This window comes from Bufo gargarizans, chromosome 9 (genome assembly GCF_014858855.1).
Source record: "Bufo gargarizans isolate SCDJY-AF-19 chromosome 9, ASM1485885v1, whole genome shotgun sequence".
NCBI classification, from domain to species: domain Eukaryota; kingdom Metazoa; phylum Chordata; class Amphibia; order Anura; family Bufonidae; genus Bufo; species Bufo gargarizans.
Genome location: NC_058088.1, coordinates 114,880,355 through 115,024,533, shown reverse-complemented (window position 1 = coordinate 115,024,533; position 144,179 = coordinate 114,880,355). Strand labels below are relative to the sequence as shown.

The window sequence follows — 144,179 nt, the reverse complement described above, 5'->3', positions numbered from 1 at the left end:
GACAGCACCCTACCAGCTGTCATAGAAGATCCACTGGACTACTGGGCAGTCAAACTGAATTTGTGTCCGCAACTGGCCGAGTTTGCCCTGGAAAAGCTGTCCTGCCCGGCCAGTAGTGTGGCATCAGAGTGGGTGTTAAGTGCGGCGGGAACCATAGTTACCCCAAAAAGAACTCGCTTGTCCACCCAAAATGTGTAGAGACTTAGTTTTGTCAAGATAATTCAGGCGTGGATTAGCCAGGATTTCCACCCACCAATGCCTGATGCATCAGATTAGATCATTCATCTCCACAGTATGTTACCCTGCCACTCTGTGTTTTTTTTGACATTACCAATACTCATGGATTACTGAGCAAATGCTGACCGAGTGAAGGAGTATGGTCCCCAGACAGGATGTTTTTTTTGTGGGTTATTGTTCTGACGAATCAGAGGAAGGGCAAAATAATCAGTGACTTCAACACAAACTTACTGTTGACACCCTCTCCACTCTGTCGTGAGTCTGTCTACGTGTTTAAACGTTTAATAGAACAGGTTCTGTAGACATCTAGTGGAATCAGCTGACGAGGGTGTAAAAGGAGTGCGCTTCTTCTTGACGATAACATGGACCTGTAAGGTTAATACTTGAGTTATTTGGTTAGTTTTGGCCCCGTGACTGCCTAAATAAGTGAAGTGTGCAGTGATTCTAATAGCGATGCCTGTCATCTGCATGTCATACTGACTGACAGTATTATTTCACTACCACAGCACACTCCTTATGCGTGTTACTACAAGGCACAGTGTTTATATGCAAATAGATGTTTTTCTATCACGATTCGTCTCGAATGTATTTGGATCGAAGCAAATTTTTTCAGAAAATTTGGTTAACCGGCCGAATTGAATTTTTTAGAAATTTACTCATCTCTACTCTCTAGTACAACGAGATTTGATACAATTCAGAAAGGATTTAGCAAAGGGTGAATATAGGTTCACACATAACCTAGACACTGTACAGAGACAAGCTCTTTTTTCCCTTCTTGAGAAGAAGGAATTCATCTTTAAACCAGCTGATAAGGGGGGCACCCTTGTCATAATGGACAAACACAAATACATAGCAGAAATACATTGCCAATAATGCAGTTTATCACAAGTTAAATGGTGACCCTACAAAACAGATAATAGACAAAATACAGAGAGTATTGCACCACTACCATACCCTGAATGTGATTGATAACTCCACCCTCACCTTCCTTACCAATACGAATTCCAGGACACCAGTATTCTACACATTGCCCAAAATATACAAAGATCTCCACAATCCTCCAGGCCGCCCGATAGTTGCCTCCACCAATTCTGTCCTATCACTACTTTCAATCCTCCTAAAAAAAGTCCTGACCCCGATTGTTAAAAAAACAAGATCATTTTTACTTGACACCTCCTCCTTTCTGAATATCATTGACAGTTTACCCCCACTGCGGCCCGATACCCTACTGGTAACCTGGGACGTAACAAGCCTTTACACATCCATCTAACACGAAAGGGCCTAGCTGCAGTCCGCAATCGACTCCTTTCCACCAATATGGAACCCATCACCATAAATTTCTATATGGGCCTGTTAGAACTGGTTCTGACAAACAACTTCTTCCTTTTCCAAGACAATTTCTTTTTACAGCAACAAGGCACTGCGATGGGGTCCAGTGTGGTGCCTCCCTACGCAAATTGCTTCATGGCAGATCTATCCAGATACACACTCCAACACACAGGTGTGTGTTGATGGAGTTCCACACATTCCTGAATTCAATTTACCCTGAATTACAGTTTACTCTCGACCACGGCGTCAATTGCATTAACTTCTTGGACACCATGGTGGTAAAATAACAGACAAGGACTCTCTCCACAGTTTTATACAGAAAACCGACCGATCACAATAACCTATTACATTATTCAAGCTTCCATTCACAACATACCAAAATATCTCTCCCATTGTCACAGTTTGAACGTACAGTTGTGTTCAAAATAATAGCAGTCAGACATCATTAACCTGATCAATCACTGTTTTTGGTAGAAATTATATTTCTACATGTCAAATAATTTACTAGCAGGTGTAGTAGAGTAATAGAAATCCAACAGTCATGACATACATGCTGCTGATTCTCTGTAATTGAATCACTTATTGAATGGAAATCACATAAATAAGGTAATAATACACTTAATAAAGTAGATGCAAGCATTATATATATTCAAAGTCCTCACTCTGATATGATAAAATCTGAGACACTTAGCCAATATATTTTGATCAAAACACATCTGTCCCCGCCTACCAAGCGCCAAGGTGGTCTCAGGTCAGGTGGGTTTTTGTCACGACCCGTGGTTAGGTCGTGACTCTGTGTCTTCACATGTGGTTGCTTTTGGCAACGTGGTTTGCATGTGAGGCACATTTCCTTGGATGTGGTGTTTCCCCATTTTGGTATGCACGGGGTTAAGGTGTGTCTGGTAGGTGTGGTGGGTGTGACCTCAGGCCTCCTTATATGTTTGTGTGGTGGAGCCTGAAGGTCAGTTTGATTTTGGTTGTCAGCGTGATGTGGAGCTCTGCTCCTGGGCTGTTTGTGATTATGTCTGTGTGAGTCACCCTTATTTATTATTCTGTTGCCTTCGCTTAACCCCTCCGGGAAAGCACGCCCCTTCCGGAGCCGTCACACACCACAATAAAACCTCCAAGCAAAACCCACACCATAACTACATACACCAGGTGGGGGAGGAATGACAGAAACACACCGGAGAGGGCAACAGACACAGCAAAGGAAACAAACACAAATAATAACAATGACAACTAAGGGTGGCTAACACAGCATGACACATTCAGCCAGAGAGCAGAGCTCCAACACAGACTGACAACAAGCAAACCAAACTGACCTCACGCTCCACCACACCAACATATAAGGAGGCCCGAGGTCACACCCACCACACTCCAACAAGTTTAATCCCGTGCACACCAAAGCAGGGAAAACACCATTAAACGTTGCCGCAGGCAACTAAATGAAGCCACGACCTTAACACAAGGTGGTTTAAGTTTTATCATATCAGAGTGAGGACTTTGTCCATATATAATGCTTGCATCTACTTTATTAAGTGCATTATTACCTTATTTCTGTGATTTTCTTCAATAATATGGCCAGGGACATCCGCACATTTATATATCATACCGTGCAGGATGTTTTTATCTTTGTTTGTGCTGTGATTTTTTTTCCACTTATTGAATAGGGCATGTTCAAAAAAATAGCAGTGTGGAGTTCAATGAGTGAGGTCATTCATTCTTTGAAAAAAAGGTGGCAATTATTGCCCTTATTTAAGAAAGGAAGGCAGCAAATGTTGTACATGCTGTTTACCATGCATTTCTCTCAGAAATTCGGAGGAAAATGGGACGTTCCAGACATTGTTCAGAAGAACAGTGTACCTTGATTAAAAAGTTGATTGGAGATGGGAAAACATATAAAGAAGTGCAGAAAATGATAGGCTGTTCAGCAAAAATGATCGCAAATGGCAACTAAAACCTGAAAGACGTGGAAGAAAGCGAAAAACTACCATTTGAATGGATAGAAGAATAGCCCAAATGGCAAGGACTCAGACAACAATCAGCTCCAGGCAGATCAAAGAAGGTCTAAAGTTATCTGTGAGTACTGTTACAATTAGAAGACACCTATGTGAAGCCAAGCCATCTGCAAGAAGGCCCTGCAAAGTCCCACTGTTGAAAAAAAGACATGTGCTGAAGAGGTCACAATTTGCCAAAGAGCACATTGACTTGCCTAAAGAGACATTTTGTGGACTGATGAAAGTAAGATTGTTCTTAATCCTATAGAAAACTGGGGGGAGACATAAAAAATGCAGTTTCTGAGGCAAAACCAATAAATAGAGAAGAACTGTGGAATGTAGTCCAATCATCCTGGGCTGAAATACCTGTTCACAGGGGCCAGAAGTTGGTTGACTCCATGCAACATAGATGTACAGCAGTTCTCAGAAACTGTGGTTATACAACTAAATATTAGTGAAGTGATTCAAAGGAAAGCAAAATCTTCAAACATTTTTCAGTTTATATAGTGAATGTTTGAGTTTGTAAAGAAGAATGCAAACACTGCCATCCTAGCGCCGATACTTCCACAAGAGTATTATAGTTACTTTTAGGCAGGTGCTAACAATAAGAGCACAGAAACGCATTGAGCCACGTGTATTTGATCTTATACTAAAACCTGGGATTGATCCACTGTACTGGCCATACTAGATGCCAGACTTTAAAGGGGTTGTCCGAGTTTAGAGCTGAACCCGGACATCCCCTTATTTTCACCCCGGCAGCATCCCTGAGACTAGCATTGGAGCATCTCATGCTCCGATGCGCTCCCTTGTCCTGCGCTAGATCGTGCAGCGCACGGGCTCTTTTTTTATCATATCAGTTCCGCCTGGCAGTGTGTTCAGTGACGTCACCGTCTCTGATGGGCGGGCTTTAGCGCTGCCCTAGCTGTTTTACTGGCTAGGGCAGCGCTAAAGCCCGTCCATCAGTGTCGGTGATGTCATTGGTCTTCCTGGCAGCCCCTGGAGAGCCCCGGTACGTCATCGGAACTCCTTAAAATGCCTTTGCCCTGCGCGATTTAGCGCAGGGCAAAGGAGAGCTTCGGAGGATGAACTACTCCAATGCTCAAGTCAGGGGGCTGCCTGGATGAAAATGGAGGTATGTCTGGGTTCAGCTCTGAAATCATAGATCCGATGTCGATTCATTCAAATACTTTGATTTTAATGCTGTTCCATACAACATTAAAATGTATTGGCTCCATGTAGCCAAACTTTGTCCCGCTTGAAGTTGCGTGAGACTTCGGTGAATTACTACTTTATTCATATCTGCGTATTTAAAATCTATTTAAAATAGGAATCTGAAGTGGGCTTTGGTACTTGTCGGTACCTCGGTACCAAAGCTCACTTTTTAATCATATTTTAAATTGTTTTTAAAATATGCAGATTTGAATACAGTAGTAATTCACTGAAGTCTTGCACGACTTCAGGCAAGATGAAGTTTGGTTCCACGGAGCCAATACATTTTAATGCTGTATGGAAACGGCATTAACATTGAAGTATTTGAACGACTCGGCTTCGGATCTATGATGTGAAGGTCGATGTCATGACCAGAGGATGTGGATCCTCTGTGTCAGCTGATAGAGGACTAGGAATTAGTCCAATATTGCTGACTGCTGACTCTCAGAGTCAGGACCCTGGTGTCTGCACCTGTTACCTTGAATGCAGCTACCTGCAGTAGTGTGAACAGAGTCCAACAAAGGCAGAATAAATGAACAGATGGTCTTTACTGGCAGACAGTATTCAAAAGTGACTTTACAGATACAGGCAACACAAAGTTCAGAGCAATATAGCATGAAGATATAAGCAGTCTCATAGGCAGTGCAGGGTCTGGATCCAGGCAGACTTACAGGAGGAGATGGGCAGATGCGTAGTCAGGCAGTACAGATATAAGCAGTCTCAAAGGCAGGGTCTGGATCCAGGCAGACTTACAGGAGGAGATGGGCAGATGCGTAGTCAGGCAGTGCAGATATAAGCGGTCTCATTGTCAGGCAGTGCAGGGTCTGGATCCAGGCAGACGCGTAGTCAGGCAGAGGTCTATAACCCAGGTGATCCAATAAACAGACAGCAGGCAGATGCGTAGTCAAATGAAGCGGAGGTCCGAATCCAGGAAATCCAATAAATAGACACAGTGGGGCGTTTCAGCGGGAGTCAAGAGGTACAACAACCACTCTTGGGCACTTCATGATGAGTGAAGCTGCCTTAAATACAAATAGTCCCGCCTCCGGGTGGGGATGGTCATTAGTAACTAGCTGCCTACTCCTATAAGAAAGGGAGAGGTGCGCGCGCGCGTGCTATAGCACATCAGATGACACCTGGCAGTGAGTACGGATCCGGCGGTATGCTGGCGGGCACCTGCGTCTCCTACAAGGTAAGCCAGTACTGGGACCCATAGTGCTGCGATGTGCAGACAGCGATCTGCCACCCTGCAGTGGAGAAGCAGATCCCATACTGACAGTCGATTTGCTCAAGCCTACTGATGAAACTCAACTATATACCGTACTTCTTCCTGTGATATCACCCCTGTGCCTAGGCAGCACACCCCCTGTCTTAATGTCATGTTCGACACTGATCTTTTGTTCGCCCCTTATATTCAATCTCTCACCCGCTCCTGCACCTAAAAAACATCTCTAGAATTCACCCTTTTCTTACCCTACAAATGACAAAAACTCGCTGCCCTGATGCATTCTCATCTTAATTTCTGTAATTAACTGTCAATTAGTCTCCTCTCACTAAACTCTCCTCTATCCAATCCATCCTAAATACAGCTGCCAGACTCATTGTTTCTGTGTGATTGGCTGCATCTGCCCTGTGCCATTCGTTGCATTGGTTTCCCATACAGTAATAGAATTCAGTTTGAAATTCTCACTCTCACCCACAAAGCACTCCACAGTGCTGCACCTCCAGATTTCTCTGCACTCATCTCTGTCTACCGCCCTACCCATGCTTTGCACTCTGCAATTGATCTAAGACTAACACCCACCATAATCCAAACCTCTCACTTCCATCTCCATTACTTCTCTTGAGCTGCACTAGGTCTCTGGAATGCCCTACCCCAAGTAATTAGGTTAATTCTCAACATCTACAGTTTCAGGCACTCCCTAAAAACACATCTTTTTAGGGTGGCCTATCACATTCCCTAAGCTAAGTCTTCTCCTTTCACTCCCCTGAACCTCATTCTTCAAAGCCTGATCCTTCGTCCTTCAGTATCCACCACACCCATGCACTCAGAAGCACTACAAATATTGTCTGATGACTGGCTCATGCAGCGTTATATGTACTCCCCTATTGTGTTAAGATGGCTGGACCATTGTACAATACATGCACTTTTTACCTTTTGAGTTAACCGTTATCTCTTCATAGATTGTAAGTTCTTGCTAGCAAGGCCCTCATTCCCCTTGTTTTAATTTCTCACCTTTTTCTTGCTATGTAATATATAATTTAGTATGTGAACTCTGTGATTGTAAGGGCTGTGTTACACCAACAGATTATCTGACAGATTTTCTGACCAATTATTGGTCAGATGGCTGTTTACACACACAGATCTTTTTTTATACACACCAACTATTGGTCTGATTGGACAGATATTGGTCAGATAATCTGTTAGTGTAATAAAGGCCTAAACCTCTGCGGAATATGTAAGCGCTATATCAATAAAGATTACTATTATTTTTACTAATATTATTAATGATATTTTTACTAATGATTATTAAACGAGCCAAGGATTGGGACAGTTATTATTCCATAGTAATGCTTGTTCAGCTCTAAACAGCCACCAATCATTGCTGCATGTAATGAAGCTAACCTGCAGATGATGATCAGGAACGAACATTCCTAGGAACATTTGTTTCCAATCATTGCCACATTTCTCGCCCCGTGTAAAGGACCTTTAGTCAGAGCTCACCTCCTCTGTCAACTGACATTATAGGCTCCTTGACAAGAATAGAACATAAATCACGGAACAAAAGTTTAAAATGAGAAAATGTAACATTTTAAGGGAAAAATATGTTGAATCAGAATTTCATGGTGTCAACAAATCCCCCAAAAGTTGGGACAAGGCCATTTTCCCCACTGTGTGGCATCTCCCCTTCTTCTTACAACACTCAACAGACGTCTGGGGACCGAGGAGACCAGTTTCTCAAGTTTAGAAATAGGAATGCTCTCCCATTCTTGTCTAATACAGGCCTCTAACTGTTCAATCGTCTTGGGCCTTCTTTGTTGCACCTTCCTCTTTATGATGCGCCAAATGTTCTCTATAGGTGAAAGATCTGGACTGCAGACTGGCCATTTCAGTACCCGGATCCTTGTCCTACGCAGCCATGATGTTGTGATTGATGCAGAATGTGGTCTGGCATTATCTTGTTGAAAAATGCAGGGTCTTCCCTGAAAGAGATGACGTCTGGATGGGAGCATATGTTGTTCTAGAACCTGAATATATTTTTCTGCATTGATGGTGCCTTTCCAGACATGCAAGCTGCCCATGCCACACGCACTCATGCAACCCCATACCATCAGAGATGCAGGCTTCTGAACTGAGCGTTGATAACAACTTGGGTTGTCCTTGTCCTCTTTGGTCCGGATGACATGGCGTCCCAGATTTCCAAAAAGAACTTCGAATCGTGACTCGTCTGACCACAGAACAGTCTTCCATTTTGCCACACTCCATTTTAAATGATCCCTGGCCCAGTGAAAACGCCTGAGTTTGTGGATCTTGCTTAGAAATGGCTTCTTCTTTGCACTGTTGAGTTTCAGCTGGCAACGGCGGATGGCATGGTCGATTGTGTTCACTAACAATGGTTTCTGGAAGTATTCCTGTTTGTGGTGCAGTGTCGTTTAAGGGCCCGGAGATCACGGGCATCCAGTATGGTTTTGCGGCCTTGACCCTTACGCACAGAGATTGTTCCAGATTCTCTGAATCTTCGGATGATGTTATTGTCACGAGGGTGTCAAGAGCCACGTCTGACTCCGTTATACCCGGGGTCAGGAAGTCGCAGCGGGTGGCTGCGCGCTCTATGTCTAAAGATCACGTTGTTTCTTAGTGATTGTTTTCTGTGTTTGCCTTGCAATCCTTTTTGTCTCACTCAGGGATCCGTAGCTTCTCCTCCTCAGCTGTTTCTTGTCTGCCACTCCCAACCTCCTTATATTCTCCTCTCACACTTCTCTAGTTGCCAGTTATAGAGCTTCCTGCCTGGACTTCTATACTGACCCACTGGAGCTGTGAATCCTGGTTGTTGTTCCAGAGTGCTACCCTCCGGATCCCTGTTGGGCTTTTTGTTGTCTCCTGTTGTCGCCCACCTGGGAGTATATGTTTAGTCTGTATTGTCTGTCCTCCCCTTGGTGTTTTCCTTTAGAGCTAGTGGTGCGGACTAGTGTTCCCACCGCCCTGTTCACTATCTAGGGCTCATCTTAGGGAAAGCCAGGGTTTTAGGCACGTGATCGGCGTACGGGTGAGGAACCCGTCTAGGGACGTCAGGGCAGCCAGGTGCCAGCCGCAAGGTGAGTCAGGGGTCACCACCTTCCCTCTCACTTGGGCAGGGCCTTCCTCTTTCCCTCCCTCTGTGTCACGTATGTGATAGTCACGCCGATCGTGATAGTTATGCACAGTTGATGATGATAGATGCAAAGTCTTTGCAATTTTTCACTGGGTAACACCTTTCTGATATTGCTCCACTATCTTTCTGCGCAACATTGTGGGAATTGGTGATCCTCTACCCATCTTGGCTTCTGAGAGACACTGCCACTCTGAGAAGCTCTTTTTATACCCAATCATGTTGCCAATTGACCTAATTAGTGTTAATTGGTCTTCCAGCTCTTCGTTATGCTCAAATTTACTTTTTCCAGCCTCTTATTGCTACTTGTCCCAACTTTTGGGGGATTTGTTGACACCGTGAAAATTTGAATCAATGTATTTTTCCTTTAAAATGATACATTTACTCGGATTAAACGTTTGATCTGTCATCTACATTCTATTACAAATAAAATATTGACATTTGCCATCTCCACATCATTGCATTCAGTTTTTATTCACAATTTGTTTAGTGTCCCAACTTTTTTGGAATCCGGTTTGTAGTAACACATACACTGCCTGTCCCCAAAAAAAGTCGCCACCAAAAAAACCTCTCTAATATTTTGTTGGACCGCCTTTAGCTTTGATTACGGCACGCATTCACTGTGGCATTGTTTCGATAAGCTTCTGAAATGTCACAAGATTTATTTCCATCCAGTGTTGCATTCATTTTTCACCAAGATGTTGCATTAATAATGGTAGAGTCTGACTGCTGTGCAAAGCCTTCTCCAGCACATCCCAAAGATTCTCAATAGGGTTAAGGTCTGGTCTCTGTTGTGGCCAATCCATGTGTGAAAATTATGTCTCATGCTCCCTGAACCACTCTTTCACAATTTAAGCCCGATGAATCCTGGCATTGTCATCTTGGAATATGCCCGTGCCTTCAGGGAAAAAAAAATCCATTGATGGAATAACCTGGTCATTCAGTATGTTCAGGTAGTCAGCTGACCTCATTCTTGGAGCACATACTGTTGCTGAAGCTAGACCTGACCAACTGCAGCAACCTCAGATCATAGCAGTTCCCCCACAGGCTTGTACAGTAGGCACTAGGCATGATGGGTGCATCACTTCATCTGCCTCTCTTCTTACCCTGATGCGCCCATCACTCTGGAACAGGGTAAATCTTGACTCATCAGACCACATGACCTTTTTCCATTGCTCCAGAGTCCAATCTTTATGCTCCCTAGCAAATTGAAGTCTTTGAAGTCTTCTGGTTTCCCTCACTGATTAGTGGTTTTCTTACGGCTACACAGCTGTTCAGTCCCAATCCCTTGAGTTCCCTTTGCATTGTGCGTGTGGAAATGCTCTTACTTTCACTATTAAACATAGCCCTGTAATGTAAACTGTACCCCTCCTCTTACATCACTCTTTTTTTTATCAGAATAATTTTTTATTGATTATCAATAAAGTTATTAACAAAATAGAGATTTGTATACAATAACAAAGATCCTGTCAGTCTATCCTTCAAGTTCTTAACAACATAATGGATCCATCACTACAGGGAGTGCAGAATTATTAGGCAAGTTGTATTTTTGAGGATTAATTTTATTATTGAACAACAACCATGTTCTCAATGAACCCAAAAAACTCATTAATATCAAAGCTGAATATTTTTGGAAGTAGTTTTTAGTTTGTTTTTAGTTTTAGCTATTTTAGGGGGATATCTGTGTGTGCAGGTGACTATTACTGTGCATAATTATTAGGCAACTTAACAAAAAACAAATATATACCTATTTCAATTATTTATTTTTACCAGTGAAACCAATATAACATCTCAACATTCACAAATATACATTTCTGACATTCAAAAACAAAACAAAAACAAATCAGTGACCAATATAGCCACCTTTCTTTGCAAGGACACTCAAAAGCCTGCCATCCATGGATTCTGTCAGTGTTTTGATCTGTTCACCATCAACATTGCGTGCAGCAGCAACCACAGCCTCCCAGACACTGTTCAGAGAGGTGTACTGTTTTCCCTCCTTGTAAATCTCACATTTGATGATGGACCACAGGTTCTCAATGGGGTTCAGATCAGGTGAACAAGGAGGCCATGTCATTAGTTTTTCTTCTTTTATACCCTTTCTTGCCAGCCACGCTGTGGAGTACTTGGACGTGTGTGATGGAGCATTATCCTGCATGAAAATCATGTTTTTCTTGAAGGATGCAGACTTCTTCCTGTACCACTGCTTGAAGAAGGTGTCTTCCAGAAACTGGCAGTAGGACTGGGAGTTGAGCTTGACTCCATCCTCAACCCGAAAAGGCCCCACAAGCTCATCTTTGATGATACCAGCCCAAACCAGTACTCCACCTCCACCTTGCTGGCGTCTGAGTCGGACTGGAGCTCTCTGCCCTTTACCAATTCAGCCACGGGCCCATCCATCTGGCCCATCAAGACTCACTCTCATTTCATCAGTCCATAAAACCTTAGAAAAATCAGTCTTGAGATATTTCTTGGCCCAGTCTTGACGTTTCAGCTTGTGTGTCTTGTTCAGTGGTGGTCGTCTTTCAGCCTTTCTTACCTTGGCCATGTCTCTGAGTATTGCACACCTTGTGCTTTTGGGCACTCCAGTGATGTTGCAGCTCTGAAATATGGCCAAACTGGTGGCAAGTGGCATCTTGGCAGCTGCACGCTTGACTTTTCTCAGTTCATGGGCAGTTATTTTGCGCCTTGGTTTTTCCACACGCTTCTTGCGACCCTGTTGACTATTTTGAATGAAACGCTTGATTGTTCGATGATCACGCTTCAGAAGCTTTGCAATTTTAAGAGTGCTGTATCCCTCTGCAAGATATCTCACTATTTTTGACTTTTCTGAGCCTGTCAAGTCCTTCTTTTGACCCATTTTGCCAAAGGAAAGCAAGTTGCCTAATAATTATGCACACCTGATATAGGGTGTTGATGTCATTAGACCACACCCCTTCTCATTACAGAGATGCACATCACCTAATATGCTTAATTGGTAGTAGGCTTCGAGCCTATACAGCTTGGAGTAAGACAACATGCATAAAGAGGATGATGTGGTCAAAATACTCATTTGCCTAATAATTCTGCACTCCCTGTATAGTAACATCCAGTCAGCATTGTCAGCATAGTATAAGTTACATAGACAGAAACTTGATATTTGAGTGAGAACTGATACTAAAGTAAGTATGTGACCTTCCCCAGTAGACAGCTTGTGTTAAGATAAGTGGCCCAGTAGGGATAATTGCCCTCTTATGCAATCTCTTGTCAGTGCTAATGAAGCCAAATTCCCAGCTTCCAACCAGCCCTTCCATATTGACAGGAATTTGTTTGGACATTTTCTCTTGACATAAACACCTCTTTCGAGGCGTAAAACTGTATTCAATCTATTTATATATTCCTGAGTATTGGGTGGATTTTCCCGTATCCAATGTTTAGCAATTAAAACCCTCGCCTAAAACAGCATTCTGTGAATACATAGAGACGTTTTATCGTCTATTCCTGGAGAATTCAGTATACCCAATACACAGACTCTGGGATCATTAGGTAATCTTATCGTCGTTACTGCTATGATTTCATGTATATCTTCCCAATATTTTCCCAATTTTTGGCAATTCCAAACCATATGAAGCAATGTCGCTTCTGTTGCTCCACAGTGTGGAGTCCGGTCGTGCACCTTTTTTAAATATAAATTTTGGGGTTCTATATACTCTGTGTATTAGATATACCTGAGATAGTCTCTGAGATTCGTTCAATGTAAGCTCTTACGTCACTCTTGGAAGAGGCACTAGACAAGGGGGCCCACTGTCACTCTTATTATTTGCGCTGGCCATTGAACCATTGGCGGTTAGTATACGACAAGATAGCGTATTCCGAGGCATTGTCCTGGAAGACAGAGAAGACAGATTGGGCCTATACGCAGACAATATGGTACTATTTATGTCTGATGAAGAAGATACTTTCCCGCAGGCAATTAATTAAGGATTTTGGTAGTTGCTCTGGTTATGTTGGTTGAAATCCTTCTTCTTCCCACTATATAATATACCTGACAGATAGGGATGAGCGAACTGTATAGTTTGGGTTCGTACCGAATTTTGGGGTGTCCGTGACACGGACCCGAACCCGAACATTTTCGTAAAAGTCCGGGTTCGGGTTCGTGTTCGTCGCTTTCTTGACGCTTTTTGAAAGGCTGCAAAGCAGCCAATCAACAAGCGTCATACTACTTGCCCCAAGAGGCCGTCACAGTCATGCCTACTATTGGCATGCCTGTGATTGGCCAGTGCAGCATGTGACCCAGCCTCTATTTAAGCTGGAGTCACGTAGCGCCGCCTGTCACTCTGCTCTGATCAGTGTAGGGAGAGGTTGCACCTACGACGTTAGGGCGAGATTAGGCAGTGATTAACTCCTCCAAAAGACTTCATTCAGTGATCGATCTGCAGCTGTGGATCATTGAACTGCTGCTATTCAATTGCTCACTGTTTTTAGGCTGCCCAGAGCGTTTTTCATTCACTTTTTTCTGGGATGATCGCTGGCCATTTTGTGTCTTGTGGTGCGCCAGCAAAAGCTGCCACCAAGTACATTTAACCATCAATAGTGTGGTTATTTTTTGGCTATATCCTACATCAGGGTCAAGCTGTCACACCAAATGCATTTAACCATCAATAGTGTGGTTATTTTTTGGCCATATACTACATCAGGGGCAAGCTGAGCCTGTCACCAAGTGCATTTAACCCTCAATAGTGTGGTTGTTTTTTGGCTATACCCTACATCAGGGTCAAGCTGTCACACCAAGTGCATTTAACCATCAATAGTGTGGTTATTTTTTGTCCATATACTACATCAGGGGCAAGCTGAGCCTGTCACCAAGTGCATTTAACCCTCAATAGTGTGGTTGTTTTTTGGCTATATCCTACATCAGGGTCAAGCTGTCACACCAAGTGCATTTAACCATCAATAGTGTGGTTATTTTTTGTCCATATACTACATCAGGGGCAAGCTGAGCTGGTCACCAAGTGCATTTAACCATCAATAGTTTGGTTGTTCTTTGGCTATATCCTACATCAGGGTCAAGCTGTCACCAAGTGCATTTAACCCTCAATAGTGTGGTTGTTTTTTGGCTATATCCCACATCAGTGTCAAGCTGTCACACTAAGTGCATTTAACCATCAATAATGTGGTTATTTTTTGGCTATATCCTACATCAGGTTCAAGCTGTCACACCAAGTGCATTTAACCATCAATAGTGTGGTTATTTTTTGGCCATATACTACATCAGGGGCAAGCTGAGCCTGTCACCAAGTACATTTAACCCTCAATAGTGTGGTTGTTTTTTTGGCTATATCCTACATCAGGGTCAAGCTGTCACACCAAGTGCATTTAACCATCAATAGTGTGGTTATTTTTTGGCCATATACTACATCAGGGGCAAGCTAAGCCTGTCACCAAGTGCATTTAACCATCAATAGTGTGGTTGTTCTTTGGCTATATCCTACATCAGGGTCAAGCTGTCACCAAGTGCATTTAACCCTCAATAGTGTGGTTATTTTTGGCTATATCCTACATCAGGTTGAAGCTGTCACCAAGTGCATTTAACCATCAATAGTGTGGTTATTTTTTTGCTATATCCCACATCAGGGGCTTGGCTGTGCTTGCTATTTTTTTGAGGGGTGAAATACAATTGCCAAAATAGCAGTACCCTAAATCTGGTGTTTCAGCTGTGGCCAGCCAATAGTAATACTGTCTGCTGTCTGGCAAAGGATTCAGGGTTGAAATACAATTCCCAACTTACCAATTTCCTAAATTAGTGGTTTCTGCTGTATCATGGCTACTTTAAATCTATTCATTAAAAGGGTATATAAGATTCAAGGTGCAGATAGGGTCATTCTCAATAACTTCACACACACACGCTACTGTGCATTTCCAAGTCTAATTCTGTCTGTAAACGTATACCTTTCACCCAGCGCCTAAATACTAGGCCTCAAATTTACATTCATCTAAATCTGTGGTTATTGCTGAGGCTGGGCAAGTTATTTAGTGTCCGTCAAAGCACCGTTTTTGTTCTGGGTTGAAATACAATTCCCAATTTTGCAATTTCCTAATTTAGTGGTTTCTGCTGTATCAGGCCTACTTTAAATCTATCCCTAAAAGGGTATATAAGATTCAAGGTGCAGATAGGGTCATTCTCAATAACTTCACACACACGCTACTGTGCAATTCCAAGTCTAATTCTGTGTGTAAACGTATACCTGTCACCCAGCGCCTAAATAATAGGCCTCAAATTTATATTCATCCAAATCTGTCATTATTGCTGTAGCTGGTCAGGTTATTTAGTGTCCGTCAAAGCACAGTTTTTGTTCTGGGTTGAAGTACAATTCCCAACTTAGCAATTCTCTAAATTAGTGGTTTCTGCTGTATCAGGCCTACTTAAATCTATCCCTAAAAGGGTATATCAGATTCAAGGTGCACATAGGGTCATTCTCAATAACTTCACACACACGCTACTGTGCATATCCCAGTCTAATTCTGTCTGTAAACGTATACCTGTCACCCAGCGCCTAAATAATAGGCCTCAAATTTATAGTCAGCTAAATCTGTGGTTATTGCTGTAGCTGGTCAAGTTATTTTGTGTCCGTCAAAGCACAGTTTTTGTTCTGGGTTGCAATACAATTCCCAACTTAGCAATTCTCTAAATTATTGGTTTCTGCTGTATCAGGCCTACTTAAAATCTATCCCTAAAAGGGTATATTAGATTCAAGGTGCTGATAGGGTCATTCTCAATAACTTCACACACACGCTACTGTGCATTTCCAAGTCTAATTCTGTCCGTAAACGTATACCTGTCACCCAGCGCCTGAATAACAGGCCTCAAATTTATAGTCAGCTAAATCTGTGGTTAATGCTGTGCCTGTATTAGTGTAATACGGTACCTAAATAGATAGCCAGATAGTGTTGGGTGTCTGTAAAAAAAGGCCTGAATTTGAATTCAATACATTGGGCCAAATAATATTTTTGTTGTTGTGGTGAACGATAACAATGAGGAAAACATCTAGTAAAGGACGCGGACACTCCTGAGGAAGCCAGCAAGTCTGGCGATACGCGTTGGGCTCTTCTGCTGACCGCCACAGACACCCCCCATTATGCCATTTTTATGATAAGTATTTATTATCTATTGTTGATGGATTTCATGCACTTTATATCATTATATGCTGATTGATGTGGGGGTTCATATATGAATTTGTGGTGATTCAGATGGGCATGCGCCGACACACGGCTTACATGGCCCAGATTTGTTGTATACAACGATTTAAAAAAACTTTTTTATGCTGTGTCTGTTGCCTTAATAAACTTATATTTTTGTAGATGTGCGGCTCTTATTTCAGTATTCTTTTTCTCTTTTGTTACAGAAAACATCTAGTAAGGGACGCGGACGCGGACATGGTCGTGGTGGTGTTAGTGGACCCTCTGGTGTTGGGAGAGGACGTGGCCGTTCGGCCACATCCACACGTCCTAGTGTACCAACTACCTCAGGTCCCAGTAGCCGCCAGAATTTGCAGTGATATTTGGTGGGGCCCAATGCCGTTCTAAAGATGGTAAGGCTTGAGCAGGTACAGGCATTAGTCAATTGGGTGGCCGACAGTGGATCCAGCACGTTCACATTATCTCCCACCCAGTCTTCTGCAGAAAGCGCACAGATGGCGCCTGAAAACCAAGCCCATCAGTCTGTCACATTACCCCCATGCATACCAGGGAAACTGTCTGAGCCGCAAGTTATGCAGCAGTCTCTTATGCTGTTTTAAGACTCTGCTGGCAGGGTTTCCCAAGGGCATCCACCTAGCCCTTCCCCAGCGGTGGAAGACATAGAATGCACTGACGCACAACCACTTATGTTTCCTGATGATGAGGACATGGGAATACCACCTCAGCATGTCTCTGATGATGACGAAACACAGGTGCCAACTGCTGCGTCTTTCTGCAGTGTGCAGAATGAACAGGAGGTCAGGGATCAAGACTGGGTGGAAGACGATGCAGGGGACGATGAGGTCCTAGACCCCACATGGAATGAAGGTCGTGCCACTGACTTTCAGAGTTCGGAGGAAGAGGCAGTGGTGAGACCGAGGCAACAGCGTAGCAAAAGAGGGAGCAGTGGGCAAAAGCAGAACACCCGCAGCCAAGAGACTCCGCCGGCTACTGACCGCGGCCATCTGGGACCGAGCACCCAAAAGGCAGCTTCAAGGAGTTCCCTGGCGTGGCACTTCTTCAAACAATGTGCTGACAACAAGACCCGAGTGGTTTGCACGCTGTGCCATCAGAGCCTGAAGCGAGGCATTAACGTTCTGAACCTTAGCACAACCTGCATGACCAGGCACCTGCATGAAAAGCATGAACTGCAGTGGAGTAAATACTTAAAAACAAGGAAGTCACTCAGGCTACCCCTGCTACCTCTTCTGCTGCTGCCGCCTCGGCCCCTTCTGCTGCTCCCGCCTCGGCCTCTTCTGCTGCTGCCACCTCGGCCTCTTCCGCCGCCTCTGGAGGAACGTCAGCAGGCCATTCTGAAACTCATATATTTGGGGGACAGGCCCCACACCGCACAGGAGTTGTGGCGGGGTATAGAACAACAGACCGACGAGTGGTTGCTGCCGGTGAGCCTCAAGCCCGGCCTGGTGGTGTGCGATAATGGGCGAAATCTCGTTGCAGCTCTGGGAATAGCTGAATTTGCTGAATTTGGTGGTGCAGAATTTCATTCACAACTACCCCGACATGTCAGAGCTGCTGCATAAAGTGCGGGCCGTCTGTTCGCACTTCCGGCGTTCACATCCTGCCGCTGCTCGCCTGTCTGCGCTACAGCGTAACTTCGGCCTTCCCGCTCACCGCCTCATATGCGACGTGCCCACCAGGTGGAACTCCACCTTGCACATGCTGGACAGACTGTGCGAGCAGCAGCAGGCCATAGTGGAGTTTCGGCTGCAGCACGCACGGGTCAGTCGCACTGCGGAACAGCACCACTTCACCACCAATGACTGGGCCTCCATGCGAGACCTGTGTGCCCTGTTGCGCTGTTTCGAGTACTCCACCAACATGGCCAGTGGCGATGACGCCGTTATCAGCGTTATAATACCACTTCTATGTCTCCTTGAGAAAACACTTGGGGTGATGATGGAAGAGGAGGTGGCCCAGGAGGAGGAGGAGGAGGAGGAAGAGGGGTCATTTTTAGCACTTTCAGGCCAGTCTCTTCGAAGTGACTCAGAGGGAGGTTTTTTGCAACAGCAGAGGCCAGGTACAAATGTGGCCAGCCAGGGCCCACTACTGGAGGATGAGGAGGACGAGGATGAGGTGGAGGAGGATGAGGATGAAGTATGGTCACAGCAGGGTCGCACCTAACGCAGCTCGGGCCCATCACTGGTGCGTGGCTGGGGGGAAACGCAGGATGATGACGATACACCTCCCACAGAGGACAGCTTGTCCTTACCTCTGGGCAGCCTGGCACACATGAGCGACTACATGCTGCAGTGCCTGCGCAACGACAGCAGAGTTGCCCACATTTTAACGTGTGCGAACTACTGGGTTGGCACCCTGCTGGATCCACGGTACAAAGACAATGTGCCCACCTTACTTCCTGCACTGGAGCGTGATAGGAAGATGCTCGAGTACAAGCGCACGTTAGTAGACGCGCTACTGAGAGCATTCCCAAATGTCACAGGGGAACAAGTGGAAGCCCAAGGCCAAGGCAGAGGAGGAGCAAGAGGTCGCCAAGGCAGCTGTGTCACGGCCAGCTCCTCTGAGGGCAGGGTTAGCATGGCAGAGATGTGGAAAAGTTTTGTCAACATGCCACAGCTAACTGCACCACCACCTGATACGCAACGTGTTAGCAGGAGGCAACATTTCACTAACATGGTGGAACAGTACGTGTGCACACCCCTCCACAGGACCTGTCCATGCCTTGTGCAGAATAGACATTAACTACCTCCCTTTAACCATATATTATTGTACTCCAGGGCACTTCCTCGTTCAATACTATTTTTATTTTCATTTTACCATTATATTGCGGGGCAACCCAAAGTTGAATGAACCTCTCCTCTGTCTGGGTGCCGGGGCCTAAATATCTGACAATGGACTGTTCCAGTGTTGGGTGACGTGAAGCCTGATTCTCTGCTATGACATGAAGACTGATTCTCTGCTGACATGAAGCCAGATTCTCTGTTACGGGACCTCTCTCCTCTGCCTGGGTGCCGGGGCCTAAATATCTGACAATGGACTGTTCCAGTGTTGGGTGACGTAAAGCATGATTCTCTGCTATGACATGAAGACTGATTCTCTGCTGACATGAGCCAGATTTTTGTTATGGGACCTCTCTCCTCTGCCTGGGTGCCTGGGCCTAAATATCTGACAATGGACTGTTCCAGTGTTGGGTGACGTGAAGCCTGATTCTCTGCTATGACATGAAGACTGATTCTCTGCTGACATGAAGCCAGATTCTCTGTTATGGGACCTCTCTCCTCTGCCTGGGTGCCTGGGCCTAAATATATGACAATGGACTGTTACAGTGGTGGGTGACGTGAAGCCTGATTCTCTGCTATGACATGCAGACTGATTCTCTGCTGACATGAAGCCAGATTCTCTGTTATGGGACCTCTCTCCTCTGCCTGGGTGCCGGGGCCTAAATATATGACAATGGACTGTTACAGTGGTGGGTGACGTGAAGCCTGATTCTCTGCTATGACATGCAGACTGATTCTCTGCTGACATGAAGCCAGATTCTCTGTTATGGGACCTCTCTCCTCTGCCTGGGTACCGGGGCCTAAATATATGACAATGGACTGTTACAGTGGTGGGTGACGTGAAGCCTGATTCTCTGCTATGACATGCAGACTGATTCTCTGCTGACATGAAGCCAGATTCCCTGTTACTGGGACCTCTCTCCTCTGCCTGGGTGCCTGGGCCTAAATATATGACAATGGGCTGTTACAGTGGTGGGTGACGTGAAGCTGATTCTCTGCTATGACATGCAGACTGATTCTCTGCTGACATGAAGCCAGATTCTCTGTTATGGGACCTCTCTCCTCTGCCTGGGTGCCGGGGCCTAAATATATGACAATGGACTGTTACAGTGGTGGGTGACGTGAAGCCTGATTCTCTGCTATGACATGCAGACTGATTCTCTGCTGACATGAAGCCAGATTCTCTGTTATGGGACCTCTCTCCTCTGCCTGGGTACCCGGGCCTAAATATATGACAATGGACTGTTACAGTGGTGGGTGACGTGAAGCCTGATTCTCTGCTATGACATGCAGACTGATTCTCTGCTGACATGAAGCCAGATTCCCTGTTACGGGACCTCTCTCCTCTGCCTGGGTGCCTGGGCCTAAATATCCGACAATGGGCTGTTCCAGTGTTGGGCGACGTAAAGCATGATTCTCTGCTATGACATGAAGACTGATTCTCTGCTGACATGAAGCCAGATTCTCTGTTAAGGGACCTCTCTCCTCTGCCTGGGTGCCTGGGCCTAAATATCTGACAATGGACTGTTACAGTGGTGGGTGACGTGAAGCCAGATTCTCTGCTATGGGACCTCTCTCCAATTGATATTGGTTAATTTTTATTTATTTTATTTTTATTTTAATTAATTTCCCTATCCACATTTGTTTGCAGGGGATTTACCTACATGTTGCTGCCTTTTGCAGCCCTCTAGCTCTTTCCTGGGCTGTTTTACAGCCTTTTTAGTGCCTAAAAGTTTGGGTCCCCATTGACTTCAATGGGGTTCGGGTTCGGGACGAAGTTCGGGTCCGGTTCGGATCCCGAACACAAACATTTCCGGGAAGTTCGGCCGAACTTCTCGAACCCGAACATCCAGGTGTTCCCTCAACTCTACTGACAGAACCACTTTCTATGAGCTGCCCATTGTTCAACATTTCAAATATTTAGGGACTTTCCATTCCATTAACACACTTTCCTTACTGGCATATTGCACAGATAAGTTCAAACTCTGGGGATCGCTCCCATTGTCAGCAGCGGGTCGCATAAACCTTATAAAGATGATTGTGCTACCCAAATGCTTATATATTCTGGAACACGCCCCTTATATTGTCTCTAATAGCTTTTTTCAACAGTTAAATTCTCTATTCTCACCATTTGTATGGGAATCCAATAGACACAAATTATCTTTACTTACTTTAACCCGCCCTAGAACGAATGGGGGCATTTCCTTACCTGATATGCGCCTGTACTATTTAGCAAGTCAACTGAGATATTTGAAGTCCCGGTTGCTCCCTAAGGACCAGATGCCGAACTCGGAGGTCCACTTGGCATTCTATTTGAATATTCAATACTTATCGCCGGTGTTAGAAAAACCCCAATTGTTTTCAGGCCAGCTACTACGCATTCACAGAGTACCTATTCAGGTATGGATGGCAGCGAAGAAAATACAGTACAGACCAAAAGTTTGGACACACCTTCTCATTCAAAGAGTTTTCTTTATTTTCATGACTATGACAATTGTAGATTCACACTGAAGGCATCAAAACTATGAATTAACACATGTGGAATTATATACATAACAAAAAAGTGTTAAACAACTGAAAATATGTCATATTCTAGGTTCTTCAAAGTAGCCACCTTTTGCTTTGATTACTGCTTTGCACACTCTTGGCATTCTCTTGATTAGCCTCAAGAGGTAGTCACCTGAAATGGTTTTCACTTCACAGGTGTGCCCTGTCAGGTTTAATAAGTGGGATTTCTTGCCTTATAAATGGGGTTGGGACCATCAGTTGCGTTGTGGAGAAGTCAGGTGGATACACAGCTGATAGTCCTACTGAATAGACTGTTAGAATTTGTATTATAGCAAGAAAAAAGCAAGATGGACTCTACATGCAAGATGGACTCTACATGCCTGGTTCCCACCGTGAAGCATGGAGGAGGAGGTGTGATGGTGTGGGGGTGCTTTGCTGGTGACACTGTTGGGGATTTATTAAAAATTGAAGACATGCTGAACCGGCATGCCTACCACAAGCATCTTGCAGCGGCATGCTATTCCATCCGGTTTGCGTTTAGTTGGACCATCATTTATTTTTCAACAGGACAATGACCCCAAACACACTTCCAGGCTGTGTAAGGGCTATTTGACCATGAAGGAGAGTGATGGGGTGCTGCGCCAGATGACCTAGCCTCCACAGTCACCGGACCTGAACCCAATCGAGATGGTTTGAGGTGAGCTGGACCGCAGAGTAAAGGCAAAAGGGCCAACAAGTGCTAAGCATCTCTGGGAACTCCTTCAAGACTGTTGGAAGACCATTTCAGATGACTACCTCTTGAAGCTCATCAAGACAATGCCAAGTGTGTGCAAAACAGTAATCAAAGCAAAAGGTGGCTACTTTGAAGAACCTAGAATATGACATATTTTCAGTTGTTTCACACTTTTTTGTTATGTATATAATTCCACACGTGTTAATTCATAGTTTTGATGCCTTCAGTGTGAATCTACAATTTTCATAGTCATGAAAATAAAGAAAACTCTTTGAATGAGAAGGTGTATCCAAACTTTTGGTCTGTACTGTACATGATTATATGGATATAATAAAAGAACTCCCACTATGGGACAACCCCTTATTTTATGATATATTGTCATTTCATGATGCTCACTTTTGGGAAAATCACAACATTCGCCATATAGCGAACCACAGAGTGGTTATTTCATTAACCTGTCTCCAAACTAAACTCCAACTACCTCACAATGTATTTTATTGCTACTTGCAGTTCAGACATGCTCTCAGCACTCAATTCCCGGGACTGCCCTCCATATCTTATCTAAATTTCCCCTTATCGGGGTCCTAATGTCACAGGGCCCAGCAAAGTTATTTCCGCCATATACACCCACCTGATAAATACCCGAATTAAGTCCACCCAATTACCTGTGTTACATAGATGGCAAAGTTTGATTCCTGACATGACGGAGGATGATATTTGTGAGGTCTTGGAATCATCTATGTATGTTACCCCGGCAATAAACAATAGATTTATACAATTATGTATTATTCATCAGAGTTATCTCTCCCCGGTTAGGTTCAACAGGATGGGGAGATTGAACCATACAAGATGCCATAGATGTGCCAAAGATAACGCCGATTTCTGGCACCCCATATGGGCTTGTCCCTATATTGAGGTGTTCTGGTCGGAGGACACCAATTTCCTTTCTGGATTAATTCACATTCCGGTCCCCAAGGACCCTTATGTTTATTAGGTGTACTAGATGTTGAGGTATATACCCACTACACTAAAATCTTACTACGGAAAACATTTCTGGCAAGAAAAGCCATAGTCCTAAAATGGATGGGAGATCGTATCCGCTCAATCTCTCAATGGAAGGGTCTATCATCCTGTACAAAAATATTGTTTATAAACATCGGAAATGTAAATCTAAGTTTGAAAAAGTATGGTGAGCTTGCTGTTCTTCTCCCTTTACACAACATTCAAAGTCTTTCCTACATGCCCAATTGCCTCCTAGATCTTAAAGGGGTTGTCCGGGTTCAGAGCTGAACCCGGACATACCCTTATTTTCACCCCGGCAGCCCCCCTGAGCCTAGCATCGGAGCATCTCATGCTCCGATGCGCTCCAGTTCCCTGCGCTAGATCGCGCAGGGCACAGGCTCTTTTGTTTTTAATAACACACTGCCGGGCGGTAACTTCCGCCCAGCAGTGTGTTCGGTGACGTCACCGGCTCTGAGGGGCGGGCTTTAGCTCTGCCCTAGCCGTTTTACTGGCTAGGGCAGAGCCAAATCCCGCCCATCAGTGCCGGTGACGTCACCGGGGTTCCTGTCAGCCCCATGGAGAGCCCGGTACGTCACCGGAACTCTGAAAAAAGGGCAAAGGAGAGCATCGGAGCATGAACTGCTCCGATGCTCATGTCAGGGGGGCTGCTGGGGTGAAAATGGAGGGCTGTCCAGGTTCAGCTCTGAACCTGGACAACCCCTTTAAGTCACTGTATTTGGGTGATAACTTTTACTGTTTACCTGGCTAGAAATTTGGCATCTTACTTATGTCCACGTATATCTATGCTGATGCACTTGTAAATCTGTTACATGCATACATTACTGAATATCACTATACTCCGATTCAGTAATCCATGACAAGAGTCGGACAGGATGTCATATCCATTTCTCCTTCTTACTGCAATGTATTGGGTAATAATGTATAACTGTACCATTTTTCGCTTGTTATATACCTGACAATTTCAATGTATGGTACATTGTTCAATAAAACGAGTAAAAAACAAAACAAAACATAGCCCTGAGTTCTACTGTTGTTTTAATTCGATTAGATTTCACCAAACGTTTAAGTGATCGCCGATCACAATCATTCAGGATTTTTTGTCCCGCCATATTTCTTCCTCGAATATGATGGGTCCCCACTATCCTTCCAGTTTTTAATAATGCGTTGGACAGTTAGTAGTTTCTGCAATCTCCTTAGATGTTTTCTCTGCTTGATGCAGCCAATGAGTTGACCCTTCTCAAACAGACTAACATCTTTTCCACGACTACGAGATGTGTCTTTCGACATGGTTGTTTAGGAAATGAGAAGCTACTCATTGCACCAGTTGGGGTTAAATAAATTGTTGCCAGCTGAAACATAATCGCCCATGCAGTAATTATCTAATAGGAGGCTCATAACTATTTGCTTAGTTAAATCCAGGTGGCGACTTTTTTTTGGGACAGGCAGTGTATATCAATAGGGCTGTCAAGGTTTTATTATCCCAATCAAATCTATTATGCAGCTAATGGGTACACGTATACAATTAGATGTAAAATGCTTAGAAGAGTACAAGTACCAACATACAGGTCCTTCTCAAAAAATTAGCATATTGTGATAAAGTTTATTATTTTCTGTAATGTACTGATAAACATTAGACTTTCATATATTTTAGATTCATTACACACCAACTGAAGTAGTTCAAGCCTTTTATTGTTTTAATATTGATGATTTTGGCATACAGCTCATGAAAACCCAAATTTCCTATCTAAAAAAATTAGCATATCATGAAAAGGTTCTCTAAACGAGCTATTAACCTAATCATCTGAATCAACTAATTAACTCTAAACACCTGCAAAAGATTCCTGAGGCTTTTAAAAACTCCCAGCCTGGTTCATTACTCAAAACCGCAATCATGGGTAAGACTGCCGACCTGACTGCTGTCCAGAAGGCCATCATTGACACCCTCAAGCAAGAGGGTAAGACACAGATAGAAATTTCTGAACGAATAGGCTGTTCCCAGAGAGCTGTATCAAGGCACCTCAGTGGGAAGTCTGTGGGAAGGAAAAAGTGTGGTAGAAAACGCTGCACAACGAGAAGAGGTGACCGGACCCTGAGGAAGATTGTGGAGAAGGACCGATTCCAGACCTTGGGGGACCTGCGGAAGCAGTGGACTGAGTCTGGAGTAGAAACATCCAGAGCCCCCGTGTACAGGCGTGTGCAGGAAATGGGCTACAGGTGCCGCATTCCCCAGGTCAAGCCACTTTTGAACCAGAAACAGCGGCAGAAGCGCCTGACCTGGGCTACAGAGAAGCAGCACTGGACTGTTGAATGTCATTCGGAAATCAAGGTGCCAGAGTCTGGAGGAAGACTGGGGAGAGGGAAATGCCAAAATGCCTGAAGTCCAGTGTCAAGTACCCACAGTCAGTGATGGTCTGGGGTACCATGTCAGCTGCTGGTGTTGGTCCACTGTGTTTTATCAAGGGCAGGGTCAATGCAGCTAGCTATCAGGAGATTTTGGAGCACTTCATGCTTCCATCTGCTGAAAAGCTTTATGGAGATGAAGATTTCATTTTTCAGCACGACCTGGCACCTGCTCACAGTGCCAAAACCACTGGTAAATGGTTTACTGACCATGGTATTACTGTGCTCAATTGGCCTGCCAACTCTCCTGACCTGAACCCCATAGAGAATCTGTGGGATATTGGGAAGAGAAAGTTGAGAGACGCAAGACCCAACACTCTGGATGAGCTTAAGGCCGCTATCGAAGCATCCTGGGCCTCCATAACACCTCAGCAGTGCCACAGGCTGATTGCCTCCATGCCACGCCGCATTGAAGCAGTCATTTCTGCAAAAGGATTCCCGACCAAGTATTGAGAGCATAACTGAACATAATTATTTTAAGGTTGACTTTTTTTGTATTAAAAACACTTTTCTTTTATTGGTCGGATGAAATATGCTAATTTTTTGAGATAGGAAATTTGGGTTTTCATGAGCTGTATGCCAAAATCATCAATATTAAAACAATAAAAGGCTTGAACTACTTCAGTTGGTGTGTAATGAATCTAAAATATATGAAAGTCTAATGTTTATCAGTACATTACAGAAAATAATGAACTTTATCACAATATGCTAATTTTATGAGAAGGACCTGTAAAGGTAATGAAAGTGGTTATGTATACAAGATAATTACACAAACTAAACATATTAAATAGTCTAGGTACCGTATAGTCCTATATAACTATGAAATACAGACCAGTGTGCCTCCACCCGACGTACGTTTCACTTTTCAGCTTCTTCAAAGCCTACCTGGGTCTCACCTATTCATGTTCATTTACTAAGGACATTCTTTTTGCACGCCAGTCTTAGTAAAAAGATCTTTGGGGTAAGACGCAACCAATTTATTAAGAGATACTAAGAGGAAAATGGTGCAGTCTCACTGGATGTCATATTTGTGATTCAAAAGTAAATAAAATCAATGTATTAAAAATAATTATTGTCTTTTAGTAACTCATTCCTAACATCTGCTGTACATGTATGGTGGAAGTCTGGTCTTTAAAGGGGTTGTCTCACTTCATCATATACTATTTAGTACGTGTAAAAATCTAATATAAGGCACTTACTAAAATACTTTCATTTTCAATAATGCCTCTAGTCCTTTCTTTATTTAGTTTTGCTTCTGTTTATACACTGCTCCTCTCTAGGGTTTATAGCCACCACTTCTACTCTGCAGCGGTGTCCATACTTGCAGTGCAGTTTCTAGGTAAAATTTCTCTCAGGGCGAGAGTCAAAAAAACTAATGGGTACATTATTATACAGGGAATGGGCAGGGTAATATAACTCAGCTCAGGACTAGGCCTATCAGACATTATACAGTTATAATGAGTAATGACACCAACAGCAGCCTCCATTCTAAATAATGTCCATAGTGATCCTTATTAAACTTAATGTCCCCCACAGTGACAGTGGCCCCCATTTTCATGTCTCCCACAGTGGCCCCCCCATTGTAATTAATGCCCCCCCAGACCATCACTCGCCTCACAGCAGGCATCAGCACTGCTCAGGGGCTCAGGGCGGGCGGTAACAGGCAGGCAGTGCGGCGCTCACTCAGTCACTGTATGTCACGCGCCTGCGCCGCCTAGTGGGAGGATCAGGCGCGTGACGTCAGTAAGTCTGACCAGGGTCGGTGCAAGGATTTTTGCCGCCCTAGGCAAGATAAAAATTGGCACCCCCGCCCCCTCCTTATCAGATCCGGAATTGCGGACCAGGATCCGCAATTCCGATCCTTAAAAAAAATAGTACATGTCCTATTCTTGTCCCCAATAACGGACAAGAATAGGCATATTCTCTTAGTGCCGGCAATGTGCGGTCCGCAAAATGTAGTATTAATAACTAAACAATTAAATAATACACATATTGCATTGTCTACTTACCACCAGGACAATTAGATGATCTGGTCTCTGGCTGCAGTCTGGCTCTTGGTCTGGCTCTGCGGACTCCCTTGTCACTCTCTTCTCCCCCCTCCCTTGTCACTCTCTTCCCCCCCCTCCCTTGTCACTCTCTTCTCCCCCCCCCTCCCTTGTCACTCTCTTCCCCCCCCCCTCCCTTGTCACTCTCTTCTCTCCCCCTCCCTTGTCACTCTCTTCTCCCCCCCCTCCCTTGTCACTCTTCTCCCCCCTCCCTTGTCACTCTCTTCTCCCCCCCCTCCCTTGTCACTCTCTTCTCTTCCATCTCCCCCCTCCCTTGTCACTCTCTTCTCCCCCCTCCCTTGTCACTCTCTTCTCCCCCCCTCCCTTGTCACTCTCTTCTCCCCCCTCCCTTGTCACTCTCTTCTCCCCCCCCTTGTCACTCTCATTCTACTCCCCCACCCCCCTTGTCACTCTCATTCTACTCCCCCCACCCCCCTTGTCACTCTCATTCTACTACTCCCCCCCCTTGTCACTCTCAGTCTACTACTCCCCCCACCCCCCTTGTCTCTCTCATTCTACTACTCCCCCCCCTTGTCACTCTCAGTCTACTACTCCCCCCCTTGTCACTCTCAGTCTACTACTCCCCCCACCCCCTTGTCACTCTCAGTCTACTACTCCCCCCCCCTTGTCACTCTCAGTCTACTACTCCCCCCCCCTTGTCACTCTCAGTCTACTACTCCCCCCACCCCCCTTGTCACTCTCAGTCTACTACTCCCCCCCTTGTCACTCTGTCTCATTCTACTCCTCCCCCTTGTCAATGTTACCTCTAATGTAGCGTGGCCGAGCTCTGTTCGCTCCGCGGTACAGGAGCTTTGTTTCCTGTACCCGGCTGACAGGAAGTGCTCACTTAGTGTGCACTTCCTTTCAGTCCGGCCGGGTACAGGAAACAAAAGCTCCTGTACCCCGGGCCGGACCGAACAGAGCTCGGCCACGCTACATTAACAACTCAGTCTGCAGCGCAGGCAGGCTGCGCAGCACTGAGCCGGCCGCTCAGGAGGTTCAGCATGAGGGGCGCCGCCGGCCGGCCGCCCGATCCTTTACTTTCATAACCCAATTTTTTTTTTTTTTTTTTTTTATTGTACCTCAACGGGCGCCCCCTGCTTCTGACAGCGCCCCGGGCGGCCGCCCGTCCCGCCCGCCCCTAGAAACGGCCCTGCATACTTGTGCATTAAAAGAACAAGCACCGGCCTTTCTGCACACATTCACAGTAGCTCCTATCCCCGGCTATCCTGTATCTCTTCTTGCAGTAGCTCTCAAAATGCCTGTACTATCAAAAGTGACGGAGTAACGAAAAAATCAAAATGACCAATTAGCATTTTTTTTTGTTGCATCACATCCGCAAATAATCAAGTGATTTCAACGTCATGCACACCCCAAAATAGTACAAATTAAAAATTTAGATGACCCCACAAAAAATGAGGGGGCCAGAATATGACAATGCGAATAAAATATAAAAAATTATCAAAAGTTTTTATTTTTCTTACATATTAAAATACAAGAAAAACTACAAAATGTGCTATCACTGTAATCTTACTGACCTGCAGAACCGGCGTTTTGGTTTCCATTTGTGAGATCTGTTTCAGGGCTCTCACAAGTGGTCCAAAACGGACCAGTTCAGCCCCAATGCATTCTGAATGGATAAGGATCCGCTCAAAATGCATCAGTTTGCCTCTGTTTCATCTCCATTCTGCTCTGGAGGCGGCAGCGTTTTGGTGTCCGTCTGACAAAACTGAGCCAAAACGGATGCATCCTGACACACAATGTAAGTCAATGGGGACGGATCTGTTTTCACTGACACAATCTGACACAATAGAAAATGGATCTGCCCCCCCATTGACTTTCTATGGTGTTCAAGACGGATCCGTTTTGGCAATGTTAAAGATAATACAAACGGATCCGTTCTGAACGGATGCATGCGGCTGCATTATCGGTGCGGATCTGCACCAAACGGAAGTGTGAATGTAGCCGAAGATCTATGTTGACTCTCTGTGAAGACAGGGAGTAATTGTAGCACTATCTTACACTTAAATAGAGGGGGATGCAAACAACTGTAAATTAATGTAATGCCTATGAGAGAGGAGCGGAATAATGGGAGCTATAGTCTTGGTACTCCTACCCATCACAAACCCTGTCAGCATAATAACAACTGTGCTGCACAAAGCAGGGCAAATTAATGGAAAATAAACACTGTACTACTGAGCTATGATGGTGTTATCTGGAAAAACACCTTTAGGTACATTTCTCATCTGTTTATACATCAGCTAACAGTGTCAGACAAATAGATGAAATTTCAAGAAATCTTATCCACATGCTACAGAAAAAATAATCTATTGTAAATTGACCTGTTGTATGAATTTTAATTCTGCAGCATTTCAATTTATGCTACATTTTCAGTCCAGAATTTCCATCATGAATCATGTTCCAAATTCAAAACAAAATATGCAACAAATCCATAGTTTAAATTCCACTATGGAAATGCAACAAAATCTGCAGCAGAAGTTTCGCTTTGGAAAATAATAGTAATATAGGTTTTATTGGCACTAAGCAGCAGAAAAAGGGCCAATGCCCATGAGAATAAAAATCTTCATTACAGTTCTGAAACAATTGGGATCAAATGGGAAATCTAAAACAGGTCCCCTTAACCCCTTAATTATTGGGCAGAACACTCCTAAATTGGTATACCCAATCAAAGAGACAACAGTGCAGCTGCGCAGCCTCTCTATCTCTCCTTTCAATCAATTCTATGTTCAATGCAAGGAGAAAACATAACGTTATAGCCTAGGAAACACTGGAGCCTGGAAAGCCTAGTAACCACTGAAATTTTATTTGGATTATTCAGATTACAAAAACATTGTTTCTTTCTTCTAAAAGCAATGATCACCCGTCCACAGGTTGTGTGTTGTATTGCAGCTCAGAGCCATTCACTTTAATCGAGCTGAACGGTAATGCCATGCACAGTCTGAGGCAGGGGCGTAGCTAGAAATGACTGGGCCCCATAGCAAAAAAAAAAATATGGATCTCTCACCCCCACATACCTCTCGGACCTCGCCGCCACATCCGCAGCTCCTCATGCACTTGCTACGGTTATGCGTAGGACTGAGCACAGACCGTTGGTCACTGGCAACGCATCTGTGCCAGTGTAGGAAATGTATGAATCTAAATGTCTGTGTATTAAAGTAGGACTAGTCAGAACTGCCGCCCAGACTGTGGGACCACTCCAGGGGTCAAGTCCTGGGGAAAAAAGTGTGGGAACTCACCCAAGATCCACTGCCACCCCGACCCCCCCCCCCCCCCCCCCAGAGCAGCTTGGAGAAATAAGGCCTCACAGTCTCCCACACTCCTTCTGTCCGGCAAAGCCTGCCAGCACCCCCCTGAGGCCAAGCCAGCACGCCCCTGAGACTATGAAAATTGTAGATTTACAATGAAGGCATCAAAACTATGAATTAACACATGTGGAATTATTCATATTCTAGGTTCTTCAAAGTAGCCACCTTTTGCAATGATTGCTGCTTTGCACACTCTTGCCAGTCTCTTGATGAGCTTCAAGAGGTAGTCACCTGAAATGGTCTTCCAACAGTCTTGAAGGAGTTCCCAGAGATGCTTAGCACTTGTTGGCCCTTTTGCCTTCACTCTGCGGTCCAGCTCACCCCAAACCATCTTGATTGGGTTCAGGTCCGGTGACTGTGGAGGCCAGGTCATCTGGCGCAGCACTCCATCACTCTCCTTCATGGTCAAATAGCCCTTACACAGCCTGGAGGTGTGTTTGGGGTCATTGTCCTGTTGAAAAATAAATGATGGTCCAACTAAATGCAAACCGGATGGAATAGCATGCCGCTGCAAGATGTTGTGGTAGCCATGCTGGTTCAGTATGCCTTCAATTTTTAATAAATCCCCAACAGTGTCACCAGCAAAGCACCCTCACACCATCACACCTCCTCCTCCATGCTTCACGGTGGGAACCAGGCATGTAGAGTCCATCCGTTCACCTTTTCTGCAACGCACAAAGACACGGTGGTTGGAACCAAAGATCTCAAATTTGGACTCATCAGACCAAAGCACAGATTTCCACTGGTCTAATGTCCATTCCTTGTGTTCTTTAGCCTAAACAAATCTTTAGCCTAAACCACGTCTCTTCTGCTTGTTGCTTGTCCTTAACAGTGGTTTCCTAGCAGATATTCTACCATGAAGGCCTGATTCACACAGTCTCCTCTTAACAGTTGTTCTAGAGATGTGTCTGCTGCTAGAACTCTGTGTGGCATTGACCTGGTCTCTAATCTGAGCTGCTGTTAACCTGCGATTTCTGAGGCTGGTGACTCGGATGAACTTATCCTACGCAGCAGAGGTGATTCTTGGTCTTCCTTTCCTGGGGCGGTCCGCATGTGAGCCAGTTTCTTTGTAGCGCTTGATGGTTTTTGTGACTGCACTTGGGGACACTTTCAAAGTTTTCCCAATTTTTCGGACTGACTGACCTTAATTTCTTAAAGTAATGATGGCCACTCGTTTTTCTTTACTTAGCTGCTTTTTTCTTGCCATAATACAAATTCTAACAGTCTATTCAGTAGGACTATCAGCTGTGTATCCACCTGACTTCTCCACAACGCAACTGACGGTCCCAACCCTATTTATAAGGCAAGAAATCCCACTTATTAAACCTGACAGGGCACACCTGTGAAGTGAAATCCATTTCAGGTGACTACCTCTTGAACCTCATCAAGAGAATGCCAAGAGTGTGCAAATCAGAAATCAAAACAAAAGGTGGCTACTTTGAAGAACTTAGAATATGACATATATATGACAGAATATGACATATTTTCAGTTGTTTCACACTTTTTTGTTATGTATATAATTCCACATGTGTTAATTCATAGTTTTGATGCCTTCAATGTGAATCTACAATTTTCATAGTCATGAAAATAAAGAAAACTCTTTGAATGAGAAGGTGTGTCCAAACTTTTGGTCTGTACTGTATATTTTTAGCAGAAAATTCAGTGCAACATAAAACATAAAACATAAACAAAAACTGGAATTTGCTCTATATGTCTGTTCAGACATAATTCGTCTCTTTCATATTATAAGCTCCCCTTATATATAATTTACTTACAGTTCTGAAGACTCAGGGGTTCTGGCTGGCTTAGCTTTAGGGGTGCTGACAGGCTTAGCCTCAGGGGCGTACTGGCTTGGCCTTTTCATTACACCTCAGGTCAGACCACCAATCAGACCCCCAATGTTAATCAGACCTCAGCTAACAGCCCCAATAAGATCCCCAATGTTAATAAGACCCCAATAAGACCTCAGATAACACCTCACCTCATACCCCAATATGAATGACCCCCAATCAGACCTCGGATAAGAGCCCCATGCCTTATAGCAACCCCCAGTAGCCTTATAGTAACCCCCAGTAGCCTCATAGCAGCCCCTAGTAGCCTCATAGCAGCCCCCCAGTGCCTCTCCATCAGCTCCCCAGTGCCTCTCACCAGCCCCCAGTGCCTCTTACCAGCGGCCCCCCAGTGCCTCTCCATCAGCCCTTAGTCAGTGCATCTCCATCAGCCCCCATTGCCTCTCACCAGCCCCCAGTACCCTCTCCATTAGCCCCCAGTGCCTCTCAATCAGCCACAAGTGGAACCCCCAGTATTATAATCATTGGTGCGCATCCCCCCTCCCTGGTATTAAAATCATTGGGGGGCAGTGCGCCCCCCGGTATTAAAATCATTAGTGTGCAGTTCGCCCCCAGTATTATAATCATTGGTGGGCAGTGCGCTCCCCCCAGTATTACAATCATTGGTGGGCATTGCGCCCTCCCCCAACATTGGTGGCAGCGTGGGGGGTAGTATTACTACCAGGGGCATTATGGTGGGCTTTATTACAGTTGAGGGACTATGAGGAACATGAATACTAATATGAGGACTATGGGAGCATTATTACTTCTGGGACACAGTGGGAATTTATTACTGTAGGGGCACTATTACTAATACGTGTTGTCTGGTAGATAATTATTTCTTTTGGTGGGACTTTGGGAAGAAGTATTACTGTGGGGGGCACCCTGGCACGGTATCAGCTTAGCACAATTATTTTTGGGGAACATTATGTTTACACTATTAGTGTCAGGGACACTGTTTCCTGGGCACAGTTATTTTTTAGGACACTGTGTGCTAATATTGAATGGGAACTATCTGTGTGTAACTTGTATAGGGAGCACAGTGGGCACAGTATTGGGGGTGGCAGGATGGGGTGTTCAGAAGGTGGGAGGATGATGGAAAAGTAGGAAACTAAGATGTCTGTCGGTCAAACTTATCAGAGAGAACAGATGGCTGAAAAATCATCATGGCGGTCTGGTCTGAAAGGAAAAGATGAGAACAGAGAACATCTACATCAAAGGAGACGTCACTGGATGGAAGAGGTATGTGGCGCTGTATTAGGCTACTTTCACATCTGCGTTAGTGATTCTGGCAGGCTGTTCCAGCAGAGAACAGCCTGCTGGAATTCACTGGATCCAGCACTGCTGGATACAGACAGAATGCCCGCCGGCCCCATTGACTATAATGGGGTACGGCAGAGATCTGGCCACAATCTGGCAAAAATGCAGAGAATCAGCGGGACATAAACCGCTGCATGCTGCGGTTTGTGTCCGGCTGATTCCTTGCATTTTCTGCCGGATCAGGTGGCCGGAGCATAGTGCCGCAGGTGTGAAAGTAGCCTTACCCTGTATATTTTGTATTGCTATAAGTATTGTTAGGACGAAATAGGTTAGGTTGCGAATTTGGCTTGGGGGGGGCCCCAGGCGCATTCTTTGCACAGGGACCCTCTGCTGTCTGTGTCCACCCCTGACAGATATTTACCCCTTAAGTGCCCTAAACCACCAGGGATAGAGACATTGACCCTTTTACTACGCTAGACCTGGATGTTTAATATTATTTGCCTGGATACTATGTGACCCCCATATATAAGGCTGCTTTATAGCTAATTATTAGGACACTATATATTAATATTTATTTGATGCAGTCTTAATTTTGCATCTGGGACTGTGACCCTTTAGTACGCCCTTGTGCACAGTATATGCTGTATAGTGTGAAATAGAAAAAATAGAAAGAAAAAGAATAGATAGAACAGAAGTTTGATAGATCTGCCTTCCTTTGTTTTATTGCACACTATTTCTCCTCCAGAGGAGGTACATGTTTCATACACATAACTACATGCGAATTAGAGCAAAGTATTTTAACTTAAACATAATGTGTGGTGATTCACGGAAACTTAAATAACAGGAAATGTGTCTACGGGTTTTTTCATGTGGCAGGAAGAACAGTAAGGAAACTGAAACAAGTAGAGGTATTCAGAATCATGAGATTAATGATGAAGAGGGTATTTTTCCATGTAGACATAAGGGCAGCTACCATACTGTAGGTCTCTCTTTAAGCGGGTCTGTTTTTCTTTTTGTCTTGGATCTCCACATGAACTAGACGCCCTTCACTAAAAGGACATATATGCAGAAGATAAGATGCTGTTTGAGAGCAAGTCGATAAAGAAGCTGCACCATGTCGTTGTTCGGATAAGTTCATTGAGATTGGGACTGTCTTTTTTCTTTATCATCATGCTATCAGCCACCAGTTATGGCGTCAACAGCAGCGATAAACCAGGTAAACATGTTAAAATACACTCAAATACATTTTCATGGCAGTTAAATACGTTTCACACTTTTAGAACTTAATAGCTTGTGAGGTTCAGAACATTAAACTGTATTTTTCTATTTATGGTTTTCAAGTATTTGTTAAGTGTTCTTGTAACGCAATGCTTTATAGTAATGCAGTTTCAAAGCTTTAGGAAAATGTTATCTCTTGTTACATTTTACAGCCATACATTCATGCAGCTCCCCCACAGTAAAATGTGAACAAATAGTAGATAGTTCTAAAGGCTGATCAGTGGAGATTTATCAGGTAGGACTGCGCTGACCCTGAGAACTGAATATATGTTAATTGAACCATGGTTGAATTGCATAATGATTTTCATTAGACATTACTACATTTCATAATGTCATCCACATTCATAATGTACTCATGACATGAAGTTTTATGATAAATTGTCATGTCTCGAATTTCATATCAATGCTTGATTAAAACTCATAAAATAACTTCATCCACAGTATTAGGGCTCATGCACACGACGGTATATATTTTACAGTCCGCAAAAAGCGGATCCGCATAAAATACGGATGACATCCGTGTGCATTCCGTATTTTGTGGAACGAAACAGCTGGCCCCTAATAGAACAGTACTATCCTTATCTGTAATGTGGACAATAATAGGACATGTTCAATTTTTGGGCGGAACGGAAATATGGACATACGGAAACGGAATGCACACAAAGTAACCTTTTTTTTTTTTGCGGACCCATTGAAATGAATAGTTCCGTATACTGTCCGCAAAACAAACGGAATGGACACGGAAAGAAAATGCGTTCGTGTGCATGAGCCCTTAGTCAGCTGAGGTCTATTGTACCTTAATTAAAAATGCATCTTAAACCTGGTGAACATAGAGATTAGCGAACTTCCCAAGATTTACTTATTTTCTGATTTGGCAATTTTTTCAAAAAGTTTGGTGTGAACCCAAATTGATTTGTTGCGAATAAAAATTATCCTTTTTAATTGGGAGCAGCACCTGTACAATGTGTAATAATGGCATGTGGCTTCAATCGTAGCGGCAGCATAGCATGGAACAGACAAGGCGCTAGATGCGTGTGCAGCCATTTAGGGGAAGTAGTATTGGTGGTGACAGTAGCAGTAATGGTATTGACAGGCATAATGAAAGTTACAGTGGGATTAGCAGCAGGGAATAGCAGCTATGGTGGTAGTAGCAGCTATACAGTAAAGAACATGATGGTAGGCAGGCAGACAATGGCAGTAGCATGATGGCAGAAACCATACTGTATGGAACATAATGGTAGGCAGGCTGACAGCAGCAGTGGCATGATGGCAGCAGCAGCCATACAGTACAGAACAGCCTGCAATATCTATAAACGCTAGTGTGAAGCTAGCCTTAGAAAAATTCTCCCTTTCAATTGGGAGCAGCAGCTATACAGTGTGGATGTGGAAAGGGTAGGGTAATAGTGGCATATGGCCGTAATAGTTGTGGCAGAAGTAGCAGCACAGCATGGAACAGGCAAGATACTAGATGAGTGTGCAGCCATTTAGGGGTAGTAGTAGTAGTAGTTGTGGTGACTGTGTGGCAGTAATTGTATTGACAGTAGTAATTATGGAAGTTGCAGTAGGGCATTAGCAGCAGGGAATATCAGCAGCAGCCATACAGTAGAGATCAAGATAGTAGGCAGGCAGACAGTGGCATGATGGCAGCAGCCAGACTGTATGGATACTGTATGGACCATGATGGTAGGCAGGCTTACAGCAGCAGTGGCATGATGGCAGCAGCCATACAGTGCAGAACATGATGGTAAGCAGTCAGGCAGTGACATGATAGCAGCAGCAGAAGCCATATGGTAGAGAACACGATGGTAGGAAAGAAGACAGTGACAGTGGTGTGGTGACAGCAACAGCCATGCAGTGCAGAACAGAGCAGGCAGATAGTAGCTGTGGCATGATGGAGCACCATCAGCAAGGGCAGATGTGTTCATTGGCTTCAGCTGGAGAAGTATGAAGACAACTTTATCTATTTGGGTGTCACAACATCCCCTGCTACACTGCAAACCCTCTCTAATCCCCCCAAAAGGGAAAAAGCATGGATTGCACATCCACATGCTATGCATTGATCTGTAACTGTTTCTCAGCACAATTGTCATCACTTCTCAGTGTAATAAATAGTATACAGCCCTCTGATTTTGATAAAAATGCATAAGCCCACTGGTTGAGAATAGCTTTTTCATGGTCACACATTCTGTTATGGATGTCTTACAATGTCTTACAATGGCGTGGAGGACGAGAAGGAGGAGTCTGAGCAGAAGATGAAGCACCTTATGATGATGACGAGGACACTGTACTGCTTGAGGATGTGAATAACCTACAGATGTGTCATCGCTACCGCTCCCTTATTTTGCATATCGTTACTAGCGAGTCGCGACTTCTAGTCTTTCACGAATAAACTGTTAAAGCAATACACAACACGGCCAGTAGAAGGCAGTGTTAACCTAAACTACATAAACACACTACACCAGGCATGTCCAAACTGCGGCCCTCCAGCTGTTCCAAAACTACAACTCCCATCATGCCTGGATAGCTTACAGCTATTAGAGCATGCTGGGAGTTGTAGTTTTGCAACAGCTGGAGCGCCGCAGTTTGGACATGCCTGCACTATACTATGCGCAATCCTCCTCCGATACCACATGTCTGAGTCATTAGCTCAGACAGCTATCGCGAACTTGTCACAGTGTCTGAATGACTTGCCCCTGGGCCCCCGCTGCCCTGCCCTGACATGCCCCCGGACCTGTACAGTGAGGCCCAGCACCTGGCACTATAGGAGCTCCTGCCTCTGGGTCCTGTCCCTGGGTCATAGTCATAAAATAACTATGCATATTTAGTGTCATCGTAATCATACTGACACATAAAATAAAATTAAAGTTATGCACTGAACGAAAATCAAAAGTCATCATACAGTAAGGCTACATCAACACAAAAAAATAGTTCTGCCTCTAAGAAAGCCTGCAGTAGCTGCTATAGTAAAATATATGATCAATTGCCGGCTCTGTATATAAAATACTTATCTATTTATTTTTAAAAATAATATACCGTGTATAAAAACACAAACATCCCTGTATCCTTAGTAAGAAAAAAAAAAACTACTAGGCTAATAACCTACCAGACATTCTCTATCCTTCAGACGTAATTACATGCCCCTGTAAGTGATATTTCAAGCACAAGTTCTCTATATGCGGCATCATATAAGATTTACCGCAACATCACTATTATCTAACACTTCACCACAAAAAATCTGCGTCCCAGTCACCCTATTGTCTGCCCTGTTGGTCTCTGTACACTATACTATTTTATTTTATTTCATTTTATTTATTCATGGTATCTTGCACCGGTGAAAACATCAAACCAATAATATAGCTGCATGGCAGCAAATTCAATCTGATATACAGTACAGATCTAGCATGGAGCAGTACTGTACAGTAGCTCCGGCTCACGATGTTGCGCCTAGGACTAAGTTGAAATCCCAATGCGATTCATAGAACTCGAATTAATCGCATTGCGATTTCAACTTTCTCAAATCCGACAGTACATTCTAGCATGGAGCCGTTCCTATGGTGATGGGGACGCTCCATGAGCACGGAAGTCGGCAGAAGCCCTAAGTTGAAATCGCAATGCGATTCATAGAACTTGAATTAATCGCATTGCGATTTCAACTTTCTCAAATCCGGTAATGCACAGAGGAGTTACAAGTGCAAGCATAAATCATTGATAAAAAATGCACCCTACAACAACAACGGAAATAAAAAATGACTAGGATTTGGCAGGACAATGTTTTTACACCTAGAATTGCCGCCTGGCGAGTTTTGCATTGTATGGATCCACCATTTGCTGTGTAGCAGAAATCTCACACTTCTTTGTTGGTGATGCAGAGCTGCATTGTACTGTGGACAAGAATAAGGTCCTAACTTGCCTTTGGAATGAGCAGACTGACCTGAATGAGAACTATACATTTTATTACTGGTAAGTGAAATAATTTACTTAAAAACTTCATTTGTACTTTGCTCTGTTACTCTGTTACTCTGTTACTCTGTCAGGTTTCCATGGTTTTTGTTATGCTGTCCAGAACTCTCAGAACTGTAACATTGGGTTTTCCCATTGAAATAAGTTATTCTGCACGTGCATTAACCTGTTCCAAACCTGAATGTCCACAGCAAAATATTGTCTTTTGAAATGCCAGATTCTAAGGCCTCTTTCATGTCTGTGTCAGTGATGATGACTGCGACAAGATGATCAGTGTTTCATCCATGAACATGTCTGTGAAGGGTCCATTGCTGGTCTGATGCGTCCATTTTTTGCCCTTGTTGTGTCATTTGTATTCTATGTGCATTGCTAGGCTGAAATAGTCATTTCCAGAGCATCTCCTACCAACGGTTAGTGAAAACCTCTGATGCTATCTGGTTTTCATCTGGTCTTTACAGACCCAAAGACTTCAATGAGCATCTGTAGTCTACATTACGGGCCAAAGTAGTGCATGTCTCCATTGTTTGTCAACCTATAGTTAGTGGGGGGAAAATATGTGGGAATAAACAGATAAAAATCAATGAATACATATGTTGTCTATGGTGATTCATATATATATATATATGTGAAAGAGGACTAAGGGTGCACATATTGCACATTATACACGTTTTTTTTTAGAACACATTTTTGTGCAGAGAAACCACAGCGTGAAAAAGTCTTTGACAAATGTCATGTACAATTTATCAATTTTTTCCATGAGGAAATTGATCTGCCGTGCAGATTTAGAAATCCGCAACATAACTTATTTGTGCGGATTGTTACTGCGGATTTTACACTTGGCAATGCAAAGGGTGAGATCAGGGCAAAACCACTTCAAATTCTGCAACAAGATCAGCGAGTAACACCATTTTCTCTTTTTTTAATGTTATACTTTTGTCTTTTTTTTTGCCACAGATGGACATTTTATATGTTACCAAAACAGAAGCACAATCTTTTCATTTTCTGCCTTTTATATAGAGGGAAATGTGCACTATATGTGAAGAATGCAAATGCACTTTTGCAATTAAATGTATTTTGCTTAACCAGAAAAATTAGTACCACAAAATAATCCCCACACTCTCCCATGTATGACGATACAAAATTTGTGTGCTTTGCCCATCCTTAGAGATGAGCAAATCGAATCCCACAAATGCGATCCAAATTTCAGGATAAATTTGATTCGCCTAGAAGCCGAATTTCGTCGTGCTTCATGTCAGCAAATCAATTTAACCTGAAATAGTATAAAGACAAAAAATTACAACTTTCCTCCTCCATTTGCTCGTGATGGGCCGCCAGACTTCATCTTGCTTGAATATTTTGTCCGAAATCCCATGCAGCGCGGGATTATATCATCACGCTGGCTGGCGTGATGACGTATTCTCGCGCCACATCGGATTTTGGACGAGATCTTCAAGCAAGATGGCGATGGCCGGCACGTCGCGAGCAAATGGAGGCGGTAAATGTGATTTTGTAAGTTTGAATTATTGTTAATTTTACACTCAGATGCCGTGATCATGTATGATGGGGTCTGACATGGAGATCTGATGGGGGTCTGACATGGAGGTCTGATCTGAGGTATTATATGCAGGTCTTATGTGGGTCTGATGCGAGATCCTGATGTGGGGGTCTAATCTGGGGATCTGGTATGGGGGTCTGATCTGAGTATTTGATATGGGGTCTGATCTGAGGATCTTATATGAGGTCTGTTAAAAAAAGTTTTTTTTTTCTTATTTTCATCTTCTAAAACCTGGGGTGCATCTTATAAGGTGAAAAATACTGTAATTTTGGGCTATCCTTATATAAATCCTATGGTGCACTTTCTGAACTGGAAGGTGATGTAGCTGCGAACACAAACAGGGCTTCCCATGAGCAGAATGATGTTGCCTTGCATGATGTACAGAGACAGGCTCGGACTGGCCCACAGGGGTACAGATGAATACCCCTGTGGGCCCCACAGCAAGGTGGGCCCCTAGTCTCCCACCCCCTGCACAAGTAGCACATAACAGCAGACTTACTGCATTGCATACATATAGTCAATGTACAGCACCTCAACCAGCCCATGTTCAGCTAGCCAGTATCCTCTTTTCCCCAAGACCTGCCTTCTCAAAGTATCTGCAGGGAACCCCATATTCATTCATCTGGTAGCATCTTGCTGCTGTGTAAGCATGTAATATTTGAATGCATCCGTACGGTGGGCCCCCAAAATAAATTTTACTGGTGGGCCCTTAGCACCCCAGTCAGACACTGTACACAGAGGTACGAACCAGCCAAGTACAGTGGATGACAGGCATAATGATCGTGGTCACAGAGGGCGCGACCATGACTGTCCCCAGTGGGGGAAGGGAGCCCGATGCACTAGCATATAACTGGGCCCAGCACTGTCACTGTACTTCATGACTGGCCCGTCAGAGTGCTTATCTCAGCTGCATCACATGTGGTTAGTCCAGAATCTATCAGGCCCTAGCGACAGTGCCAGCCCCTGTTACATGTGAGTGAAGACTGGGGCAGAGGAAGGATATCACTGGGAAAGTTGAAGGACTTTACTGGGAACAGTTTGGGACATTACTGGGGGCAGTGAAAGGACACAACTGGGGCGCTATAGGTACATTAGTGGGGTGATATTATTTGTACCAGAGACTAGGGGTGTAACGATCGCTGTCACAGGGAGTGCGAGCTGGACCAGTGGGGAAAGGGGAGCAAAGTTTGCCCCGGAGCCCATAGAGCTCTAGTTATGTCACTGGTGAATGGAATAACCAAGAACAGAAGGCATCTTCTTGTTGGTGATTCAGCCATTAGAGGTATTGATTTAGGATAGAATGGAGATGTGGTGAAAGAGGTGAGATGTATTCCAGCTGCTACAGTCAATAGGGAGAAGAAGAATACTCCAAATATAGTCAAGGCAGCAAGTAAGAATTGTGAAGTTGATCTGGTGGTGCATCTGGGCACCAATGATCTGTCCCAAAATGATTTGCTCTGTGTACAAAGGGAATTGCATAATTTCAGCAAGGAGCTTGGTAACATAACAGGTTCAGTGACTTTTTCAGAGATTTTGCTGGTCTGTAATCAGAAACACAAGACACTTCATATCTAAGTGGTTTAAATTTGAAGGCTTTGAGTATGCTAGTCATGAAGCTAGTAGGTGATTGTACAATAAGTACGGTTTGCAACCGTCATATAGAGGTACACAAGAATTCAGAGATTTTTTGGAAACACATTTAAACTAGATGAAGGAGACAGACGTTTAGGTGATAAGGATGATTTCTGTCCCCAGACAGTTAGGATGAAGCAGCGTGTTGGTATTGATGGACACGTGGTTGTTTTTCGAGTAAATGCAGATAATGTTCAGAACAATACAGAGTAGAATAGTAATGCTTTTCATACAATGTTTAGTAATGCTTGTAGTTTAGGAAACAAGCTCTACGAGCTAATGCCAATCATATCTAGTGTAGTAACAGCGGCTGAAAGGAAACTAGGGATAATTTGGATCTGATTGAGATAACGGAGACATGGTTTAAGTATTTCAATGACTGGGAAATAGCTGTACTTGAATACATGCTGTACAGACAAGACAGAGAAGACATAAGGCGTGGGGGAGTTGCCATTTATGCCAAGGATAGTCTTCAATCAACAGTAATTCAGAGTATGCACCTTTTAGAGACTGAGTGCCCAAACTGCAACCCTACAACCCAATTATTTATCACAAAGTGCCTACATGGCAACTTAGCTTGAATACCAATATATATATACTTTATCATTTAGCTATAATAGCCTGCCTACATTCAATGCGCTGACTGTGCTGTTCATCGTGTGCCCTGCACTGATGAATAGCAGGAAAAGTCGAAGGCATATTTGTACACCATAGACTTTTTCCAAGGTGCAGGTGCCCACATAGAGGGCTCTGCTACACTACAACCAAAGTATTACATTTTAGAAAGACTAACTTCAAGGAAATGGGGGAGTGTTAAAAAAAAAGGAATTAAAAGGTTAAGATAACACAGCAATAGCAAGCGCCCAGTGCCCATCTTAAAGGGAACTAAACTATATGTCAGACAGATTAGCAAAAGTAAAAGGAAGAAGAAACCACCATGGTTTACTAGCGAATTAAGTAATATAGTAAAAGAAAACAAGACTGCATATACAAAGACTCTAGAAGTGTAGCTGACAGAGAGCTGTATGAATATAGACAGAAGGAGGCCAACTACAAACCGGATTCCCAAAAAGTTGGGACACTATACAAATCGTGAATAAAAACTGAATGCAATGATGTGGAGGTGCCAACTTCTAATATTTTATTCAGAATAGAACATAAATCACGGAACAAAAGTTTAAACTGAGAAAATGTACCATTTTAAGGGAAAAATATGTTGAATCAGAATTTCATGGTGTCAACAAATCCCCCAAAAGTTGGGACAAGGCCATTTTCACCATTGTGTGGCATCTCCCCTTCTTCTTACAACACTCAACAGATGTCTGGGGACCGAGGAGACCAGTTTCTCAAGTTTAGAAATAGGAATGCTCTCCCATTCTTGTCTAATACAGGCCTCTAACTGTTCAATCGTCTTGGGCCTTCTTTGTTGCACCTTCCTCTTTATGATGCGCCAAATGTTCTCTATAGGTGAAAGATCTGGACTGCAGACTGGCCATTTCAGTACCCGGATCCTTGTCCTACGCAGCCATGATGTTGTGATTGATGCAGAATGTGGTCTGGCATTATCTTGTTGAAAAATGCAGGGTCTTCCCTGAAAGAGATGACGTCTGGATGGGAGCATATGTTGTTCTAGAACCTGAATATATTTTTCTGCATTGATGGTGCCTTTCCAGACATGCAAGCTGCCCATGCCACACGCACTCATGCAACCCCATACCATCAGAGATGCAGGCTTCTGAACTGAGCGTTGATAACAACTTGGGTTGTCCTTGTCCTCTTTGGTCCGGATGACATGGTGTCCCAGATTTCCAAAAAGAACTTCGAATCGTGACTCGTCTGACCACAGAACAGTCTTCCATTTTGCCACACTCCATTTTAAATGATCCCTGGCCCAGTGAAAACGCCTGAGTTTGTGGATCTTGCTTAGAAATGGCTTCTTCTTTGCACTGTCGAGTTTCAGCCGGCAACGGCGGATGGCACGGTGGATTGTGTTCACTGACAATGGTTTCTGGAAGTATTCCTGAGCCCATTCTGTGATTTCCTTTACAGTAGCATTCCTGTTTGTGGTGCAGTGTCGTTTAAGGGCCCGGAGATCACGGGCATCTAGTATGGTTTTACAGCCTTGACCCTTACGCACAGAGATTGTTCCAGGTTCTCTGAATCTTCGGATGATGTTATGCACAGTTGATGATGATAGATGCAAAGTCTTTTTGCCAATTGACCTAATTAGTGTTAATTGGTCTTCCAGCTCTTCGTTATGCTCAAATTTACTTTTTCCAGCCTCTTATTGCTACTTGTCCCAACTTTTTGGGGATTTGTTGACACCGTGAAAATTTGAATCAACGTATTTTTCCTTTAAAATGATACATTTACTCGAATTAAACGTTTGATCTGTCATCTACGTTCTATTACAAATAAAATATTGACATTTGCCATCTCCACATCATTGCATTAAGTTTTTATTCACAATTTGTTTAGCGTCCCAACTTTTTGGGAATCCGATTTGTATATTATTAAGGGTGCTAAGGTATAAAAGGAAGTAGAAAAACCTGTTGGAGTACAACAATTAGAAATGGGGAAATAACTATGTTGATGGGGATAAGGCTGTCACCTACTATTTGAATAGTTTTTTTGTTCAGTGATTTCAGTAGGCAGCTTTCAGAATCGTGAACTTGTATGGGCATGGCAGTCCCAGCAATTGTAATTGTGAGCTCTGAGGTTTTTGGAGGCTGATGTTATAGGGAAGTTGGCACTCTTAAAGTCAAGCAAGGCCATGGGTACAAATGGTCTCCACCCCAGAGTCCTTAAAGAACTCCAGTCTGTGATTGCTGCTCCTCTAAGGCTAGTTTCACACTAGCGTTCGTCGGTCCGCTCGTGAGCTCCGTTTGAAGGAGCTCACGAGCGGACCCGAACGCCTCCGTCCAGCCCTGATGCAGTCTGAATGGAGAGGATCCGCTCAGACTGCATCAGTCTGGCGGCGTTCAGCCTCCGCTCGCCTCCGCACGGCCAGGCGGACAGCTGAATGCTGCTTGCAGCGTTCGGGTGTCCACCTGGCCGTGCGGAGGCGAGCGGATCCGTTCAGACTTACAATGTAAGTCAATGGGAACGGATCCGCTTGAAGATGACACCATATGGCTCAATCTTCAAGCGGATCCGTCCCCCATTGACTTTACATTGAAAGTCTGAACGGATCCGCTCAGGCATCTTGCGCACTTAGAAAATTTTCTAAGTTATTAATGCAGACGGATCCGTACTGAATGGAGCCTCCGTCTGCATTAATATGATCGGATCCGTTCAGAACGGATCCGATCGAACGCTAGTGTGAAAGTAGCCTAACCAGGCTGGAAACTGCAAACCCGTGAGCTTGACATCTGTAGTAGTAAAAATAATGAAAACTCTCCTAAAAAAAGAAGATAATGGACCACCTAAAAACCAACAACCTATTGGACTCAAAACAGCATAGATTTACTAAGGGACGATCATATCCAATTAATCTTATTGATTTATATGTTGTATGAAGGAGGAGCCGTGGATATTGCCAACATGGATTTTAGCAAAGCCTTTGATACAGCGCCACATAATGAGCTGATGACTTATTGGACTTAATCCCTGGATAGTTCAGTGGATCTGCGGTTGGCTGTTGGACAGATATCAGAGTGTTGTTGTTAATGGAGTACATTCTGAGGAGAGAAGTCTAGTGTACCTCAAGGATTATTACTGAGTCATATTCTTTTTAATATTTTTGTAGGTGACTTAGGAGGAGGTTTGGTAGGTAAGGTTTGCCTGTTTGCTGATTACACATAACTGTGTAATAGGGTTAACATTCTTGCAGGGGTTTGTAACATGGAAATAGACCATTTGAACCATTTATCTAGCTTCACAAGATAAATGATTCAAACAATGGAAACTGCAGGTCAATGTTTCCAAATGTAAAATGGTGCACTTGGGGAGAAGGAACCCTCAGTCTAAGGATCATATTGGCAGCTTTGTGCGAGGGACTTCAGAAGAGAAGGATTTAGGTGTTCGGATATCAGAGCTTCAAAATTAGTGCACCGTATGGGTAGGTAGTTGGGGAAGCAAGTAGAAGGATTGGCTGTATAACTAGAGGTGCAACCAATAGGAAGAGAGAGATTGTGATCCAACTGTATAGAGCGCTAGTGTGATCACATCTGGAAAGCTGTGTCCAGTTATGGAGCCCCCCACCTACAAAAAGACATAAATAAAATGGAACAGGCGCAGAGACAGGCTACAAAAATGGTGGAGGGTCTTAAACATAAAATATACCATGATAGACTTAAAGAACTTAATCTGTATAGATATCTGTAAAGAATAAATCAAGGCAACTGGACGTACTGTAGATTTCTTGAAAACGTTTCACTCGTTCTTCCAACGAGTTTTCTCAATTCTGAGTGACTGTACAAGAATTCTCTGGGAATAAATATGTAACTGAATCAACATCTGGTAATGATACCCAGCATGGGGTCAGAGGTCATTATACCCAGCATGGGTATAATACCCAGCATTTGGCCAGTGCCAAACTACCTCCTTCAAACTTGACTAGAGAAGAAAGGAGGGCGGTTACATCCCTGAAGAAAGACACAAACATCACCATCCTGCCTGTGGATAAAGGAAGGTGCACGGTTGTACTTAATACATCTGACTACGATGCCAAGGTGACCACACTCCTGGATGATAACAACACATATGAGGCCCTAAGACGAGACCCAACCAGTGGCTACAAGAAGAAGGTTATAGAACTACTACAACCATTAGAAAAGGACAAAATCATTGATCGGGTCATGTATCATCGCCTCTACCCTGGGGAAGCCCCTCCGTGTATTTATGGACTTGATTTATTCTTTACAGATATACCATGACCTGGATAAATGAGAACCTTCACAGACTTAATCTGTATAGCCTTGAGGAAAGAAGGGAAAGGGGGGAATATGATTGAAACCTTTAAATATGTTGAAGATTTAAGAAAAGGTTCAGCAGGGAAATGTTCTCAAAAAGAAACTAAACACAAGAACAAGGGGGCACAATCTGAAATTAAGTGGGGGTAAGATCAATAAATATTTTCAGGAAATATTATTTTACTGAAAGAGTGGTTAAAACTTGGAACAAACTTCAGGCAGACGTGATAGGGAAATCTAAATTTTTATGTCATGTGTAAGGCTACTTTCACACTTGCGTTTGGGGTTCCGCTTGTGAGATCCAATTGAGGGCTCTCACAAGCGGCCCCGAACTGATCTGTTCATCCCCAATGCATTCTGAATGGATAAGGAGGGGGGGCCGCACCGCCACCAATGAATTTAATACTGGGGAGGGGGGGGGGGACCTTGATGTGAAAACTCAGATCTGAATAAGCTGTTATGCAGACAGATCCGTTCTGAACGGATGCAAGCGTTTGCATTATAGGTGCGGATCAGTCTGTGCAGACCTGAGGGAAGATTCACCGCAACAAATCCGGGAAGTACGCAGCTGTATGTTCCAGTTCTGGAGTGGACCAGTGGATCAAGGAAAAGTACCAAGAACTTACCAAAGTACCCAATGAACTGTAAGCGAGGCTCTGCCACGTCACAGCTCATTTCACTGCACCAGTGACACTTTGGGACATATATAAGAAAGCAGCAAGATACAGACTTCACTTTGTCGGATTACAAATAGTATTGCGCAATACTTAAGGGTGCACCCCAAAGACAAAGCTTGCTCAAGAACATTCAGGCACAGCCAGGCTGCTTTATGGACTGTGGGGGAATATTTCGCAATAACTAGTTTAGCTTAGGCAGTATTACTGTTCCTGTTTGATTTATGATCTGTTGTTATCCTGTTTATATATGCCTAGCCACTTATCTATTACTATTGTTCAGTAAACTTAACTGCTGGGTAACAACCATTTGTGTCTGTGTGGCATTGTGTACCCTTTGTACCTGTGGACCTAGCCCTCGGTCTTCTTTCATTTGGCGCTGCGAGCAGGGTACATTGATCGCCATGCAGAACCCAACCGCTTCCGAGGTTGCTCCGGCCGTGGCCCCCATCACAGCTCCTGCCGTGGGAGTAGCTCCGACCATGTGTTTGCCCACAGGAGCAATGTTGAACCAGCTAGTGTCACCAACAGTTCTGTGAGAAGATCTGGCAGACGTTTTTCTCTACCTCTTGCATGATGTTCTTTGATTTGGTTTCACTTTCTCATCTCCTTTCCTTCTGCAAGATGTCACTTATTTTGACTAATCGTCTTCCTTTATAATCCCTCCCATACTGCCTCACTTTGCGGTTTATACTACTTACTGGATGAGGTGTTCACTGCTGGAGGCTGCTTCTGCTGTTTGTACAGATAAGTCTTTTACTTTTTTTGTGTTTCCTTGCTGGCTTGATTCTAGGTGACCCTGACTCCGTCCGTATTAAGTGCAGGGAGCCAGTGGTCAGGTCCCCTCACTATTATAGGGTTTTCAGGTGTCACACAGTATTAGGTACGCGGGCATGCAATCGTCTACCATACAGACCCTTGCATGTGCATAGCAGTCAGGTAGAGCTCTTAGGGTTTTAGAGGGCTCACCTTAGCACCTATAAGCTTGTTTATTTATATGTTTCAGCTATCTGCTAACTTCATCCGTGACATTATAAACTGCCATAACCGTCTTAAGCATGGATCCGGATTCAGCCTTGATTGATCGCATGCAAGGTCTTTTGCTGGAGGTAGCAGATCTCCATAAAATTGTGTCTCAGTTTCAGGTGACCAGTTCTGCTGGCGTTCATGGAGTTTGTTCCGAGCCTAAGATCTCGCTCCTGGATACGTTCTCCGGGGGTAGTGAGAATTTTGTTCACTCTAGAGAGGCTTGCAAACTCCATTTTCGCCTACTTCCCCATTCCTCTGGTGATGAGGAGCAGAGGGTGGGGATCATCATCTCGCTGCTCAGGGATAACGCTCAGTCTTGGGCCTTTACGCTGCCTGTGGGGGCACGGCCCCTCCAATCGGTGGATGAATTTTTTGTAGCCCTGGGGCAGATATATCATGACCCGGATCATATTGCTCTGGCTGAATCTAAACTGCGTCTTTTATTCCAGGGTAAACAGTCCGCAGAGATATATTGTTCTGAATTTCGGAGATGGGCAGCTGATACTGGTTGGAATGATGCGGCACTCAGAAGTCAATTTTGCCATGGTCTTTCGGAAAGATTGAGAGACCAGCGTCATTAGAGTCAGCCATGTCTCTAGCTGTTCGTATTGACAGGCGTCTTAGAGAGAGGACACTACTCTTTCCTGTCATTTTCAGCCCAAGGACAGTGGGTCTGTCTCATTCAGTGCACAGGGGTCTCAGTCTGTCTCAATCCCCTCTGAGGAGGAGGACATGCAGCTGGGTTTTCTTGCCTCTGATAGTAGAGGATTCAGCTCTCAGAGGAGGGTTTGTTTCAGTTGTGGGGGTATAAATCATTTGGCTAAGGTTTGCCCCTCTAGGAGATTCATGGCGTTTTCTGAGGGTAATAAAAACAAAACAAAAAAAAACTCTAAAAACTATCCATTTGCTGCTATTGGCAAGGTTGATGCGGAAATTGAAGGTTTGCTGTTTGCTTGCAGTTCCCATTTTCTCCTCCTGCCAGGGTGGCGCTAGACAGCAAGAACATTGTTTGTGGGATTTTTGTAGATAGTGGAGCAGCTGTCAATCTCATTGACAATCAATTTGCAACAACGCCTCGTTTCCAGGTATGCACTTTGGAAAAGGATATACCTGTTTTTGCTATCAATTCCGCTCCACTTTCTCAAAGATCGTTAAAAGGCATAGTTCACAATATCCGGTGGACTGTGGGTGACGCTCATGTTGAGGATATGTCATGTTTCGTCTTAAGCGGATTACCTACTCCTCTAGTGTTGGGGCTACCCCGGCTCACTAAACATAACCCCACCATTGATTGGCAAGCAAGGCAAATAAATGGTTGGAGTGAGTTTTGCTGAGAGAATTGCCTCACGGCGTCTCTTTCAGAGGTTTCTACCAAGACTGTGCCATCTTTTCTCTCTGAATTTTCGGATGTGTTTTCCAAGAGTGGTGTCCAGGAGTTGCCCCCTCACCGGGAGTACGACTGCCCTATTAATCTCATCCCAGGTGCCAAGCTGCCCAAATCACGACTATACAATCTCTCCCAACCTGAAAGAGTCGCTATTTATATCTCTGAGAGCCTGAGAAAGGGACACATCTGACCCTCGAAGTCACCTGTTACCGTTTTTTTTTTTTGTTAAGAAAAAATATGCTTCTTTAAGACTTTGTCTGTATTTCAGGGAGCTGAACCGTATCACGATTCGTGACCCATATCCGCTTCCTCTGATCCCGGACCTGTTTAACCAGATTGTTGGGGCTAAAGTTTTTTCTAAGTTGGATTTAAGAAGGGCATACAACCTAGTCAGGGTCAGGGAAGGGGACGAATGGAAGACGGCCTTCAATACCCCTGAGGGTCATTTCGAGAATTTGGTTATGCCCTTTGGTTTGATGAATGCTCCGGCTGTCTTCCAACATTTTATGAACAGCATTTTTTATCATTTAATGGGGAAATTTGTACTGGTGTATCTAGATGACATTTAGATTTTTTTCTCCTGATTTCAAGACTCATCGGGACCACCTATGTCAGGTCTTGCTGATTCTGCCGGAGAATAAATTATACCCTAAACTGGAAAAATGTGTGTTTGCTGTTCCGGAGATTCAATTTCTTGGTTTTCTTCTCTCCACTTCTGGTTTTCGGATGGACCTAGGTCCGCGCTGTGCTTGATTGGGAGCTTCCTGAGAATCAGAAGGCACTGATGCGGTTTTTGGGTTTTGCCAATTATTACAGAAAGTTAATTTTGAATTATTCCTCTGTTGTTAAGCCACTCACTGATATGACTAAAAATGGGGTGAATTTTTCCTCATGGTCGGTAGATCTCTTTTCTAGTATTAAAGAGAGTTTTGCTTCCGCTCCCATTTTGGTACAACCTGATGTCTCTCTACCTTTTATTGTTGAGGTGGATGCTTCTGAGTTGGGTGTGGGTGCTGTCTTATCTCAGGGTTCCTCTCCTGCCAAATGCCGACCGTGTGCCTTTTTCTCAAAGAAACCATCCTCTGCAGAGAGAAATTACGATGTGGGAGATAGGGAGTTGTTGTCCATCAAATTACTTGGAATCGACCAAGCGTCTGAACCCGAGACAGGCCAGATGGTCTTTGTTCTTTTCAAGGTTTAATTTTGTTGTCACGTTCCGCCCTGGGGTTAAAAATGTTAAGGCGGATGCCCTGTCACGTTGTTTTCCGGGAGGGGGGAACTTTGAAGACCCGGGTGCCATTTTAGCTGAAGGGGTGGTCGTCTCTGCTCTTTCTCCTGATTTGGAGGCAGAGGTTCAGGCAGCCCAGGCAGAGGCTCCTGATCTTTGTCCTCCTAGGAGGTTGTCTGTGCCTCTCGCTTTACGACACAAGGTTTTTAAGGAGCACCACAATACTGTCCTTGATGGGCACCCGGGGAGTAGAGCCACAGTGGATCTCATTGCTTGGAGATTCTGGTGGCCGGCTCTTCGTAAGACAGTTGAGGGTTTTGTGGCAGCCTGCGAGACCTGCGCTCGTGCCAAGGTCCCTCATTCACAGCTATCGGGTTCTCTCCTCCCGTTACCCATTCCTTCCCGTCCTTGGGCGCATCTGTCCATGGACTTCATTACGGACCTGCCTCGTTCCTCGGGGAAGACTGTGATTCTGGTGGTAGTGGACCGTTTTAGCAAAATGGCACATTTCATTCCCTTTCCTGGGTTGCCCAATGCTAAGACGCTGGTGCAAGCATTTGTTGATCATATTGTTATATTGCATGGCATTCCTTCAGACATCATTTCTGATAGGGGCACGCAATTTGTTACCAGATCTGGAAGGCCTTCTGTCCTCGCTTGGGGGTTCGGTTGTCGTTCTCTTCTGCTATTTACCCGCAGTCGAATGGTCAGACCAAACACGTAAATCAGAATCTGGAGACATATCTGTGCAGTTTTGTGGCGGAGAACCGGGGGGATTGGTATTCTTTTTTTGTCCCTTGCTGAGTTTGCTTTAAATAACCATTGCCAGGAGTCCTCTGATAAGTCACCATTTCTTGGTGCATATGGGTTTCATCCGCAGTTTGGGACATTCTCTAGAGAGGGGTCTTCTGGTTGACCTGATGAGGAGTGATTTTCCTCGTCTTTGTAATTTATTTGGCAAAAGAGTCAGGGTAATCTGAAGAGGATGAGTGAGAGATATAAGCGTGTGGCGGATAAGAGACGTGTGCCTGGTCCGGACCTGAATGTTGGTGATCTGGTGTGGTTTTCTACAAAGAATATCCAACTGAAGGTTCCCTCCTGGAAGTTGGGTCCTAAGTTTATTGGGCCTTACAAGATCTTGTCCCTCATCAATCCCATTGCCTTCCGTCTTGATCTTCCTCAGACTTGGAAGATCCATAATGTTTTTCACAAGTCCCTATTAAAACCATATGTCCAACCCACTGTACCCTCCTCTTTGCCCGCTCCTCCGATTATTGTTGATGGTAATCTTGAATTTCAGGTCTCTAGGATTGTGGATTCTCGCATTATCCGCGGTTCTCTTCAGTACCTCGTTCATTGGGAGGGTTATGGTCCTGAGGAGAGGATGTGGGTCCCAGTGGCAGACATTAAGGCCACTCGTCTCATCAGGGCTTTCCATAGGTCTCATCCTGAATGTCCAGAGTCCACACGTAGAGGGAGGGGTACTGTCACCACCAGTTCTGTGAGAAGATCTGGCAGACGTTTTTCTCTACCTCTTGTATGATGTTCTTTGTTTTGGTTTCACTTTCTCATCTCCTTTCCGTCTGCCAGGTGTCACTTATTTCGACTAATCGTCTTCCTTTATAATCCCTCCCATACTGCCTCACTTTGCGGTTTATACTACTTCCTGGATGAGGTGTTCACTGCTGGAGGCTGCTTCTGCTGTGTGTACAGATAAGTATTTTACTTTATTGTGTTTCCTTGTTGGCTTGATTTGAGGTGACCCTGACTCCGTCCGTATTAACCACTTCAACCCCGCTAGCTGAAACCCCCTTCTTGTCCAGAGCACTTTTTACACTTCGGCACTACACTACTTTCACCGTTTATCGCTCGGTCATGCAACTTACCACCCAAATGAATTTTACCTCCTTTTCTTCTCACTAATAGAGCTTTCATTTGGTGGTATTTTATTTCTGCTGACATTTTTACTTTTTTTGTTATTAATCAAAATGTAACGATTTTTTTGCAAAAAAATGACATTTTTCACTTTCAGCTGTAAAATTTTGCAAAAAAACCAACATCCATATATAAATTTTTCACCAAATTTATTGTTCTACATGTCTTTGATAAAAAAAAAATGTTTGGGCAAAAAAAAAAAATGGTTTGGGTAAAAGTTATAGCGTTTACACACTATGGTACAAAAATGTGAATTTCCGCTTTTTGAAACAGCTCTGACTTTCTGAGCACCTGTCATGATTCCTGAGGTTCTACAATGCCCAAACAGTAGAAAAACCCCACAAATGACCCCATTTCGGAAAGTAGACACCCTAAGGTATTCGCTGATGGGCATAGTGAGTTCATAGAACTTTTTATTTTTTGTCACAAGTTAGTGGAAAATGATGATGATTTTTTATTTTTATTTTTTCTTACAAAGTCTCATATTCCACTAACTTGCGACAAAAAATAAAAAGTTCTAGGTACTCGCCATGCCCCTCACGGAATACCTTGGGGTGTCTTCTTTCCAAAATGGGGTCACTTGTGGCGTAGTTATACTGCCCTGGCAATTTAGGGGCCCAAATGTGTGAGAAGTACTTTGCAATCAAAATGTGTAAAAAATGACCAACGAAATCCGAAAGGTGCACTTTGGAATATGTGCCCCTTTGCCCACCTTGGCAGCAAAAAAGTGTCACACATCTGGTATCGCCGTACTCAGGAGAAGTTGGGGAATGTGTTTTGGGGTGTCATTTTACATATACCCATGCTGGGTGAGAGAAATATCTTGGCAAAAGACAACTTTTCCCTTTTTTTTATACAAAGTTGGCATTTGACCAAGATATTTTTCTCACCCAGCATGAGTATATGTAAAATGACACCCCGAAACACATTCCCCAACTTCTCCTGAGTACGGCGATACCAGATGTGTCACACTTTTTTGCTGCCAAGGTGGGCAAAGGGGCACATATTCCAAAGTGCACCTTTCGGATTTTGCAGGCCATTTTTTACACATTTTGATTGCAAACTACTTCTCACACATATGGGCCCCTAAATTGCCAGGGCAGTATAACTACGCCACAAGTGACCCCATTTTGGAAAGAAGACACCCCAAGGTATTCCGTGAGGGGCACGGCGAGTTCCTAGATTATTATTTTTTTGTCACAAGTTAGCGGAAAATGATGATTTTTTTTTTCTCTTTTTTCCTTACAAAGTCTCATATTCCACTAATACATAATCTGACAGCAGCGCAATGCTTCTGTCAGAATGCACATCAGTGCTGCAGCTAGTCGATCGGTTGGTCCACCTGGAAGGTAAAAAAAAAAAAAACAGGCCGCAACGCAATAATTTTATTAACTTTGGAACAGAATTATATAAACTTTAACTTTTTTAACTGAACATTAACCTTTTTGCTTCCTGGTGTTTTTTTTTTTTTTTTTTACCTTTATAGAACAAACCTCTCCTTCCCCATGGGTCAAATGTGCAAAGCGCAAATCGCCCAAAGATGTGGCGAAGTGCGTTATGCACTTTGTCCCAGGTGAAAGGAGACGTTTGCAGCAGCTGTGTGAGTGAATGGGCCCTAATAGCCCTGTGTGCCTGTCCTGCTGAGATGATCCCTATGCTAATAGTGTACCTGTGAGTGGTACTTCCGGAAACACTCTGGATGTTCTCGATGATCTCTTCCTGAAATTTGAGGAAGGATCCAGTTCTCCCAGCCTTACTGTAGAGAACAAAACTATTATACAGAGCCAATTGAAATAAATATACAGACACCTTCTTATACCAGCATCTGGTTCTGCGGGAAACTAAATACGGAGACAACATCTGGTCATTGAAGTCCACCCCTCCCATGAGCAAATTATAGTCGTGGACTGAGAGGGGCTTTTCAATGACACGGGTTGCTCGCTCAATTTGTGTTGTCGTGTCTGCGTGAATGGAGGAGAGCATGTAAACATCACGCTTGTCTCTCCATTTCACCGCGAGCAGTTCTTCGTTACACAGTGCGGCCCTCTGCCCCCTTGCAAGACGGGTGGTAACGAGCCGTTGGGGGAAGCCCGCGCGACTAGTTCGCGCGGTACCACAGGAGCCAATCCGTTCTAGAAACAAATGCCTAAAGAGGGCCACACTTGTGTAAAAATTGTCCACATGGTACCCCTTGCCGAATAAGGGTGACACCAAGTCCCAAACTGTCTTCCCACTGCTCCCCAGGTAGTCAGGGCAACCGACCGGCTCCCGGGTCTGATCTTTTCCCTCATAGATCCGAAATTTGTGGGTATAGCCTGTGGCCCTTTCACAGAGCTTATACAATTTGACCCCATACCGGGCGCGCTTGCTTGGGATGTATTGTTTGAAGCCAAGGCGCCCGGTAAAATGTATCAGGGACTCGTCTACGCAGATGTTTTGCTCTGGGGTATACAAATCTGCAAATTTCAGGTTGAAATGGTCTATGAGGGGCCGAATTTTGTGGAGCCGGTCAAAAGCAGGGTGGCCTCTGGGACGGGAGGCGGTGTTGTCGCTAAGGTGCAGTAAAAGCAGGATGGCCTCAAAACGTGCCCTGGACATAGCAGCAGAGAACATGGGCATGTGATGAATTGGGTTCGTGGACCAATATGACCGCAATTCATGCTTTTTAGTTAGACCCATGTTGAGGAGGAGGCCCAGAAAAGTTTTAATTTCGGAAACTTGGACTGGTTTCCACCGGAAAGGCTGGGCATAAAAGCTTCCCGGGTTAGCGGTTATAAATTGTGTGGCATACCTGTTTGTTTTTCGGCCACAACTATGTCTAAGAGCTCCGCAGTCAAGAACAGCTCAAAAAATCCCAGGGCCGAACCGATCTGAGCTGTCTCAACCCGAACTCCAGACTGGGCAGTGAAAGGGAAAACTACAGGTGCGGCTGAAGTTGGGGACTGCCAATCAGGGTTTGCCAGCACCTCAGGGATTCTAGGGGCTCTACGGGCACGTCTTTGCGGTGGCTGCGACGGGGTCACTACTGCACGTGCCACCGTACCAGCTTCAACTGCCCTTCTGGTGCTCGCTACTTCACCAGGTTGTACGGCAGTGCTGGTACTAGGTCCAGGGAGGGCTGGGCTGCTGGTGTATGCCTCACCACGTAATCCGACAGCACCAGCCCCACTCTGCTGCTCTTGAAGCGGATCCTGCGCAACCTGTGGTCTAGCGACACGGGGCCGGTGCGCCTGGTGCTATCAGGGACCTCAGCCTCCTCGTCCGAACTTTGGGTTAGAGAGCCACTGCTTTCTACAGGTTCGTATTCTGACCCGCTGGATTCATCAGATGAGGGTTCCCATTCCTCATCTGACTGGGTCAGAAGCCTGTAGGCCTCTTCAGAAGAATACCCCCTGTTTGACATTTTGGGCAACTAAATTTAGGGGTATTCCCTGAGACTACCCAAGAAAAAAAAGCAAGCCTGTCTTACAAAGGGGAGGCTAGCGAAGTACCGGAGGCCGCTGCGGTTGATAAAAAATATCAAAACTGATTTTTTTTATCGCCGCAGTGCGTATAAAGTGATTGTGCAGTGATAAAAAAAAAATACATTTTTTTGTCACTGCGGTGGGGCGGGCGTGGGTGAACGCACGTGTGGGCGACCGATCAGGCCTGATCGGGCAAACACTGCGTTTTGGGTGGAGGGCGAACTAAAGTGACACTAATACAATTATAGATCTGACCGTGATCAGTTTTGATCACTTCCAGATACTATAAAAGTACAAATGCTGATTAGCGATACGCTAATCAGCGAATAACGGACTGCGGTGCGGTGGGCTGGGCGCTAACTGATCCCTCAACTACCTAACCAAGGGACCTAAACTATCCTAAAACCTAACAGTCAATACCAGTGAAAAAAAAAGTGACAGTTTACACCGATCACTTTTTTCCTTTCACTAGTGATTGACAAAGGGGTGATCAAAGGGTTAATTGGGGTTCAGGGGGGTGATCTGGGGCTAAGTGTGTAGTGTTAGTGTACTCACTGTGTAGCCTGCTCCTCTGCTGGATCCAACCGACGAAAAGAACCAGCAGAGGAGCAGGCAGCCATATAACAGATCATATTTACAAATATGATCTGCTATCTGGCACTCTGATTGGATTTTTTAAAAATCATCAGCTTGCCAGCCGCGATCATTGGCTGGCAAGCTGATGATGATTTACTCCTTGACGAAATGCCGGCCCGAACTGCGCATGCGCAGGCCGGCATAGCGCGTCATCTCGCGTCTCGCGAGATGATGCGCATATGCGTGACTGTGCGCAGCGCTGCCGCCTCCGGACCGCACATCTGCGTTAGGCGGTCCGGAGGCGGTTAAGTGCAGGGAGCCGGTGGTTGTGTCTCCTCACTATTATAGGGTTTTCAGGTGTCACACAGTATTAGGTACGCGGGCATGCAATCGTCTACCATACAGACCCTTGCATTTGCATAGCAGTCAGGGAGAGCTCTTAGGGTTTTATAGGGCTCACCTATGAGCTCCTTAGTTTGGGATCAAGCCAGTTGCTTGTTTATTTATATGTTATAGCTATCTGCTAACTTCATCCATGACAGCTAGTGCGGTTTGACGGACAAAATATGCTGTTAGAAGACTAAACTGAACATTTCAAAAGCACCCTCAGGTTGTACAATTTGGCTACAGATCTACAATAAGATGTGGTGCTGAACGCCCTTGAAGGGGATGCTAGACGCACTGTCATGCTGCGTTCAGAAGAAGAAAGGAAGACACGATGCTATATTCTCGATACTCGAGTCTTTTTACGGAGAAACGTCCGGTACTGGCACCCTTAGGTCCCACTTCACTCGCTTCCTGCGTGAAGATGAGACGATTCCCCAGTTTGCTAACACCCTTCAAGAGATCTGGGCCCTTATACAGAAGAGAGAGTCCAGTGGGGCTAACGTGCTTGAAAATGGAGATCAAATCCTCCGAGATCAGTCAGTTCATTCTTGGATTGCGCAGTCCTCTTTTTCGCCAGCTTCTCAGGGAGCGTATCCTGGTGGATGCTACGTTCCAGTTTCAGAAGATACAGGATGAGGCTGTGGCCCGAGACAAAGAAGAAGCATATGGAGCTTACACCGTGAGGATGCAGGCTGCAGGAAGTGAAAGCAATCCCTCTTATGGGATGGATCTGCGAGAGAAAGTGAAGGCACTTAATGCATCCCTGGGAGAAATGCAGAGATAGTTGTCACAGTTACGGGCTCCATCAATAGCGCCAGTTCAGCCTGATTACTAACAAAGGAGTGCAGCCCCATTGGTCCCCCTCTATATCGATCAACTGAAGGGGCTGGAGTGAGAGACTCTACCATGCACTGGGCTGGCCTGGCACCATCCACAGATGCACAGTTGTATGGTCCTCCAAGGGATTGAAACACGAGGGGGCCACAGTGTTGGATTTGCCGAAAAAAAGAACATATCTCCCGTCAATGCCCACAGAGGGTCCTGCATCCAGAACAGCTGTCGTTAAACGGGAACCCCCCACGGTAGTGGGGCACACAGCGGGGGAGGCCAGTTGCCAGGGTACCCCAAACTACCCCCGGGACCTGGTGACCGAAAGCCCTTACCTAAAAGTGCAGATTGAAGAACACATAGTGGAATGTCTTATAGACACAGGATCAGAAGTAACCACGATGCCAGTGGAGTTTTTTTGAAAGACACTTCGGCCACCTGATGAGGCCTATCAATCACACTGTGATCAAGCTGATGGCGGTAAATCAGACCGCTATATCTATGTTCGGAGTGGCATGGATGAGAATGAAGCTATGCGGACAAGATGTCGGCAAGAAGGGGGTGGTGCTTGTAGAGAAATCGGCTCGTTGTGGAGCTCCCTTTATATTGAGGATGAACGTCCTGCGGTAACTGGACCAGCTAATGTTTACAAAGGAGTGCCCAAGCTATTGAAAGAAAACGATTCCCCACAAGCCTAACCAGAGGGCATGCCAGAGGTTGAGTCGGAGGTGGGGTACCATACCTCGCGACAGGAAAAGATGATACGAATGTCTGTCGGAAGCCAACGGAAACTAAATGGGATAGGGATGCATATAGAGCATCTAGGCGTGTCGGAAGCCGAACAGAGCCCAGTGGTTGCCAGGACCATTGTGACAGTAATGAACGGCCATGCCACAACTCTAGACTTGGTGAGCGGTTACTGGCAAGTACCTATGGCAGAGAAAGATAGACAGAAGACAGCCTTTATCCTACCCATGGGGCTGCACGAGTTCAACAGAATGCCCTTGGGGCTGACGAATGCTCCGGGTACATCTGAATGCCTAATGAAACACTGCCTGGGTGAACTGAACTTTGAGTCAATTCTGATCTACCTGGGTGACATAGTAGTCTATGCCCCTACATTTGAACAACATTTAAGAAGATTATGGCAAGTGTTAAGTAGGCTCTGTGCTTATGGTTTTAAAGGTCAAACAGAGGAAGTGTCATCTTTTTCAAACAAGCCTAGAGTATCTGGGACACGTCATGTCAGCTGAGGGAGTTTGTCCTGCAGAGAGTAAGATAGAGGCAGTGAGTAAGTGGCCGCATTCCAAGACACTTCGAGAAGGGAAAGCATTCCTAGGATTGGCTGGGTATTATCGAAGATTTATAAAAGGCTTTGCAAAGATCGCCAAACCACTACATGAACTCTTGAGAGGGACCGGCAGGATCCGAAGACACGACCAATATCATAGGGACTGTCTCAGCAGCAAGCATTTGACGAGTTGAAGAAATCCCTGACCATTCACACTCTACACGGATAAAAGTCTGCATGGATTGGGAGCAGTACTAGCCCAAGAACAAGGCGGGCAGGAACGATTCATTGCATATGCTAGTAGATCCCTACGGGACTCTGAGCGCAATCTGGAAAATTATAGCTCTTTCAAACTTGAGTTGTTGGCGTTGGTCTGGGCAATGACTGAAAAGTTCCAAGGGTATCTCACCGGAGACAAGGTCCTAGTAAGGATAGACAATAACCCATTGGCTCACCTACAAAATGCGAAGCTGGGCACCTTGGAACAGAGATGGATGGCAAGGCTGGCGAAGTTTGATTATACCATCAAATACCGTCCCGGTAAGGACAACGCAAATGCGGATGCACTGTCCAGAGCCCCACTGTCCAGAAGCTCGTAGCTGTACGTTCCAGTTCTGGAGTTGACCGGGGAAACAAGGAAAAGTACCAAAAACTTACCAAACTACCCAATGAACTGTAAGTGCGGCTCTGCCGCGTCACACCTTGTTACACTGCACCAGTGACACTTTGGAGACATATAAGAAAGCGGCAAAATACAGACTTCACTTTGTTGGATTACAAATAGTATTGTGCAAAACTTAAGGGTGCAACCCAAAGACAAAGCTCGCTCAGGGACATTTAGGCGCAGCCAGACTGCTTTATGGACTGTGGGGGAATATTTTGCAATAGCTAGTTTAGCGTTAGGCCGTATTACTTTGTTGTTATCCTGTTTATATTTGTCTAGCCACTTACCCATTACTACTGTTCAGTAAACTTTACTGCTGGGTGAGAATTGTTGTCTGTGTCTGTGTGGCATCGTGCACCCTCTGTACCTGTTTGACCTAGCCCTCGGTCTTCTTTCACATGCATAAGACCCGTACTTTTATTTTATTTTCCATCAATGTTACTATATGAAGGCTTGTATTTTGTTGGACATGGAAAATGGAACCATTGTTGGGTGCATATAGATCACAGTTTCATTTTTATTATTATTTGGAGAAAGGGAAAAATTTTATTCTGGTGTATTTTAACACATTTAAACCATTACTGGGTGGTTTAAAGGAACTCTGTCACCACCTATGAGCCCATCAAAGTGCCAGGAATAATGAATTGTGTGACAGACACTTATTTTAAACATGGTTTTCTTCAAGTCAAGCTCAATTGAAGTCCCCAACAATTTGCTTGAAAAAGTTCTGAGTTGTACATGTCCATCACAAGTAAACTGTGCCTCCTCCTTCCCTGCACTCAGCCACACCTCTTGAATATTAATAATCAGCAGCTGCTCTTCTTGGTGGGATGGCGTGTATCAGAGCAGATGGTAGGGCCTGCCTATTTGCATAACAGGACTGCTGAGTTTGTGCATATCATTAGGAGAAGATTCATAGGAAAGAATGACTACAGGGTCACAGTTGGGGTTGGAAGGTGAATTTCACCAAAGTAATTGGATTTTTAGAATCAGGGCTGTCCCAGCTATCCATATACAGGGTCGAACTGGCTTCCTTTGGGCCCACCAGAGGAAATTGTAGGCAGCTCTAAATGTTTTTTTTCCTCATGGGACTTTGGAGCCCACTATTGTATCAAAGCCTGGGCCCACTGGAGGATCCTCAGGTACTCTGACGCTGTCCATATATGTGTGTTTTTAAAAAGTGTTGCAAAATAAAACCATGTTTTATGGGGAAAAAATATATATATTTTTTTACTGTGAACACTTTTTCTCTTTATAAAACTTTATTTCATTATTTGTTTTTATTCCCACTAAGAGACTTCACAATATGACTGTTCGATTGCTACTCTAACGCTTTATGCTCAGAACACCAAACCAATAATACCTGTCAGTATTTCCACCATGAAACACATGTGCAGCATTGAGCCTTATAGTAAATGCTGTTGATGAGTAAAGATAATACAATTCACCTGTTATCTAGTACAATTATACCATCTTCTTTATTCTTCATATACATATTTTCCACAGTTGTACAGATAGCAATCACATAGGTGTGGACACTCAGTGTATCCTCATCCTGTGCGTCCTTACTCATGCAGCTTGCATCTGAGTGGGGGTTGCAGAATCTGAGTGGTTAAATGTCTTAGATCAGAGGTTCCTATGCTCCCAGCCATTACAGCAAGAGCCTGGCTATCAGTCACCACTACTCTCTCACAGTGATTGCACAGACACCTATATGTCTGTGTGATCACCATAATGTATAGATATGTAATGACCCGGAGTGCCATTACCATTTATTTTGGCACCTTGCTACAATTTTCTATGTGCTTATGTATAACATCTAATGTATTATATGTCATTGCGTAATAATGTGCATACTTATTCCTGAAACTGTTATGTTCAAGTGTAATAACCTGGTCTACCAGCAGATGGCAGCAACATTGGCAGTATTAGTTTCTCTGGAGAGGAACCTTCTGCTTCCTTCCAGCCCTCTGTAGCTAGGGAGAAGTTAGTGGCAGTTCTGACTTCCCCTGGTTGGGGACAGGTTGAGTCTAGTCTACCCTCCGTAGGGAAAGGTTATGTGCTGGCTAGCACAGCACCGCCTGCTCTGCTTAGGCCTGCAGGCCCTGCCTGCGATATCTGCATGATTGCTTGACCCCTCCTAGGCTTGCATTGCCTTCACCCAAGCTGAGCTGAAGCTTGAGGTACTCTAAATCCAGGACAAGAAGTTCCTAGGACTATAAGTAAGAGACAGACTACAGCTAACTTAAGTTCCATCAGCAGAGGAGGAGTTTCCTATTTATCCAGCCAAGCATAGCAGGGCAGAGAGAGCTACTGCATAGCAGAGCTGAGATTGTTGCAGAGAAGTATTTGTCTGCCAAAGTTAAGCCAATACCTGCTGATGACCAAGATATTGTTTGGAATCTGTCTGGATTACCAATTTATGCCAAGTAAAAGCAACTGTTCAACGTTACTACAAAGTCTGGACTCGATTTATTCTACTCATCCACCATCCAAGTTCACCTACCCCTTTTGCACTGCTTCAGACCACATCACATCTGGGATCAACGGATATCCAGGTAGGAACACTGTGACACGTGTACATAACAGCTACAGATATTGTAGGCCAGCCTGCACTACTCTAGTAATCCTACCTCTGGGTACCAACATTACCATTTACAAAGGGAGTCTTGTGCTGCCTCTACTTAACCGCAGCTGGCGTCATGTTTACTTGCTCTAAAGGAGGGACATATTTAGAAGAAACCTCCTAAGGGGCAAGGGATACCCAAGGCATGGTCCTTAGTGAGATGTTGCAGATACATTAGTTTGCCTTAAAGGATTTCTATGACATACATGCTCAGAAAGGTGTTAAAGAGGTTGTCTTACAAACGTTGTGTTTTGAAAAGAAACTAGTTGCCTGATTGTTTGATAACTTTTGGTCTGGAATTTTGGCTACTGCCGGAGAAATGTACCATTACCATTCATTCAAACATATATGAATCAGGCTTTCTGCTCTGGTACTTTATTGCATATGTTCTATTGAGATAACCCCTTAAAGTCTTTTACAACTCTACATTACCATCAGAAGGAGACCAAGCCAGATAAGACAATACATGGAGCTCAAATTTTCAGAGTGGATTTTAGAGTGGTGACAGATTTCCTGTCAAACTATACAGTGAGTGATGTAAAATAAAAATGCAATAACACTGGAGAATTTCTCTTTTTCCCCATTCCCCCCCCCCCCCCCCCAAAATAATAAAAGTTAATCTATGATCTGTATGTACCCCACAATCGTTCTTTTTAAAAATATAACTTATCCCACAAAAATCAAGTGTTCATATAGTAAGGCCTCATACACAAAACTGTATTTTCCATCCGTCCTATCTGCATATTTTAGCACATGACCCATTCATTTCCACAGTATGTCACCCATGTGTTGTCTGCATCCATATGTCTTTTTGGCAAATTATAGAATTATATTCTTGTCCATGTTGCAGATCAGAATAGTCATTTCTAGTTATGGGAGTGAGAAAAATGCGAAGTACACAAGGAAGTTAGCCGTCTTTTGCAGATCCGTGGTTTGCGGACTGTAATACAGACATGGGCATGCGCATGAGGCGTAACATTTGATGGGGAATAAAAAAAAGTTATGGCTTTTGGACTGTGGTGATATAAAAACATTTAAAAAAAATGGGCTAGCACCCCACGACTTCAGCCAATAGAAAGATTGCTTGAACACTTTTTAAGAAAATCAGAACAATCATCCCATTGTAATGGCACCATCATGGGTTCCGGTGAATTTATTAATGTTCAATAGTCTCATACTTGAAATCATTGGTCAACTTAATACATTTTTTGAATTATTATTTAAAAGGAATCTGTCACCTGTTTTATGGTGTCCTATCTAAAGGCAGCAAATACTATGGACAGATCATCTTAGCAAAATCCTGGATCATTCTCTTTAATTGACCCAGCCGTTTTACTAAAATCATGTACTGAAGAGCTCCGGCACATGCCGACGAGTCTTGAATATTCATGCGCTACTAATGCTCCCCATCCACTGGCTACTGATTGAAGTAGAAACAAAAATTGTCAGGTGGGCAGGGAGAACTGAGAGCTTATGAATTTGAGAACTTATTCTGGTTGGATGGATGGTACAGCTGTAAAACCGTTCAATACACTATAAATTGTGGTGTCATGCAGTTATGCGCACCATGAAGCCCCACCTTTTGCAGGAGCAGATCCTGGCAGAATAAAAGTTTATATTTACACTACTCCTGATAACAAAAGTTCCACAAAAGGTTTGCCCAGCTTTCCACAGCCTCTACCTATTGCTGTCATGAGTTTAGCATCGACAAATCTGCTGATAAACTGTTTCATGTCATATTTTAGGTACGGTGGCAAGGAATCCTCAGCTGTTATCTGTCCACAATACCTAGTTACCAACCAAAAAATCATTGGGTGTCAGATTTCAGTTCCTGAGACCTTCAAAACCTTTAATGTGAAGCTGAACACCTCTATCCAAAGACTTACAACTATAAGAACATTTGAGAAGTTACAAGACTGGGGTAATAAATATAAGTATATATACTGTATACACTCATTGAGAAAAATAATAATGTGGAAGTAAGTTGGAAGTAAATGAAATTTATATGTATGAATGTTATGATGATATATGTAAGTGATAAAATATTAGAGCGAAAGGATAAGCTTATTGGGGAAAAATGTACAATTAAAAACAGCTTTCAATGGCAGGACACATCGGGGGACACCAAATTATCTTCTGCTAAGTGCCTGGAAATATTCCATCCAGAGACAGGGGTGTGTAATGAAGGTACCACCTGTGTCTGGATAGTGGACAGCAAAACTGTGGGAGCTGCTCATGCTTGTTGGGATCAAGCTCATGCTTGGGCAGATCAAGCGATCCTGTTTACTGGTGGTTTGTCTGGGCCTTCCAGAGCCTGTACACTGTCTCTGTGTGCTCTCCCGTAACCACTGCTCTCAACACCTCCTAACAACTAGGTCAGAGTGGCCTAGATGGTGGGTGATTCATTGAAATGACCATCCTGCTTGTCTCAGTCCAATGATGCGCCCCCGTAGGCAATGATGTGTCACTACCCAAAAGTAGTCTCTGAGAATATTTTTTTATAGGGCAGTGAGGGAAGCATTTTTATACCCACTTATGGCAAGACCCAGCGTCTAATCAGACCACGCATATAATTATTTACATATCTGCCTGAGACAAACCTGCAGGCTGAGTTTGCAGGAGTTCGACATTTTTATCTAGGTATGTGTGTTTTTTTTTCCAATTAAGGCTACTTTCACACTTGCGTTCGGAGCGGATCCGTCTGGTGTCTGCACAGACGGATCCGCTCCTATAATGCAGACGATGGGATCCGTTCAGAAAGGATCCGTCTGCATTATATTTCAGAAAAAATTCTAAGTGTGAAAGTTAGTCAGACGGATCCATCCAGACTTTACATTAAAAGTCAATGGGGGACGGATCCGTTTGAAATTGAGCCATATTGTGTCAACTTCAAACGGATCCGTCCCCATTGACTTACATTGTAAGTCTGGACGGATCCGCACGGCCAGGCGGACACCCGAACGCTGCAAGCAGCGTTCAGGTGTCCGCCTGCTGAGCGGAGCGGAGGCCAAACGGTGCCAGACTGATGCATTCTGAGCGGATCCGCATCCACTCAGAAGGCATTGGGGCTGTACGGATGCGTTCGGGGCCGCTTGTGAGAGCCTTCAAACGGAACTCACAAGTGGAACCCCGAATGCTAGTGTGAAAGTAGCCTAATATATTTGTCATCACTATGTAAATATACAGTAAATACCCACTTATAAAAGGAACATTTCATTACATGTCTTGTATCAAACTTTGCAGTAAAGATGGACCCTCCTTCAAATCTTTCCGTGGAGAATACCACCAGTTTGGAGCTACATCTGACGTGGGAGCAATCCTATGGCTCTTTTGCACCATACTGTATTGATTATCAAGTGCAGCATCAGAATACAGCCAATGACAAGTGGACGGTAAAAGGAGCTCAGACACATTGCATATACTGTAAACTTGAATATCTTTTTGGTTGATATTTATGGATTTCTTCTGTTCTTGTTCCATTGACCTTTTTTGGGATGTGTACTGTATATGGAGTACACATAGATCTATTTGGTTCTGATTGAGACTGTATACAAACTACAAAAAATGGCGTGGTGTCAAAAGGCAGGAAGTGCTCAACCCCATATGCAGTTGTGCATCTATACCCATGGGTGCAAATCCTGCACTTGTGGCCCGTTGCTAATGGCGATCCCCAGCAAAAATGCATACAGTGGAGGATGCCCGCAGCAGACCACAAGTACCACAAAAAGACATCCTACACATGATAGAAAAACGTGTGGATGTAAATAGTGTGGGGATTTGCTCTGGTAGACAGGCTTGCGGACACAGTATAGAGGCGACAACGTCTTTAACTTAAACAGTTCGGTGTTTATTCACACATAAGGATAAGCAAAACATGAAGTCAGTTTCAAGGAAATCAGTCACCTTGAGTCTGATGTTTGTTCACACCATGCAGCAATGCAGAAGTCCTTGGACATAGCAGAAACAACCTGCTCTCACGCCAACAAGGTAGCAGGCCTTTACCCAGGCCCAAACTCCCAGGTCCCAACACAGAGACTGACAGAGAGGAGTAAATTCCTACCACCTGACAGTGCTGCCTGTGTTTTATAGCCCAAACCAAAACCCAGCCTGGAACGTGGGGAGAAGCCACCCACCCTGCACTTTGGCTGCTCCCAGTAAGAGCCGGCCCAGATCGGCTTTACAGCCATACTAAACAGCAAAACCATGTCAGACAGCACTAGCTGCCGCTGACACATAAAATTACCAGCTCTTACCTCACCGAGGCCAGGAATCTTGGTGACACATACCTTCCGTTAATGAGGGACCCTTGCGCCTTCCTACAATAATTATATGAAATAAACATTAATAAGTAAGGTGCACTATTGTGGATGCAAACAGTCTGACTAAACCCTCAAACTGGTGTTAAAATTTTGAATTTAGCTAATATATCCTTATATGAAGGACATATCTGAGCCCGAGCACCGCACCAAGGTATCTCAAGTAGCTCGGGACCTAACGCTAACCTACCTGTGCCGTATGGGCAATACAAGGAGCCAGTGGGCGAATTACAGGAGGGTAAGGTTCGACACCTAAATGTTGCCTGTGGATGAAAATCAGGCACATTTAAATATGGAGTTTACAGTATAAACCTCCAAACATATCTATATACAAACTACAAAAAATGGCGTGGAGTCAAAAGGCAGGAAGTGCTCACCCCATATGCAGTTGTGCATCTATACCCAGGGGAGCAGATCCTGCACTTGTGGCCCATTGCTAATGGCGATCCCCAGCAAAAATGCATACAGTTGAGGATGCCTGCAGCGGACCACAAATACCACAAAAAGGCATTCTACACTTCGAGCCTTTTGACACCAAGCCATTTTTTTGTAGTTTGTATATAGATATGTTTGGAGGTATATAAACACCATATTTAAATGTGCCTGATTTTCATCCACAGGCAACATTTAGGTGCACTGTGAGGCCTGGGCCTTATCAGCCAGTCTTGGTTGGGACTCACAGCCTCCTCCCTCCACCCATTGCAAGCATGGCTGCGTGCTGGAGGTAACTGGGAGTTTGCTGTAAGTTAGACCTTATGCTCCTGTAATTCGCCCACTGGCTCCTGGTATTGGTACGGGTAGGTTAGCGTTAGGTCCCGAGCTACTTGAGATACCTTGACGCGGTGCTCAGGCTCAGATGTCCTTCATATAAGGATATATTGCCTAAATTCTCAATTTTAACACCAGTTTGAGGGTTTAGTCAGACTTGTTTGTTTGCATCCACAGTAGTGCACCTTCCTTATTAATGTTTATTTCTGATTGAGACTATTTATACAGAGTGTTGTCTACACAGTATTGAAGTCTGGAACATGGAAAATATACCTCATTTTCTACACTGAAATTACACGTGAGGTTTTCTTTCCTTTTTTTTTTGCCTTGTTCAGTTTCATGCATGGCATACATCAGTTCTGATACAAAATTTCCCAGATGTAAGCTTGCTCTAGTCATGTCATGTGTTTGGCAACCACAACTATTCCTGGTCTCTGTCATTAGTAGACATTGCTCACTGAACTGAAAAGTTTTCTTTTTCTATTTGAAACACCTACAATTTTGTTTTCAAGGTGAAGGACGCTTCTTCTACTTCATTCATCTTGCCAAGTTATGACCCTAAACAGACATACACATTCCAGGTCAGAAGCCAGATCAACACACGTTGCGGCAACTCCAAATTTTGGAGTGACTGGAGTCAAGCAGTTACCTGGGGAAGAAACATTACAATTACTGGTAAGTGAAGGAGAAGCAAATGATACACATTTCTATTTATATTATAGTAAACTGTCCCTTTATACCTAATAATATAATATGCAAAATCAGATGTAACTGAAAAAGACAGAAGAAAAACCCAGCTGAGAATCTACTTCTACTGCTTCTAACATTCTACCACTTTCACCACTACTTCTTGTTCTGACTTTGCATGTCATAATTGTGTAATTCTCTTAGATTTATGCATACATTCCCCATATCTGCACCTCATTCAAGTACTGAATTGTCAGTGTCAGAGAATGTTTGACCTACCTGTACAAGTAGTTATGGTCAGGAACACTTTAGGAGCCATTTATTATAGCTCTACTATCATAGAAAAGTTGCAAATTTTGTCATTTGTGATTTTAGCTATTTCAAACACCCTCACCAGCGTTTTAAAAAGTGGAGGAAAGGAGGCAGGCTGCAGATGGGACCTCCATAGCCCAATGTGTGCCTGAAAACTGGTACAGATTATACCAGAAATCTCCTTAAGTTATTGGCTGCAGTAGATTTAATTTCTGGTGCATGCACAGTAGAAGGTGCAATACATTTTATTGAGTCTGGTCAGAACTTGCTCCAGTGGAGTTTTTGCTGGTTTAGACTAGTGGTGAATTGCTGGGCCCTAGCCTGAACATAAAATGATTTAGAAAAAATAATGGGAAATCAGTCTAACCATGATCATGTGGTGTCATGCAGTTATGTTTTATGTGAAGTCTGTGTGTTGGGTATCCAGAGGTGTGTGCTATGCTATATGCATATTACACTGATCTTATGGGAAGGACTCCTCCACACTTAATTATCTGTTTTCATGGGGAAAATAGGTCAAGATTGTTCATTTTTTAATTTACAATGAGCCATCTGTGTAGTACATGGACAAAATTGGTCCTCCAGAAGGAAGACCACTCTTTCAAGGTCTTTTTGATCCCCCCATAATTGTGTCAGCCTGGCTTCCACACCAGGCACTTATGTGCTTCCTCCTCCTCCTCTATGGACACGTTCCTGTCCCCAACTGCAACTGGGCACAGGGTCGCTTGCACTACCCCTCCTTCCTATCACAGGTCAAGCGTTGCCATGCCATCGTTGATCGGCCTGGAAGAGTGTAGCCACACCAGCAAGCAGTTGCTCATTTGCATCAATCAGCAAACATCCTGCTGCCTATTACCTCATTGAGTTCAACTGGGCAACGTGGTCTGCAACAATGGGCACAACATCGTGGCCGCCCTGAACCTGGGTAAAATAAGACATGCTCCCTGCAAGGCACACTTCATCAACCTAGTGGTGCAGCGCTTACCAAATAAGTACACTGGCTTGTGCAAGGTGCTGGCAAAGTCCAGGAGACTGTCCAAGCACTTCAGCCACTCTTACGTGGCAAGGAACGCTCTGCCAGACCTGCAGCGACAGAACGGCCTGCTGCTACACCACTTCATTTGCGACATGCCGGAAATCTACATTGCACATGTTCAAGCATTTGTACGAGCAGCAGAAAGCCGTGAATTATTTTGTCTTGTACTAGACAGCCCGAGCAGCAGGGTCAGGTAGTGACAGCTCATCAGAGAAGCCTGTCAGGTGCTGAAGCCCTTGAAGAGGCCACAAAGTTTGTCATCAGGGCAACTGCAGTGTGAACGACATCATCCCTCTCATATTTATCCTAGAACTGAAGCATGTAGCAGGGGACCACGGCAGAAGAAGAGCAACTGACGCATCTTGCTGTCCGCCCTATAGCTGTTGGGGACACACAAAGGGAATCTGCCATGGGAGGGAAATGATGAGGAAGATGGGGATGAGGAGCTGCCACTGCAAGAGGAGGAGGTAGAGGAGCAAGAGGACAATGATTAATATTGGACTGGCCAATACACCCAATTGTCTCAGTAGGGGGCGGGGCTGGAAAGCAGTGGCTCCACAGGCACGCTGGCCAGAATGAAGACCTCTATGCTCGCTTGCTTACGCAGTGACATGCATATCATTGGCATCAAGCAGTCTGATGATTACTGGATAGCCATGCTTTTAGAACCTCACTACCAAGGCAAAACGGGGGAATGTTTTCCTCTTGCAGAAAGGGAGGACAAATTACATTACTACCTGTGGGGCAGATTTATCAAACTGGTGTAAAGTAGAACTGGCTTAGTTGCCCATAGCAACCAATCAGATTCCACCTCTTATTTTTCACAGTTCCTTTGGAAAATGAAAGGTGGAATCTGATTGGTTGTTATGGGCAACAAGCCAGTTCTACTTTGCACCAGTTTGATAAATCTCCCCCACAAGTAGTAATGTAATTTGTCCTCCCCTTCTGCCTGTTACTGCTGCCTCCATCTTGCCACTTATGCCACTTTCCAACCATCACATTCTGTACCACTGATGCTGCGACCTGTATCATGCCACTTGCCATCCATCATGCTCTGTACAGCTGCTGCTGCCGCTGTCTCTGTCATGTCACCGCTAACAACCTGCCAACCATTATTTTCCATAAGGCTGCTGCTGCCTTTTTGCCAACATGTACCATATGGCTGCTGCCACAGCCGCTGCCTCTTCTTGCTGTTACTACCCTACTGCCACCACCATTAACGCAAAGCATCTGCCCCCAATTAAAAGCGATACGTTTTTAGACTCATTCACAATGAGCCACTTTTTCTTCTGACAATCAACACCTAGGCATGTCATAAGGCAGTCATTCCGACTCTGTCAAGGCATCATTTTTGGACGCTTGGTTCCCCAAGACACATTTTTTTTTTCATCTGATAACACTGTGTGTGTTTAAACATCATCTGCCCCTGATAAGGGACCCTTTTTGGAAGCTTTAGAATATGGAAAATAGAGCACATGCCACAGCGTGTTGTGTTTTTAAACATGCCATATGTTAACACCATCAAATGTGCGCTTACCCACAACTATGTATGTCAGAGTCACTTAGAGATCATTTACTATTGTGGTAATTGCAATCCAGAATTCATAACATTTTAAAGAATAGAGAAGTTTTCCTAAAAAGAAATATGAGTCCTTGGAGGCTAGAGGGCGTTAAATAACAACTTTCAGAGCAATTGGAGCGACTTTGGTTTGGCACAGTGGCAAATGAATTTTAGAACCTGGCCAATCAAATTTTCAGCAGACAGAAGTCGGCCCTCACAAGGGATCATTCAATCTATTTTTTTTTTATGATCATCTCCAAAATTTGACCATTGAATCTCATGTGTATGGCCATCTTACAGCAGTCAAGCTTAGTTTTAAACACTTTAATTTCTCTTCACACTAGTCCCTTTTGTTTAATTTCAGATGAACAACCATCAACATTTACAAAAGCATTTGTTATCCTCATCGTCACTTTTCTGTTGCTGGTAGTTGTGGTTCTTGTAATTAGGACAGATAGGTAAGTCACATTTGCAAAACACATTTGACCTCTTTCCCATTGTTTTGTAATCATCTTTCAGTTCAGAAAATTAGAAGAGATATATGGTAAATAGGAGGACAGCCAAAGACAATGTCACATATGGAATATAACTGTACTATACACTTTCTTCTTGTAGTAATTCACTTGATAAAATGTTTAAATTGAACCAGTCATTATGACAATGCAGTGCATGGTACAGAGCAGGAGAAGCTGAGCAGATTGATATATAGTTTTGTGGGAAAAGATTCAGTAAAAACTGCAATTAATTCATTAAAATCTCTGCTCTTTCTGAGCTCAGTAGTCATGTAGGGGTCCTATCAGTTCTCTCTGTATCCACAGCCATATCACTGAGAAGGGCTCTGTGAGATGCTGCTAGCAGATTGCATTTTCATGGTGACAGCTTTGCTTGAAGACTGGTTTCACACATGAAGTATATACAGTGGATATAAAAAGTCTACACACCCCTGTTAAAATGTCAGGTTTCTGTAATGTAAAAAAATTAGACAAAGATAAATCATTTCAGAACTTTTTCCACCTTTAATGTGACCTATAAACTGTACAACTCAATTAAAAAACAAACTGAAATATTTTAGGTAGAGGGAAGAAAAAATATAAAAATAAAATAATTGGTTGCATAAGTGTGCACACCCTTAAACTAATACTTTGTTGAAGCACCTTTTGATTTTATTACAGCACTCAGTCTTTTTGGGTATGAGTCTATCAGCATGGCCCATTTTGACTTTGCAAGTATTGCCCACTCTTCTTTGCAAAAACACTCCAAATCTGTCAGATTGCGAGGGCATCTCCTGTGCACAGCCCCCTTCAGAACACCCCACAGATTTTCAATCGGATTCAGGTCTGGGCCATTCCAAAACTTTAATCTTCTTCTGGTGAAGCCTATCCTTTGTTGATTTGGATGTATGCTTTGGGTCGTTGTCATGCTGAAAGATGAAGTTCCTCTTCATGTTCAGCTTTCTAGCAGAAGCCTGAAGGTTTTGTGCCAATATTGACTGGTATTTGGAACTGTTCATAATTCCCTCTAGCTTAACTAAGGCCCCAGTTCCAGCTGAAGAAAAACAGCCCCAAAGCATGATGCTGCCACCACCATGTTTCACTGTGGGTATGGTGTTCTTTTGGTGATGTGCAGTGTTGTTTTTGCGCCAAACATATCTTTTGGAATTATGGCCAAAAAGTTCAACCTTGGTTTCATCAGACCATAACACCTTTTCCCACCTGCTTTTGGGAGACTTCAGATGTGTTTTTGCAAAATGTAGCCTGGCTTGGATGTTTTTCTTTGTAAGAAAAGGCTTTCATCTTGCCACTCTACCCCATAGCCCAGACATATGAAGAATACGGGAGATTGTTGTCACATGTACCACACAGCCAGTACTTGCCAGATATTCCTGCAGCTCCTTTAATATTGCTGTAGGCCTCTTGGTAGCCTCCCAGACCAGTTTTCTTCTCGTCTTTTTATCGATTTTGGAGGGACGTCCAGTTCTTGGTAATGTCACTGTTGTGCCATATTTTCTCCACTTGATGATGACTGTCTTCTCTGTGTTCCATGGTATATGGAAATTATTTTGTACCCTTCTCCTGGCTGATACCTTTTAACAATGAGATCCCTCTGATGTTTTGGAAGCTCTCTGGGGACCATGTCTTTTCGTGTGGGATGCGACTAAGAAAATTTCAGGAAAGACCAACTAGAGCGGCTGAACTTTATTTGGGGTTAATCAGATGCACTTTAAATGATGGCACTTTTATTTTATTTTTATTTTCTTCCCTCTACCTAAAAGATTTCAGTTTGTTTTTCAATTGAGTGGTACAGCTTATAAGTCACATTAAAGGTGGAAAAAGTTCTGAAATGATTTATCTTTGTCTCATTTTTTTACATTACAGAAACCTGACATTTTCACAGGGGTGTATAAACTTTTTATATCTACTGTGTGTGTGTATGTATATATATATATATATATATATATATATATACAGTACAGACCAAAAGTTTGGACACACCTTCTCATTTAAAGAGTTTTCTTTATTTTCATGACTATGAAAATTGTAGATTCACACTGAAGGCATCAAAACTATGAATTAACACATGTGGAATTATATACATAACAAAAAAGTGTGAAACAACTGAAAATATGTCATATTCTAGGTTCTTCAAAGTAGCCACCTTTTGCTTTGATTACTGCTTTACACACTCTTGGCATTCTCTTGATGAGCTTCAAGAGGTAGTCACCTGAAATGGTCTTCCAACAGTCTTGAAGGAGTTCCCAGAGATGCTTAGCACTTGTTGGCCCTTTTGCCTTCACTCTGCGGTCCAGCTCACCCCAAACCATCTCGATTGGGTTCAGGTCCGGTGACTGTGGAGGCCAGGTCATCTGGCGCAGCACCCCATCACTCTCCTTCATGGTCAAATAGCCCTTACACAGCCTGGAGGTGTGTTTGGGGTCATTGTCCTGTTGAAAAATAAATGATGGTCCAACTAAACGCAAACCGGATGGAATAGCATGCCGCTGCAAGATGCTGTGGTAGCCATGCTGGTTCAGTATGCCTTCAATTTTGAATAAATCCCCAACAGTGTCACCAGCAAAGCCCCCCCACACCATCACACCTCCTCCTCCATGCTTCACGGTGGGAACCAGGCATGTAGAGTCCATCCGTTCACCTTTTCTGCGTCGCACAAAGACATGGTGGTTGGAACCAAAGATCTCAAATTTGGACTCATCAGACCAAAGCACAGATTTCCACTGGTCTAATGTCCATTCCTTGTGTTCTTTAGCCCAAACAAGTCTCTTCTGCGTGTTGCCTGTCCTTAGCAGTGGTTTCCTAGCAGATATTCTACCATGAAGGCCTGATTCACACAGTCTCCTCTTAACAGTTGTTCTAGAGCAGGGCTGGCCAACCTGAGGCTCTCCAGCTGTTGCAAAACTACAACTCCCAGCATGCCCAGACTGCCAACAGCTATCAGCCTACAGCAGGGCATGGTGGGAGTTGTAGTTTTACAACAGCTGGAGAGCTTCAGGTTGGCCATGCCTGTTCTAGAGACTTGTCTGCTGCTAGAACTCTGTGTGGCATTGACCTGGTCTCTAATCTGAGCTGCTGTTAACCTGCGATTTCTGAGGCTGGTGACTCGGATGAACTTATCCTCCGCAGCAGAGGCGACTCTTGGTCTTCCTTTCCTGGGGCGGTCTGCATGTGAGTCAGTTTCTTTGTAGCGCTTGATGGTTTTTATGACTGCACTTGGGGACACTTTCCCAATTTTTCGGACTGACTGACCTTTGTTTCTTAAAGTAATGATGGCCACTCGTTTTTCTTTACTTAGCTGCTTTTTTCTTGCCATAATACAAATTCTAACAGTCTATTCAGTAGGACTATCAGCTGTGTATCCACCTGACTTCTCCACAACGCAACTGATGGTCCCAACCCCATTTATAAGGCAAGAAATCCCACTTATTAAACCTGACAGGGCACACCTGTGAAGTGAAAACCATTTCAGGTGACTACCTCTTGAAGCTCATCAAGAGAATGCCAAGAGTGTGCAAAGCAGTAATCAAAGCAAAAGGTGGCTACTTTGAAGAACCTAGAATATGACATATTTTCAGTTGTTTCACACTTTTTTGTTATGTATATAATTCCACACGTGTTAATTCATAGTTTTGATGCCTTCAGTTTGAATCTACAATTTTTATTGTCACGAAAATAAAAAAAACTCTTTGAATGAGAAAGTGTGTCCAAACTTTTGGTCTGTACTGTATATATATATATATATATATATATATATATATATACACACAGTATCTTACAAAACTGAGTACACCCCTCACATTTTTGTAAATATTTTATTATATCTTTTTATGGGACAATGCTGAAGATATGACATTTTGATACAATGTAAAGTAGTCAGTGTATACCTTGTATAACAGTGTAACTTTGGTGTGCCCTCAAAATAACTCAACACACAGCCATTAAAGTCTAAACCGTTGGCAAAAAAAAAGTGAGTACACCTCTAAGTGAAAATGTCCAAATTGTGCCAAAAGTGTCAATATTTTGTGTGGCCACTATTATTTTCCAGCACTGCCTTAAAGGGTTTCTATCACCAGAAATACCGTTATGTAGCTGACTGACATTAGCGATGTGCCCATGTCAGCACTATATAACAGTATGTTTCTAACGTTAGTCCCTGCACCGTTTTTGTTTAAAAAAAAAAAGCACTTTTATTATATGCTAATGAGCATCTAGGTGCTATGGGGGCGTAAAATCAGCACCTAGAGGCTCCGTCCACTCACCCTGTATTCCGCCCAGGTCCAGTGTTGTGTCCGCCCGCTCCTCTTGATTGATGCCACTGTTCCCTGCATCGTTGGCGAAATCCCGCGCCTGCTCCATTCACTTCGGTCTTCGGCGCAAGCGCAGTGAGTGAAGGCCGCTCTCCTGATGCCGGCTTCCTCACTGTGACGTAGTCGGCGTAGGCTCAGTGAGGAAGCTGGCACCAGGATCGCATCATTCACTCACTGCGCCTGCGCCGAAGACAGATGTGAACCTGTCCTGTTAAACCACCATGAGGTGCCACATTTAACTTCCAGTGACCAGTATGAGAGAGTGTGAGAGTGATCACACTACATTTAACACACCTGCTCCCCATTCACACCTGAGACCTTGTAACACTAAGGAGTCACATGACACCGGGGAGGGAAATGGCTGATTGGGCACATTTTGGCCATTTTCACTCAAGGGTGTACTCATTTTTGTTGCCAGCTTTTTGCTTTTTTAAGGGCACACCAAATTAACACTGTTATACAAGCTGTACACTGACTACTTTACATTGTATCAAAGTGTCATATCTTCAGTGTTGTCCCATGAAGAGATATAATAAAATATTTATACAAATGTGAGGGTGTACTTGAGATACTGTATAGATTTCTATATGCATTTTATGCATGTGGAAATAAAAGAGCAACTTTTGTGTATAATGTAATGCAACAGTTAAGCTTGCTAGTTAGATACTGTATTTTAATTCTAATTTATACCCAGCGCTACATGCCATGACTGACATTTTTTATTTTCCACCTTTTTATTGGCTTATAAATGTTCTAGTGTTTTGCCATCCATAGATACTCTTGTGCTTTTCTCAGTGTTGCTCAGTTAGGCTTAATTTTAGATTTGAATTTTTATAGGATTTGGTTGATTCTTGTTCCTCAAATTCCAAATCCTGGAAAAAAGTTTGAAGACCTTTTCACCCTTCATGGTTACAACTTCCAGGTAATCAATTGTTGTAGGACATTATATAGTTATAGGGGTTCTGTGTACCATAAGGAATCACAAAAAGGGTCACTTTTTTAAATTAGTACAATAAGGGCTTTCGTCTGAATTATTCCATTCTTTGTATGATATCATATAAAGTGATCTGTGACACAGGTACAACCTTTTACAATTTACTGTTGGTCCAATGAAAAATGATGTGTCAACTTTGTAAATAATCTTGATTAAAAATGTCCTGCTGTTTTGTGTGTACAGCTACAATGCAGACTGTCTCTCTGCGGTTACTTTGTGCCTAACTTTATCCTGTAATCATGTTACCCTACTTCCTCTGTCCCCTTTTCCCTTTTCTCTTTTCTTTCTAACCTGTAGACGGCAGGTTAACAAGAAGTGTGGTGATAAAAGACATATGGGTCTACATAATGTACCTGTATACACAAATTGGAAGAATATTTGCAATGATGTGCCATTAAAAAAAAAAGATTTGGTGCATTGAAGGAGGAAAAAAACACATGAAACACAAAAAAATAATAAAATAAAAAATAATACAATAAAAAATACATTTACATAATTCAAGCGCTTGTACAAGAATAAGGAGGTTTTAAGCAAACCCTACCACTTGGCCAGATCTTTATAGGGGTTATCTAACTTCAGCAAATGGCATTTATTATGTAGAGGAAGTTAATACAAGGCACTTACTAATGTACTGGCTTTACCCATATTGCTTCCTTTGCTGGCTGGATTCATTTTTCTATCACATTATACACTGCTAGTTTTCATAGTTATGACTAGAGATGTCCCGAACTATTCGCCGGCGAACAGTTCCCGGAGAACATCGCTTGTTCGCGTTTGCCGCGGCGGGCGAACATATGTGATGTTCGGTCCGCCCCTATTTGTCATCATTGAGCAAACTTTGACCCTGTACATCACAGTCAGCAGCCAATCAGCAGCATACCCTCCCTCCCAGACCCTCCCACCTCATATCAAAAAGCAAGGACAGCATCCATCTTAGATTCATTCTGAAGCTGCAGTGTTAGTGAGAGCAGGGAGAGTGCTGCTGCTGCTGATTTAATAGGGAAATCGATAGCTAGGCCAGTGTTCTGTGTCCACTCCAGTCCTCAAAGACTCATCTGATCTGCTGTAAGGACAGCGTCCTGACAGCACCCCAAAAAGCCCTTTTAAGGGCTAGTACATCAGTCTGCTTTTTTTTTTCTCTGTAATATAATTGAAGTTGCCCGCCAGCGTGTGTCAGGCCCACAGAGTGTACTGTGCCCACTGCCAGTGCCCACCACTCATATCTGGTGGCAGAGTAGCTTGCATTTAAAACAGTAAAACATTTTTTTCTCTGTAATATAATTGCAGTTGCCTGCCAGCGTGTGTCAGGCCCACATAGTGTACTGTGCCCACTGCCAGTGCCCACCACTCATATCTGGTGGCACAGTAGCTTGCATTTAAAACAGTAAAACATTTTTTTCTCTGTAATATAATTGCAGTTGCCTGCCAGCGTGTGTCAGGCCCACAGAGTGTACTGTGCCCACTGCCAGTGCCCACCACTCATATCTGGTCGCTATGTGCCCACTTCCAGTGCCCACCAATATGGTGGCACAGTAGCTTGCAGATAAAACAGTAAAACTATTTTTTCTCTGTAATATAATTGCAGTTGCCTGTCAGCGTGTGTCAGGCCCACAGAGTGTACTGTGCCCACTGCCAGTGTGTCATGAGTTAGAGATCCAGCGACAGACCTCTGCGTTGTCAAGCAAAAAACTAACGGAACTCAGGTACAGACACGCAAGAGTTTATTACACAAACAGAATCAAAGGAGGAAAACACAGGGAAATTGAGAGCTCTATGTACCGTCCGCACAGTGGGAGGAAAACCACCACTGCGCCACTGTCTAGTAATACTCCAGAGGGGCGTGACTAAGCAACTCCTGGTATTCACTAGGGCCCCTGATGGTAGGGTTAGGCTTTGCCGCAGGGAGTTGCCAGGGTCCACTCTGGAGCGCCAACTAGACAGTGACAACAGGAGCAAACGGACAACAGTTACCAGAAGGTACCGACGGTACATAGGCAAACATAAACAGGCAAATACAAGGAGGCAACTAAAAACACAAGCAGGAGTTCACGTAAGGGAACAGGAGTGGCAATTAGCAGAGAAGGACTAGCTCCACCAGTGGTATACTGCGTGGCCTTGCCCATAGCACTCTGCAGCAAAGCACGCTGCAGCAAGGGCTTGCTGAACAGAGACATGACTACACACTAGGTGACTCAAACATAACTGGCAGAACAGATACACAGGAAAGAGGACGGCAATGAACAAGTAGGAAACCCACAGAGCACAGATAGACACGGATCCCATGGGAGAGTGAGTACAAACTAGGAGCAGGACAAGACAACACACACCAGGAGAGCTGACTCAGAACTGAGGAAACCTCAGCCTTAGGCCTCATCCACACGGCCGTTGTGTGCATCTGCGTCCGTTCCGTCATTTTTCACAGTTTAGCGGAGGTCCCATTCATTTCTATGGAGCTGTGAAAAAAAAATGATAGTCCTCCGTTTTTTCTCCGCGTCCGTGATTCCAGTCCATCAAAAAAATATAACCTGTCCTATTCTTGTCAGTGGAAAATGGAGGACGGACCCATTCAAGTCAATGGGTCAGTCAAAAAAACGGATGCACAACTGGTATGTTTCTGTGTCTGCGTCCGTGTCCGTTTTTTTCTACAAGACCTTGGTGCAATAAAATTACATTTTTCATTAACCTTCCTTTTTTTTCATCTGTCAGACAAAAAAAAAGGAAGACACAAGGAAACACAACTGAAGCAAAATCGGACACAGACCACTGAAGCCAAATCACTGACAGTGAAAAAACACTGTCATGTGCATGAGGCCTTATGTACAGGTTCCATGGGTGCAGCAGAGAGGATTAACTCCTAATAGGCACAAAGGGGAGTTAACCCATAAAGAACCACAAACACACAGGAATGGAGCTGCAGCGAGAGCATAGACAGAAGTCACAGCCAGAGGTAACCACTGTGACACAGTGCCCACCACTCATATCTGGTGGCACAGTAGCTTGCAGATAAAACAGTAAAAAAAAAATCTCTGTAATATAATTGCAGTTGCCTGCCAGTCTGTGTCAGGCCCACAGAGTGTACTGTGCCCATTGCCAGTGCCCACCACTCATATCTGGTAGCACAGTACCACTAATCTAAAAAAGAAAAAGACAGGCAGAGGCAGGCCACCCTGCAGGGGCCATCGTGGTCGTGGTGTTGTGATTTCCTTTGGCCCTAGAATAAGCCCAGTATTCAGAGGCCACGTACCCTGAACTCAAAAAGTTCTGAGGACATAGTTGACTGGCTAACACAGGACACCCAATCTTCTACAGCTTCCGCTCGGAACCTTGACGCACCATCCTCCTCCAGCTCAGCTTCGGGCACCTCTCAAGTTACCACTCGCCCGCCTGCCGCCACCACCAACACTAGCACCACAGCCGCTTCACTTGATCTGTCAGAGGAGTCATTTACACATCAGTTGGAAGAAATGAGTGATGCGCAACCATTATTGCCAGAGGATGTAGATAACGGAGATATGTCTCAGTCAGGCAGCATTACACACATGGACGTACGGTGTGATGATGATGATGTTGTACCCGCTGCTGCTTCCTTTGCTGAGTTGTCAGATACAAGTGAAGCGGTTGATGATGACGATGTGTCCGTGGATGTCACGTGGGTGCCTGCTCGAAGAGAAGAAGAACAGGGGGAAAGTTCAGATGGGGAGACAGAGAGGAGGAGGAGACGAGTTGGAAGCAGGGGGAGGTCGTCGCAAGGAGCTAGTGGCACAGTCAGACAGCATGTATCGGCACCCAGGGTCAGCCAGACAGCACGCCAATCAACGCATGCTATTGCCACAACCAGAATGCCGTCATTGCAAAGCTCAGCAGTGTGGCATTTTTTGTGTGTGTCTGCCTCAGATAACAGCGATGCCATTTACAACCTGTGCCAAAAGAAACTGAGTCGTGGGAAATCCAACACCAACCTAGGTACAACTGCTTTGCGAAGGCACATGATCTCACATCACAAACGCCTATCAGATCAACACATGATGACGAGTACAAGCAGCACACAAACTCAAAGCCACCATCCTCCTCCTGGTCCAGCATCTTCAGCCACGTCAACCACTGCTGTCCTCCTTGCCGCCTCTCAACCACCCGCCACTCTGCCTCTCACCTTCAGCAGTTCCTGCTCATCTGCCCACACTCAGGTGTCTGTCAAGGAAATGTTTGAGCGTAAGAAGCCAATGTCACAGAGTCACCCCCTTGCCCGGCGTCTGACAGCTGGCTTGTCGGAACTCTTAGCCCGCCAGCTTTTACCATACAAGCTGGTGGAGTCTGAGGCCTTCAAAAAATTTGTAGCTATTGGGACACCGCAGTGGAAGATACTCGGACATATTTTTTTTTTCACAAAAGGCAATCCCCAACCTGTACTCTATTGTGGAAAAGGAAGTAATGGCATGTCTGGCACACAGTGTTGGGGCAAGGGTCCATCTGACCACTGATACCTGGTCTGCAAAGCACGGTCAGGGCAGGTATATCACGTACACTGCGCATTGGGTAAACCTGCTGACGGCTGCCAAGCATGGAATGCGTGGCTCTGCAGAGGAGTTAGTGACACCGCCACGACTTGCAGGCAGGCCTGCTGCCACCTCCTCTACTCCTTTTACTCCATCCTCTTCGCTAACCTCCCCAGCTGAGTCCCCTTCTGCTGCTGTGTCTTGCTCCACATCAACTGCACCCCCCAGCTCCCCAGGGGCTATTCCACATCCCGGATACGACAGTGTCACTGCCGTCTTGGGGTTGACTTGCCTGAAAGAAGAGAGTCACACCGGACCAGCACTCCTGTCCGCCCTGAACGCACAGGTGGATCAGTGGCTGACTCTACACCAACTGGAGATCGGCAAAGTGGTGTGTGACAACGGAAGCAATTTGTTGGCGGCATTGAATTTGGACAAGTTTACACATGTGCCGTGCATGGCACATGTGTTGAATCTGATTGTACGTTTGTGCATAAGTACCCAGGCTTACAGGACGTCCTCAAGCAGGCCAGGAAGGTGTGTGGCCATTTCACGCGTTCCTACATGGCCATGGAGCACTTTTCAGATATTCAGCGGCGAAACAACATGCCAGTGAGGCGCTTGATTTGCGACAGCCCGACACGTTGGAATTCAACACTCCTAATGTTCAACCGCCTCCTCCAACAAGAAAAAGCCATCAACGAGTATTTGTATGACCGGGGTGCTAGGACAGCCTCTGCAGAGCTGGTTATTCTTTTGCCACGTTACTGGACGCTCATGCGCAATGCTTGTAGGCTCATGCGTCCTTTTGAGGAGGTGACAAACCTAGTCAGTCGCACCGAAGGCACCATCAGCGACATCATCCCTTTTGTTTTCTTTGTTTCCTGGAGTGTGCCCTGCGAAGAGTGCTGGATCAGGCCGTAGATGAGCGTGAAGAGGAAGAGTTGTGGTCACCATCACCACCAGAAAATGCCTTATCAGCATCGCTTGCTGGACCTGCAGCAATGCTGGAAGAGGAGTCTGAGGAAGAGGAGTCAGAGGAGGAATGTGGCTTTGAGGAGGAGGAAGACCAATCGCAGCAGGCATCCCAGGGTGCTCGTTGTCACCTATCTGGTACCCGTGGTGTTGTACGTGGCTGGGGGGAAGAACAGACCTTCAGTGAGATCAGTGAGGACGAGGAACGGGACATGAGGAGCTCGGCATCCAACCTTGTGAAAATGGGGTCTTTCATGCTGTCATGCCTGTTGAGGGACCCTCGTATAAAAAGGCTGAAGGAGAACGACCTGTACTGGGTGGCCACGCTACTAGACCCCCGGTATAAGCAGAAAGTGGCTGAAATGTTACCGAATTAACGGAAGTCGGAAAGGATGCAGCAGTTCCAAAACAAGTTAAAAAGTTTGCTTTACACAGCGTATAACGGTGATGTCACAGCACAATGGGAATCTAACAGGGGAAGAGGTGAAAGTAATCCTCCTCCTACCACGACCACGCTGGCTAGGACAGAACGCTTTACAGACATGTTGATGATGGAGGACATGCAGAGCTTTTTAAGTCCTATGCATCTCCACAGCCCTTCGGGGTCCACCCTCACAGCAGACTACCTCGCCTTAACTGCAGATATCGACACTCTGAGGAGTGATGAACCCCTTGACTACTGGGTGTGCAGGCTTGACCTGTGGCCTGAGCTATCCCAAATTGCGCTAGAACTTCTGGCCTGCCCCGCTTCAAGTGTCCTGTCAGAAAGTACCGTCAGGGCAGCAGGAGGTATTGTCACTGAGAAGAGAAGTCGCCAAGGTCAAAAAAGTCTAGATTACCTCACCTTTATTAAGATTAATGAGGCATGGATCCCAAAGGAACTGACAGTGGGCGATACATTTGACAAAAAAAAGCCTGATGAGATGCCTTGGGCTAAAAATGGTCCACACGCCGCTGTATTTAATCTCTGCATGCTGATGACTTGCGTGACTTCTCCGCCACCAACTAGGGTTCAAGCCGCAATGTTTTACATTTTTCCGGCCGCTGCAGCGGCTGCAACAATAACTAGTTTTTCAGGCATGTGTACATGCCAATTTTTTCTGGCCTCTGGTGCTGCACTGTGGCTGCAAAAACAAAACAAAAAAAAGGCACATACATGTGTCAATTCCCCTTCGTGATGGTTACCTTGTTGTGGTGAAGGGGCTTGCGTATCACAATGAAGCAATCACCTCTATGAGTGTGTTGGCAATGGCAATGTTGGCACACCCCAGATGATAAGGTCATTGCTTCATTGTGAACAGACCAAAAGTGATCGGCTGGATAAGTTTGCATAGAAAAAAACATTAATTTTCTTTGTGATCATCTAAGGTGATCATTGAAGCCTACTAGGCCAATAATGGGCCCACACTGCAGAATCATTGTTTTCTGGGTCACTTAACTGTCACTGAACTACCTCAGCACGACCATAGGCTTTGAAAAACCGCCATCACCTGCAATCTCCCAAACGTGCGCACGAGCACAGTCATCACTACACCAAGATTGACGCATAGAGGAATAAAATTTATGTCATGAGTGTGTCAACTATTGACAACTCTTTGCGGTTATCTACCTGATAGGGGACGTAACAGGGATTGCACTGATAAGAATAGTACTACTTAACACACCACTCATATAGGGTGGTACAGTACATTGAACGGTGCATGCGCAGTGCCCCAAATTGGAAGTAAGAGGACTGACCAAGCATCTTTTTCCATCTCCCGGTTCCTAAAATCTATTCCATACACCAGTCCCTGATAGAGGACATAACAGGGATTAAACTGATAGGAATAGTACTACTTAACATACCACTCAGATCGGGTAGCACAGAACATTGCGCGGTGCACGCACAGTGCCCCAAATTGGAAGTAAGAGGACTGACCAAGCATCTTTTTCCATCTCCTGGTTCCTAGAAATCTATTCCATACACCGGCCCCTGATAGGGGACGTAACAGGGATTAAACTGATAGGAATAGTACTACTTAACACACCACTCATATAGGGTGGTACAGTACATTGCACGGCGCACACGCAGTTCCCCAAATTGGAAGTAAGAGGACCGACCAAGCATCTTTTTCCATCTCCCGGTTCCTAAAATCTATTCCATACACCGGCCCCTGATAGGGGACGTAACAGGGATTAAACTGATAGGAATAGTACTACTTAACACACCACCCATATAGGGTGGCACAGTACATTGCACGGCACACGCGCAGTTCCCCAAATTGGAAGTAAGAGGACCGACCAAGCATCTTTTTCCATCTCCCAGTTCCTAAAATCTATTCCATACACCGGCCCCTGATAGGGGACGTAACAGAGATTAAACTGATAGGAATAGTACTACTTAACAAACCACTCATATAGGGTGGCACAGTCATGAGTAAGGGCTAAAATTGAATTGGGCCCGAAACATGTAGACTTGCTTTCTTGTACCTGGATTTTATACCTTGGACAAAATCCCTTTTTTCTTCATAGTTCCTAAAATCTATTCCATATACCGGCCCCTGATAGGGGACGTAACAGAGATTAAACTGATAGGAATAGTACTACTTAACAAACCACTCATATAGGGCGGCACAGTACATTGCACGGCGCACGCGCCGTGCCCCAAATTGGAAGTAAGAGGACCGACCAAGCATCTTTTCCATCTCCCAGTTCCTAAAATCTATTCCATACACCGGCCCGTGATAGGGGACAAAACAGAGATTAAACTGGTAAGAACAGATTTTTTTAATTTAAAAAAAGAGGACAGCCTCTGCGGAGCTGGGTATTTTTTGGCCGCGTTACTGAACGCTCATGCACAATGGCTGTAGGCTCATGCGTCCTTTTGTGGAGGTGACAAACCTGGTCAGTCAAACCCAAGGCAACATCAACGACCTCATCCCATATGTGTTTTTTCTAGAGCGTGCCCTGCGAAGAGTGCTGGATCAGGCCGTAGATGAGCATGAAAAGGAAGAGTTGTGGTCACCATCACCACCAGAAGCAGCCTTGTCATCGTCGATTGCTGGACCTGCGGCAACGCAGAGAAAGGAGTCTGAAGAAGAGGAGTCAGAGGAGGAAGGTGGCTTTGAGGAGGTGGAAGACAAACCACAGCAGGCGTCCCAGGGGGCTTGTTGTCACCTTTCGGGGACCCTTGGTGTTGTACGTCGCTGGGTGCAGGAAGAGACCTTCAATGACGTCAGTGAGGGCAAGGAACGGGACATGGCTAGCTTAGTATCCAACCTTGTGCAAATGGGAAGTTAGCGGTTGTGCAAATGGACTGTTTGCAGTTGTTTGCGGTGCGTTAAACAGGGAGTTTGGTCTGTCATAGTTTGGTCTGTCACTGTGAAGCGGGCATAACCCTTACACTACCTGATCGATACAACATCATAACTGATGTTTTAAAGCATGTTATTCCAAACAATTTAGGAATGTCAGGTGATTTATGCCCTTTATGGATTAAAACCCGACTCTCCGTCAACTACATAATTTTCCATCTGAGTTTTGCCATGGATCCCCCTCCGGATCACTATTGTGGCCAGAAAGAGTCCCTGTGGGTTTTAAAATTTGCCTGCCTATTGAAGTCTATGGTGGTACGCCCGGTTCTCCCGTTCGCGAACATTTGCAGAAATCCGCGTTCCCCGTTCGCGAACGAAAATTTTTATGTTCACAACATCTCTAGGTATGACCACCCTGCAATCCAGCTGCATTGGCTGTGCTTGAACGCTATAGGAAAAATCACTAGCCTATGTGCAGTGCCACAGTCCCAGTCACCAAAGAGGCTGGCGCTTTTTCTTATAGTGTGCAAGCACTGCTGGATTGCAGGGTGGTAGTAACCATGGAAACAAGCAGTGAAAAATGTTATGAAAAAATGAATCCAGCCAGCAAAGGAAGCAATACCCTTTTAAAGGTGTAGGGAAGTAGGTAAATAATCTTTCCTTTACAGGTCTGGCCAAGCGGTGAGGTATTCCAAAACTCCCTCTTCTCACACAACCCCTTTAAAGTCTTGGTCACATGGCCACTGCCTGGTATTGTGGCCTGTAAACAGCGGATCCGCAATATACGGGCACCGCACGTTTGTACAACGCATCACGGATGTGGACCCATTCACTTGAATTTGTCTGCAATCTGGAAGGTGTGGTGCAGAACAGAGGCACGGAATCCAAGGAAACACTATGGAGGACTTCTGTGGGGTTTCTCTCCATGCCTCCGCAGTGCAAAAAAATAGAACATGTTCTATTTTTTTGCAGTGCGGATGGATCACGGACCCATTCAAGTTGAACGGGTCTTGATCCGTCTCCACAAATTGCAGTACTTAATGCATGTAACGGCCGTGTGCATGAGGCCTAATAAGTAGGCCTGAAAGGACCTTAATCCAGGGTTCCCCAACTCCAGTCCTCAGGGCCCAATTGCCAGTCGGGATTTAGGAGTATCCCACAGAATGAATACCTGTGGTAAATCCTGATACAGGGACACTAATTATATCAGCTGCCCAATACTAAGGAAATCCTAAAAACATGACTGGTAGGTGGGCCCTGAGGACTGGAGTTGAGGACCACTGCCTTAATCCCTTCAAGACCAAGCCAGTTTCATAAGGACCAAGCCACATTTTGCAAATCTGACATGTTTCACTTTATGTAGTAATAACTCAAGAATGCTTTTACTTATATGTTTTTGAGATTGTTTTCTTGTGACATATTGTACTTCATGTTAGTGGTAAATTTGAGTAAATATGTTTTATCTTGAGTTATAAACAAAAATCAAAATTTCCGGAAAATTTGGAAAAAATCACTATTAAGACACCTCATAAAATAGTTGTTACTTAACATTTTTCATATGTCCACTTTATGCTGCCATCATTTTGTAAATGTCATTTTATTTTTTAGGATGCTAGAAGGCTTTGAATTATAGAAGCAATTTTGAAATTTTTACAGAAAATTTCCAAACCCACTTTTTTAAGTACTAATTAAGTTATGAAGTCATTTTGTAGGGCTTACATAGAGGAATCACCTATAAATGATTCCATTTTAGAACCTACTCCCCTAAAAGTATTCAAAACTGTCTTTACAAATGTTGTTAACCCTTCAGGTGTTCCATAAGAATTAAAGGAAAATGGAGGTGAACTTTCAAAATGTAACTTTTTTTTTGCAGATTTCCATTTTTTTCCATTTTCCCCCCTGTAATACAGCAAGGGTTGACAGCCAAACAAACTGAATATTTATTACCCTGATTCTACAGTTCATAGAAGCACCCCATATGTGGTCATAAACTGCTGTATGGGAGCAGAAGGGAAGGAGCGCCATATAGATTTTGGAGGGAAGATTTTACTGGGATAATTTTAAGTTGCCACGTCGCATTTGAAGACCCCCTGATGGACTCCTACAGTAGAAACTCCCAATGTGGAAACTATATGATAACAGTTTTATTGGTACTATTTTGGGGTACATATGATTTTTGATCGCTCAATATTACACATATTGGTAAGGCAACCACAAAATGGCTGTTAGGGCACCATTTTTATTTTTATTTTTTTACCGAGTGTGTTCTTTTTATAGAGTATGCTGATACAGAACAATTCCAAATAGGTCTATTTTAATTTTTATTTTTTCAGTTTTACATAAAGTATTTTTGAAAAAAAAATCTTTTTTTTTGTCTCAATTTTCTGAAAGCTATATTTCTTTTACTTTTCTGCCGATCATCATGTGTAGGGGCTCGTTTTGGCAGGAAGAGCTGATGTTTCTATTAGTACCTTTTTTGGGTACATTTGATTTTTGATCATTCAGTATTATACTTTTTTGGGGCTAGGTGACCCAAAAATTGCCATTTTGGCACAGTTTATTTTATTTTTTACCTGCCGGGGTAGATGTGATGTTGTCATGTGATATTTTTATGGAGTCACTCGTTATGGATGCGGCGATACCTCATATGTGTATTCTCTTTATTTTTATTGTTACACAGTAAAAGCATTTTTTTAAAGAAAAAAATCCAGTTTTTGAGTTGCCATTATCTTAAAGCCATATTTTTTTTCTTTTTATGGTGATTGTCTCATGTGAGGGCTATTTTTTTGCAGGATGTGGTGATGATTTCATAGTACCATTTTGCGGTGCATACAACATTTTGATCGCTCACTATTATGCTTCTCGTGATGCCAGGTGACAAAAAATAGCTATTTTGGCACAGTAGATCATGTGAAATTTTTATAGAACCGGTCGTTATGGATGCAATGATACCTATTATGTCTGTTTTTTATTTTTAAGTTTTTATTACTAATTATATTATAAGGTGAAAGGGCTTTTTTTTACTTGAAACTAAAAAAAATTATTATAAAAAAAAAACACTTTTTCCCTTTATTTATTTTTGTCCCACTGTGGGATTTCAACTTTTCAGGGTTTGATCCCTGTTTCAATGCAGTACAATGCATGTAATTTTTGTACAGTATTGAACTATCAGTGTAGTACACTGGCAGTTGCCTGGGGGCTAGATCTCCTGGGCTTCCATAGATGGCAGGCTCCGATGCCTGTGTAAGGTATCGTGGCTGCCATAGCAACCATCGGCCTCCTGTCACCACAGTGAGTGGAGCCGAGGAGTCAGGGAACCCAGGGAGTAAAGATGCTGGGATCCAGCATTGAGAGGCAGGTAAACATGCTTCCCTTCTTAGGTCTGCCCAGAAGGAGGTCACTTCTGCAGTCATCTGTTTGTCCATCTACAAATGTTTCTGATACAAAAATCCCGCGCCTGCACCTTACGTGTCTTCATTCGACGCAGGCGCTCTGAGAGAAGGACGTAAAGTCATTTGCATATTTTAAAAGCTCGATTTTTAGTGAAACCAAGCCACATAACAAGGTAAGAGCCCTATATAGGGAACAGTCGTCCAATAAGGATTTTAATATGCCAAAAAATGAAAAATGAGTTTTGGGGGGTGACAGAAGCCCTTTAAACTATGGACCTATAATCTTTATCGATCATTTTGGCTTTCCAATATGTTCTTAACCACTTCAACCCCCCTAGCTGAAACACCTTTAATGACAAGGCCACTTTTTACACTTCTGCACTACACTACTTTCATCGTTTATTGCTCGGTCATACAACTTACCACCCAAATGAATTTTACCTCCTTTTCTTCACACTAATAGAGCTTGGTTGGGGTGTCTTCTTTCCAAAATAGGGTCACTTGTGGGGTATTTATACTGCCCTGGCATTTTAGGGGCCCATATGCGTGAGAAGTAGTTTGCAATCAAAATGTGTAAAAAATGGCCTGTGAAATCCGAAAGGTGCTCTTTGGAATGTGTGCCGCTTTGCCCACCTTGGCTGCAAAAAAGTGTCACACATGTGGTATCGCCATACTCAGGAGAAGTTGGGGAATGTGTTTTGGGGTGTCATTTTACATATAACCATGCTGGGTGAGATAAATATCTCAGCAAAAGACAACTTTTCCCATTTTTTTTTATACAAAGTTGGCATTTGACCAAGATATTTCTTTCACCCAGCATGGGTATATGTAAAATGACACCCCAAAACACATTCCCCAACTTCTCCTGAGTACGGCGATACCACATGTGTGACACTTTTTTGCAGCCAAGGTGGGCAAAGGGGCACACATTCCAAAGAGCACCTTTCGGATTTCACAGGCCATTTTTTACAGATTTTGATTGCAAACTACTTCTCACGCATATGGGCCCCTAAAATGCCAGGGCAGTATAACTACCCCACAAGTGACCCCATTTTGGAAAGAAGACACCCCAAGGTATTCTGTGAGGGGCATGGCGAGTTCCTCGAAAAAAAAAAATTTTGTCGCAAGTTAGTGGAATATGAGACTTTGTAAGGAAAAAACTAAAATAAAAAAATCATCATTTTCCGCTAACTTGTGACAAAAAATAAAAAATTCTAGGAACTCGCCATGCCCCTCACGGAATACCTTGGGGTGTCTTCTTTCCAAAATGGGGTCACTTGTGGGGTAGTTATACTGCCCTGGCATTTTAGGGGCCCATATGCGTGAGAAGTAGTTTGCAATCAAAATGTGTAAAAAATGGCCTGTGAAATCCGAAAGGTGCTCTTTGGAATGTGTGCCCCTTTGCCCACCTTGGCTGCAAAAAAGTGTCACACGTGGTATCGCCGTACTCAGGAGAAGTTGGGGAATGTGTTTTGGGGTGTCATTTTACATATACCCATGCTGGGTGAGAGAAATATCTCGGCAAAAGACAACTTTTCCCATTTTTTTATACAAAGGTGGCACTTGACCAAGATATTTCTCTCACCCAGCATGGGTATATGTAAAATGACACCCCAAAACACATTCCCCAACTTCTCCTGAGTATGGCGATACCACATGTGTGAAACTGTTATGCAGCCTAGATGCGCAAAGGTGCCCAAATTCCTTTTAGGAGGGCATTTTTAGACATTTGGATCCCAGACTTCTTCTCACGCTTTAGGGCCCCTAAAAAGCCAGGGCAGTATAAATACCCCAAATGTGACCCCACTTTGGAAAGAAGACACCCCAAGGTATTCAATGAGGGGCCTGGCGAGTTCATAGAATTTTTTTGGGGGGGGCATAAGTTAGCGGAAATTGATTTTTTTTTTGATTTTTTTCTCACAAAGTCTCACTTTCCGCTAACTTGGGACAAAAATTTCAATCTTTCATGGACTCAATATGCCCCTCAGCAAATACCTTGGGGTGTCTTCTTTCCAAAATGGTGTCAGTTGTGGGGTGTTTGTACTGCCCTGGCATTTGAGGGTCTCCGCAATCATTACATGTATGGCCAGCATTAGGAGTTTCTGCTATTCTCCTTATATTGAGCATACAGGTAATGAGATTTATTTTTTTCGTTCAACCTCTGGGCTGAAAGAAAAAAATGAACGGCACAGATTTCTTCATTCGCATCGATCAATATGGATGAAAAAATCTCTGCCCAAAAAAAATGGAGGGGAAAGGCGTCTGCCAGGACATAGGAGCTCTGCCCAACATCCATACCCACTTAGCTCGTATGCCCTGGCAAACCAAATTTCTCCATTCACATCAATCGATGTGGATGAGTAAATCATTGCCGGGATTTTTTTTTTATATACAAAGTGTTTGCCAAAGCATATGAACACCGCCACCTCCTCAGCTCATATGCCTCGGCAAACGTATCTTTTACTGCAGAGGAGAAATCTCGTCTTGCAGCGCCGCATACACCGACTTATGTGTAATCTGACAGCAGCGCAATGCTTCTGTCAGAATGCACATCAGTGCTGCAGCTAGTCGATCGGTTGGTCCACCTGGAAGGTAAAAAAAAAAAAAAAAGAAAGAACCAGGCCGCGACGCAATCATTTTATTAACTTTATAAAAACTTTTGAACAGAACATATAAACTTTAACTTTTTGAACTGAACGTTAACCTTTTTGCTTACTGGTGATTTTTTATTTTATTTTATTTTATTTTATTTTTTTACCTTTATAGGACAAACCTCTCCTTCCCCATGGGAAAATGTGCAAAGCGCAAATCGCCCAAAGATGTGGCGAAGTGCGTTATGCACTTTGTCCCAGGTGAAAGGAGAGGTTTGCAGCAGCTCTGTGTGTAAATGGGCCCTAATAGCCCTGTGTGCCTGTCCTGGTGAGATGTGATCCCTATGCTAGGTGTACCTGTGTGTGGTACTTCCAGAAACACTCCCCTAAGCATAGGGCAGGGTGGTCAGGGCAGTCAGGACAGAAATAGCGGGTGTCACGCCTTATTCCACTCCTGCTACAGACACAACATCTTTTTCGGGGTGACGGTTGGGTTGAGGTACCGGCTAACTCGTGTAGACGGCTAACTACACTGGTGGATGGGGCCACGGAACCTCCTGGATACAGGAGGTTCTCGATGATCTCTTCCTGAAATTTGAGGAACGATCCTGTTCTCCCAGCCTTACTGTAGAGAACAAAACTATTATACAGAGCCAATTTAATTAAATATACAGACACCTTCTTATACCAGCGTCTGGTTCTGCGGGAAACTAAATACGGAGACAACATCTGGTCATTGAAGTCCACCCCTCCCATGTGAAGGTTATAGTCGTGGACTGAGAGGGGCTTTTCAATGACACGGGTTGCTCGCTCAATTTGGATTGTCGTGTCTGCGTGACTGGAGGAGAGCATGTAAACGTCACGCTTGTCTCTCCATTTCACCGCGAGCAGTTTTTCGTTACACAAGGCAGCCCTCTCCCCCCTTGCAAGACGGGTGGTAACGAGCCGTTGGGAGAACCCCGCGCGACTAGTTCGCGCGGTGCCACAGCAGCCAATCTGTTCTAGAAACAAATGCCTGAAGAGGGCCACACTTGTGTAGAAATTGTCCACATAAAGATGGTACCCCTTGCCAAATAAGGGTGACACCAAGTCCCAGACTGTCTTCCCACTGCTCCCCAGGTAGTCAGGGCAACCGACCGGCTCCAGGGTCTGATCTTTTCCCTCATAGATCTAAAATTTGTGGGTATAGCCTGTGGCCCTTTCATAGAGCTTATACAATTTGACCCCATACCGGGCGCGCTTGCTTGGGATGTATTGTTTGAAGCCAAGGCGCCCGGTAAAATGTATTAGGGACTCGTCTATGCAGATGTTTTGCTCTGGGGTATACAAATCTTCAAATTTCAGGTTGAAGTGGTCTATGAGGGGCCGAATTTTGTGGAGCCGGTCAAAAGCTGGGTGGCCTCTGGGAAGGAAGGTGGTGTTGTCGCTAAAGTGCAGGAAACGCAGGATGGCCTCAAATCATGCCCTGGACATGGCAGCAGAGAACATGGGCATGTGATGAATTGGGTTCGTGGACCAATATGACCGCAATTCATGCTTTTTGGTTAGACCGATGTTGAGGAGAAGGCCCAGGAAAGTTTTGATTTCGGAAACTTGGACTGGTTTCCACCGGAAAGGCTGGGCATAATAGCTTCCCGGGTTGGGAGGTTATAAATTGTGTGGCATACCGGTTTGTTTCTGCCACGACTATGTCCAAGAGCTCCGCAGTCAAGAACAGCTAAAAAAATCCCAGGGCCGAACCGATCTGAGCTGTCTCAACCCGAACTCCAGACTGGGCGGTGAAAGGGGGAACTAATGGTGCGGCTGAAGTTGGGGACTGCCAATCAGGATTTGCCAGCACCTCAGGGATTCTAGGGGCTCTACAGGCCTGTCTGTGCGGTGGCTGCGACGGGGTAACTACTGCATGTGCCACCGTACCAGCTTCAACTGCCCTTCTGGTGCTCGCCACTTCACCATGTTGTATGGCAGTGCTGGTACTAGGTCCAGGGAGGGCTGCGCTGCTGGTGTATGCCTCACCATGTAATCCGACAGCGCCAGCCCCACTCTGCTGCCCTTGAAGCGGATCCTGCGCAACCTGTGGTCTAGCGACACGGGGTCGGGTATGCATGGTGCTATCAGGGACCTCAACCTCCTCGTCCGAACTTTGGGTCAGACTGCCACTGCTTTCTACAGGTTCATATTCTAACCCGCTGGATTCGTCAGATGAGGGTTCCCATTCCTCATCCAACTGGGTCAGAAGCCTGTAGGCCTCTTCAGAAGAATACCCCTTGTTTGACATTTGGGCAACTAAATTTAGGGGTATTCCCTGAGACTACCCAAGAAAAAAAGCAAGCCTGTCTTACAAATGGGAGGCTAGCGAAGTACCGGAGGCCGCTGCAGTTGATAAAAAATATCAAAACTGATTTTTTTATCGCCGCAGCGCGTGTAAAGTGAATGTGCAGTGATCCAAAAATAAATTTGTTTGTCACTGCGGCGGGGCGGGCGTGGGTGAACGCACGTGTGGGCGACCGATCAGGCCTGATCGGGCAAACACTGCGTTTTGGGTGGAGGGCGAGCTAAGGTGACACTAATACTATTATAGATCTGACTGTGATCAGTTTTGATCACTTACAGATACTATAAAAGTACAAATGCTGATTAGCGATACGCTAATCAGCGAATCAGTGACTGCGGTGCGGTGGGGTGGGCGCTAACCGATCGCTAAACTACCTAACCAAGGGGCCTAAACTGTCCTAAAACCTAACAGTCAATACCAGTGGGAAAAAAAAGTGACAGTTTACACTGATCACTTTTTTCCTTTCACTAGGTGATTGACAGGGGCGATCAAGGGGTGATCAAAGGGTTAATTGGGGTGCAGGGGGTGATCTGGGGCTAAAGTGTGGTGTTTGGTGTACTCACTGTGAAGCCTGCTCCTCTGCTGGAACCAACCGACCAAAAGGACCAGCAGAGGAGCAGGGAAGCCATTTAACACATCATATTTACTAATATGATGTGTTAGATGGCTTCTGATTGGATTTTTTTAAAATCATCAGCTTGCCAGCCACGATCATTGGCTGGAAAGCTGATGACGCGACCCCCCTGGAAGAAATGCCGGCCCGCAATGCGCATGTGCGGGCCGGCTAATTGCGTCATCTTGCGTCTCGCGAGATGACGCATCCGCGCGTGACTCTGCCTGCAGCTGCCGCCTCCGGACCGCGATCCTGCGTTAGGCGGTCCGGAGGCGGTTAAAGAGGACCTTTCATCGGTCCAAACATTGTGAACTAAGTATCGTGACATATACAGCGGCGCCCAGGGATCTCACTGCACTTACTATTATCCCTGGGCACAGCAGAACAAGGGAAGTCTCCTCATACTATAACCTAGTCCCAAAACATTCCGGAGATCATAGCGGGAGAACGGAGCGGCGCCCAGGGATAATAGTAAGTGCAGGGAAATCCCTGGGCACCGCTGTATATGTCATGATACTTAGTTTACAATGTTTGGACCGATGAAAGGTCCTCTTTAAAGCATACTTAACCTTTCAACAAACTCTGCATTAATCAATAGTACAGTGTTGGTACATGAAGAGCAATACTATTTCTGTCTATTATACCTGTATCTGGCATGTTTTAGCAGTTTTTCTCTGTACATGATAAACATCTAGTTTCCCAATTTCTCAGACATGGTGGGTGGAGACTAGTTGCCATCCACTGCACACAGAAAGTAGAAGAAAAGCTGCTTTCTACTGTAAGTTTCTCTTACTCAGGCATATGCCCCAGGATCATGAAGGACATTACAAAGAGATGTACTGACCTGTATTAGTTGTAAATGTAGCACTTGTGCTAAGATATACATTTCCTATGCAGCTGTGCACTCTCTTTAGTGTCAGCTCACTTCATCAGCTCACTTCTGCTGCTGCTCAATCCTCCCCCCACCACCTCCATAGACTTGTATTGACATGTGTAATATAATCCTTCTGTGGAACTGCTCCATCTCGAAACTGAATTTGAAGCATTTTTCCAAGTGAAAAACAATTAGTAAGGGTGGGGGGTAAACAGCTGATAACATGAGAACTAGATATTTCTCACTGAAAAAAAAAAACATATTACAAAGTTTCTTGTGTTCGCTTGTACTATTGTTTGTAAGTTGTTTTAAAGTAAAGTGATTTTTAAAATATTGGTTGTCTACTATTAATAGGATAAGTTGTCCAATGTATATAGCAACAGTCAAAATATCAGATTACAGGTGAAACTCAAAAAATTAGAATATTGTGCAAAGTACATTTATTTCAGTAATGCAAATTAAAAGATGAAACTAACATATGAGAGACTCATTACATGGAAAGCGAGATATTTCAAGCCTTTATCTGTTATAATTTGGATGATTACGGCTTACAGCTTATAAAACCCCAAAGTCACAATTTTGAGGTACCCTTTGCTCAGGGGGTATGGATTAATTAGCTGACTAGAGTGTGACACTTTTCATAAAATTCAAATTTTAAGCTGCATTAATGCAATTCCTTGCATTACTGAAATAAATGGACTTTTGCGCGATAGTCAAATTTTTCGAGTTTCACCTGTACATTCAGAAATGCAAAATTTGTGACAATTGTTCATACTAGGTTTAATAACAATTTTCCTTTAAAGGAATGGCTTGGTATATCAAAAGAAGCTGTGGAGAACTTGAAGACCAATTATACCGAGTCACTTTGCATTGTCACTGAAGATCCAGACTGTCCTGAGCTGAATGGGAAGAATCCTACAACCAACTCACCCACAAAGTGACTACGACTAAGGAAAATCAGTGCAGGTCGCAGAGCTATCTGCACACCCCTTGTTAAAATGGCCAATGTCCGTATCATCCATATCAGGATTTTGATCATGATTAATTGTTTCATTAGTATGACATCTGCTTCGTCACACTAGAGCAGTGAAATGTAACAGCTATAAGGGGATCGCTTATAAACTGATGTGATCATTAGGTCAATAAAATAATTGCTTAGAGAGTACATCTTGCCTGGAGGTACAAAAATACTATATTAGAGAACCACACTATATGTCATGTCCTGTTAGATTTCCTTTACACTGATGCCGAGCTAAGAAACCTTTTAACCACTGTGATCAGTTATGCTTAGTAGTTAGTGACAAATATACAGTGTATGCAACTCTTTAGGCATACAGTTCCATACATCTGGACATATATCCAATGAGACCCTTTCAAATGGTCGCACCAAATGTAATCAGTAGTGTTGATCACGAATATTCGAATTGCGAATTTTAATCGCGAATATCGGCACTTCGAGAATTTGCGAATATTTCAAATTTCGCAAAATATATTCGTAATTGCGAATATTCGATTTTTGTGAAAATACCAGTTCATGTGACAATTTGTATGCGAATTTTATGAGAATTTTCGCAATCAAGAAAATGCCTGGAGATCATGAGTTCGCGAATTCTCGAATATATGGCGAATATTTGCCCAAATATTCGCAAAATATTGCGAATTCGAATATTGCCCCTGTCGCTCATCACTAGTAATCAGTAAATGTGCCACAAATGTCCTCAGAACACTTTTGCATGACTGTAATATATATACATTTTAACCCCTTAAAAGGGGTTTTGATATTGGTGACCTATCCTGCAGATAGGCCATCAATATGAGATCAGCAGAGGTCTGACACCCAGCACCCCCATTCTTCAGCTGTTTATGGAAGTGCCAATGTCAGAAACTAAAAAGTAGAGGGAGCCAACATACTATATAGCTCAGCTTCCATTCAAGTGCAGTATGTACGACTTTTGTTTATCACTTATTACATTTTTTTGAGGAGGCAAATTGACAAAAAAAAATGATTTCTTTTTTTGTGTGTACAGGATAAATACCATATTTTAACCCTATAATATGCACCTGCTCATAAGATGCGCCTAGGTTTTAGAGATGGAAAATAAGAAAAATAAATATTTTTAATGAGACCTCAGCTCAGACCCCCAAATCAGACCACTAATGTTAAATCAGACCTCAGATCAGACCCCCAATGTTTAATTAGACCTAAGCTCAGATCCCCAATGTAAATCAGACCTCAGATCAGACCCCAAGTGTTAATCAAACCTCAGCTCAGAGCCCCAAATAGCCCTCAGTGTTAATAAGCCCTCAAATCAGAGCCTCAATATTAATCAGACCTCCAATGTTAATTAGATCTCAGCTCAGACCCCAATCAGACCTCAAATCAGACTCTCAATGTTAATCAAACCTTAGCTCAGTCCTCCAGTGTTAATCAGACTTCAGCTCAGAACCTCAGCTCAGAGCCTCAATATTAATCAGACCTCCAATGTTAATTAGATCTCAGCTCACACCACAATGAGACCTTAGATAAGACCCTCAATGCTAATCAGACCTCAGATCAGACCCCCAATGTTAATTAGACCCCAGCTGAGACCCCCAATCAGACCCCCAGTGTTAATCAGACTTCCAATCAGACAAAAAAATAAATCAACTCACGTGCTCTTGTTCCAGACGCTGCTGTTCCTGAGATCCAGTGCTCCTGACATGCTGTGGTGTGATGTGACATTGCACAGTGTGAGGTCACAGAGCACGCCCATGTCCTCACGCAGTGCGCAAGTCACAGCACAGTGTATGGTGCCGACAGAAAACCATGGAGCGATGATTATATAGCCTGCATAGGTCTTCACTGCTCCTCGGTCCCACATTACTAATGAGGGCTTCCATAATGGAAGTCACATTTGGCCAGCCGCAAGCATGGCCTTCCTGCCCAAAACAGTTCCACAGATTTAAGCTGTGCGGCCGGTCTGTCTTCTCCTTCAAAGTTAGTATGGGCCATAATCCTGGGGCAAGAGGCTGGTAGCCAGGCCCCTCCAAAACCCAGTGGCGAGGTTGGTTTCGCCACACATCTCCCCCTCCCAGGGAAGACTAACCAGATACCTTACCTCGCGCCGGTCGGTACCTGAGTTAGTCTGGCAGTCCACCCACAACCACATACTGGACCTGTTGAATTTTGGGGCCTGACTCTGTTCTGTACGTCCCCAGCTGTTGAGTGGGCATCTGCTACTCCTTGCTTCATTGGTGTTCTCTAGCTTGGAGCTGTAGGTTCTTGGTGGGCAGAGGCCGACTGCGCTCTGCCCAGATGTCAGCTCTTCCACTGGGGTAGCCAGTGGGGAGTCAGCCTCTGGACAAGAGGATAGGGGAGGGAAGAGGCCGACTGCGCTCTGCCCAGATGAGTATACATGTATAGCAATCCCCACACACATGAGACGAGGCTCTATGTTGAATGTAAAACAGTAACTATTGAATGGGTTATTTTTCAGCCTTTTATGCAGGTCTTCTAGCAAGGGACACTCACCCTGGGGCCCTTGTAGAAGACTGTGACAGTTTATATTTTAGCCAATCACATGCATTTACAGTATTGACACCTTCCCAGCAATTGTACACAAAACCCCCTTCCCTCTGTCTATAACGCAATCAACAAAATACAATGAGCATTGTCTTTGACACAATTAACTAACACACTGGCATTGTCTGAGACGCAATTAACAAAATACAATTACCAAACGTAATGGGATAACTTAATCACTCACAGACAGAAAACACACATTTTTCCCAACACACAGAAAACACCTCAAAACCCCACACATCCCCATAATGTATACATCCATGGATAGCTCTGATCTGGGTGAACAACATATCCAAAAATCACCCAAATCCGGGCAGGGGTTCCCGAATTCCATGGAAGTCACATTTGGCCGGCCGCAAGCATGGCTTTCCTGCCCAAAACAGTTCAACGGATTTCTCCTTGAAAGTTAGTTTGAGCCATAATCCTGGGGCAAGGGGCTGGTAGCCAGGCCCCTTCAAAACCCAGTGGCGAGGTTGGTTTTGCCACAGAAGCTTTCATTAGTATCCACTACCTAAGACGCACTGATATTTTCCCCCCACTTTTGGAGGAAAAAAGTGCACCTTATAGGGCAAAAAATATACAAATTTTATATTTTAATAGTTTGGAGATTTTTTCAGAGAGGGTGACACCAATGAGCAGAGATGAGCGAATTTTTCTAAAAAATTCGATTAGGCCGATTCGCCGAATAAAAAAAAAAAAAAAGGTTTGATCCGAGTTTATTTGCAGTGAATCGCTTTAAAAAACAGCTATTTCCTGGCTGCACAGAGCTTGTATAGTGGTGTAGAACACTGTGCCTTGCAGTAACACGCATAGCGAGTCTGCTGGCTCAGATCCCCAATGTTAATCAGACCTCAGATCAGACCCCCAGTGTTAATCAAACCTCAGCTCAGAGCCCCAAATAGCCCTTAGTGTTAATAAGCCCTCAAATCAGAGCCTCAATATTAATCAGACCTCCAATGTTAATTATATCTCAGCTCAGACCCTAATCAGACCTCAAATCAGACTCTCAATGTTAATCAAACCTTAGCTCAGTCCTCCAGTGTTAATCAGACTTCAGCTCAGAACCTCAGCTCAGAGCCTCAATATTAATCAGACCTCCAATGTTAATTAGATCTCAGCTCACACCACAATGAGACCTTAGATAAGACCCTCAATGCTAATCAGACCTCAGATCAGACCCCCAATGTTAATTAGACCCCAGCTGAGACCCCCAATCAGACTTCCGATCAGACAAAAAAATAAATCAACTCACGTGCTCTTGTTCCAGACGCTGCTGTTCCTGAGATCCTGTGCTCCTGACGTGCTGTGGTGTGATGTGACATTGCACAGTGTGAGGTCACAGAGCACGCCCATGTCCTCACGCAGTGCGCAAGTCACAGCACAGTGTATGGTGCCGACAGAAAACCATGGAGCGGTGATTATATAGCCTGCACAGGTCTTCACTGCTCCTCGGTCCCACATTACTAATGAGTGCTTCCATAATGGAAGTCACATTTGGCCAGCCGCAAGCATGGCTTTCCTGCCCAAAACAGTTCCACAGATTTAAGCTGTGCGGCCGGTCTGTCTTCTCCTTCAAAGTTAGTATGGGCCATAATCCTGGGGCAAGAGGCTGGTAGCGAGGCCCCTCCAAAACCCAGTGGCAAGGTTGGTTTCGCCACACATCTCCCCCTCCCAGGGAAGACTAACCAGATCCCTGACCTCGCGCCGGTCGGTACCTGAGTTAGTCTGGCAGTCCACCCACAACCAAATACGGGACCTGTTGAATTTTGGGGCCTGACTCTGTTCTGTACGTCCCCAGCTGTTGAGTGGGCATCTGCTACTCCTTGCTTCATTGGTGTTCTCTAGCTTGGAGCTGTAGGTTCTTGGTGGACAGAGGCCGACTGCGCTCTGCCCAGATGCCAGCTCTTCCGCTGGGGTAGCCAGTGGGGAGTCAGCCTCTGGACAAGAGGATAGGGGAGGGCAGAGGCCGACTGCGCTCTGCCCAGATGCCAGCTCTTCCGCTGGGGTAGCCTGTGGGAAGTCCGGCTCTGGCGAAGAGGATAGGGGAGGATAGTGGACCTCTCATGCATAGCCTCCCTGTAGTCATAGATATCCCAGAACTGGGACTCTCCAGCATCTCCGAATTCCAGTTCTGCGAAGGCCTCAAACAACAGGCCAGGGCCATCATAATCCTCACCCTCGGGTCTGTCGTGCTCAGCCATCCAGGGGGAGCGCCGAATCACATACCACCAGAGTGCCTGGTAGGCGTTGTCTAGCCAAAGCTCCTTCCATACCAGGCTCTCCAGTTCTGTCACCCACTCATCCAGGGGCTGCTCTCCCAAGAGACCCATCCGCATCGCCACACGCTTCTGTAGCCGCTGCTCATAACTGGGGAGGCTCTCACCTCGCCGCCGCTGGGCATTTTCCAGGGCACAATACCAGATTTCCTTTCTGTCTGCATCCCAGTAGTCCGCAGCTGCCTCCTCCTCCTCGTCATAGAAATCTGTCCGAAGACTAGTTGATTCCATCCTGCTGTATTCAGAGGCGCTGTACGGATACTAGCGTTGCCCTCAATTTTGTAAATCCACGAACGGTGTCTCCGAGCTGCTTCTCCTCTTACTAGGACGCCATCCCACTGCTGCCATCCAATGTAACGGATCTCCCAGCACCCCGACCAGGTACCTCCATTGATGGATGCTCCCAGTGCTTCCCGAGGACTCCAAGCACTCCGCTCTACACCAAAACCACCACAGGAGACAGGAACAGGACCAGCTCTTACAAGAGCTAGAAGTGATAGCCAGGCGAGTATACATGTATAGCAATCCCCACACACATGAGACGAGGCTCTATGTTGAATGTAAAACAGCAACTATTTAATGGGTTATTTTTCAGCCTTTTATGCAGGTCTCCTAGCAAGGGACACTCACCCTGGGGCCCTTGTAGAAGACTGTGACAGTTTATATTTTAGCCAATCACATGCATTTACAGTATTGACACCTTCCCAGCAATTGTACACAAAACCCCCTTCCCTCTGTCTGTAACGCAATCAACAAAATACAATGAGCATTGTCTTTGACACAATTAACTAACACACTGGCATTGTCTGAGACGCAATTAGCAAAATACAATTACCAAACGTAATGGGATAACTTAATCACTCACAGACAGAAGACACACATTTTTCCCAACACACAGAAAACACCTCAAAACCCCACACATCCCCATAATGTATACATCCATGGATAGCTCTGATCTGGGTGAACAACATATCCAGAAATCACCCAAATCCGGGCAGGGGTTCCCGAATTCCATGGAAGTCACATTTGGCCGGCCGCAAGCATGGCTTTCCTGCCCAAAACAGTTCAACAGATTTCTCCTTGAAAGTTAGTATGAGCCATAATCCTGGGGCAAGAGGCTGGTAGCCAGGCCCCTTCAAAACCCAGTGGCGAGGTTGGTTTTGCCACAGAAGCTTTCATTAGTATCCACTACCTAAGACGCAGTGATATTTTCCCCCCACTTTTGGAGGAAAAAAGTGCACCTTATAGGGCAAAAAATATACAAATTTTATATTTTAATAGTTTGGAGATTTTTTCAGAGAGGGTGACACCAATGAGCAGAGATAAGCGAATTTTTCCCAAAAATTCGATTAGGCCGATTCGCCGAATAAAAAAAAAAAAAAGTTTTGATCCGAGTTTATTTGCGGTGAATCGCTTTAAAAAATGGCTATTTCCTGGCTGCACAGAGCCTGTATAGTGGTGTAGAACACTGTGCCTTGCAGTAACACGCATAGCGAGTCTGCTGTGGTAGTGAAATAATACTGTGAGTCAGTATAACATGCAGATGACAGGCATTGCTCTTAAAATCACTGCACATTCACTTATTTGGGCACTTATGGGGTCAACACTGACCAAATAACTCAAGCATGAACTCAGCCTTACAGGTCAATGTTAGCGCCAAGAAGAAGCACAATCCTTTTACACCGTTGTCAGCTGATTCCACATAGATGTCTACAGAACCCGTTCTATTAAACGCTTATACAAGTAGAGGCCCCCGACAGAGTGGAGAGGGTGTCAGCAGTAAGTTGGTGTTGACGTGACTGATTATTTTGCCCTTCCTCAGATCTGTCAAAACAATAACCCCCAAAAAACAGATCCTGTCTGTTGAGCATCCGCCTTCACTCACTCGGTCAGCATTTGGTCAGTAATCCATCAGTATTGCTAATGCCCAAAAAAACAGGAGTGGATTCAAAACAGAGATGACCGAGTCAACCATTCAAAAAACACTGGGTTGCTGGTCAACCGCTAGATGACACCAGGAGCTCAGGCCTCTCGCTGCGACACCTGCTGCCACGCCCCCTTACTCTGCTGCGACCGGCGCCAGAAACACTTAGGCCTCTGCCACTCCCCTGTGCAAGACCTGGCACTTTTCTGCCTGACATACTGTTAGATCAAATAAATAAATAAAAAGGACCCCAAAGGACCCCAAAAAAGTCAGCAATTTTCTCACTTCATCACACAACGGCTAATAAGCCCTTTTTCCCCCACTAATACACACAAAAAAGGGCTTTAGAACATATAACTCCATCGCTGAACAGGAAATATATTTTACATTTGCCACTAATACACAACAAAAAAAGGCTGTAGAACATATAAATGCACCACTGACTGGCAAATATATTTTTACTTTTGCCACTAATACATGGCAAAAAGGGCTTTAGAACATATAACTGCACCGCTGAACGGCAAATAGGCCCTTATATTTTTCCACTTATACATGCCACAGAAGGCTTTAGAACATATAACTGCACTGCTGGATGGCAAATATATTTTACTTTTGCCACTAATACACGACAAAAAGGGCTTTAGAACATATAACTGCACCGATGAACGGCAAATATATTTTACTTTTGCCACTAATACATGGCAAAAAGTCCTTTAGAACATATAACTGCATCGCTGAACAGCAAATATATTTTTCTTTGCCACTAATACCCAACAAAAAGGGCTGTAATTTTTGCAGACCACACAACGGCTAATAAGCCCTTTTTTCCCACTAATACAAGCCAACAAATGCTTTAGAACATATAACTGCACTGCACAAGGGCAAATAAGACGTATAAATATTTCCTTGTAATAAAGCCTATTAATGGCTATATCAAACAGCACTTGCACCCCAATATCAAGAATGGTTTTCTGGAATTACAGAGCTGTATAATGGCAATTTGGGTCACCAGTCAGTGCAGCAAGGTGTAATAGGATTGTTCCTATTACCCAGGCTGTAACCTCCCCTACTGAACCCTGTTCAACATAAATGCTGTGGAATGATGCCTCCTTATCCTTTCCCTACACCTTGAATAATCTTTCCCTGAACTTGTAAATCGTTTTTGGCACAATGACGTTTTTTCTAGCACTGTCCCTAGCGCCTGCTGATGTCTTTCCCTGCACTAAGTACACTGGAAAATAGCAGAATCCAAGATGGATGAGGCTATTTATAGGGCTGTGACATCACAGGGCTGGCTGGCTGCTGATTAGCTGCATACATGGAATTATGGGTGATCCTGCCTTCCAAAAGTTCCTTGCTCCATGTCCTCACACGTGCAGCAGCCATTTTAGGAAAAAATGTGATTCATTACAGCAAAGTGTGAGGAAATTCGGATTCGGTGTGAATTTAATTTTTCCAGAAATTCGGATTAAATTCCACTTTGTCAACTTCCATTCTCTCATATCGACCAATGATGTTTATTTTTTTTTTATTAATTTGTTAATTTTAAGATTCTAGTAGCTTATGGTCTTCAAATCCATTTATGTCAAAAGTTGTGGGTAACAGTTTCACCCTAGCTTTTGAAAGGAAATGAACCATCAGTACCTAAAAATGTGTTAGGGTACTTTCACACTTGCGTTAGAGGATTCTGGTATGCAGTCCTGCCTGCTGTATCCGGATATCCGTATGCAAACGGATAGCATTTGTTTCTGACCAATGCATCGAAATACTGGCTCCGTCTCTCCAGTGTCATCTGGAAAAATAGATCCGGTATTTATTTTTTAGCATTTTTAAAGGTCTGCGCATGCGCAGAATGGGAAACCGGATCCGTTTCAATGGAAATGGAAATGAATATCCGGCATTCCAGCAAGTGTTCCAGAATTTTGGCTGGAGAAAATACCGCAGCATGCTGTGGTATTTTCTCCGGCCAAATGCCGTAAAAGTGACTGAGCTGAAGACATCCTGATGCATACTGAACGGATTGCTCTCCATTCAGAATGCATTAGGATAAAACTGAAGCGTTTTTTTCCCGGTATTGAGCCCCTGTGACGGAACTCAATACCGGAAAACTTTAACGCTAGTGTGAAAGTACCCTTACACGTATTGTACAATGCGTTGTCTTTTTTTTTATTTATTTTTTAAATTGTCAGAAAATGAGCCACTTTATAGATTTAGGACATGCAATATGGTGATTTTTGCTTTTGCCTCTTACTGTTATTAATAATGAGCCTTAATTGCAACTGTGTCTGTAGTAACAAATGATTGTTTTCAGCCAATGACACTCTCATCCATCAGTCAGAAAGATATATTAGGCAGGTTGGAAAATTGTTCTCTAAAGATGGACATTATCCGATCCGGAACCCATATCATTGTAAAAGTCATTCTTATAGAAGTTTTCATTCATGCAGTGAAAAATATAGGCTGGTTGTCAGAAGGGGTCTGCAGGGGATGATGAATGCCTACTGTACATGATTGGAGATTGAAGAGTTATCGAGGAATTCTATTACCTAATGGAATATCTCTGTTGGCTTTTATACATGCATATATACTGTTAATGGCTTGAACTTTTTACATGTTGTTTTTCTATGTTACTGCACAAAACTTATAAAAAAAATAATAAATATATATAGTTCTTTGTGAGGCTTATATGGCATACATTGGTGCATCTTAATCAAGGTCAAACAAAGTCCAAGGCACCACCAAAATGAAGTGTTCAAAGATTTTTTAGAACAGAGAAAAGAAAAACTGTATCAGTACGCAGGACTTATTTGCAGCTTGGAAAAGTTCTCCATAGCAAAATGCTGCTAGTCTGTGCATACTGTAAATGTGTGAAAACTTTACTTTGGTGATGCTTTGAACTTTGTTGTAAAGTGAGTCTAGTAGAGCTCAAATCCAATTATATTCATAGACCCACCATTAAAACATTACATTTATTGTTACAAAGAAAACTTCTTTTGTGATACACAATTGACAAAGGCATGTATGAGGGGTGTTCAATAAGTTATCTACCCCAGCATGTTCAGCTGAGCTTGTCTGTACAGGTTTAGACATGTCTGGACAGGCAACACACACAGTAGCAGTTCAGTCTGATGAAAACACTGTAAGGGACAGGATGGCAAATGCAGTACAGTGCGGGTCTACAAAGAAAGTGAGGGATTCAGAGCTTTGTTCAGTGTTTAAATTCCTTACAAAGGTAGAAAAGAAGCCTAAAGAAATCCATGGTGATGATGCACCTTCCTACTACCAAGTTAAGTTTTGGTCCAAGCAATTTAAATGGAGTAGGAAATCAATTAAAGATGACCCCCATACAGGGTGACCTGTCGTAGCATCTACCCAGGAAATGTGATAAAAATGGTGGTTTCTTGAACCCTTTTTCTGCGGCGCTGAAAACAGGAGGCAAGTTCTTATAGAATATTTTTTAAACTAAAATAGCTTATTTATTCTTTTTGTCAACGCGTTTCAAGGGCTCACAGCCCTCTTCGTCAGAACAATAAAAGCATATGTTGTATCATAGTAAAACATCGTCTTTTAAAAGCAGTATTTTGGCGCGCAGGCCAGTGGTTTGCTGGGCGGGGAGCTGATGTGCGTGACGTCATTTGTGGCGTCACTAGAAGGAACGCCCATTGCTATCTAGCTGTCACTAAGGATGAAAAGATCGCTATTCTTTTACTACTGGTTGTTAGCTGTATGGTATGTATGTCTCTGTTAGTATGTGCTGGTCGGCCCTTTATTGTTATAGTGGTGTGCGGCATGTTTCCGCACCCTGATCTGTTGTTTCGTGCATACTTTTGGGCTGCTGCCGGCACTGTAAAGCAGCGCTCCAGGTGCCCGCGGATGTCAGGATGCAGTGGCGCTACGATTCACTGTAATGACAGCAAGATGGGTGGGAGAGAGAGGGGGGAGGGGGGGTTTATCCCGAGATACCCATCAGGATGCTGTAGAGTGGCGGACTATGTTGGCGCTATGTTGTTTTGTGTGTATTAGGGGGCGGACTGTGGTCTGCTGCTGGGTCTCGATGTTCCTATGGGTAAGGGCGGTATTTTGCTGGGGGGCAATAGAGGGAGCGCATCGCAGATGGCCGTGTTTTCGTTCATGTACATGCGGCAGGGTCCCTGCCTTTAGTCTCTTATGGTGGGAAGGTGTATCCTTTGGAGTTGTTTTCTGGCAGTTTTTGACCAGGTAAAAAAGAAAGGGGTGCAGTGGTTCTTCTTAGTTGGGGATTGTATTTTTGTTTTCATTTTTATTATAATAGAATATTTTGTGTTTGTGTATGTATAGGCCCCGGGTTCTGTCTTGTCATATTGTGTATAGTCAGGATACTATCGGTAAGTTTTTATGTTTGTGTTCAATGGTATTAATATTTGATTGTTTGTTTTGTTTTTTTGTGGATTGTATTGTTTGTTTAGGGTTCTGGGTTGAAGATGGTCATATCGTCCGCAGGTAGTATCACTGTCTTTGTTATTTGTTTTGTAGCAGAGAGTGCTGTCACAGGGAGGGCAAAGTGTTGTATTTTTGTTGACATATTGCAACATTTTAGCAAAGGTGTTTCTATATTTATAACTTGAAACTGGGGTTGGATACCTTGTTGGTTGTGTTTTGATCATGGAATGGGGGGGGGGGGGTGACGGGAAAAAGGGGAAATTTAGAAGAGGCTTTTGTATATTTTAAATTGGAAAATATATTCCATTATGAGATGGATTGGAGGGTATATGTTTACAGTATTGTTCGTTGAGGCCACATGGTGCAAGGGTATCTAGCTGGTATATCCAGTATACCTCTCTCTTTTGTAGAGTATTGAATCTGTTGAAAGGATTTTCAGGTATAAAATCGATTGGGGTGATGGTTAGGGGGTGTTTTTCTTTTTCGGTTGTTGATGCACAGTGTCTGGAAAGGCTGTGTTTGAGGTATTGTCTGCGTATATTGTATCTGTGTTGATTTAAACGGTTGTGTAGAGCCTGGGTTGTGCATCCCACATATTGGAGGCCACATTTACATTCGATCAAGTATATCAAGTTTGGCATGTCATATGGTGTTTGATCATGAACGTGGATCCATTTTTGTTTGAAGAGAAATGAGTGCGGTTATGTGTAATAACGTTACAGCATAGGCAGGTTTTTATTCTGCATTTAAAACTGCCTTTCTGGTCTGGCCTATCTATTTCCGCAGTTTTTTAGTGTTGTCTTGGTTTGCTGGGGGCTAGCATGTTTTTCATAGTGGGGGCTCTTCTGTGAATGATTCTTGGTTGTAATGGCAAATATTTATCGAGATAGGGATCTTGTTGTAAGATATGCCAGTGTTTGGCTAGTATTGAACGGATGGTTTTGTTTGATGTATTATATTGGGTAATTAGGCTTAACTGCATCTCTGATTTTTGTTCATTCTTAGTACTTTTTTCCAGGCAGGTTTTTTGTGATATTTGTGCGGTTTTGTCGTATGCGTCCTTTATTCGTTTTTTGGGGTATCCTTTTTCCTTGAATCTTTTTTGTATTATTTTTGCTTGTAGGGTAAAGTCTTCCCCTTTTGTGCAGTTCCGTCTGATTCGTTTATATTGGCTGTAGGGAATGTTTTTGAGACATTTTTTATGGTGAAAGCTTGTGAAATGTATATAACTGTTCGTGTCTACTGTTTTGAAGTATGTTTTGGTTGTCAGCTGGTTGTTTGCACTGGTGATTGTAATGTCAAGAAAGTCAATTGTTGTTTTGTTGAATCTTGGGGTAAAAGAGATTCCCCAGTCTGTTGCGTTTAGCTGGGTGCAAAAATGTTGTGCTTGCTTATCACTACCGTCCCAGATGAAGAACAGGTCATCTATATATCTCTTTATAATAGATTATGTGTTTGTTAGGTTTGGCGGTGTTCAGGATGTGTTCCTTCTCGAATTCGCCCATAAAGAGATTTGCGAACGACGGTGCCACTTTCGTCCCCATCGCGGTCCCCCTGCGCTGGTGATATGTGGTGTGGTTATAGATGAAATAGTTGTTTTCTAAAATGAATTTTAGGCTTTCTAGGAGGAAGGTTATCTGTTCTGGTTTTAATGTTTTATCGTTTGATAGTACTCTATTTATACATTTTATCCCTAGGTCGTGCTGTATGTTGGAATATAGTGCAGTGACATTCATAGTGAACAGGGCGTATGTGTCTTTGTATGGAATGTCACTTAGTTTGCGGATGAGTTGACAGGAGTCGTGTAGATAGCTAGGGAGTAGACGGACGTAGGGTCGTAGGAAAAGATCTAGATAATGGGTCTAGATAAAGATCGTAGGAACTCATCCGCGAACTCACAGATAAAACCAACACAGATACAATATACGCAGACAATACCTCAAACACAGCCTTTCCAGACACTGTGCATCAACAACCGAAAAAGAAAAACACCCCCTAACCATCACCCCAATCGATTTTATACCTGAAAATCCCTTCAACAGATTCAATACTCTACAAAAGAGAGAGGTATACTGGATATACCAGCTAGATACCCTTGCACCATATGACCTCAACGCAATTTCAGAAACAATACTGTAAACATATACCCTCCAATCCATCTCATAATGAAATATATTTTCCAATTTAAAATATACAAGAGCCTCTTCTAAATTTCCCCTTCCCCCCCCCCCCCATTCCATGATCAAAACACAACCAACAAGGTATCCAACCCCAGTTTCAAGTTATAAATATAGAAACACCTTTGCTAAAATGTTGCAATATGTCAACAAAAATACAACACTTTGCCCTCCCTGTGACAGCACTCTCTGCTACAAAACAAATAACAAAGACAGTGATACTACCTGCGGACGATATGACCATCTTCAACCCAGAACCCTAAACAAACAATACAATCCACAAAAAACAAAACAAACAATCAAATATTAATACCTTTGAACACAAACATAAAAACTTACCGATAGTATCCTGACTATACACAATATGACAAGACAGAACCCGGGGCCTATACATACACAAACACAAAATATTCAATCAAAATAAAAATGAAAACAAAAATACAATCCCCAACTAAGAAGAACCACTGCACCCCTTTCTTTTTTACCTGGTCAAAAACTGCCAGAAAACAACTCCAAAGGATACACCTTCCCACCATAAGAGACTAAAGGCAGGGACCCTGCCGCATGTACATGAACGAAAACACGGCCATCTGCGATGCGCTCCCTCTATTGCCCCCCAGCAAAATACCGCCCTTACCCATAGGAACATCGAGACCCAGCAGCAGACCACAGTCCGCCCCCTAATACACACAAAACAACATAGCGCCAACATAGTCCGCCACTCTACAGCATCCTGATGGGTATCTCGGGATAAACCCCCCCTCCCCCCTCTCTCTCCCACCCATCTTGCTGTCATTACAGTGAATCGTAGCGCCACTGCATCCTGACATCCGCGGGCACCTGGAGCGCTGCTTTACAGTGCCGGCAGCAGCCCAAAAGTATGCACGAAACAACAGATCAGGGTGCGGAAACATGCCGCACACCACTATAACAATAAAGGGCCGACCAGCACATACTAACAGAGACATACATACCATACAGCTAACAACCAGTAGTAAAAGAATAGCGATCTTTTCATCCTTAGTGACAGCTAGATAGCAATGGGCGTTCCTTCTAGTGACGCCACAAATGACGTCACGCACATCAGCTCCCCGCCCAGCAAACCACTGGCCTGCGCGCCAAAATACTGCTTTTAAAAGACGATGTTTTACTATGATACAACATATGCTTTTATTGTTCTGACGAAGAGGGCTGTGAGCCCTTGAAACGCGTTAACAAAAAGAATAAATAAGCTATTTTAGTTTAAAAAATATTCTATAAGAACTTGCCTCCTGTTTTCAGCGCCGCAGAAAAAGGGTTCAAGAAACCACCATTTTTATCTCTTTACTCATTTCTCGTGCCACTTCGGGGGCAGAGAAAAAGGAACCTTTGGCAGCAGTGCAGGACCCCGCATGCTGGACGGGAAAATACCAGCACAAGCCTTTCACAGTTGTTGTGGCTCCACACAACAACATACGGTAAGCGCTTCTTGTATAAAGTGCAAAAAGACCAAATATACAGCCACACACACGAGGCGCGGCCTCCTGTCTCTCTTTTTCTTCCTTTCTTTTCTACCCAGGAAATGTGCCATAAAATGGAGGCCATGATTTTGGAAGTCACTGTTATAGCTTATGAATTAGGCATTTCAGATGGCACAGTTTCCAGTATCATTCATGATGTTTTGATGATGTAAAAGGTCAGTTCTCGGAAGGATGCCATGAATGTTGGCGCTTGAGCAAGAAAACTGCAATTTAGCCAAGAGAGTTTAGACATAGAGAAAATCCAGGAGACTTCTATTCTCGATTCATTACAGGCGATGAAACATAGGTCCAGTCCACCACCATGATCAAACAGAAGTCCATGCACTGGAAGGACAAGGGGTCAGCAACTCCAAAGAAATTTGGGATATAAAAGGCATTTTATTGTTAGAATTCATGCCACTCAAGAAAACAATTACTGGAGACAATTAAGGCATTATGTGAAGAGAAACTCCGTGAGTAGTTGTCGGCAGGTGTGTTCATGCTTCACAACAATTCGCTAGTTCAGAAATCACAAGCTGCTATCAGGGAATGTGGCTTCATGGGGCTTAACCAGCCACCCTACAGTCCAGACCTGGCTCTCAGCGATTACTTTCTCTTTCGGAACCTGAAGAAATGTCTGCATCGACAATGATTTTCTGATGATAATGCAGTCAAAGAGGCAGTAACAGGGTTCCTACACTGGCAAGAAGTCTACTTCCATTCTGTGGGCATCTGATCACTGGAGGTGAAGTGGAATAAGTGTGTTGAAAAGTGGTATGAGCAAATTTCTTCATATTCAGGTAGATAACCTATTGAACACCCATTTTAAGACTAATTTCAAGGAACAGAAGAGACTCTGCCTAATGTCTGTCCCTATTCTGAATAACCCTGCCTAAAAAAAAACTGAATGGCAGCCCTGATAAGGGTGATCCTGTGTCATGAACCTCCTGATATTCCCTAGGAAAACACTGACACAGGAATCGAAACCATCACCACCTCTAAGATATCTGTTCTCGAAATTGTCACAGCATCCACAGATTGTCAGTCTATCAAAAGAAACATTAGCTATAGAGGACAGCACCCACTGTTTCAAAAAATCATATTAAATACGAAAAAAGGTGTCACAAAAAGACGCCATGAGTCGTAATGCTTTTTCCTATGATGACCAATCATAGTTCATCAAATTCATTAGGGGACAAGTAAACAGAGTGCAGGTGCACGCAATACATGAGATATATTTTGCATCTATACCAATACCACAATCTACCTATAGCCACCAAATATAGGTTAGTTGATAAGATAACATGACAGTATGTCAAGAATTGTACAATAAGGGACAAAGATTCCAAGGAGACCACTAAAATTGCTGATGTATTTACCATATGACAAAAGTGTTTTTCCTTTCATGAATAATAGTATATGTCCATGCACAGGTGGTGAAAAAGGAGCAAAGGCAATGAATATATCCAATTGGGGGGGGGGGGGGGACATAGTGAGGGGTGCATCTTTCACAAACAGCTGATATAATGTGTTAGAAATCTCCCAAATACTTGTATGAAACCATGGAAAACAGTTGATGGATATTGCTGAATGGCATGCTGTGGATCTGTAGATACAGTATAGACTGCTGGATGACACGCAGCTGGGAACATGATTCCTACCTAATGATGAAGTGCTGGGTTGGTTAAAACCCAAACAATCACACTATTCCTTACTTTGGTCACACATTACTTCTTAAACAAAATGAAAGAGCATTAAGATTCGCTGTCCTGTCCATCTCTTTAAGAATACATCATATAACAACCTCTTCTACATGTAGGTAACCAGTCTGCCATGGTCATGGAATGACGACACATTGAGCAGCCACTAGAAAAGCTCAGTGCATCGCAATTTACTGTTGAGTTCAATGTAAGCTGTAAAAATCCCAATGCAATAATCTTTCTCTTGTGGTGGCTATAGAGAAACAGAAATGTATCAGTGCTATTTTACAAAATATGGGCATATCTAACTGCACTAGACCACCATTGTTAACCTTGTTTAACCCCTCAAAAACCACTCTATATATATTAATGTTATCCTTTGCTTTGCCCTAGACCACAAGAAAGAAGAAGTATTATAGGGGTGGTTATACAGAAACTTGAGCACGAAGCAGTTAAAATCCAAAGAGTCTGTATTGCTTCATGTGACAAGACAAATTAATTATACAGATTATGCATCCTGAGCCTTGTGGCTGTCACTCATAGTGAAAAAGTGTTAGTTTCTAAACAAATAAAATCATATGCCAGCCAATCACAATATTCAGATAGATATCACATGATATTTGCTTCACCAATTATCAATAATGCCTAAAGCGTTTATCCGAAACATGTAAAACTATTTTACTCACTTATCTAGAGAAGTGTTACCCAACCAGTGTGCCTCCAGCTGTTACAAAACTACAACTCCCAGCATGCCCGCACAGCCAAATGCTGTCCGGGCATGCTGGGAGTTGTAGTTTTGCAACAGCTGGAGGCACACTGGTTGGGAAACACTGAAGAGGACTTGCTTGCCTCACTGTGGGTGGACAGCGACTCATGGAGCACCTGCATCTCCCAAGATGCATTACACTTAGCTCTTGTTAACCCTTCCTCCCCTGCATATAACATAGTCCCTCACATATAGCCCCAGAGATATACATATGTATGGTATGTAATGCCCTCACAATTTCCTTCTCCACTGTCCAGAATTAGATTTGCTATATACTTCTCTAGACGTAGGGATGAATGAATGAAAGGTATCTGGACTAATTCACCTGCTTCTCTATGAGGTCACTACACCAACACTGAGGGGAGGGAGGGAGCAGGGAAGTTATTGAGCATGTTAGTTGACCACTGAATGCAGGAGAAGATGGACCAGAAAGATAAACAACAGGGAGCGCTACCAGAAAGGAAAAAGGAATGTACATAAAATAAACTTAGAAAAGGCTAAAATGCCATTCTTATTCATTTTTCACCCATAAACTAGAACAATTGCACTGCATGATGAATATACATGCAGTAAACATACACCCACAGAACAGATTCTTTAAATTATCAATTGGATTAAATCATGCAAAAGATTTAGGTACAGAATAGGTACAGAATATGCCGTCACTTGTGCACAGTTTATGCAGCTGCATGGAACACAAGGCCATCAATATTACAGCTATCATGATATACAGTACAGAATGAGCTCCAGCTATGTGGTGGACCAGACTTGTATTATATGTGAGACAAGAATATAATACAATGTAGTATACTGTCAAAAAGACAAGCTGTGTGACACCACAATAAAAAGTGGTGGATATAAAATGATGTAAAAAAAATGTCACGTAAAGATAGGCAAACATTGACAGACATTACACAATAAAACTAAAATGCACAAACACTACTACTGCCAAGTGCTGGTCAAGTGAGATAAATGGACAAATGGGATGATCGGCTCTTGGCAACGCCCGTGAAATGGTCACTGTCACAGATGAACCGCGAGAAAACGCAAGATATCAGGAAATAAAACGCAGTCAACCGATTTTTTGATTGTCGCATTCAGGAATTACAGATTCAATTCCTGATGCCCAGCAGATAACGCAATAAAGATAATTCAATTCCTGCAATTACAAGCTGTTGTCCTAGGAGGCCAACGTTCTCTTAACGTAATTACAGCTAGTCTCCTTAATTAACCCTACACAAAGAACTTCCTTGCTGCAGAAATCTCACAGCTAGGTGCGAACCGACACCTGACAAGAACATTTGGTCTGTCACTGATAGAGGGCTTGTAAGCCAGCCTGAGCCAGACTTTCTGGCACCAATGGAAAATGAATACGTCATATGATTTTTACCCCTTTGTATTAATATCATACGTAGGATAGATATGTAAATTATATCATTTTGTTGGTCAGGATCCGCTGAGTATTCTGATATTAAACATATGCCGCTGGGATAAGCAACATCCAGGTTATTAAACATCTCAGTAACCAAATATGATATAATTCTCATGTATAGTGTCAATGAGATCGACATTTTCTGAGGATCATAAATTTGTCATTATTAGTTGTGTGCGACGGACGTGTGCTGAGATATAAAAATGTCATATTTTGGGGACTTGAACTTCCCTCTGAATAACAGCACCCAGCCCAGGGGCTGAGCCTGAGATCCCGCCCTAACAGCAAATCTAACAGTCCTCCCTTGTGTAATATCACCTGAAGAAGCCAGCCACGAGGACCAAGGTGGATTGGCAGCCATATTTACCAGACTTTTTTTTCCGGAACAAACAGACTTTCTTGGACTTTACACAAAGGACATCCTTCTTCAAAAACTTAGTATTCCCTTTCATCTGCTTTCCCTTTTTATTTTACACTGGGCTATCCTTCTCTATAATTGTTATTTTTAATAATTTCGGTATATGTTAATTATTTGTATTGTATGTATAATAAATTATGTTAAAGTCATTTTCTTCAGCCTCAAACCTGCTCTGAGCACCGCAGAACAAATCCTATCCGTTTCTGAAGAGTCGCTACCCGGATAGTTGTCGTGTTTAGTCAAGGGTTTCCTTTGCCCTGTTCCTTTGCGTAGTGTATGTTTTCTGTAGTTTGCACGCTCCCTCCTAGCCTGTCTGCTGCCCAAATTCCAGCGGTTTCAGTTCACCGATTGCATCCCCACAGTGGACGATCTGCGGTCTGAAGCGTATTGGAACGCATTGAGCGGTCAGGCCATTAGGGGAGCGTGTGATAGCAGTGGCAGCACATGTAACAGAGCTGGCCGCTCCTGTGACAGTCACATTAATTAATTAACTGATAAATTAAATTAAATGTGGAAACTAGGCTCAGACATTTCATCTATACAGTGTTCATTTTAGGACATGGTCATATATCATAGTTAAATATCAGAATAATGTCAGTGTGAGGCAAAATACTCACCCTGATACGTGACTCTGACACCTGTGGCTGAATCATGACCCTGAAACCTGACTCCGATATTTGACTCTGACATCTGAGTTTGACTTACTGTGTATTTGTATGCTAAGTCACACAGCCAAAGAAAGTCTATAGCTGAGCTTCTGGCTATGTGTCTGAAATGCTGTACAGTATTATATAAGTGCATAGCTCAGTGGTTAGGTTACTGGTTTGTACACTGTTGCCTCATGTGCAAGTTCCTGGGTTCCAAACCACTTTCTGCTTTTAAAAAAGCAACATTTTATTCAGCCCTAGATAAGAGACAAAGTGATGTGTGACACTGATATCTGACTTTCTTCACTTGTCAGCGTCACAATGACTTTTAGGTTCATTGTATTTTTGGTATACTAAATCTCATAGATGAAGAAAATCATAAGCATTAGTGTCACTCTAAGCAATAGCTCAGTGGTAAGACACTTTATTTACATGCAGTGTTCCTGGGTAGGGATGAGCGAACTCAAACTGTATAGTTCGGGTTCGTACCGAATTTTGGGGTGTCCGTGACACGGACCCGAACCCGGACATTTTCGTAAAAGTCCGGGTTCGGGTTCGGTGTTCGTCGCTTTCTTGGCGCTTTTGTGACACTTTCTTGGCGCTTTTTGAAAGGCTGCAAAGCAGCCAATCAACAAGCGTCATACTACTTGCCCCAAGAGGCCATCACAGCCATGCCTACTATTGGCACGGCTGTGATTGGCCAGAGCACCATGTGACCCAGCCTCTATTTAAGCTGGAGTCACATAGCGCCGCCCGTCACTCTGCTCTGATTAGCGTAGGGAGAGGTTGCGGCTGCGACAGTAGGGCGAGATTAGGCAGATTAACTCCTCCAAAGGACTTGATTATTGATCGATCTGCAGCTGTGGGTCATTGAGCTGCTGATACTCAATTGCTCACTGTTTTTAGGCTGCCCAGACCGTTTGTCAGTCACTTTTTTCTGGGGTGATCGGCGGCCATTTTGTGTCTTGTGGTGCGCCAGCACAAGCTGCGACCAAGTGCATTTAACCCTCAATGGTGTGGTTGTTTTTTGGCTGAAGCCTACATCAGGGTGAAGCTGTCACACCAAGTGCATTTAACCAGCAATAGTCTGTTTATTTTTTGGCCATATACTACATCAGGGGCAAGCTGCGCCCGTCACCAAGTGCATTTAACCCTCAGTAGTGTGGTTGGTCAAGCTGTGACACCAAGTGCATTTAACCAGCAATAGTCTGTTCATTTTTTGGCCATATACTACATCAGGGGCAAGCTGCGCCCGTCACCAAGTGCATTTAACCCTCAGTAGTGTGGTTGGTCAAGCTGTCACACCAAGTGCATTTAACCAGCAATAGTCTGTTCATTTTTTGGCCATATACAACATCAGGGGCAAGCTGCGCCTGTCACCAAGTGCATTTAACCCTCAATGGTGTGGTTGTTTTTTGGCTAAAGCCTACATCAGGGTGAAGCTGTCACACCAAGTGCATTTAACCAGCAATAGTCTGTTTATTTTTTGGCCATATACTACATCAGGGGCAAGCTGCGCCTGTCACCAAGTGCATTTAACCCTCAATGGTGTGGTTGTTTTTTGGCTAAAGCCTACATCAGGGTGAAGCTGTCACACCAAGTGCATTTAACCAGCAATAGTCTGTTTATTTTTTGGCCATATACTACATCAGGGGCAAGCTGCGCCTGTCACCAAGTGCATTTAACCCTCAATGGTGTGGTTGTTTTTTGGCTAAAGCCTACATCAGGGTGAAGCTGTCACACCAAGTGCATTTAAACAGTAATAGTCTGTTTATTTTTTGGCCATATACTACATCAGGGGCAAGCTGCGCCCGTCACCAAGTGCATTTAACCCTCAGTAGTGTGGTTGGTCAAGCTGTCACACCAAGTGCATTTAACCAGCAATAGTCTGTTCATTTTTTGGCCATATACTACATCAGGCGCAAGCTGCGCCTGTCACCAAGTGCATTTAACCCTCAGTAGTGTGGTTGGTCAAGCTGTCACACCAAGTGCATTTAACCAGCAATAGTGTGGTTATTTCTTGGCCATATCCCAGTCTAATTCTATCAGTAAATCTATACCTGTCACCCAGCGCCTAAATACTAGGCCTCAAATTTATATCCCGCTAAATCTGTCGTTACCGCTGTACTGTTCTGGCTGGGCAAGTTATTTAGTGTCCGTCAAAGCACATTTTTTGTTCTGGGTTGAAATACAATTCCCAATTTAGCAATTTCCTAATTTAGTGGTTTCTGCTGTATCAGAGCTATTTTAAATCTATCCCTAAAAGGGTATATAATATTCAAGGTGCACATAGGGTCATTCAGAATAACTTCACACACACGCTACTGTGCATTTCCAAATCTAATTCCGTCAGTAAATCTATACCTGTCACCCAGCGCCTAAATACTAGTCCTCAAATTTATATCCCGCTAAATCTGTCGTTACTGCTGTACTGTTCTGGCTGGGCAAGTTATTTAGTGTCCGTCAAAGCACATTTTTTGTTCTGGGTTGAAATACAATTCCCAATTTAGCAATTTCCTAATTTAGTGGTTTCTGCTGTATCAGGCCTACTTTAAATACATCCCTAAAAGGGTATATAATATTCAAGGTGCACATAGGGTCATTCAGAATAACTTCACACACACGCTACTGTGCATTTCCAAGTCTAATTCTGTCAGTAAATCTAAACCTGTCACCCAGCGCCTAAATACTAGGCCTCAAATTTATATTCAGCTGAATTTGAATACAATACATTGGGCCAAATAATATTTTTGTTGTTGTGCTGAACGATAACAATGAGGAAAACATCTAGTAAGGGACGCGGACGTGGACATGGTCGTGGTGGTGTTAGTGGACCCTCTGGTGCTGGGAGAGGACGTGGCCGTTCTGCCACATCCACACGTCCTAGTGTACCAACTACCTCAGGTCCCAGTAGCCGCCAGAATTTACAGCGATATATGGTGGGGCCCAATGCCGTTCTAAGGATGGTAAGGCCTGAGCAGGTACAGGCATTAGTCAATTGGGTGGCCGACAGTGGATCCAGCACGTTCACATTATCTCCCACTCAGTCTTCTGCAGAAAGCGCACAGATGGCGCCTGAAAACCAACCCCATCAGTCTGTCACATCACCCCCATGCATATCAGGGAAACTGTCTGAGCCTCAAGTTATGCAGCAGTCTCTTATGCTGTTTGAAGACTCTGCTGGCAGGGTTTCCCAAGGGCATCCACCTAGCCCTTCCCCAGCAGTGGAAGACATAGACTGCACTGACGCACAACCACTTATGTTTCCTGATGATGAGGACATGGGAATACCACCTCAGCATGTCTCTGATGATGACGAAACACAGGTGCCAACTGCTGCGTCTTTCTGCAGTGTGCAGACTGAACAGGAAGTCAGGGATCAAGACTGGGTGGAAGACGATGCAGGGGACGATGAGGTCCTAGAACCCACATGGAATGAAGGTCGTGCCTCTGACTTTCACAGTTCGGAGGAAGAGGCAGTGGTGAGACCGAGCCAACAGCGTAGCAAAAGAGGGAGCAGTGGGCAAAAGCAGAACACCCGCCACCAAGAGACTCCGCCTGCTACTGACCGCCGCCATCTTGGACCGAGCACCCCAAAGGCAGCTTCAAGGAGTTCCCTGGCATGGCACTTCTTCAAACAATGTGCTGACGACAAGACCCGAGTGGTTTGCACGCTGTGCCATCAGAGCCTGAAGTGAGGCATTAACGTTCTGAACCTTAGCACAACCTGCATGACCAGGCACCTGCATGCAAAGCATGAACTGCAGTGGAGTAAACACCTTAAAAACAAGGAAGTCGCTCAGGCTCCCCCTGCTACCTCTTCTGCTGCTGCCGCCTCGGCCTCTTCTGCTGCTGCCGCCTCGGCCTCTTCTGCTGCTGCCGCCTCGGCCTCTTCTGCTGCTGCCGCCTCGGCCTCTTCTGCTGCTGCCGCCTCGGCCTCTTCCTCCGCCTCTGGAGGAATGTTGGCACCTGCTGCCCAGCAAACAGGGGATATACCACCAACACCACCATCTCCGTCACCAAGCGTCTCAACCATGTCACACGGCAGCGTTCAGCTCTCCATCTCACAAACATTTGAGAGAAAGTGTAAATTCCCACCTAGCCACCCTCGATCCCTAGTCCTGAATGCCAGCATTTCTAAACTACTGGCCTATGAAATGCTGTCATTTAGGCTGGTGGACACAGACAGCTTCAAACAGCTCATGTCGCTTGCTGTCCCACAGTATGTTGTTCCCAGCCAGCACTACTTCTCCAAGAGAGCCGTGCCTTCCCTGCACAACCAAGTATCGGATAAAATCAAGTGTGCACTGTGCAACGCCATCTCTGGCAAGGTCCACCTAACCACAGATACGTGGACCAGTAAGCACTGCCAGGGACGCTATATCTCCCTAACTGCACACTGTAAATGTAGTGGCAGCTGGGCCCCAGGCGGAGAGCTGTTTGGCGCACGTCCTTCCGCCGCCAAGGATCGCAGGGCAACATTCTTTGCCTCCTGTTGCCACCTCCTCCTACTCAGCTTCCTCCTCCTCTTCTTCCACCTGCTCATCCAGTCAGCCACACACCTTCACCACCAACTTCAGCACAGCCCGGGGTAAACGTCAGCAGGCCATTCTGAAACTCATATGTTTGGGGGACAGGCCCCACACCGCACAGGAGTTGTGGCGGGGTAGAGAACAACAGACCGACGAGTGGTTTCTGCCGGTGGGCCTCAAGCCTGGCCTGGTGGTGTGCGATAATGGGCGAAATCTCGTTGCAGCTCTGGGACTAGCCGGTTTGACGCACATCCCTTGCTTGGCGCATGTGCTGAATTTGGTGGTGCAGAAGTTCATTCACAACTACCCCGACATGTCAGAGCTGCTGCATAAAGTGCGGGCCGTCTGTTCGCGCATCCGGCGTTCACATCCTGCCGCTGCTGCTCGCCTGTCTGCGCTACAGCGGCCTTCCCGCTCACCGCCTCATATGCGACGTGCCCACCAGGTGGAACTCCACCTTGCACATGCTGGACAGACTGTGCGAGCAGCAGCAGGCCATAGTGGAGTTTCAGCTGCAGCACGCACGGGTCAGTCGCACTGCGGAACAGCACCACTTCACCACCAATGACTGGGCCTCCATACGAGACCTGTGTGCCCTGTTGCGCTGTTTTGAGTACTGCACCAACATGGCCAGTGGCGATGACGCCGTTATCAGCGTTACAATACCACTTCTATGTCTCCTTGAGAAAACACTTAGGGCGATGATGGAAGAGGAGGTGGCCCAAGAGGAGGAGGAGGAGGGGTCATTTTTAGCACTTTCAGGCCAGTCTCTTCGAAGTGACTCAGAGGGAGGTTTATTTCAACAGCAGAGGCCAGGTACAAATGTGGCCAGCCAGGGCCCACTACTGGAGGACGAGGATGAGGAGGAGATGGAGGAGGATGAGGATGAAGCATGGTCACAGCGGGGTGGCACCCAACGCAGCTCGGGCCCATCACTGGTGCGTGGCTGGGGGGAAAGGCAGGACGATGACGATACGCCTCCCACAGAGGACAGCTTGTCCTTACCCCTGGCACACATGAGCGACTACATGCTGCAGTGCCTGCGCAACGACAGCAGAGTTGCCCACATTTTAATGTGTGCGGACTACTGGGTTGCCACCCTGCTGGATCCACGCTACAAAGACAATGTGCCCACCTTACTTTCTGCACTGGAGCGTGATAGCAAGATGCGCGAGTACAAGCGCACGTTGGTAGACGCGCTACTGAGAGCATTCCCAAATGTCACAGGGGAACAAGTGGAAGCCCAAGGCCAAGGCAGAGGAGGAGCAAGAGGTCGCCAAGGCAGCTGTGTCACGGCCAGCTCCTCTGAGTGCAGGGTTAGCATGGCAGAGATGTGGAAAAGTTTTGTCAACACGCCACAGCTAACTGCACCACCACCTGATACGCAACGTGTTAGCAGGAGGCAACATTTCACTAACATGGTGGAACAGTACGTGTGCACACCCCTCCACGTACTGACTGATGGTTCGGCCCCATTCAACTTCTGGGTCTCTAAATTGTCTACGTGGCCAGAGCTAGCCTTTTATGCCTTGGAGGTGCTGGCCTGCCCGGCGGCCAGCGTTTTGTCTGAACGTGTATTCAGCCCGGCAGGGGGCGTCATTACAGACAAACGCAGCCGCCTGTCTACAGCCAATGTGGACAAGCTGACGTTCATAAAAATGAACCAGGCATGGATCCCACAGGATCTGTCCGTCCCTTGTCCAGATTAGACATTAACTACCTCCCCTTAACCATATATTATTGGACTCCAGGGCACTTCCTCATTCAATGCTATTTTTATTTTCATTTTACCATTATATTGCGAGGCTACCCAAAGTTGAATGAACCTCTCCTCTGTCTGGGTGCTGGGGCCTAAATATATGCCAATGGACTGTTCCAATGTTGGGTGACGTGAAGCCTGATTCTCTGCTATGACATGCAGACTAATTCTCTGCTGACATGAAGCCTGGATCTCTGTTATGGGACCTCTCTCCTCTGCCTGGGTGCTGGGCCTAAATATCTGACAATGGACTGTTGCAGTGGTGGGTGACGTGAAGCCTGATTCTCTGCTATGACATGCAGACTAATTCTCTGCTGACATGAAGCCAGATCCTCTGTTACGGGACCTCTCTCCTCTGCCTGGGTGCTGGGCCTAAATTTATGAAAATGGACTGTTGCATTGGTGGCTGACGTGAAGCCTGATTCTCTGCTATGATATGAAGACTGATTCTCTGCTGACATGAAGCCAGATTGTCTGTTACGGGACCTCTCTCCTCTGCCTGGGTGCTGGGCCTAAATTTATTAAAATGGACTGTTCCAGTGGTGGGTGACGTGAAGCCTGATTCTCTGCTATGGGACCGCTCTCCAATTGATTTTGGTTAATTTTTATTTTAATTCATTTCCCTATCCACATTTGTTTGCAGGGGATTTACCTACATGTTGCTGCCTTTTGCAGCCCTCTAGCCCTTTCCTGGGCTGTTTTACAGCCTTTTTAGTGCCGGAAAGTTCGGGTCCCCATTGACTTCAATGGGGTTCGGGTTCGGGACGAAGTTCGGATCGGGTTCGGATCCCGAACCCGAACATTTTCGGGATGTTCGGCTGAACTTCTCGAACCCGAACATCCAGATGTCCGCTCAACTCTATTCCTGGGTTCAAATACCTCTTCAGGCTTTTAATAAAATTTATATTTTATTGAGCCCTACATAAGAAACAAAGTCAAGTGATGTGTGATGTAAGTAGTCCTTTTTTATTTTAATAGGAGTACATGGGCAGCACTATAGTAAGGGGGGCACTAATTTACAGTATCTTCATCTATTTCCAGGTGACTGTGGACTATTTAGTTTTTTGTTGTCTTGAAAGAGTCACTGTGCAATGCAATAATGTATTCTGATTTCTTAGGAAAGAGTCTAATTGTCAGATATATAAATCACTTTATTGAAATTATTTGTCAGCATCCACCCAAACCTAAGCTCCAAGGACATGACCACTAGGAGTCTCACTAGTCCACTGTATGTGGTTAGGCATGGTCCAGCTCTCCCAGCAAATACAGGCAGGAGGAAGTGTTGGAGTGTTCTGGAGTAGCTGATGCTGCAGGAGACTTGCAGAGACTTCTCACAGATCTGCAAACCAACTTACAGTATCTTCTAAATGTGCTCTCCCTCCGCTATCTTACATGGCTTATACATTGATTCACCTCTCTCAAGTGTGCATGCAGTTATTAGCAAAAATCACTATTTTTTTAGGACTCCTGAAAAAGTTGAGTAGTCATTATATGCAGAGCTGTGTCCTGGCTTAGGCTACTTTCACACTAGCGTTTTTACTGGATCCGGCAGGGTTCAGCAAAAACGCTTCCGTTACTGATAATACAACCATCTGTATCCGTTTTGAACGATCCAGTTGTATTATCTGTAACATAGCCAAGACGGATCCATCATGAACTCCACTGAAAGTCAATGGAGGACGGATCTGTTTTCTATTGAGTCAGATTGTATCAGAGAAAACCCACAATGCAAGTCAATGGGGACGGATCCCAGGATGGAAAGCAAACAGCAGTGTGCTGCGGTTTGCTCTCCGCAATGAGAACGGAACAAAAGGCATTTTGGAGGATTCCGTTCTGTTGAGTTACGTTTTGTCCCCATTGACAATGAATGGGGACAAAACTGAAGCGTTTTTTTCCAGTATTGAAACCCTATGACGTATCTCAATACCAGAAAATATTAATCCTAGTCTGAAAGTAGCATTAGGCTCCATTCACACATCCGCAATGTGTTTTGCGGATACACGGAGACACGGATCCGCAAAACACGGAAAGCGGCAATGTGCGTTCCGCATTTTGCGGACCGCACATTGCCGACATAATAGAATATGCCTGTTCTTGTCTGCAATTGCGGACAAGAATAGGACATGTTCTATTTTTTTGCGGAAACGGAAGCACGGATGCGGAAGTGCGGATCCGGAAATGTGGATGCGGACAGCACATTCCGTCCCCATAGAGAATGAATGGGTCCGCACCCTTTCCGCAAAATTGCGGAAAGGATGCGGACCCATTTTGCGGACGTGTGAATGGAGCCTTATACATATCTACCGTATATATGTGTATTATACACACAACATATGAAAGTGAATCTATATATTACTGCTTTATTCACAGGCACAATATATGGTTATGCAGACACCAGTAATGTGTGTTAGCTTATAAGCATAAAGAAAACCATATAGTTGTATGTGGTAATGCTATAGCTTAAAGGGTAAGCTAATGGATTTACATGTAAACATCCCTTGTTCATGTCCCTAGAGACATCTTTTTTTCTTTCTATTATTTGTTTTCTTTTTTCTTTAAAACCATATTAAGGGTTCATTCACACGTCCGCAAAATGGGTCCTCATCAGTTCGGCAATTTTGCGGAACAGGTGCTAACCCATTCAATTTCAATGGGGCCGGAATGTGCTGTCCGCATCAGCATTTGAGGATCCGCACTTCCGTTCTGCAAAAAAATAGAACATGTCCTAATCTTGTCTGCAATTGCGGACAAGAAAAGGCATTTTCTATGAGAGTGTCGGCGATGTGCGTTCTGCAAAATGCGAAACGCACATGGCCGGTGTCCGTGTTTTGCAGATCCGCAAAACACATACGGACGTGTGAATGGACCCTAATAGGATATACTATAATAAATAATACATAATTAATAATAATAATAAAGTCTTACCATATTGAGAATGCTTCTGCTGCGATGGGCAGATACCCTGACCTCACTCACTTAAGTTACTGCCTGACTGTAAAGGGAGAATATTAATCACCAATATTTATGCAAATATCGATAATTAATATTCATAAATAGGAGGAGTCGTCTAGTGATGACCCCGCCTATTTATGCCTTTATATAATAATTACACAATACTTTTGCTATGCTTCACACTAATCACTACACTAGCTGCATGCGCCTAACTAACTCACTACCGCTAACAAGTACACGCTACACAAAGGGTACAAATATTACGGTATTTATTAAAACCTGACACACACGATATACAGTAAATACACAGCACTACAAATATACGCTCCTAAACTACACTACACGTTCCCAAATTCCACCCATAAACTAACTATCCAGTTCACACATACAAGTATAGTAACAGCCCACCCCCCTGGCTACTTTATGTCCCTATGGGGTACAATAAGGGTTAACAGTTGCGCTGCAGGGCGAGTGCAGGCCACAGACACTATAGATTCAGCACTGCAAGGGTTACTTGCAAGTGAGTGCTGAGGTTAATCAAGGGTGGGTAAACCGGGGGGGAGGGGCTAACTGCAAGGGTTAACCAGGGAGGGGATATCTAGGGGTGAGAATACCAGCAGGGGAGCTGGGGTTCTGGCAGGAAAGGGGTTAAGGACAGCAGCAATGCTGCTGAGGTCTGGGCAAGGGTATCAGGGAAATCAGGGGCACAGAATCAGGGCCACCAGGGTAAATCAGGGGCACATACTCAGGGGTGTAAGGGTTAACTCACAGCAAGGGTATCAGGGAAATCAGGGGTTATAGGGTAGGCAAGGGTATCAGGGTAAAGGGTTAGTGGGGGTTAATGGAGGTAATTCGTTGGTGGGATAGTGGGGGGGGGATACTCAGTCCTTCTGCTCGTTGTCCAGGGGATGCTGGTCGTCCTGGGGATGATTCTTATGGGTGGGCGGCCGGCCTTCTCCCATGTGTTTCTGATTATAGCATTTGTTGATTGTTTCTGATTCTAGTCTGGTTGCAAGAGCCCCCTTTCCTCTGTGTTGGACTGATATATAAGTCACTCTCACTCCCCCCCCCCCCCCCCCATCCAAGGTGTAGGGAAATGACATCATCGTGTGACGGAATGCGTGCACTCAGACTGCAGCAGATAGCTGACTGGCCCCCTGAGGCTCACAATCTGTATAGCCAAAGACACCATGGCTCCACACACACACACCCATGTCATAAACAGTCCCTAGACAGAAGGTGCGGGAGCCCTGCTGGGCATGTTTCAAAGAGATCCATTGATCTTCTGAAGTGACCAGAAGCTGGACAATCTAGCCATCTGGTGCCATCACCCGCAGGTATGCAGCAGCAGGAGGAGGCGGGGGCGCCATGACTGGGGGACATAACTGGCCACATGCATATAAGACAATTGGGGCATATCTATATATACTATATATACCCAACTCTAATGTAAGTATAAATGGACATGTGTGCAGATACAGGGGCATACAGACATATCCACATATACAGACATAACACTATGACCTTCCCCCCTCTGGCCATACAGGGCCAATATATATATATATATATGCATATACGCACATATGCACAATTATACCACTTCCCTCTACACATATACATAGTACATAGTACATATACAGGTCCTTCTCAAAAAATTAGCATATGGTGATAAAGTTCATTATTTTCTGTAATGTACTGATAAACATTAGACTTTCATATATTTTAGATTCATTACACACCAACTGAAGTAGTTCAAGCCTTTTATTGTTTTAATATTGATGATTTTGGCATACAGCTCATGAAAACCCAAAATTCCTATCTCAAAAAATTAGCATATCATGAAAAGGTTCTCTAAACGAGCTATTAACCTAATCATCTGAATCAACTAATTAACTCTAAACACCTGCAAAAGATTCCTGAGGCTTTTAAAAACTCCCAGCCTGGTTCATTACTCAAAACCGCAATCATGGGTAAGACTGCCGACCTGTCTGCTGTCCAGAAGGCCATCATTGATACCCTCAAGCAAGAGCATAAGACACAGAAAGAGATTTCTGAACGAATAGGCTGTTCCCAGAGTGCTGTATCAAGGCACCTCAGTGGGAAGTCTGTGGGAAGGAAAAAGTATGGCAGAAAACGCTGCACAACGAGAAGAGGTGACCGGACCCTGAGGAAGATTGTGGAGAAGGACCGATTCCAGACCTTGGGGGACCTGCGGAAGCAGTGGACTGAGTCTGGAGTAGAAACATCCAGAGCCACCGTGTACAGGCGTGTGCAGGAAATGGGCTACAGGTGCCGCATTCCCCAGAAACAGCGGCAGAAGCGCCTGACCTGGGCTACAGAGAAGCAGCACTGGACTGTTGCTCAGTGGTCCAAAGTACTTTTTTCGGATGAAAGCAAATTTTGCATGTCATTCGGAAATCAAGGTGCCAGAGTCTGGAGGAAGACTGGGGAGAGGGAAATGCCAAAATGCCTGAAGTCCAGTGTTAAGTACCCACAGTCAGTGATGGTCTGGGGTGATGGTTTGGGGTGCCATGCCAGCTGCTGGTGTTGGTCCACTGTGTTTTATCAAGGGCAGGGTCAATGCAGCTAGCTATCAGGAGATTTTGGAGCACTTCATGCTTCCATCTGCTGAAAAGCTTTATGGAGATGAAGATTTCATTTTTCAGCACTGGTAAATGGCTTACTGACCATGGTATTACTGTGCTCAATTGGCCTGCCAACTCTCCTGACCTGAACCCCATAGAGAATCTGTGGGATATTGGGAAGAGAAAGTTGAGAGACGCAAGAGCCAACACTTTGGATGAGCTTAAGGCCGCTATCGAAGCATCCTGGGCCTCCATAACACCTCAGCAGTGCCACAGGCTGATTGCCTCCATGCCACGCCGCATTGAAGCAGTCATTTCTGCAAAAGGATTCCCGACCAAGTACTGAGTGCATAACTGAACATAATTATTTGAAGGTTGACTTTTTTTGTATTAAAAACACTTTTCTTTTATTGGTCGGATGAAATATGCTAATTTTTTTAGATAGGAAATTTGGGTTTTCATGAGCTGTATGCCAAAATCATCAATATTAAAACAATAAAAGGCTTGAACTACTTCAGTTGGTGTGTAATGAATCTAAAATATATAAAAGTCTAATGTTTATCAGTACATTACAGAAAATAATGAACTTCATCACAATATGCTAATTTTTTTAGAAGGACCTGTATATATATCCACAGATGCTTGGGGCACATCTATAAACACATACACATACAAAACCGGGGGTATGAATGGGCAGCAATAAGCCCACATACATACTGTCATGCTGGCATAAATGTATATACATAAAGACATGTGTGCAAATACATACACACAAATCTATATATATATATATATATATACACACACACACACTCACACACACACACACACACACACAGTTTTGGGGGTAATGATGAGCTGCTTGAACATACATACATAATGGAAATAATAAGTGAAGAGAAAATAAAAGTGGAGTGGAGAGATATAAATAATGTGCAGCCAGCAGGTGAGGTGCTGGTGAAACACATCATGGCAGCCAGCAACAGAAGGCTGCACAATACTGCATAGCAGACATATACAGTACGACTATGAAAATTGTAGATTCACACTGAAGGCATCAAAACTATGAATTAACACATGTGGAATTATATACATAACAAAAAAGTGTGAAACAACTGAAAATATGTCATATTCTAGGTTCTTCAAAGTAGCCACCTTTTGCTTTGATTACTGCTTTGCACACTCTTGGAATTCTCTTGATGAGCTTCAAGAGGTAGTCACCTGAAATGTGCAGTTACAAAAACCATCAAGCACTACAAAGAAACTGGCTCACATGCGGACCGCCCCAGGAAAGGAAGACCAAGAGTCACCTCTGCTGCAGAGGATAAGTTCATCCGAGTCACCAGCCTCAGAAATCGCAGGTTAACAGTAGCTCAGATTAGAGACCAGGTCAATGCCACACAGAGTTCTAGCAGCAGACACATCTCTAAAACAACTGTTAAGAGGAGACTGTGTGAATCAGGCCTTCATGGTAGAATATCTGCTAGGAAACCACTGGTAAGGACAGGCAACAAGCAGAAGAGACTTGTTTGGACTAAAGAACACAAGGAATGGACATTAGACCAGTGGAAATCTGTGCTTTGGTCTGATGAGTCCAAATTTGAGATCTTTGGTTCCAACCAACGTGTCTTTGTGCGACGCAGAAAAGGTGAACGGATGGACACTACATGCCTGGTTCCCACCGTAAAGAATGGAGGAGGAGGTGTGATGGTGTGGGGGTGCTTTGCTGGTGACACTTTTGGGGATTTATTCAAAATTGAAGGCATACTGAACCAGCATGGCTACCACAGCATCTTGCAGCGGCATGCTATTCCATCCGGTTTGCGTTTAGTTGGACCATCATTTATTTTTCAACAGGATAATGACCCCAAACACACCTCCAGGCTGTGTAAGGGCTATTTGACCATGAAGGAGAGTGATGGGGTGCAGCGCCAGATGACCTGGCCTCCACAGTCACCGTACCTGAACCCAATCGAGATGGTTTGGGGTGAGCTGGACCGCAGAGTGAAGGCAAAAGGGCCAACAAGTGCTAAGCATCTCTGGGAACTCCTTCAAGACTGTTGGAAGACCATTTCAGGTGACTACCTCTTGAAGCTCATCACGAGAATTCCAAGAGTGTGCAAAGCAGTCATCAAAGCAAACGGTGGCTACTTTAAAGAACCTAGAATATGACATATTTTCAGTTGTTTCACACTGTTTTGCTATGTATATAATTCCACATGTGTTAATTCATAGTTTTGATGCCTTCAGTGTGAATCTACAATTTTCATAGTCATGAAAATAAAGAAAACTCTTTGAATGAGAAGGTGTGTCCAAACTTTTGGTCTGTACTGTATATGGTGAGACAGTTGTAAGTACTCTTCTGATATGATTTCATCAAGCAGTTTTGATGGGGGGGTTTGACACTCGCCCTGAGAGAAATTTTATCTTGAAACTGCACTGTGTGTGTTCTAAATTCTGGGGGCTCACACCTATCTACTACATTATCTGTACTCAGAGTTATCACTATGTTATCTGTGGTGTTACATAGGACTGCTAGTGATCTACTACAGTATCTGTTAAAAGGGTTGTGCTAGGGGTGGGGGGGGGGGGGGGATGCAATTTTTGGCTTGCCCCGGGTGCTGGCAACCCATGCTACGCCACTGCATTATTGACTGTAATACAGGAGGAATTGAGGAGACACTAATGACTGTGGCACATAATACATTAGGGGACACTAATACCAGCATAAGGTGTCATATGTGTATCATCCACAGATCCCCCCCATAACAGTGTGTTATCCACAGATCCCCACACAAATGTCATCCACAGACCCCTATTAGTTCAAAACCCACAAAAACACACCATTTGGTTCAAAACATTTTTTCTTATTTTTTTCCTCAAAAACATAGGTGCATCTTTTAAAGCGAAAAATACGGTGTGTGTATACACACATCTATATATATATATATATATATATATAGATATATATACACAATTACCATTCCTTAACCTATATATGTTTGGAATTATAAAAGTGTTAAGGTGTAAATCTTACAGGAGACATGTAATCATAGATGAGTCCTACACTTTAGTATCACAACATCACATATTAATAATGAAAACTCATTTTTTTTGTTTTTATTTATATATGCAGGTACTCTGTCTAGAAATTCGTATTAAAATATAGAAGACATTTGAGGAAGATGTCTAAGATTATTAACAAGAGATGCTGATAATTTGGACTAGTTTTTAGTGCTACACTGCTGCCCTCTAGTGTTAGAACACAGAAACCTGGAGATTTGAATCAGCTCATGCTCACAGGTAAATCCATATCTGAGGGAAGGTGATCCCACTCCCAAATAGATAGTGCACAACACAAACATGGTCTTCAGGGATAACTGCACAGGAACTGCAAAGAATTTGTGTATCCAAAAATTAAAGCATTCTTTCTTTCTTTAGACATACATATTGAAAGCATAAGAGAACATGCCAGGGAATCATACAATAGCATGCTTCTGAGTAATTATATATAGTTAATTTACCTACTTTAAAACTTCAGTTTTTAATAAAATGTCTTTTGACAAATCCTGGACAAAGTGATTGTCCAGGATTTTTAAAAATTTTCCTCCCACCCAGCATGATCTGTAAAGAGAGCTATACTTACCTGCTCCCTGCCACTCTGTTCAGGCTTCAAGGCTCCAAGGCTGTCTTCACTGAACATCCCCACTTGTAAACTTCTTGCATGGGTTGGGTCACATCAGGTCTGCAGTAAACGAATATTTCAGTAATAGAGTGTTCTATTGATTATTTTTTACGCTTAATCCAGTATTCTAATAAGAAAAAAATAATTAATAGACTGTTTTCCTTTATAAAAACTCATCAGACCCCCTGCCATCAGTCCCCAACACCCTTCATTCCCCCCTGTGTGATCAGCCCAAGTGCTTCAGTTACCCCCAGTGTTATCGGCTTCACTATCCCCCAGTGCCTTCAGCTCTCCCCCACCCCAGAGCCATCAGCTCTCCCCCACCCCAGAGCCATCAGCTCTGCCCCACCCCAGACCATCAGCTCTGCCCCACCCCAGAGCCATAAGCTCTCCCCCCTTATGCCGGTAGTTCTCCCCCCTTTTGCCAGCAGCTCTCCCCCCCCCCCTTGTGCCAGCAGTTATCCCCCCTTCCTTGTGTCAGCAGCTCTCCCCCCTTGTGAAATCATCCCCCCTCCCCGCTCCTCCTGACACCCGGAGTGCACAACGTCATTGGTTGCTATGACGCTGTGCACTCCAGGCACCCAGCCTTAGTTGCACCAACTTACCTTTCCAGCAGGGGCACCGTCGACACTACATTGTTCCTCGCTGCTCTGCGTCTGACATCACACAGCTCGTCAAGTCATGGCATGCGTACATCAGGAGGTCAGAGCGAGACTATGGATGTGCTGTGGAGTGTCACAGAACAAAGAGCTACTGACCGGACCCAAACTAGGGAAGATAAAGGGTGACCCCTGTCAGACCCTCAAAGCTCTCCCTATGCTGCTAAAGCACATGCCCGGATCCAAATGGTGGAACGAGGCATGCCCGCGTACCTAAGACTGATGACCACTGTAACCCCTACAATAGTGGAAGGGGCACGGCCACCGGTGCCCTGCTCAGTATATGGAGGGAACGGTGGCCACCTCAGATCCAGTCAGAAAATAACCAGGTACACAACAATGTCTGCACACTTAGCTGAAGGAGCTGCAGCCGCAGAGAAGACGGATCCAAGGACAGCTGGCAATATCCGGAGTGCTTGCTGCAGCAGAACACAGGTCCAGTGAACTGATAGCTTACAAGTGAAGATACTCAGGCAAGAGCTACAACTGAAATGAGAACTATAATCAACGCCCTACAATAGGAGGAGGGGTGATTTAAAGGCAGGGAAATCAAACGCAGGAGGAACAGCTGGGAGTAAAGACCTCATCACAGGGGTGGAGAAACAGAACAGTGAGAACTCCTCCAAGCTCTACGTGACATCATCACAGGGGTGGAGAAACAGAGCAGTGAGAACTCCTCCAAACTCTAAGTGACATCATCACAGGGGTGGGGAAACAGAGCTGTGAGAACGTCTCAAAGCTCTGGTAGTGACAGGTGGCTGTGGATGAGATTGATGGCACTGAGTGCTGGCTGTTGCTGAGACTTTTGAATGCGGATGGTGGCTGAGACTGCTGGTGGTTGTGGCTGAGACTGGCAGCTGAGACTGCTGGCACTGACTGGTGGCTGTGGCGGAGACTGCTGGCTGCGGCTTGTGGCTTAGACTGCTGGCACTGAGTGCTGGCTAAGACTGCGGCTGATGGCTGAGACTGTTGGCACTGACTGGTGGCTGTGGCTAAGATTGATGGCTGCAGCTTGTGGCTCAGACTGCTGGCACTGATGCTGGCTGTAGCTGAGAATGCTGGTACTGATTGGTGACTGTGGCGGAGAAGGCTGGCACTGAATGCTGGCTGTAACTGAGAATGCTGGCACTGACTGGTGGCTGAGACTGGCAGCTGTGGCCGAGACTGCTGGCTGAGACTGGTGGTTGCGGCTTGAGGCTCAGACTGCTGGCACTGAGTGTTGGCTGTAGCTGAGAATGCTGGCACTGACTGGTGGCTGTGGCGGAGACTGCTGGCACTGAGTGCTGGCTGTAGCTGAGAATGCTGGCACTGACTGGTGGCTGAGACTGGCGGCTGTAGCTGAGACTGCTGACTGTGGCTGGTGGCTGAGACTGCTGGCACTAAGTGCTAGTTGTAGCTGAGACTGCTTGCTGCGGCTTATGGTTCAGACTGCTCAGAATACCTTGGGATGCTCGGGTGCTCTACTGAGCACCCGAGCACAGTGGAAGTCAATGGGAGAACCCGAGAATTAAACCTGCTCTGAAGAGGGAAAGGTGTCTGGTTCACATAAAAAGGTCATAAATTGATGCAAACACCACTGAAATGGTTCGGGAACAACATGAGGAGGATGTCTGGATGCATCTTGGACTCCCAGGTCACTGTAGGAAACAATGTTGTCTGCCACTTTTACAGACTGACAATAATATGAATCAATTTTAGAGGAAAAATTGTTAGGAAACATTCTTTCCTGTATATTTACTTGTATATGCAGCACGCCAGACCTGCAGGGTCGATAGTGAGGTGACAGTTATGGGCAATCGAGGAGAACCCTGGGCAGTCATGCGGCAGTGAAGGAGAGGTAGACACAAGTTCCTCTGGGGCACACTCTGTATGGAGGGACCAGACCTGATGGTGTGTGAGGTGCCCTGGATGTTGCAGGTATTTTGAGTGCCTGAGGCAAGGTCCCTTTAAGAAACGTGACGCCAGTGCCTTTAACGGTGGCACACCGATTTATAGGAGTAGTAATTGAGGTACACAGCTGGTATGGTAAACCAAACGTTGCTTTACTTGGAAAATAGTCCAAACTTTATACAGACAGTTGATAATGATGATGCAGTCCCTTGTAACAATATTCCACAAGCAGGTTTACTTCACAATATGGCAGGTATGAATATTGCAAGATACTTGGAGGGCAAACAGTGAATGCTTCACAGTCAAGGCTGCTCTATCCCCTCAGCTATTCTAGCTGGCTAGATCCCAAGGCCCGGATGCATAAATGCTGGCTTGAATACTTGGTAAATAAATTCTCCTCCAGTATTGACCCTTGCTCTTATTTTATAGTACCTCTGCCTCTCAGCTTACTTCTCTGAGCTGGTTGTTCTGTTCCTGTGGTAAGGGAAGCTGCAGGTTTCTCCCACTAGGTAGATTCTTCTTCTGGCGTGACTCTACTGAGTTAAGCTTAGACTCAGGAGCTTCAGGCTGACTATGTTCTCTTCTAGCCACCTGGCATGAACTAACTCTTCCCTGTCTGGGCCTATCTATATATAATATGACAAAAAAGAAGGAGTGAGCACTCACACTATCTGGACCATGGGGAATAAATAGTATTTAATAATTCGTGATAACACTCAAATATAATAAAATCACATAAAATGATAGGTGGTACCAACATAAAATCACACTGGCGGGTGATAGTTGCGCAAACCTTGTGTAATAATCAATCACAATTCACACTTGCCACCAACTAGGATTATATGGTGGCAATGAAACCGCAGACCGCAAATGTAGTGTCCCGATACAAATTCGTGTGGCTCCGGCTTAAAGTGTCCACGTGCATAGAGATGTCTCTCAATAAAGCAGTCTCTCCACAGTTATTTCAGTATGTCCGCATAGGGCTATAGATAATATGTGCCCAATTCAGGTTCCTACCTTATTCCAAGGTTTTACCAGACTGTTCTCCGCTGGGCCGTCCTGCCACGAGCAGCAAGTGTGCCGGCCGCTTCGGCGTCTCACGTCACAGATCTCGAGTCGCTGACGTCACGGTATCGCGGGAACATAGAATTTGGCTGGTATGGATGGTGGGCACTTGTTGGAACCTGTATTCAGCTCCTGTGTCTTAGTGGAGTGTTAGTAAGATGTAAAATGAGCCTCTCATTGAGAGCAGTGATCTGATACTAATCCACCTTTCCTTTACCCCACTGGCAGTGAGGATTGTCTCTGGGCAGCCATAGGGCAGAAGGAAATGCTTCCAGAACATCTCTGCTGTCGTCTTAGCTGTCAGGTCTTTCACAGGCACTGCTACAACAAACTTAGTGAAGTGATCAATAATGGTCACGGCTCCAACTTCACATGATCAATAGCAACAAGTTCTAAAGGAGTTTTACTTACGATAGGATGGAGAGGCGCCCTCTGGTCATGGCGTTAAGTTCGCCCCACAGCACAGGCACTGCATTCTCTGCACCATTTCTCAATATCTTCTCTCATCCCAATCCAATAGAATCTTCTGTAAATGGTGGCCTCAGTCTTCTGCACGCCGAAGTGTCCGGACTGGTTGTGATACATTTCTAACACAAGACTGGCATCTCAACGTGGCATGAGGATTTGATATATCCTATCACAGGACACTGGATCCAGGCTCCTTCTGAGCAACAGGCCTCTTTGAAGGAAGAGTTGGTGGCGATGTCTCCACAGTCTCGCTAGTTCTGGGTCTGCACTCTTCTTGCGGATTCTCTCAGGAGTTTTCCCACTGGTAAGGAAGTCGAGCAGTTCACCGAGGACTCTACTTTCGGTCTGGAGCTTAATCCACCTTTCTTGGTCGCCTCTGGCCTCAGGAATATCTGATGAGGAAGGATCAGCAGCAGAGAGGTTTTCAGTGCGGATATTATCCTGCTGGGCAAATTTATTGTAGAACGCTGGCATTTCCACTTCTTCCCAGGCATCCTTTGGTTCATCTGGGGCTTCTGTAGTGGGAAGCCGCAACAGGGCATCAGCGTTGTCGTTGGAGCGGCCTGCCCGGTATTTCACAGTGAAGTCATAGTGGGCAAGGGGGGAGACCCATCTTTGCTCCAGAGCCCCTAATTTGGCTGTATTCAGATGCGCCAGGGGGTTATTGTCCTTGAAGGCAACAAATGGTGTGGCAGCGAGATAGTCTTTGAACTTTTCGGTCACAGCCCACACTAAGGCAAGAAACTCCAGCTTGAAGGAACTGTAGTTCTGGTCATTCTTCTCAGCTCCCTTCAGGGATATGCTGGCGTAGGCAATTACCCTCTCTTTGTTATCTTGCACTTGAGCCAACACAGCCCCAGGCCTCTTTTACTGGCATCTGTGTAGAGGTGAAACGGCTGTTGATAATCTGGGTAACCCAGAACAGGGGGTTCAGTCAGCTTCTTCTTTAGAAGCTGAAAGGCAATTTCCCGTTCTTCGTTCCATTCAACAGGAATAGGAGTTTTTGGGCTCTTCTTTGGATGCCCCCTTAGGAGTTCCTGGATTGGATCCGCAATTTGTGCGAAATTCGGGATGAAACGCCTGTAATAACCTGCAAAACTGAGAAAGCTTCTCACCTCTTTCACGGTGGTAGGAGTAGGCCAATTGCAGACAGCAGCAAGTTTATCAGGATCAGGCTATACTCCTTCGGCACTGACAACATGCCCTAGGAATTTTACTGCTTCAGCAGATGGCACTTGGATGGCTTGATTTTGAGGCCATATTTAGTAAGGACTTGGAACACTTCCACCAGGTGTTTTAGGTGGTCCTCCTACGTCTTGGAGTATATAATGACGTCATCTAGATATAACACCACAGTTTCAAAGTTCCTATGGCCTAAACAACGTTCCATCAACAGTTGGAACGTCCCTGGAGCGTTACACAATCCGACTGGCATGTAATTAAATTCAAACAGGCCCATAGATGTAGTAAAAGCGGTCTTTTCTCAATCTTCTGGGGCCATAGGTACTTGCCAGTACCCACTAGTTAAGTCCAGGGTGGAGAAATAGGCTGATGACCCCAGGGCAGTCAAGGACTCTTCACTGCGTGGTAATGGATAAGCATCTTTGTGGGTGATTTGATTGATTTTTCTGTAATCGACGCAGAACCTTATGCTGCCATCTTTTTTTCCGGACAAGAACTAGGGGCGCAGCCCAGGGACTATGACTGTCCCGGATTATATTAGAGTTTTTTATCTCTTGTATCATTTCTTTCACAGACTGATAGGTAGTAGACGGTATGGGTCTGTGTCTCTCCTTGATAGGAGGATGAGAGCCAGTAGGTATGGTGTGTTTAATTACACTGACCTCTCCGTAGTCCGTGGAGTGCTTGCTGAAGGCCTTGTGATGCTCTTTCACCAGATTCAGAACTCCCTCTATTTGCTCATTCGGGGTGGATTCGTTTCCCACATGAAGTTCTTCCCACCAGGATGTTGTAGGGGCGCTGGCGGTGGTGCTGCTGCTCTGTGTGGTCTGGAACGCCTCTGTGGCAGGCAGACGGATCACATCCTGGAAAGACACCTGGAAAAGCTGAGCAACGGGGCAGTGTTTTAAAAGAGTAACAGGGTGATCACCAAAGTTAATTAAACGGACAGGCACTTTACCTTGAGACACGGTCACCAGACTCTTGGCTGTCCATACGAAGGGATGATTCTCAATTTGAATAGGTTCCACTAGGGCTTGATAGTCCTGGCCCTGAACCACTAACACCACACGGCACCACAGGATAATCTGGGAATTTGGAGGCAGAATTACCGGCCGGTTATCCCGGATCCGGACAGTAAAAATTTCTCCTTTTTTGTTGGCGAACCTTTGTTGAGCACACAGCACGCTGATAGTCTTTTGAATGACTCTTCTGGAAGCAGGCGAGGCTGAAGATATAGTTTGATTCAATGCTTCAAGCACTTCGGAGTAACAATTTTTAAGGACATTAGTCCCTAGGATCACAGGGTGTCCTCCTTTATCTCCTGCTTGTACCACAATCACGCCTTGCTGTGGTAAGGTGGCTTCTCCCACCTGAAGAGTAGGTTCCCAATACCCATGGACTTTCACTGGCTTACCGTTTGCTGGCAATGATATCTCGCCAGGACTCTGGTGGCTGGGTGAGGAGACTTGGATCCCAGAACTTGACAAAGGCAGGTCGTTGAATGGTGGTGACCTGTGACCCAGTATCCAGCAGGGCTTCAAAGGGTATCCTGTTGATACATATTTAAATTTTTGGACGGGATCCTACATTTTTAGGCATCCAGCTTGGATCCTTTGGACCTACTGTTCTACCTCCCGAGGGGCGGTCCTCTGCCTCAGGTGTTGCCCGTTTAACTGCCAGCACGTTGATTCAGTATGTCCATTTTTCTTACAATAGTGGCAGACAGGCTGCTTTCTATTTCTAGACCAGTAACTCGGTCGCCCATCGGGTTCTTTTGGATATACATCCCTATATGCAGGTGGGAGTCTTGGAGGAAAAGGGCCTTCATCTTCCAGTAACAATGGTTTCTCCCACTCCTCTATTTTCTTGCATACTTTCTCTAAGCTTAGAGTGAGATGGTTCACTTGCTCCATTAGTGCTGCCACTACATCTGTGACTGGAGCCTGAGTGGCCTGACTGACTCCAGCGGGCCTGAGGTTCAGGGGAGGCTGCTGGCCCTGCGGCAGGGTTCTGGCCTAGTATACTGATGGCCAATTCTTTAAAGTCCAAAAATGTACAATGGGGGTGTTGAGCTGACAACATCCGCAGCTGGCCCTTTAAATGCTCAGTACTTATACCCGCAATGAACTGTTCTCTAAGAGTCCTGACCTGGTCCTCAGCCTCTTTGGGATCCACCTGGACCACAGCCCTCAGGGTCTCTTGCAAGGACAGAGCAAAATCGCAGAGTGACTCCCCAGGCTGCTGCTTTCTGCTAAAGAATCACATTTTAACTTCGGACACCGTTCTGGCCTCAAATGTGGTGCCGAGGCGATCAAAAATCTGCTCCAGGCTACTCTTTTCAGAACGGGGCCATGACATGACTTCCCTGTTCCTGGTAAATGTGAGGCCTTATTCACATTGTGGTACAATTGTTCAGGTAGTGGGACTCCTACACTCATAAAGCCTATGCACTAAGCGAAAGGGCTGCCAAAAATTACAAGGAACTGGCACTCCAATACACCCTTTATTACACATAAAGGAGGGCATCATACACACCCTTGAAAAATTATGATTGATGGCCTGCTGGTGACCCTCAAACATTAAAGGCGAGGGCCTGCTGCTGATCTGACAATATTAAACATTAGGGGTGAGGGTCTGCTGCTGAGCTGACCATCTAAAAAATTAGGGGTGAGGGTCTGCTGCTGATCTGACCTTCTAAAACATTAGGGGTGAGGGTCTGCTGCTGATCTGACCATCTAAAACATCAGGGGTGAGGGTCTGCTGCTGATCTGACATTCTAAAACATTAGGGGTGAGGGTCTGCTGCTGAGCTGACCATCTAAAAAATTAGTGGTGAGGGTCTGCTGCAGATCTGACCTTCTAAAACATTAGGGGTGAGAGTTTGCTGCTGAACTGACTCTCTAAAACATTAGGGGCGAGTGCCTGCTATGAAGATGACCATCCAAAAAATTATGGTTGAGGGCCTGCTGCTGAGCTGACTCTCTAAAAGATTAGGGGTGAGTGCCTGCTGCTGATCTGACCATGGAAAAAGTTATGAGCGAGGGCCTGCTGTGGAGCTGACTATCGAAATATATTATGGTTGAGGGCCTGCTGCTGAGCTGATCCTCTAAAACATTAGGAGCGAGGGCAGCCTAAGGCTACATGCACACGAACGTTGTTCGCTTCCATGTCCGTTCCATTTATTTATTTTTGCGGATAGGATGCAGACCGCATCAGTATGTCCGTTCTGTAGCCCCGCAAAAAAAAAAAATAGAACATGTCCTATTCTTGTCCGTTTTAGGCATTGTTACAATGGATCCGCAAAAAAAACGGATGTCATACGGATGTCATCCTTTTTTTTATGGATCCGCAATTTGCGGACTGTAAGACACATAGAGTCATGTGCATGTAGCCTAATAAGCATGTTGATATGATGAAGGAGGAGGACGAGAAAAGGAAGATTGAACCATATACCCTTTTTTGTGGTGGAAGGGGTGCATAGGAAAACATAGTATTTATTTAATTCACCATAAAAGCCACATTTAAAGTGCCTTTATGTTCAGCCGCTTTCCTCTGGTGGAGTAGAGAAGTCAGGGGCAATCTAGGCCTTGTTCATCTTGATAAGAGTCAACCGGTCAGCATTTTCAGTTGACAGGCGGATGCGCTTATCAGTTATTATGCCCCCAGCAGCACTAAATACCCGCTCTGACAAAACACTGGCGGCAGGGCAGGCCAGCACCTCCAAGGCGCAGAGCGCCAGTTCGTGCCACATGTTCAGCTTGGACACGCAATAGTTGTAAGGCACCAAGGGATCATTGAGGATGCAGACATGGTCTGCTATGTACACCTTCAGCATCTTCCTAAATTTTTCCCGCCGTGCATCAGGGTGAGGGTGCTGGCAGGGCGTCATTAAACTGTCCCAGGCTTTAGAGAGTGTTGCCCTGCCTCTGTTGGAACTGCTGTGTGTTCGCCTCGTCTCCCCTCCTTGGTTGCCTAAGGAACTACGTACTCTGCCGCCAGCGTGGTCAGCTGGAGATTTTTGGAGCAATTTTTCAACAAGGACCTTTTGGTATTGTACCATTTTGCTAGTCCTCTCCACCACAGGAATGAGAGATGAGAAGTTCTCTTTGTAGCGGGGGTCGAGAAGGGTGAACAACCAGTAATTGGTGTTGGCTAAAATGCATACAACACGAGGGTCACGGGAAAGGCAGCATATCATAAAGTCAGTCATGTGTGCTAGAGTCCCAACAGACAAGATTTCGCTGTCCTCGTCAGGAAGATGACTCTCAATCTCCTCATCCTCCTCCTCTTTTGCCCATCCATGTTGAACCGATGGACTAAACCTGCTATGGGTACTACTCTCTGTAGCGGAGGCAACGTCTCATCCTCTTCCTCATCCCATTCGCGCTGAGAAGATGAAATGAGGGTGGTCTGGATATAAAAAATCAGCAATACAACATAACAAAGGTCCTAGAGGGTTTTATATAATCAACGGCTTCCAGCAATATTGAACCCATTAACACTCATAAATTTGAATGATATTTGTTCAAAATTGAATCATTACGGACAACACTTACTGAGCGTGAACTCAAATAGTCTGTCACCAACCGCACCAAGACAAAAAATAGAAGAGACTAGGGAATGATATCCCTATTCTCTCACCCTGGTCTTACTTAGCCCTGGGACACCCCCTAATGGTGGGGACTCCCTGTCCTCGAACCTACACTGGACTATCCCTGGCCTGTCCCTCATCAACCTATATTAATGGATTAAGGGGTTAATCATAAATTCTCTAGGTGCTCTATGGTAGGCAGTTAAACAAGGATACATACAATTTTAACGACAAGGACACTATAAAGGGGTCTATTAATGGACTGTGTATACAACCCTTAGACTGCTAATAATAGCCAGTTAGGTACACCGTACGTTATACAGAAAACACTCCAAGACACACAAGAAGATACCTTATTGATGAAAAAAGGGGGCTACAGTTAGAATAATACCCCAACGCGTTTCCCCCACATTGTGGGATCATCAGGGGGTAGGTATAACAGAAATTAACTAAACTCCATCTGATAATGTCCTAGTGACGTATACAGTACAACAATCGGTGGATGTACTTGAATACAGTGATTCCCAATCATAACATATAAATCCACCTATAGATGCATAGTGTACTGTTAGTGAATGCAACGATTCCCAGCAATCACTCTTGCATGATCCCATTCAAATAAATGAGATAGATAGAAAGTATTGAGGGGAGGAGGGGGGGGGGGGGGCACTGCGGCATGATGTCACATATAGTCACAGACAAAGATGTATGAATGGACATATATTAGGGTCCGAGGTCTGTTTCGATGGATTCCTGTATAGGTACCTGTGGAGAAAAAATGCATATAGTATACACCACACGATGCTATAAATTTATAACCACCACCAGTGTTCCCCAGTGGCAAGCTTAGACTCACAATAACAGGCCCAGCTCCAAACCTCAGCACGTATATTAGTTGGCCTCATGCCAAGTACACCTGGCCTGTGGAAATTAGAGGTTGTGGTCACCAAGAGGCAAATAGATATTCAACATAAATAATATCTTTTTACTCACATTTAGATGTCCATGTGGTGTGAGATAGCCGCCCCTCTCTCTTGTCGGAGGACCACACACCCCTATGCGCAGTGCCCCCTATAAATACTAACACCAATCTGTTTAAATTTCCCCCTATAGAGATCACCTGTAACCAGCGCGCTCGCACAGCCCCACCCATTCCGGTCTGTGGATGTGCCTACTTCCGGTAAATGGAACGCAGGACGCAATCCACAGCCGGCTGCCTGATGCGAATGCGTCTGTATGTGACCTTTAGTTCCGGTTGGTGGAACG

At 44.4% G+C, this 144,179-nt stretch overlaps 1 protein-coding gene across 1 annotated transcript; it reads left to right on the top strand.

The window, feature by feature from the left end:
* Window positions 1-35,160: 35,160 nt before the first annotated feature.
* Window positions 35,161-97,891, top strand: IL2RG (interleukin 2 receptor subunit gamma). Its single transcript, XM_044268547.1, has 8 exons — window positions 35,161-35,456; window positions 39,388-39,478; window positions 65,413-65,588; window positions 66,911-67,059; window positions 69,264-69,426; window positions 72,712-72,805; window positions 78,004-78,088; window positions 97,530-97,891. Exons 1-8 carry the CDS (start codon window positions 35,318-35,320, stop codon window positions 97,665-97,667), a joined length of 1,035 nt encoding a protein of 344 aa, XP_044124482.1. The 5' UTR covers window positions 35,161-35,317; the 3' UTR covers window positions 97,668-97,891.
* The last annotated feature ends 46,288 nt before the right edge of the window (window positions 97,892-144,179 follow it).

Coding starts and splice junctions, on each gene's coding strand:
- IL2RG (XM_044268547.1), top strand. CDS start 35,318: ATGCTGTTTGAGAGCAAGTCGATAAAGAAGCTGCACCATGTCGTTGTT. Junction 69,427..72,711: donor AAGAAACATTACAATTACTG/GTAAGTGAAGGA, acceptor GTTTAATTTCAG/ATGAACAACCATCAACATTT. Junction 78,089..97,529: donor TTCATGGTTACAACTTCCAG/GTAATCAATTGT, acceptor TTTCCTTTAAAG/GAATGGCTTGGTATATCAAA.